The sequence below is a fragment of the Heteronotia binoei genome, chromosome 4 (genome assembly GCF_032191835.1).
Source record: "Heteronotia binoei isolate CCM8104 ecotype False Entrance Well chromosome 4, APGP_CSIRO_Hbin_v1, whole genome shotgun sequence".
Lineage (NCBI taxonomy): Eukaryota > Metazoa > Chordata > Lepidosauria > Squamata > Gekkonidae > Heteronotia > Heteronotia binoei.
This window is the reverse complement of record NC_083226.1, coordinates 12,454,635-12,576,530: the sequence shown is the minus strand read 5'-3', so window position 1 is coordinate 12,576,530 and position 121,896 is coordinate 12,454,635. Positions and strand designations below refer to the sequence as shown.

Sequence of the window (121,896 nt, the reverse complement as noted above, 5' to 3'; positions counted from 1 at the left end):
GAGCCAAGTTCTAACTTCTGTAGCTCGGCTGCAAGCTTTGGTTCTGTTGGTTCTGAAACTCAGCATTCACCTTTTCTCTCTGGAGACGTGGCTGATGTAGTCAACAGCCGTTCCAAAGCAGGCTGGAAAAAAGAATCTTAAAAAGTTCTATAGCAAGCCGGGCAAATGCAGGCCAGTAGTGGGAGAATTCACGTTTCTTTAAAGACATTTGGCATTCTTTGGCATGCATGATGTTTGTAAGATTTTAATTTTGTCCTTCCTGGGAGGCTTTTTGCCACCACACCTGCACACGACGTCAACACACAGGTTGTGGAGCAGAACGGGCCGCAGGTAACAGATGGCCCTAGCAAGCCAGAGTCTGCTTAGAAATGCCTGTTAGTCTCCTTTCCCACAGCTGAGCAGAATCCCCCCCGTACTGGCACAAGCACCCTAGTACCGCCCTTCTGGTAAAAGCATCGCTATAGCAGCAGCAACACTCTGCCCGTAGCAGGGGTGGGAAGAGGGCAGCAAAGGTCAAACTTCCCCAGAGATCTTCAGCCCCTTCTCCCTAAAGCCAGCCAGCAGACAGCCTCCCCTTCTGGAGAAAAGCAGCCGTTATCACCTCTCTCCATGCATGCCGCTTGTCCCCCCCCCTCCCCCACAGAAGCAAGTCTGATGAAACCTAGCTCCATCTGGCTTTGTATATTTCCTATCTTTCTCCCCAGTGGTGACCCAAAGCAGCCTACGCCATTCTCCTCTCATAGAATCCTAGAGTTGGAAGTGACCTCCAAGGTCATCTAGTCCAACCCCCCTGCACAATGCAGGAAACTCACAAATCCCTCCCCCTAAATTCACAGGATCCTCATTGCTGTCATGTGGCCATCTAGCCTCTGTTTATAAACCTCCGAGGAAGGAGAGCCCACCACCTCCCGAGGAAGCCTGTTCCACTGAGGAATCGCTCTAGTGGTCAGGAAGTTCTTCCTCATGTTGAGCTGGAAACTCTTGATTTAATTTCAACCTTTTGTTCTGGTCCTACCTCCCGGGGCCACAGAAAACAATTCCACACCATCCTCTTTATGACAGCCCTTCAAGTACTTAGAGATGGTGATCATATCACTTCCCAGCCGACTCCTTTCCAGGCTAAACATCCCCAGCTCCTTCAGCCTTTGCTCATAGGACGTGGTCTCCAGACCCCTCACCATCTTCGTCCTCCTCTGGAACCGTTTCAGCTTGTCTATATCCTTCTTAAAATGTGGTGCCCAAAACTGAATACAATACTCCAGGTGAGTTCTTACCAGAGCAGAGTGAAGCGATACCATCACATCACGTGATCTGGACACTAAGAATCATAGAGTTGGAAGGGACGTCTAGGGTCATCTAGTCCAACCCCCTGCACAATGCAGGAAACTCACAAACACCTCCCCCAAAATTCACAGGATCTTCATGGCTGTCAGATGGCTATCTAGCCTCTGTTAAAAAATCTCAGAGGAAGGAGAGCCCACCACCTCCCAAGGAAGCCTGTTCCACTGAGGAACTGCTGTAACGGTCAGGAAGTTCTTCCTAATGTTGAGACGGAAACTCTTTTGATTTAATTTCAACCCATTGGTTCTGGTCCTACCTTCCGGGGCCCCAGAAAACAATTCCACACCATCCTCTGTATGACAGCCCTTCAAGTACTCATAGAGTTGGAAGGGGCCGTAGAGACCATCTAGTCCAACCCCCTGCTCCGTGCAGGATCAGCCTAAAGCATCTCCGGCAAATAATCATCCAGCCGCGTTTTGAAGATCGCCAACGAAGGGGAGCTCGCCACCTTCCTAGGCAGCTGGTTCAGCCTCTGAACTTACGCTTGACTGTAATTTTTTTTTATTCCTTTTCTCCCAATGACCTTGTGAGGTCGGTTAGGCTGAGCTTCACACGGCACAAGTTGGGATTTGAATCCGGATCTCCCAGGTCCTCAACGGGCACTGACTACTAACACTACGCTGGCTCTAGTAGCTGTCCAAAAACCCTCAAATGCAGGTCAGCACCTCGTGAGTCAGATCCCAGTCGTTACCAGTCCTCACAGCGAGACTGCAGCCCCTGTTCGCACACCTGGAGCTGTTCACACACCTGAAGATGGCTAGAGCCTGATCGCATAGTGCAGATCTTATGACTAGCCTCAGGTCACCCAGCAAGCTACCTGGCACAAGCGGGGATTTGAACCTGGCTCTGCCTAGAGCCTAGGCCAACACCAGATGCTGGGAGGGTTCCCATAAGCACCACCTGCTTGTGATACAGGTGGAGTTTGGGGAAAGAGGAGAACTGGTCAAAAGGCTGTTGTAATTTTTACTGCGTAGCAGGGAAGAAAAAGAGATTCCCCCCCTCCCCTTTCCTTGGTGGTTTTCCTTTTCCCTTCACACCCCTTCGCTGATAACGCAGGGCTGCACATAGCACTTCACAGCTGTTAATCTTTGAGAAACAGCCGTAGCCAGCGTATCAGTCAAAGCTGATAAAAGGTGCTGCGTTCCACATAGGAGAGTTGGGTCTCCAAACCGAAGGGCTGGATCTTCCCCGTCCTCTGTCACCTACCTCTTTCCCACTCCCCGCTGACCTTCAGGCTGGTCTTGGCACCCTTCAACGGCGGTGGGCTTGTTAAAAGTCCGTAAAGGCAAACTGGAAGTGCTAAATAACTGAAAAGAAGAGCAGGCACCTCTTGGGATTCCACAAATGGCAACAGGGATGTGGGGTCCAGAAGGGGAGCGTGTGGTCTTCTGGTTATATTGGGGAGTGGGGTGCTCAGTTCCTGGAGTGCTCCAGGGAAGTGTTCTCCATTCAACGGCTGACACAGGGCCAGGTTTCCCAGGGGTGCCTTGTGGCTGCCCACCTCAGGGTCAGGCGGAATTGCTGGCGGAAACCGGGGAGGGGTGTCAGCTTGGGAGCAAGACTGCCAGTGTGTGTCCACAACCGCCTCTGTCCTCTTCCTCCACCTCTGGTCCTTGGCCTGAAAGGACCAGGTGGACGAGCCATCAATAGAAAAGGGCACTAGGTAGGGCAGGCACGTCTGCACCTGTTGACGGTATCCCACAGTAGAAGGAGAACATGGAAGGCTTTCGAACAGGCCCTCCTCGCGAACGTATTCTCTACTGAAAAGAACAGGTAATTTTCAAGGTGGGTGCTGTATGCAGGAAGGCTACTGATTTGGGGTTTTCTGGCTCTTTTCTTCCTACCCCAGGGGACCAGGAGGGGAAGGAGCCTCAGCCAATAGAAGGAAGAGAGGCTTGGCTCAGTAGCTCTGCTGTGTGATTGAGAGAACTTGGCAAAGCAAGCTCTGCCTTCCCTCCTTCCTCCCCAGGGGAGAGGCCTCAGCCAATGGAGAAAATAGAGGGTTTGTCCTGTAGCCCCTGTGCGATTGAGCAAGCCTAGCAGAGCAAGCTGTGATGCAGAAGGAAGCAAGAGAGAAGAAGAAGGAAGTAGATGACAGCCAGTTGCTTGGTGGTCTGATAGGAGCCCTCCGGGAGCCTGATTCTGCCCCTGGGCTGCATGCTTGACACCCCTGCCGTACTGGGTAAGTGTCCTATTGGCTGAGCTGCTGTGATGGTTTATAATGGAAACGGCCAAGAAGGCGTCGAAATGATTGCAAAGTGTTGGCATGCAGAGAGAAAAAAAACAAGGTGTGAAATATAGATTATGCCTAATGGGTTTTCAGTAAAATTCACCTTGAGGAATCAGTTGGGCCAGGGGTCCCCCAACCTTTCTGAGCCTGTAAGAACCTTGTGAATTTTGACACAGTCGTAGCTGTGGCCACAAAATGGCTGCCACAGGAAATGGTACCAGCCACAAAATGGCTGCCACAGGAAATGGTACCAGCCACAAAATGGCTGCCACAGGAAATAGTACTTGCCACAACATGGCTGCCACAGGAAATGGTACCAGCCACAAAATGGCTGCCACAGGACGTGGAGCATGCACACCAGGGAAGCCAAAGTGCAAGGGAGAAGAGGGTAATTTTTAAAAAATGCACTGAGAGCAAGAGAATAAAACCAACCATATGGCAGTAGTTGCCACAGAATTGGTGTTTTCTTACTTCACTTGTTGGGCAAAAACTGCGCCGGCCCCAGCCACTTTCTAAAAACTTAGCGGGCAACACGAAAGGCATTGGCACATGCCATGGTGCCCATGGGCACCACGCTGGGGACCTCAGAGTTCAATAGAGCAGATCCCATTCTTCGTACTTGCCCCCATCTCCCTGTGTCTAACGGTTGCACAGCTGGTCGAGACCACTTCAAAAATAGAAAAAAGTCCCCAGATATTTCTTGAATTGGACTTGGCAACCCTACCTAGCCTGCAGAGGTCTCTTCCCTCCTCTGCCTTCCCCGGGCCCTTCCTCCAAAAATCCAGGAATTTCCCAACCCAGAGGTGGGAATGCTACAACCCCTCCGTTGACACTCCGTAACATCCAGCTGAGTTCCAGTTAAAGCTCAAAGCTCGCATGGTGTTTTGCACCCATCTGCTTGGTCTTAAAGAAAAGATGGCACAGGATTTGTTCTTGGGTTATTTGGATGTTGTGCAGACCAATATGACTCTACCCTAGGAAGACGAGCAAAGGCGGTTTCTACCTTCCCTTGCTTCCTGTTCCCTTCTAGCTGGCCCTCAGACTCGCTAAAAGGTCATCGGCTCGCGGTGAAGTGTCTTTCTTTGCTGCCTGCTCCGGTCTCCACCCTGCCTTGCTTATCTAGCCTACAGTGGCAAATAATAACCCTCGCTTGCGTGGCCAGACACAAGTCCGGAGCCTGTCTAATTTTAAACGTCCACCTGTCAGCGCTGTCTTTGGAAGCCTCCACGGCTAAAAAAGAAGCACTTCCTAAAACCGAGTTTTGTAGTCTCGCTTCACGGTCCCGTCTTGCTTCCACATATTTCACGAGAGAGGCAATCCTTTGAATTTTTCTATGCTCCCTGCGTGTGTGGTGATAGGAGAGAGAGAGACCCTTCCCTGATAACTGTCTCCAGCAAGGGGCTGCAAAATCAAGATCCGGGCGTGCAAACAATACGGCGTGTAATCTCGTTCCCTGAGTTATGTTAAGTGATGACTGCCCGCCTGGCTTCTCTTCCCCTCTCAGCCGTCGCTTCTTGGATTTCAATTCCAAACATGGTTATCTATTTGGGGTCTTTCCATTGCCCCGTGCTATACATTCCAGCTTCAGCCACAAGTGCCCTGGTCTTGGCTCTCCTCCGCCCCTGGCGTGCCCTCCCTGTTGCTCTGACATCGACTCTATTTCCACTTCTCCCATGGCTGGGGAGGGAGCAGGCTGCTGCTAATCTACCCAGCTCCGTTTTCTCAAAGGAAAAGGCCTTGTCCTCTCCAGCGCTGAATTCCTGGCACAGATCGAGACAGTTGGCCGGGTCAGGGACCCCCTGCAAGTGTGCCGAGAGAGCCGTTCGGTCCACTCCCATCGGGGTGTGTTCGTCCCAGCGTTGTTTCGTGCGAACATCTCCCTAATTTCCAAAATGTTGCTCTACGATTTGCAAAGAGGCAGAGCCACTGTTTAGTTCCCGTTCCGACAATCGGATTCCCTTGTTGCAGTGCAGTGCCACGTTCGTGGCAGACGGGCCAGGGAATATGAGCGCCAACAGCAGCACTCTTCTGGACCGGATCATTTTCCACCCAACTTTGTGCGACTATTGGAAGCTCTTTTCCGAAGGAGCAGCCTACCACCTGGCCGGCTGCATCCTCCTCCTGGGATTTATGGGAGGCAGCGGCACCTTTGGGGCCATTTACATCTTTGGCTTCTTGGCCGCCGGGTTCCTCTGCATGGCTCTCTGGGGGTGGCTGGATGCGTGCGGGGTGGACATCTTCACCTGGAACTTGCTCCTGGTGCTGATCTGTGCGCTTCAGCTGGCGCACCTCATCTACCAGCTCCGGAAGGACACGGTGTCCGAAGAGTTTGAGAAGCTCTACAAGCAAGTGTGCCAGCCCCTCCAGGTGCCCCTTCAAGTGTACAAGGAAATAGTCAAGTGTTGCGAGGAGCGGGTGCTGCCCTTGGCCAGAGACCAGACCTACGCTGTGGAGGGCAAGACGGCCATCGATCGCCTGTCCCTTTTGCTGTCGGGCAGGTAGGCCTCTCCTCCTTTGCCAGGCCTGGGGGCAGGGCCACTTGGGGGCTTCCAGAGCCATTAAAAAGGAGGTCAGGGTGGTGTGCTCCACTTCCTTGGCAAGCTTACGGAGAGGAAGGGAAGCATTTGCCGCACACAGGGCTTTTTTTGTAGAAAATGCCCAGCAGGAACTCACTTGCCTGTTAGGCCACACCCCCTGATGTCATCATTGTTTTGCACGAGATTTTTTTTTTAGAAAAAGCCCAGCAGGAACTCATTTGCCTATTAGGCCACACCCCCTGATGCCACCATTGTTTTGCACGAGATTTTTTTTTTAGAAAAAGCCCAGCAGGAACTCATTTGCCTATTAGGCCACACCCCCTGATGCCACCATTGTTTTGTGCAGGGGATTTTTTTTTTAAAAAAAAGCCCAGCAGGAACTCATTTGCCTATTAGGCCACACCCCCTGATGTCACCATTGCTTTGCACAAGGGTGGGGTTTTTGTAGAGAAAGCCCAGCAGGAACTCATTTGCCTATTAGGCCACACCCCCTAATGTCGCAATTGTTTTGCGCGGGGGGGGGGGTTTTGTAGAAAAAGCCCAGCAGGAATTCATCTGTCCATTAGGCCACACCCCCTGATGCCACGGCAGCCAGAACTGTGTTCCTGTGCGTTCCTGCTCAAAAAAAGCCGTGCTGCTTCAGACTTAACCTTGGTCTAAGTTTGGATCCTCATGATGGTGCCCCTTGGCAGCATGGCGCCCACTAACACCTTTCCAGGGATGTTCTGGGAGCTGGAAGTGTTGCCCCCAACATGCTGGTGTCACTTGAAATGACATAGGCACATTGGGGGACAACGGTCTGGTTTTGGGGCAAAACCCTATGGTCAAGTTACCCTCAAATCGTAGAGTTTCCCCCCAAAAAACCAGAGCATTGTTCCCGCCATGCCCACGTCGCTTCCGGGTGATGTAGGCACGTTGTGCGATGTTGCTGTTCGAGGGGTGGATTTCCTCTTGCAAAGCTGGTGGATCCCACAAATGCCTGCAAGACGGGGGATCCCCTGCCCCCACCTGGGAAATGGCAAGTCTTCTCCGTCACCTTGCGCAACCACTTTGTGGCTGTGCCCACCACACTGTGTCAGAATGCTAAGAGTACCCGCAGGCTCAAGAAGGTTGGTCGAAGCAATGGAAAACTTGGTTTGCATAGGATTCCCAGTTCTAGCTTACAAAACAAATGACAGCTTGTGTGAGCCAGCCAGCCTTTGGAGTTGATGCCAAACTAGAATTTGTCACAACCCAGGAAGGGAAGGAATTGGAGTGCGTGGAGGAAGAGGGTCCGGGAAGGATGTGGATCCAGGGGCTGAACGACACATACAACATTTATGGGTTCGTCCCCAGAGCATGCTAACGAGACATCTTCTGGGAGTTCCATTCTGAGTTAATTCCCGGGGGACCCAACCAGCACTTGAGCCATGCTGTAGAGGGAGAGGGGACCGTGCTTGCCAACCTCCAGGTGGGATCTGGAGAGTTCCCGGAGTTACAACTGACCTACAAACGACAGAGATCAGTTCGCTTGGAGGAAATTGCCGCTTTGGAGGGTGGACTCTGGGATCACGTCTCTCCTGACCTCTCCTCCCTGAACTCTGCCCTCACCACACCACCCCCAAATCTTCAGGAGTTTCCCCAAGCTGGTCTTGGCAACCTTTGGGCATAAACCTTTTAGGGTTGCCAAGTCCAATTCAAGAAATATCTGGCGACTTTGGGTGGAGCCAGGAGACATTAGGGGTGGAGCCAAGATCAAGGCTGTGACAAGCATAATTGAACGCCCAAGGGAGTTCTGGCCATCAAATTTAAAGGGACCGCACACCTTTTCAATGCCTTCCTTCAACAGGAAATAATGAAGGATAGGGGCACCTTCTTTTGGGGCTCATAGAATTGGACCCCCTGTTCCAACCTTTTTGAAACTTTGGGGGTATTTTGGGGAGAGGCACTAGATGTTATATTGAAAATGTGGTGCCTCTACACAAAAAAACAGCCCCCCCCCAGAGCCCCAGATACCCGCAGATCAATTCTCCATGATTTTCTATGGGAATAAATCTCCATAGGGAATAACAGAGTTCCCAGCAGACATTTCCCTCTCCTCCCCACCACTTTCTGATAACCCTGAAGCAGAGGGAGGGTCTCCAAACCGGGGGATCCCCTGCCCCCACCTGGGGATTGGCAACCCTAAAACCTTTCCTTTCTCCTGTTTTTTTGACCTAAAATGTCCCTATGGAGCTGCTGTTTACTCCATTGAGAAAACTGATGGGCTCCATTCAGATTTCCTCAGTGGGGCAAACAGCAATTCCCCAAGGCCATTTCAGGTCATGAGAACAGTGCAGCGAAGGTGGATAAAGCCTTTCTTCCCATGTGCTGTGGTTCACATCCAAACTGGGCCCCTGAATGCCTGGGAATTAATAGAAGACATTGGATTTATATCCCGCCCTATACTCTGAATCTCAGAGTCTCAGAGCGGCTCACAATCTCCTTTCCCTTCCTCCCCCACAACAGACACCCTGTGAGGTGGGTGGGGCTGGAGAGAGCTCTCCCAGAAGCTGCCCTTTCAAGGACAACTCCCGCGAGAGCTATGGCTGACCCAAGGCCACTCCAGCAACTGCAAGTGGAGACGTGGGGAAGCAAACCCGGTTCTCCCAGATAAGAGTCTGTGCACTTAACCACTACACCAAACTGGCTTTCTAAAACAAGCCTTCAAGCTCACTTCTGGCCAACCGGACTTTGTGTGGATACCAAGCAGGTGTGTGAACAACGTCTGGCATAGTTGGGCCATGAGGTTCACTGCTGTCTGAACCTAAGGGATGCCAGCTTCCAGGTGGCACCTGGGGATCCTCTGGAGCTACAGCTCATCTCCAGATCACACAGGTCAGTTCTCCTGCAAAATTGGCTGCTTTGGAGGGTGGGCTCTGGGCAATTGTACCCCACCGAGGTCCCTGACCTCCCAGGCTCTGTCCCCAAATCTGCAGGAGTTTCCCAGCCTGAATCTGGCAACCCTAACTGTCTCTCTCCCAAAAAAGCTGTCTTCGCTCAACATCATCGAATCCTAGAGTTGGAAGGGACCTCCAGGGTCATCTAGTCCAACCCCCTGCACAATGCAGGGAACTCACAAATGTTGTTCAGTCGCACAGAGTTTCCCCCGAGTTATAGAGTGCCCCTCTATGGTGTGCCTAGCACAAAAATGTCACTTCCGTGTGACACCATCACACCAGGCATGGAACAGAGCATGAGTAGGATTTCCCACTGATAACAGACAAACCGTCCCCCCCTCCCCCCCCCAAAAAAAACCTCACAAGCTGCTTGGAGAATTGGCTACATCAGGGGTGTGTGAGTTAATATGCAAAGGAGCGCCTGCTACAGAAAAAGCCCTGACAAACAATGCTCTCTCTAAGCTGTGGAGTCTTGTGAGCAAAAATTCTACTTTGTGAGCTCCTGCATAAATTCATGTGTTCTGGGCCCATTTTTTCCTGAGCTGAGGCAAAAATGTGCGCGTCGGAGGCTAAAAAACTGTGAGCTAGCTCACACTAACTCAGAGGGAACACTGCTGACAATTGCTCACACTATAACGTTCCTTTGCCTCAAGCCAAGTCCACCCTGCCACCCCGCCACCTGTGGCCACGCCGCGGCCAGGGAAGCTGAGCTAGACTGGGATCTGAGCAGAAGAGGATGGGCAGCATTCCAGGGGAGTGGAAGCCAGTGGGGTGAGCGGATCTCCGCTGACTGGAGCTCAGTGGTAAATTTAGGGTTCCCAGCATCCCACTGGGGGCAGGGATTCCGCGGATTTCAGGGCCCTCAACCTGCCAGCTTGAAGCCAGCCACCGAGGGGATCCCCGCCCCCAAAGAGCTGTCAGTGTCCGATATGCCCAGCACGATGATGTCACCCAGAAGTGACATTATCATGCTGGGCACGTTGTACAGGGGACACTCTAGCATTTGGGTAAAAAACTCTATGGCACCATAGAGGTTTTTTTTACCCAAATGCTAGAGTGTCTCCTGTGTAACATGCCCAGCGTGATAACATCACTTATGGGTGATGTCATCATGATGTACGTGCTTCCATCCCCCGCCAGCAGGCAGGTATGACCTGGCAACCCTAGGGAATTCAGCAGGACCTGGAGACTGGCAACCCTACAGCCCCAGAAGTTGGTTGGGTGGCTTGGCCAGGAAACTGTCCCTGCCCACGAAGGTGAGCCTTCCACATCCACTGCACGGCCTTCTGGGCTCCAGCCACTTCTGCAGATTCCATTGGATCCTCGTGAAAGATCGTTTGCCCAATGCAAAGAGCCTTTCCTGCTGCTGCTGTGGGGCTTGTTGCACTCAAGACAGTTCCCCCACTAGGCTAGCTGAACGAAGTCATAGGACAATTAGGGTTGCTGGTCTCCAGGTGGAACCTGGAGATTGCCCGGAATTGCAGCCAGTCAGACAACAGACATTAGTTCACTGGGAGGAAATGGCCGCTTGGGAGGGGGGCTCCTATAGCATGAGATCCAGGCCCTCCCCAATCCCACCCTCTACATCTCCAGGAATTTCCTAACCTAGAATTGGCGACCCTAAGAACAAAGGCATTTCATTCCAGAACAAGGGATTTGCACTTGTGCAGCCAGGTTAGGGGAGCCAGGTCTGTGTGGGAGAATAGCTGGAGACGTTGGGAGTGGATCTGGGAGAGGGCGGGGTTTGGGGAGGGGAGGGGCCTCAGCATGGTACAATCCCACCGAGCCCACCCTTCCAAGCAGCCATTTTCTCCAGGGGAGCTGATCTCTGCTAGCTGGAGATCAGGGGTAAAAGCGGGAGGTCTCCAGGCCACACCTGGAGGCTGGCAACCCTGATTCCTGGTTTAAACAGTGGGCATAACTGCAGGGGTTTTTTGGTAGGAAAAGCCCAGCAGGAACTTATTTGTATATTAGGCCACACCCCCTGACATCACCGTTGTTTCACACTGGCCTTTTGGGTAGAAAAAGCCCAGCAGGAACTTATTTGCATATTAGGCCACACCCCCTGACATTACCATTGTTTCACACTGGCCTTTGGGGTAGAAAAAGCCCAGCAGGAACTTATTTGCATATTAGGCCACACACCCCTGACATCACCATTGTTTCACACTGGCCTTTTGGGTAGAAAAGGCCCAGCAGGAACTTATTTGCATATTAGGCCACACACCCTGACACCAAGCCAGCCAGAATTATGTTCCTGCTCAAAAAAATGCCCCGAGTAACTGTATTCTTCAGCACTCTTTCCTTTCCCTCCCCTCTAGGATCCGAGTAAGCCAGGATGGGCAGTTTCTGCACTACGTCTTCCCCTATCAGTTCCTGGATTCTCCGGAGTGGGAATCGCTGCGGCCGTCTGAAGAAGGAACGTTTCAGGTACACAAAAGCAACAACCCACCCCCCCAATCACTGCCCAGCTGCTGTGCTAAGGTGCCAACCTCCAGGTGGGACCTGGAGATATCTTGAAATTACAGCTTCTCATCAGATTACAGTAGACAGTTCCCACATGGAGAAAATGGATGCTTTGGAGGGTGGACTCAACGGCCTTGTACCCCTCTGAGGTCCTTGTCCTCTCCAAATCTCAAGGGGATCGAAAGCTTAAAAGCATCAGTTCATGGCCAAATTGTTGCCTGGGAGCCACGTGTGGCTCTTTCACACATGTTGTGTGGCTCTCGAAGCCCCCACAACCCAGTCGGCTGGCTTGGAGAAAGCATTTCGCTCTTTTAATCAGCTTGGAGAATGCATTTAAAGTTGCTTTCTTTCCACTTCCTCTTCCCTTCTGCTCATCTAATATATTTCCTTCCTTCCTTCCTCCCTCCCTCCCTCCCGGCTCACAAACATCTGCCATTCATGTCTTGTGGCTCTCAGACATCTGGTGTTTGCTCTATGTGGCTATTACATTAAGCCATCAAATGTTGTAAGTTGTAAAAGTATAATCAACTGTAAAATGACAATTAGTGCTTGGGCGTTGTTTGCCAGAGTGAGAGAGAAAAACACCATTCAAAGATGCAGGAAGAGCTCTTTTTACATTACAGGAGCAATTCTTCGATCGCAGAGCAAAGACCTTTAGGCTTATCAACCCCCAAATAAGTCAAACACCAAGGAAAAAAGAAAGGAAAGAAGGTAAATCCTCACGGAGAACGCAGGCAAGCAGCCGTCTCCATCTGCTGACAAACCGGAAGTCTCCCCTCTCACATTAAGCAAGTTTGGCTTTAGTGGTTCTAGATACCCACCTAGAAGTGGGCACACCTAAGTGGTATGTATTAGATTGGAATCACTCACATGTGCCCCCCAACTCCAGTCTGGACTAGAGAATGGCCCTGGATTTCGGTCCCCTGCTAGACGGGCCTTGCGGAACGAATTAGCCCACTGGTTTCTGAGTCTAATAAGGCCAAATAACGGCAGCAGCTGCTTTCGGGCAGCAGACTTAAATGTCAGTCCCGGGACATGCCATGTCACTCGGCCATATTCGACTTCCCCCAGCACCATTCCTTGGTCTTGAGCCAAGGAGGCCCCTGGGCACTAGGAGGCCTCCGCATACCTTGGCCTGCTTCTCGCCACCCTCCCTGGCATGTCAGCGTCTCGTTTACACACCCCAGCGAGCGAAACGTGGGGTGGGCTTTAAGAGCCAAACAGCCAGCTCTCTGAAGTTGGCCTTTTGGAACTGCCTGCTCCTTCTGCGAAAATTCAGACGAAACACAAAGCATATTTTGCTATACTGGCTTGATATAGGGATCTATGTGGGGAGCCTAGCAGAAGCAAGGAAGGTCCTAGAAGCAGGTAGCAAAACTGCAGACCCCACACGACAGGTTAGTTCCTCATCCCCACCACTAGGGTTGCCTGGTCTGATTCAGGAAATATCTCAAGACTTTGGGGGTGGAGCCAGGAGACCTTGGGGGTGGAGCCAGGGGGTGGACCCAGGCTGTGACAAGCATGATTGAACTCCCGAGGGAGTTCTGGCCATCACATTTAAAGGGACCAGGTTCCTTTAAAATGTCTTCCTTCTATTGAAAATAATAGAGGATGGGGGTACCTTCTTTTGGGGTCCATAGACTTGGACCACCTATTCCAATGTTTTTGAAACTTGGGGGAGGATTTGAGGAGAGGCACCAGATGCTATGCGTAAAATTTGGCACCTCTATCTCAAAAAATAGCCCGCCCCTCATAGAGCCCCAGATACCCACAGATTGATTCTCCATTATACCTTATGGGGACCGGTCTCCATAGAGTATAATGGAGTGCCCAGTGGACATTCAAATGAAGAAGATGATATTGGATTTATATCCCGCCCTCCACTTCGAAACTCAGAGCGGCTCACAATATCCTTTATCTTCCTCCCCCACAACAGATACTCTGTGAGGTGGGTAGGGCTGAGAGAGCTCTTGCAGCAGCTGCCCTTCCAAGGACAACTCCTAGGAGAGCTCTGGCTGACCCAAGGCCATTCCAGCAGGTACAAGTGGAGGAGTGGGGAATCAAACCCGGTTCTCCCAGATAAGAACCCGCACACTTAACCACTACACCAAACTGGCTCCCTCCCTCCCCTTGCTTTCTGATAACCCTCCCAAACTAGGGGATCCCCTTCTCTCAACTGGAGATTAGCAACCCTACCCACCACCCCACCTGCAGGCCTTGCCCAGGTTCGTTCTTTCTTCCTGATGTTCTGTAGTCTCCCGCAAAATGTAAACCACCAAACAGTTTCTCTGTCTTTCCTCTTCACTGTCCCCATTTATATACAGGGGGAAAAGATTCCCAAATCAGCAAGAAACATCAACCTCCTTTGGGTTATCCACCTCCAGGTAGTGGGGGAAGCGAAAGCCAAAAAAGCTCAGGGTTGTGATTACTAGGTGATACTTTACTAGCAGCTAGAACTCATGAAAAAATGTATACAGAACTCTTTCCAAAATATATATATTAACAATCAAACCAGCTGAACAATGAACAGCTCAATATTTGCAATCACGTTGACTTGAAAAAAGAAGCCCCTGTATTTGGGGAATAGTTCAAAGCACTTCATACATTGTCTTTCACATCCCACAAGGAGTACGGTCTTTACAATGGAGATCTACTCCTTTCTAGAAGCTCCTGTGGATGTTAATAGATGATCTCTGATGTCGCTGCCTGTTCCGACAACGGATCGCTAGCTGTATGAAGCTGTTTCAACAAGAGCTTCATCAGGCGAACAAGCTAGGGACTCATGCTACCTCCAAGTAGCAACTGGAGATCCCCTGGCTTACAACAGATCTCCAGGTGACAGAAATCATTTCGCCTGGGGAAAATGGCATTATCTCCTGCTGAGGTCCCTCCCTTCCCCAGACCCCTCACCCTTCTCAGGCTCCACCCCAAATTTCCAGATATTTCCTAAACGAAGGGGAAGCCATTTGTTCCTTCTTCAAGGATATTGATTTGGGACTTCGGAATTTTCTCTTCAGAAACATTACCTATAGAGGAGCCTGTCTAGTGTTTGGGACTATTTACCATTTATTGTTTGGTTTAATGTATCAAAGACATTTTCAGGCTTACCAATGTTATCTTTATGCAAAGGCGTTGCATGTGCTTCCAACGGGAGCACAGAATAATTTTGTTTAGTGGCAACACTTTTCAAAAATAGCCCGTGCAGAGCTTTTACGGGTTGTTATTTTGAGCCTCATTAGAATGAAGAACTGGATGGACCTCAGAATACAAGACCCTCGAGGACCCTGAAGATACAAGGGGGAGGGTAGCTCTGTGTACCTCTGTTCCCGGTTGCCCCATCCTGGCATTGTGTTTTTTTAAAAAATGAATTAATTTAAAGGGCACCAGGGTAACATTATATAGTGTGGCAGGTGGCACATAGGGCTATTCTGTGTTTAACTCGCTCCTAAGTTCTTGTTTCTTTGTGTGTGTGTGTGTCTTTTGTTTCACACATTTCTGCTCCCTCAAATGGCTGATTCAGTATCACATGGCTTTATTTCCAGCATAAAGAACCTGCAGTTTAAATTTGCAGGGAGACAGGCTACAGCGAAAGTCGTGTGATATTGATTCAACTAGTGCAGAACGCTGCGGCACGGCTGTTAATGGGGCTACCACGACGGGAGCACATTCGGCCAGTGCTGAGAGAGCTGCACTGGTTGCCTGTTGTGTTCCGAGTTCGCTTCAAGGTGTTGGTACTAACCTTTAAAGCCCTTTATGGTCAGGGACCTGCCTATCTACGGGACCGCCTTTCCCCATATATCCCCCAGAGAGCACTGCGATCAGGGACAAAAAATCTGCTGTCTGCCCCTGGCCCAAAAGAAGCCAGGCTATGCGTAACAAGATCCAGGGCTTTCTCGGTGGCAGCACCAGAACTTTGGAACACCCTCCCAGAAGCTATAAGGGCCCTGCGGGATTTGTCGGCGTTCCGCAGGGCCTGTAAGACCGACCTGTTTAGACAGGCCTTTCTGGTTGACTGAAAATGGGCTGCCACCGGACATCCTACAGAAGCTGGCGATCATAGTCAGAACCCAATACCGCCAGACTGGATTGAGACAGCGCAAATAGTTTTAAATTGATAAGTGAACTATGTTTTTATATGTTTTATGGAATTGATTGTTTTTATGATATTGTAAGCCGCCCTGAGTCCGCTTGCGGAGAGGGCGGGATATAAATGTAAAGTAATAAATAAATAAATAAATAAATAATAAATCGCTAGAGAACATAAGAACATAATGTCAGGCGTGGGTTCATTGAAGATCACAAGAACGCAGACTTAGTGGTTTTAAAACAAAGTGGCATTTATTGGAAGCTTCAGCGTTACTCCAAGCAAGCAGGTAAATTGGAACTGATAGGGATTGTTTCAATCTATGGTTATTTATCCCCCTACTTCAAAGCATTCACATCTACTGCTTTTGCATATGAGACATTCCCAGCGCTTCCCCCCTTATATGCAAATGGCTGCTTTTGCATATGAGACATTCCCAGCGCTTCCCCCCTTATCTTTTCCGTTGGTGGTTACATTGCCCAGAGGCGCTGGCCTTGGAGCCTCCGGGGAGGAGGTGAGAAGCTGGCACCTACGGTTGGCTTCAAAGACTCTTGGCAACCTTTGATAGTCCTGGGAAACGGCACTCTACTCTTCCCCCCTCCCTCCTAGTTAACCCCGTTTCTGGTTAGTAAGAATCCCTCCATGCATTTATGATTATGGTTAGTAGCATTGCTTAATGGCATTATGAATGAACAGAGCCTGACACGTAAGAGAAGCCATGTTGGATCAGGCCAATGGCCCATCCAGTCCAACACTCTGTGTCACATAAGAGAAGCCCTGTTGGATCAGGCCAATGGCCCATCCAGTCCAACACTCTGTGTCACACAGTGGCAAAAAAAATTATATATATATATATATATACATTTACATATATACACACTGTGGCTAATAGCCACTGATGGACCTCTGCTCCATATTTTTATCCAATCCCCTCTTGAAGCTGGCTATGCTTGTAGCCGCCTCCACCTCCTGTGGCAGTGAATTCCACATGTTAATCACCCTTTGGGTGAAGAAGGACTTCCTTTTATCCGTTCTAACCCGACTGCTCAGCAATTTCATCAAATAGTCTTTGCCAATTTTGTTATGTATCCACGCGGTGTCACTGGAGAACTCACTGTTGAGAAACCTTGACCTCTTATACCATCCTTCCCCCAGTTTGTGTGCCCCCTTCTTGTTGTATCACCTCCAGATTGAACAACAATTGAGCCTGAAAGTATTTCCAAGTCGAATTAATCTCTTCTGAGAAGCTGGGAGGAGCCTGAGGCCTGGTAGTAGAGCATCTGCTTTGCATGCAGATGGTCCCAGGTTCAATTCCCCACATGTCCGGTTAAGAATAAGGCAGTTGCTTCTGACCCTGGCGAGCTGCTGCCAATTTATGTAGACAATATTGACCGTACGTTTTCGAAGGCTTTCATGACCGGAGTTCATTAGTTGTCGTAGATTTTCTGGGCTGTATGGCCATGGCCTTGGCGTAGTAGTACCTGATGTTTTGGCAGCAGCACTGACTGGCATCCTCAACGGTATAACACAGAAAGATAGAGTTCGAGAATATCATGTGGTCAAAGAACTCGATCTTTCTGCATTATACCTCTGAGGATGCCGGTCACAGCTGTTGGCGAAACGTCAGGTACTATTATGCCACGACCAATACTCCCTCTAAGCTTTGGGGTCTTGTGAACAAAAATTCTACTTTGTGAGCTACTGGCATTATAGTTGTGAGCTACTGCATAAGCTATTGTGCTCTGGGGTCATCCTTCCTGAGCTAAGACAAAAATGTGTGAGCTGGAGGCTAAAAACCTGTGAGCTAACTCATCTTAGAGGAAACACTGGCCGAGACCGTGGCCATAAAGCCCGGAAAATCTACAACTAATAATACTGACCTTTACGGACTGATGGTTTGATTCCGTATAAGGCAGCTTCATTTAGGGAGGGGCTATGCCTCACACTAAATTGATCTCTTCAGATCTCAGAAGCTAAGCAAAATCAGCCCTGGCTAATTTTTGGATGGGAGATCTCCAAGGAATACCAGGGAGGCTGGGTGGAGGCAGGCCACCTCTGAACGTTTCTTGCCTTGAAAACCTTAATGGGTCACTCTACGTCAGCCACAACTTAATGGTACTTTCCACCACCACCATGGCTCAGTGGTGGAGCATCTGCCTGGCATGCAGAAGGTCCCAGGTTCAGTCCTCGGCACCTCCAGTTAAAAGGGCTTAGGTGGGAATTGATGTGAAAGACCTCAACCTGAGGCCTTGGAGAGAGGCTGCCATTTTGAGTAGACAATACTGACCTTGATGGACCATGGACTTTCAGTATATTTGGCATAAATCTCTTCCATCTCACATCTTTGGAATCCTCCTGTGACTTCCAGCTGCAGATAGTAATCCTGAAGGTAAGATGCTGGTTTTGTTACCTCACAGCCGAAATGTCACCTCTCTGCTTCCCTTTCCCTTGGCAGGTCACTCTGACAGCTGAGACAGACTGCAGCTTCATCACCTGGCCACGGAGGCAGCTCTACTCGTTGCTGGCCAAAGAGCGTTACATCGCCCGTCTCTTCTCCGTCCTCCTCGGCTACGACATCTCCGAGAAGCTGTACGCCTTGAACGAAAAGCTTTTTGCCAAGTTCGGCCTTCGCTTCGACATCCGTCTGCCCAGCCTCTACCATGTCCTGGGGCCTGCCTCTTCAGATGCTGAGGTGGAGCAAGAGCTGGCTGAGCCTGAGGAACCGCCCGTGCCCTTACGCCCGCCGACCTTTGTCCAGACAGCTCCCCCAGCCTCTCGCGCACCTCTTCCCACTGCCCCCCCGGCCCCTGTCAGGATACCTCGGCCTGACAGTGACCTGTCTGGTGAGGACTCTACCAGTCTTGTACTGGAAGATTTTGCTGAAATGACAGGGTCCTTTATGGACTATGTGAGCGAAGGGGAGTATATGAAGTGAGGGCACTTCTAACATGGGCACACGACACCCTGTGTAAGTAAGTAAGTACTGTTTGTGGCACTAGAAGGAAACACAAGTGTGTGTGGCTGATCTGTCCAGCATGCTGTGTCCACCATTCTCCTGCTTGACCCGTAGCTCATTGGCTTCAGGGGGATGGTTACTGCCCTTCTTGTCTTATTGAGGTATCCCAGTCCAGTTTGTGTGAGATTTGGAGGCCTAGGTGTACCAGGGCCCTGACCTTGATCGCTCAGGCTAGCCCAGTCTCATCACATCTTGGAAGTAGGGTTGCCAAATCCAATTCAAGAAATATCTGGGGACTTTGGGGGTGGAGCCAGGAGACATTGGGGTGGAGTTAGGAGCAAGGGTGTGACAAGCATCATTGAACTCCAAAGGGAGTTCTGGCCATCACATTTCAAGGGACCGCACACCTTTTGAGAGCCAGTTTGGTGTAGTGGTTAAGTGTGCGGACTCTTATCTGGGAGAACCAGGTTTGATTCCCCACTCCTCCACTTGCACCTGCTGGAATGGCCTTGGGTCATCCATAGGTCTGGCAGAGGTTGTCCTTGAAAGGGCAGCTGCTCTGAGAGCCCTCTCAGTCCCACCCACCTCACAAGGTGTCTGTTGTGGGGGAGGAAGATAAAGGAAATTGTGAGCCGCTCTGAGACTCTGATATTCAGAGTGGAGGGTGGGATATAAATCCAATATCTTCTTCTTCCTTCCATAGGAAATAATGAAGGATAGGGGCACCTTCTTTTGGGGCTCATAGAATTGAACCTCCTGGCCCAATCTTGTTGAAACTTTGGGGGTATTTTGTGGAGAGGCATTGGATGCTATACTTCCAATTTGGTGCCTCTACCTCAAAAACTAACCTCCCCAGAGCCCCAGGTACCTGCGGATCAATTCTCCATTACTTCTTATAGGAAAAAGTCTCCATAGGGAATAATAGAGTTCCCAGCAGACATTTCCCTCCCCCCGCTTTCTGATGACCCTAAAGAAGAAGAAGATATTGGATTTATATCCCGCCCTCCACCCTGAAGAGTCTCAGAGCGGACCCTGAAGGGGGGGGGGGCTCCAAACCAGGGGATCCCCTGCCCCCACCTGGGGATTAAGTAACCCAATATCAATAGAGAATCACAGATAAATGACTAGCAAGGGAGCCCCTAAGGGTTCTGTGACCGAACCAGCCTCCAATATGCTCAACAAATTCTCATTAAAGTTTATAACAGAAACAGAAACAAACACTTAGAGCAATAAATTGTACATAAGATGAAATCATACAATATGCATGGTCCTTAGAAAGGACAAAATAGGTGAAGTTCAACAATATGCACAGTCTTTCTTGGGACCAATACTCCTTCAAATGGCGGCTCTCTGCCTCCGTTTCTCCATGGTCGCTGGAGCACCACATTATAAACATCACTTACATTGCACTTGAAGGATTGAGTTCCATTGTCAATTTTGTAATTTTTTGCATTAAGCCTGTGGAAGCTTCAGAGGAACGGAGGCAGAGAGGCGCCGCCTTCGTAGCTGTCTGCTACTGTTGGCTTTTTTTCTGCAGCAGTTTGATTCGTGAAGAAGACTCTACTTTGCCAGTTCTTGGTTGAAACCATTTGAAGGAGTATTGGTCCCAAGAAAGACTGTGCATATTGTTGAACTTCACCTATTTTGTCCTTTCTAAGGACCATGCATATTGTATGATTTCATCTTATGTACAATCTATTGCTCTAAGTGTTTGTTTCTGTTTCTGTTATAAACTTTAATGAGAATTTGTTGAGCATATCGGAGGCTGGTTCAGTCACAGAACCCTTAGGGGCTCCCTTGCTACCCACCTGGGGATTGGCAACCCTACTTGGAAACTAAGCAGCTAGTATTTGGATGGGAGACATCTGAGGGATACCAGGGTTGTGACGCAGACGCAGGCAATAGCACACCACCTCTGAACGTCTCTTGCCTTGAAAGCCCTGTGGGGCTCACCACAGGGCTGTGACTTGATGGCGCTTTCTACCACCAGACATTCTGGGAAGTTATTGCCTCTTAATGCCCCATACCAGAAGGTGTTGGTGCCTTAGCTGTTGTGGTGATGCCTCAGTGGAGGTTAGGGTGACCTGCGAGTGATGCTATCTCGCCGGCGATGTCGTGCGCTGGCCACTCTAGGCATTTCTGGGGGGAACTCTATGGTTTTCCTGGACGCTCTACCATTTTTGGGAGGTAAAAACTCTGTGGTACCTATTGTACCATAGAGTTTTCCCTCCCAAAAATGCTAGAGCGTCCAGTAAAACCATAGAGTTTTCCCAGAAATGCCTGGAGCATCCGGTGCACAACATTGCCTGGTGATGATGTCACTCGTGGGTGATGTCATCGCGCCAGCAATGTTGGAGTAGGGCCCCCCCGCCAGCCCAATGTGGGCAAACCCCTACCCAGTCTGTGGGCTTGGCAGCCGTAGTGGCGGTAAGAAGGGATTCTGCACCTAAATCACTTTAAAAGGAGGGGGGGGATCCCAGTGAATGCATTGAATGGCTGCTGAGCCCAAGTTCTCAGAATTCAACAGCAGCTTCTGACAATGATTCCGATGTTGAATTTGGCTTGTCTCAAATTCAGAATAGAGGCTCTAGTTGCAAATGCCACAGCCTAGGATTGCCAACCTCCCGGTGGGTTAGGAGCCCTAGCGTGCCACAAGGAGGGGTGTCTCAACACAAAAATCGTGGCTTAATAACGAACAAAAAATTAACGCTCTCTATTTAAACAATACCTCTCAATATTTGAAAAACCATTTCATTGAAAATTGTATTCAACAGCAATTCATATGAAACATTACACTAAATATAGACAACTCCCAAATCCATTTTCCAGCAATGTGAGATCAAAGATTGAATTTTAAAGTCTCTTTTAAACATGCATGTCAGTTTCCGACTTCAGATGCTAAAGTTCAGTTCTGCCGCTCCCGCGGTTGAATTAAAGTGCCGGTGCTCAGAAAAGTGCTGTGTGGAGAAACTTCCTGTTTTCTTTCCTTTGCGAATTTATCCATGAGAGTTTCATATTGCACATTTAAAGCTTCATTGCACTTGAGTGATTTAAGAGAAGTGGGGGTAGAGAAAGCCTCTGACAGCCTCCTCGGAGAGGCATTTCCCACACACAGCATCCGGCATGGAGATTTTCTTCTCTTAAATCACTCGAGTGGAATGAAGCTTTCAATGTGCAATATGAAACCCTAATGGATAAATTGGCAAAGGAAATAGGAAGTTTCTCTACACAGCACTTTTCTGAGCACCGGCACTTTAATTCAACCGCGGGAGCGGCAGAATCGAACTTTAGCATCTGAAGTCAGAAACTGACACATTTAAAAGGGACTTTAAAATTCAACCTTTGATCTCACATTACTGGAAAATGGATTTGGGGATTGTCTATATTTGGTGTAATGTTTCATATGAATTGCTGTTGAATACAATTTTCAATGAAATGGTTTTTCAAATATTGAGAGTTATTGTGGAATTCACTGCCACAGGAGGTGGTGATGGCTACAAGCATAGCCAGCTTTAAGAGGGGATTGGATAAAAATATGGAGCAGAGGTCCATCAGTGGCTATTAGACACAGTATATATATATGTGTGTGTGTGTGTGTGTACACACACATATATTGGCCACTGTGTGACACAGAGTGTTGGACTGGATGGGCCATTGGCCTGATCCAACATGGCTTCTCTTATTTTCTTATGTGACACAGAGTGTTGGACTGGATGGGCCACTGGCCTGATCCAACAGGGCTTCTGTTATGTGACACAGAGTGTTGGACTGGATGGGCCACTGGCCTGATCCAACAGGGCTTCTCTTATGTGACACAGAGTGTTGGACTGGATGGGCCATTGGCCTGATCCAACATGGCTTCTCTTATGTTCTTATGTGACACAGAGTGTTGGTCTGGATGGGCCATTGGCCTGATCCACCATGGCTTCTCTTATTTTCTTATGTGACACAGAGTGTTGGACTGGATGGGCCACTGGCCTGATCCAACAGGGCTTCTGTTATGTGACACAGAGTGTTGGACTGGATGGGCCACTGGCCTGTTCCAACAGGGCTTCTCTTATGTGACACAGAGTGTTGGACTGGATGGGCCACTGGCCTGATCCAACAGGGCTTCTGTTATGTGACACAGAGTGTTGGACTGGATGGGCCATTGGCCTGATCCAACATGGCTTCTCTTATGTTCTTATGTGACACAGAGTGTTGGACTGGATGGGCCATTGGCCTGATCCAACATGGCTTCTCTTATGTTCTTATGTGACACAGATTGTTGGACTGGATGGGCCATTGGCCTGATCCAACATGGCTTCTCTTATGTTCTTATGTGACACAGAGTGTTGGACTGGATGGACCTTTGGCCTGATCCAACATGGCTTCTCTTGTGTTCTTATTGTTTAAAAACAGAGTGTTAATTTCTGTTCGTTATTTAGCCATGATTTTTGTGTTGTTTGATAACCTCCTGGTGGGGCCTGGAGATCTCCTGGAATTGTGACTGATCTCCAGGTAATCGCAATCAGGAACCCCAGTTAGGGTCACCAGTGTGTGTGGATGGGTGGTGAGGAGGAGGATCCCAGGAGAAAATTTAACAAAGCAAAATAATGCCTTGTCTACTTATGGGGAGTTCTTACTGTGGACTCAACTGATTCCAGAAGGGAATAACAGTGTCTCTTTTCTTCTTGCAGCCTCTGGAAGCCTCCCGAGAAATAATCGCCAGGCCCTCGCAAAAGGGCGAGCCCCGCTGGCTCCCACTCAGACCCCAGAACTCTAGGGAGAAACCATTTGGGACTGCAAAGGCCGCCCCCGCATGACCAATCACCCATGTCTGATCTGAACAGTGTTCATTATTTGTGTGTCAGTGTGTGTACTTCACAGACACCTGCATTACACTCTCGAAGCACCTGCATGAGACTGGCGTGTGTTGGTAGGACACCTTCCCACAGCACTGGCTTTCTCGGTGAGTCTGTATTCCTGAGCACTTGGGACGAGGTTCTGCCATTAAACATTGTGGAAAGACAATGGTGTAGCTAGTCAAAGGCCTTGGCTCTCTGTTGAGGGCCTGTCAATTCAGCCTGGGGCCTGGGAGGGTACTTTTTTTGGGGGGGAGGGGGTTGTCCGTAAGACCTGCCTGAGCATCTCACCAGAATGGGGCTGATCACCTCGCTGGAAAACGTACCCTGCTCACCTTTGGGGCTCTGTCTCCTGTGGTAGACAGCGCAGTCGCTGAGCTGAAATGTGGAAGATATTGGCCAAGATGACCTCTCTCAAGAAGATGGAGACCGCCACAGATCATGTGTGTCTTGTTGGGCACGCTTTTGAAAGGGCCAGGAAGCAGCTGAAGCAACTATGCTTTGCCTCCCAGCTGGAGAAATGCCTGTGGAGGCAACGAGGGGGAAGAAGGGCGGCAGTTTCCCAGCCATTTCTGAGGCAAAGGCGGCTGTCTGGAGAATGGCAGCCACCAGCAAGAGGAGACTGTGAGGAGCAGTGTTGCCTCTTAAGGTGAGCTAGTGTGAGCCAGATCACAGTTTCTTAGCCTCTGGCTGACTCATTTTTGTCTTGGCTCAGGGAAAATGGCCCCGGAGCAAACTAATTTAATGCAGTGGCTCACAAATATAATACCAGTAATTCACGAAGTAGAGTTTTTGCTCACAAGACTGCATTAGAGGGAATTTTAGAGGTCTTTAGAGGTCTATGGAAATGTTCAAATCAAAATGGAAGGCATTGGGTTGCTAATGTTGGAGAAATCTGTACTAGTTGTGCCCTCGTGAAACACTACACATGTGCGCGCGTAAAATAAATCTCTTCATGTCTCCTGTTTCACTGGATGAAAGGGGGGTTGCCAAATCATGGCTACTCCAGCATGCGTGTTGCAGGGGGCATACTTGGAATCTCAGGACAGACTTCCTTTCAGTTACTAAAACTGTTCTGTTCAACAGCCAAGTGTTATTTTTAGCAATCCAAAACCACAGGCCTTCATGTATTCGAACCACCACCAAATCAAGTTGAATGTTCATATTTTGTAATTAAAAACCCCCAACACCCCGAACTTTAAAAACACAAACATTTTTCTCTATCTATGATGTTTTGAGCTCAGAGACTTTCCTTGTGGGAGATCTTTAAAGATATTAACAATTTTAAGCAAGCTTAATTCTAAACATTTAGGGACGCCAGCCTCCAGGTAGGGCCTGGAGATCCTCTGGAATTGTAGCTCATCTCCAGAGATCATCTCCTCCGGAGAATATGGCTGCTTTGGAGGATAGGCTCTATGGCATTGTACACCGCTGAGGCCCCTGTTCTCTGCAGGCTCCATCCCCAAATCTCCATCCCCAAATTGGGGTAGGTATTTGTGAGTTTCCTGCATTGTGCAGGGGGTTGGACTAGATGACCCTGGAGGTCCCTTCCAACTCTATGATTCTAGGAGTTTCCCAGCCTGGCTCCGACATCCCTACGCCCCCTTCCCCCCCGCATCCGCCTCTAGTGGCCAAGTACAATGTCCCCTCTAGGCTGCAGAGTGTTGTAAGCAAAACTTCTACTTTGTGAGCTGCTGGCATTGAAGTTGTGGGCTGCTGCATGAATGAGTGTGCTCTGGGGTCATTCTTCCTGAGCGAAGAGCACAATGTGTGAGCTGGAGGCTAAAAATCGGTGAGCTAGCTCACACTAACTCAGCTTAGAGGGAACACTAGCCAGGCAACCCTACGATCTTTGCATATGTGAGATTTACAAACAAATGATGATGGGAAACACGATCACTGGGACCACCTTTGATGCGATACTTTCACCCATATCGGTTTTGATTTAAACCAGTTTTAGAATGCCATCCCGGGAAAGTCTTCTCGGAATCCTACACAGGTCTATTCAATGGGGAAAGTGGTTTTAAGATTGTATTGACCGTGTTACTTCAAAACCCTTATTTCAGTTATAAAAAGCCGTATGCTTTATGCAGTGAAGCAATGGGGCTTGTGGTCGAACGGTGGATCGTCTGCGCTGGCATGCAGAAGGTCCCAGGTGTGATCCCCAGCATCTCCAGTTAAAAGGGCCAGGTAGGGGGTAACACGAACGAAATCTGCATAAGGCCTTGGAGAGCCGTTGCCAGTCTTCAGTAGACATATATGAACATATGAAGCTGCCTTCTACTGAATCAGACCCTTGGTCCATCCAAGTCAGTATTGTCTTCTCAGACTGGCAGCGGCTCTCCAGGGTCTCAAGCTGAGGATTTTCACACCTATTTGCCTGGACCCTTTTTTGGAGATGCCGGGGATTGAACCTGGGACCTTCTGCTTCCCAAGCAGATGCTCTACCACTGAGCCACCGTCCCTCCCCAGACAGCACTGATGTTGATGTACGAAGAGTCTGATTCAGGATAAGGCATCTTGGTGTGTGTTCAGGATTACACATTTTGAAAAGCAAAAAAGAGGACGTATCGCCCAATAAGACTACTTCAAACCAGTGATCACTGTGACACGTCTCATTTTAGACCCAGGTGGGTAGCCATGTTGGTCTGAAACAAAAGAATCAGATTAGACTCCACCGGCACCTTTGCAAGTTTGAATGCTTGCCTTCATTTTATCTTGGGTTGCCAATCCCCAGGTGGGGGCAGGGGATCCCCCGGTTTGGAGGCCCTCCCCCCGCTTCAGGGTTGTCAGAAAGCGGGGGGAGGGGAGGGAAATGTCTGCTGGGAACTCTATTATTCCCTATGGAGACTTATTCCCATAGAAAATCATGGAGAATTGATCTGGGGGTATCTGGGGGTCTGGGGGGCTGTTTTTTGGGGTAAAGGCACCAAATTTTCAGTATAGCATCCAGCGCCTCGCCTCAAAATACCCCCAAAGTTTCGAAACGTTTGAACCAGGGGGTCCAATTCTACGAGCCCCCAAAGAAGGTGCCCCTATCCTTCATTATTTCCTATGAAAGGAAGGCATTTAAGAAGGTGTGCGGTCTCTTTTTAATGTGATGGCCGGAACTCCCTTTGGAGTTCAATGATGCTTGTCACGACCTTGCTCCTGGCTCCACCCCCAATGTCTCCTGGCTCCACCCCCAAAGTGCCCAGATATTTCTTGAATTGGACTTGGCAACTCTAATTTTATCTGATAGATTGAATAAAACTTTGTTGGTCTTAAAGGCGCCACTAGACTCTAACTTTGTTCTAAATCTTAAATATCCCTTCTGTTTAAGCTGTAATCATTGCTACTAGCTCAGAATATTCCTAACCTTCCAATTCCAAAAGTGGACATTTTCATCAGGTTTTTTTTTTTAAAATGAAACGAAAAGGGCATCTGGTAACCCTATGTGTATTTATTTAGCTGTCTAAAATATCCTTCAAACCCAGCAAAAGTCAATCATGTAAGAAGTTGCCTATAATACAGCTTTAAATCATACTTTATAGCACTGTGTGGCTTCTTTACGTTATTTTGACGTCCTTTGCTCTGTCCTTCGGCCAATTGTGGTCTGTGATGTCACTGAGATGATCCTGAAACAGTGGGACTCAAGGGCAAAGGGTGGTGGACACAAATGATCAGATCTTCTACTGGATTCGGAAACGTTTTCTTCATTCCCCATTCAAAAATGATGGGATCTCTACTGCATGAGGTATATTGGAAGGAAGAACGTCTCTACGATACTTGGGCTTTAAATGATCATTGTTGGCAATGTTTCCTCTAAGCTGCAGAATCTGGTGAGCAAAAATTCTGCTTTGTGAGTTACCGGGATTAAAGTGGTGGGCTACAAAGAAATTAGTGTGCTCTGAGGTCATCCTTCCTGAGCGAAGACAAAAATGTGTGAGCTGGAGGCTAAAAATCTGTGAGCTAGCTCACGCTAACTCAGCTTAGAGGGAACACTGATGGTTGGATGTGTGGATTTAGAGACAGAAACACAGAGATGGAAGGGACCCCAAGGGTCAACTAGTCCAACCTTCTACACAATGCAGGAAATTTGTAGCTACTCTCCCCTCAATCTCCCAGACACCCCTGCTCTATGTAGGGTTGACAGACCCCTGGTGCCCCTCCCACCAGGCCTCACCTCTCCACCAATTATCAGCCGACTGGCAGGGGACACTCATTTTAGCAACCTGCCTACGTGACTTCAACATGACCCAGAACTGACATAGGCATATTGGGGTGGCACTCTGTTTCTTGAGGAAAACTCTAGGGTAGAAGCTAATTCTGCCATAGAGTGTTTGCTCCCAGACCAAAGCATTGACCCAATGTGCTCACATCACTTCCAGGTCATGTTTGAAGTCATGAGGGCAGGTTGATGAATTGTTGCACGAAACTCCATGCTTCCGGTAAGCCCGCCCCACCTCCCCCTTCCCCCGGGGCAATTCCCTGCCAGCTTCCAGGAGGGACCTAAGAACCCTCGTTTTACGTCCAGAGGATGGCCAAAATCTTCCAGGTTCCTTGGGCCAATCTGGCCTGGAGGAAAATTCCTTCCTGACCTCAAAGTCTTTAGACTTATGCAAAGACATAAATGTCATCAGTTAGCTGTTTTTAAAATAATCCAGGAAATCGCTTTCTAAACATGTTTAATAGGAATAAATAACACCAAGACTGCCGACTTGAAAACGTTTTTTAGCCAAGAGCTGGCTGAGGGAATTTTTAGTAGATCTTGCTCTGCTACATCTACTTAGCGCCAAACAATGTAATGACCCAGTACCTTCTTTTAGGGGTGCCATCTCCAGGTGAGGCCTGGAGATCTCTCCGAGTTACAGTTGAACTCCAGATACACAGATCAGTTCCTCTGGAGAAAACGGCTGCTTTGGAGGGTGGCATTATGCACCTCTTGAAGTCCCTCCCCACCCCAAACCCCACCCGTCACGGGCGCCAGCCCCACCAAATCTCCAGGAATTTCCCAACTCGCATCTGGCAATGCTCCCTTATCTCTACACACACACACTCTGTTGTGTCTTGCATTTTGGGGACTGAATTTCCAACCCAGCGTACCTAATGCTCTCAGGTGAACGCCGCGAAACCGTGGGTCACCTGACTAGGGATGGACTTCCCTCACCGCCTATGAAGATCTATGGCGGGAACTTTAAAGGGTCTCAATTGGACTGGTCTGGGAAGTGGGTTGTTCGGGGAAATGTATCTAATCGGGGACCTGGACCCGCCATGTTGCTTTGTGACGTGCTCGCTAATAAAGTAAGCTGACCGCTAAGCGTCTCAGAACCCAGTACATTACACACCCGTTTAAAGATTAAGTTACACTCAACCCTGCTGTCTGACATGCTGGTTTTATTTGGGATGCGTCCAACGAAAACAGCGAGCCGATGAAAACAGCATCACAAGTCACAAGAAAGGAACAGTTAAAACAGCAACGACAGATTCCCCCACCCCAAAAAAGAAAGAAAACAGAATATATAACAACAGCACAAATGATAAAAGCCATGGTTTAAGAAGTTAATAAAACAGAGAAATGGATGCTTTCGCATCTAATTTGGCCCTAGGGGAGGACACAATAATACGTCACGGACACTCAGTGATGTAGATTCAAGGATGGTGGGAAAGGAACCCCTGCACTGCTGAAAGAGTAATTTAACCCATGGTACTCACCAGTATGGGGAGTAGCAATGGCCGCTAGTTTAGTTGCATTGAAAAGGAGAACAGACAAATTCGTAGAGAATCATGTCCATCGATGGCTGTGAACCATGATGCCTAAACGCAACCTCCCATGTTGGGAGGCAAACACAGGGGAAGGGTTTTTTTACCTACCTGCACTAACGGCTGTGATGCGGAAAAAGACGGTGGGCTTGATGGACCCTGGGTGTAATCCAGCAGGGCTGCTGTTACGTTCTGCAACAAGCCGGTCTTTTCAGATTTCGGTTCCAGCAAGGAATAAGGTACGTCTGGACTGAACTCAGCGGGAGGAAGATGCTTCCAGATAGACCCCGCCCCACCCCTCTGCTCACGTTGCATCTCGTCTTCGTGACTGCAAAAAATTCAGCAGCTTCGGGTGGAGACACAGAGGCATTGTAGGTGTTGGTGGGATTGGTTCAAGCACACATTCGCAACGTTCCCAGGCCTCTGTCTTCAGGGCAGAGAAGAGGGGCACAAACAGCTTCCAGCGCACTTCACTGTCATGGTCCCGTCATTGTCTCTGCGTCCTCTAGGGGCACTGTGGTAGTCTCATATAAAACACCGAAGTCATAGAAAGGACTCGTTTTTCCAGTCAGAATCGTCGTCTCAGGCATGCAGAACATGGCCTCACTGCAGGAGGAACGGGGTGAAGTTAGACACAGGGTTGCCAATTCGAGGTTGAAATTTCCTGGGGGTTTTTTGGAGGGGAGGGCAGGGGAAAGCAAAGTTTCATGAGGGGTCGGGCCTCAGCAGTCTATAGTGCCAATAGAGTAGGGTTGCCAAGTCCAATTCAAGAAATATCTGGGGACTTTGGGGGTGGAGCCAGGAGACATTGGGGCGGAGCCAGGAGCAAGGGTGTAACAAGCATAATTGAACGCCAAGGGAGTTCTGGCCATCACATGTAAGGGGACAGCACACCTTTTTAAATGCCTTCCTTCCACAGGAAATAATGAAGCATAGGGGCACCTTCTTTTAGGTCTCATAGAATTGGACCCCTTGGTCCAATGATTTTGAAACTTGGGGGGGTACTTTGGGGAGAGGCACTAGATGCTATACTGAAAGTTTGGTGCCTCTACCTCAAAAAACAGCTCCTCCAGAGCCCCCGAAACCTCCAGATCAATTCCCCATTATACCCTATGAGAATTGATCTCCACATAGGGAATAATGAAATGCTCAGCAGACGTTTCTGGCGACTCTGAAGCAAGGGATTGGCCTCTCTACTCACGAGTTGCAGCCAACTTCTTCCAAGTAACACAGACACCCCATCCCAAGAGGAAGCCTTTCAATTGGAGACTGAAGCCTCCGGAGGTGGGAAGGCGCATGGTCCTCTGGGGGCGGGAAGGAGCCTGGGAAAGCGGAAGAACCCCCGCTGGGACCTGGGGATTGGGAAGCCTACAATAGAGTCCACCCTCCAAAGCAGCCATTTTCTCCAGGGAATTGATCTCTGTCGTCTGGGGATCGATTGTAATTCTGGGAGATTCCCAGGCCCCACCTGGAGGCGATGTAAACAGGAAAAAAAAAAAAAAACTGTGGACAATTAACGAATAAATATTAAAGGTAAATTTATAAACGTAAGTTAATTATTCAAAAACGCTTTTCGCACAATCCCTATCGCTCGGCAAGATCCAAAACGTCACAGCTTCAAAGGTCCACTGTGCGAAGAACGAAATCTCAAAGTTATTTCCCAAAGTTCACGGTGTCAATTAAAGTGCCAGCGCCAAAAGGATTCCGCGTGCAGTCAGTTCTAATTTTTCATAGATATTTCGTCCATCTTCAGAGATGCCAAACTAAAGGCTTCGCCATTTATGAAAGCTTTTTTTGGGGGGGGGGAGTGGGTTGCCAACAGCCTCCAATGGTAAAGCCGGCTATATTATTGTTTCCGAATATACCTTTGTCAAGGAGACGTATCCCACTCATCACATCACAAAACGCTTCATATAGCACTAGCCCTGGAGACAACTCTCCAACCCCACCTGGAGGCTGGAGACTCTTAACTAATAAGGGAAGGGTAACAAAGGCAAATGAGTCCATTATAAAGGTGCCGTATTACCCTCGACAAGGGCTAGGTGGCCTGGGTCGGTCCTGCAGCGGTGAAAAAGGGAAACTGTGTGTTACAGACTATTAGGAAAGGGCCTGAGAATAAAACAGCCAATATTGTAATGCCCCTGTGTAAAGGCGCCCCCCCTGCTGATCAGCTGATTGGTGGGGGAAACCACGCTGCTTGAATGGACCGTGGAAAGGGTGCTGCCACTGCTCTTTCCTCCGCACTTCCTTCCCATCCAGGAAGTGCAGAGGAGGGAGCGGCAGCGGCGCCCTTTCCGGAGACGGCTCGTTCGTGCTGCCGCTGGCCTGCCTGGGCGCTGACTGAGCGCAGCACGGTTTTCCCCGCCAATCAATCGATCGTTGGTGAGGGCGCCTTTACACAGCCTGGAGCGGCACTCGATCGCCCTTCCGGACATTGAAATAGACCTGGGGTGGGGAAGGGAGGGAGGAGGAGGCACAGAGGGGGGCAAACATGGCGCCCTAGGTAGACTGGTGGCCTGCCGCCCTCCTCCACGCCTCCCCCCTGTGTCCTAGGGGGAGGGGGGGAAGGCCAAATTTGGTGCCCCCACCCTGCCGGTGCCCTAGGCAACTGCCTAGTTTGCCTAATGGGCGAGCCGGCCCTGCCCTGTATAGATCTGTGGTGGGGCCTCATTTGGAATCCTTTGAACACTTCTGGTCACCATATCTCAGAATGGACGTTGTAGAGCTGGAGCAAGTCCAGAGGAGGCAACCGAGATGACGAGGGGGTTGGAGCCCCTTTCCCTGCAAGGAGAGGCTGAAGAGTCTGGGGCCATGACGGAGGTTTATGAGATCATACCTGGGATGGAGAGAGCTGACAAAAAGAACTTTTTCTCCCTCTCCCAAATACTAGAACTCTCGAGGGCCTCCAATGAAACCGATGGGCAAGAGGTTCAGGATGGACAAATGGAAATACTACATTTCACAGAGAGGGATTAAAAGGCGGAATCCGCTGCCAGAGGATGTAGCGATGGCCACGGGAAGAAACAGCTTTAAAGGGGGATTGGATTGACACATGGAGGATCAGTCTAACAGTGGCTACTAGCCAGGGTGACTGAGAGGAACCTCCACGCCAGGAGGCAGCATCAGGGGAAGGCCTTGGCCTCTGTGGTTGGCTGTCCAGAGGCAGAGCCGGATTAACAATCAGGCCAAGTAGGCATTGGCTTATGGGCCCCTCCAGCTTTAGGGGCCCCGGACCAGTTTCCCCTCCGCTTGCAGCCCTCCCAGCCTGCACACACAGCCAGCGACTGAGCCACTCTCTGCCCAACTTGCCTGATGTGGCTGCTGCTGGCATCATCACCAAGTTTGCCTCTCTCTGCCTCTCCCCTGCAGCTTACTCAAAGGGGCTTTGGAGAAGGGGCCTGCAGGCTGTAGCAGGGGTCGGGGCTCAGACTCTGAGGTGATGTGTGAGGGAGCCCCCGAGATTTTGACTGCCTAGGGGGCCCCACAGGGTTTAACCCGGCACTGTCCAGGGGAACTGGTTGGCCACCGTGTGAGACAGGATGCTGGATTAGATGGCCTGTTAGTATGATCCAGCGGGGCTCTTCTGATGCTCTTCTGTAATGTCTTCACATTCCTGGCCCATGCCTTTCCTTTACCAGACCCTGGTTTGGCTTTACCACCAGACAGATCACTTCACATGATCTGTTGATACAGCCCAAACTTGCATTTGCTTTTTTTAGCCACCGCATCACACTGTTGGCTCATGTTCAGCGTACGGTTCGCTAAGACCCCTAGATCCTTTTCGCACAGACTACTGCGAAGACGAGTCTCCCCCATCCTATAACCACGCGTTGGATTTTCCCTACCTAAATGCAGAACATTACATTGATCCCTGTTAAAATTCATTTCATTGGTTTCAGCCCAGTTCTCCAGAGAGAAAAAAGCCAGAGAGCTTTTTCTCTTGCTAGTAAAGGTGAAGGTAGTCCCCTGTGCAAGCACCAGTCGTTTCCGACTCTGGGGTGACGTCGCATCAGGACGTTTTCACGGCAGACTTTTGACGGGGTGGCTTGCCATTGCCTTCCCTTTCTCTTGCTAGAGCCACCTTTATAAAGATGCTCCTGACTTACCCTGGATCCAAAGGAAGGGGGGCGACGCAAAACTGGCTGATGACTGGATCGTCGTCCTTGCTCCTTCTCCAGCTCTTGGAGTGGTAGAGGAACGTCACCTTCTCCGCCTGGTGCAGCGGCATGGAGTGAATCGCCAGGTTCTTGCCCACGGTCTGCAGCTTGGGTCTGCAAAGCCGAGCGAGGGAAGTCGGTGAGCACAGGTGGCTTTTTGCGTATGCCCCATACACTTCCGTTGGGCTGCCAAAGTTCTGTTATTAACTCCGGGAAGAACTCAGAATTGTCGACACAAACTCACATCACAGTGATGTCTTTTTAGGTTTATAGACTGGGGGAAGGGGACGGGCTCTTGCGTTTCTGGGGAAGGCAGATTCCTTGGGGAGAGCGGAAGGCAACAGAAGAGAGGTGCTGCAATTGCTTCTTGGCTTAATAGGGATGCCAGCCTCCAGGTGTAACCTGGAGACCCCCTAGAATTGCTGCTCATCTCCAAACTACAGAGATCAATTCCCCTGGATACAATGGAGGCTTTGGAGGGGGCGTCTCCGGCATTGCCCCCCACTGAGGTCCCTGGTCTCCCCAGGCTCCATCCCCAAATCTCCAGGAGTCTCCCAATCCTACTCAGCCACACATACAAGAAGGCTAGTGTTGTTACGGGGAGGGGAATTTCTTTTTCCAAAATCCAGCCGTTGATTCCTCTTAATCTCTATTCTTTTTTAAAATTCCCCCTTCATACATCTTTGATTTCTCTTTCAAGCCGGCCTCGGATTTAGCAAGAGCTCACAGGAGCGCAGCTCCTGAACCTTTCTGAGGGTTCCCCCTCCTCCTCCCCACCTGCCTTGTCCATTGAATAGCAGGGGCAGCTGCAGAACAATCCCTGGATGAGCTCCACCACCTATTTCTCTACAAAAGGACCCTTGCTTTGGAGAGAAATCAACGCACCCTTTTGTCTCTTCAGCCCTTGCAGTTATGTCACATACCACTGGGTGGTGATCTAGTTGGAGAACAGGAGGTTTGGGAGCACGCTGACTGCCTTGGCTCTGAGCATCTACGGGGTGAAATTCTGAAATGTGGCAGAACCTCTCTCCCTGCCCATCTCTCCCTGCGTTTCTCTTTGATCAAAACGGAATCGGTTAGGAAACTGACTCCAAATATCTAAAAAAAGATGAAAAGCAAAAGATCGCTGGATTTCTGGAGAAAACAGCTGCTACCGTTGGCCCCCGCGGTGGAGGCAGTACTGACTTTGATGGACCAAGGGTCTGATTTAGTATAAAGTAGCTTCATATGTGTTCAGTTGCATATCTGCACACACTCTCATTACAGCAGCGGCACAGAAAGGCAGGTAGGTTGATCTACAGGGGATCTACTAACATGAGACAGAGGGCTGCCTCAAGGTCTTACCTGGCTTCCAGCAGGAGAGTTCCCGAGTCTGTTCTGCAATGATATCACCCGGAAGTGACGTCATCACACCGAGGAAGTCATGCATTACCACTCTAGTGTTTTGGTGAAAAATTCTATGATAATCATCGGGTTTTGGTCAAAGTGCTAGAGCACTGACGTGTGACACGCCTGGTATGATGACATCACTTCCAGGGGATGTCATCGTGTCAATGACGTTGACGTAGGAGGAGGGGCTTCCCCAGGAATTCTCTTCATTCCTCTTGAGTACAGTGTCCCTGGGGCTGATGGGAGTTGTAGGCAAAAAACATCTGGGGAGCTACTGTTGGCCACCCCTGGTCTACACAGACTGGCAGCAGCTCTCCAGGGTCTCAGGATGAGATCTTTCACATCACCTTCTGCCTGGTCCTCTGAACTGGAGATAGGGTTGCCAAGAAATATCTGGGGACTTTGGGGGTGGAGCCAGGAGACAGTGGGGGTGGAGCCAGGAGACTTTGGGGGTGGAGCCAGGGTGTGACAAGCAGAATTGAACTCCAAAGGGAGTTCTGGCCATCACATTCAAAGGGACCGCACACCTTTTCAATACCTTCCCTCCTTTGGAAATAATGAAGGATAGGGACACCTTCTTTTGGGGTTCGTATCATTGGACCCCCTAGCCCAATCGTTTTGAAGCTTGGAGAGTCTTTTGAGAAGAGGCATCGGATGCTATGCTGAAAATTTGGTGCCTCTACCTCAAAAATTTGGTGCCTCTACCTATGTTGTGAGCCGCCCTGAGCCTGCTTGCGGGGAGGGCGGGATACAAATAAAAAGTTATTATTATTATTATTAAAAAACAGCCCCCCCCCAAGCCCCAGATATCCATGGTTCAATTCTCCATTTGGGAATTGGTTCCATAGGGAATAACGGATTGCCCAGCAGATATTTCCCTCTCTCCCCCCCGCTTTGTGATTACCCTGAAGTGGGGGAAGGGCCTCCAAACCAGGGGATCCCCTGCCCCCACCTGGGGATTGGCAACCCTAACTGGAGATGGACCCTTCTGCACGCAAACCAGGGGCTCTGCCACGGAGCCACGGCCCCTCCCAGTAACACGCTGCCGAAAAAGCCCCTCCCGTGGAGAATGTGCAGCAGAGGAAAAGGGACAAAGACAGCAGAGGAAGACAGCAGTTGCCCACAGTTACTCACACAGTGACGGTGACGCTAAACGTAGCGTTTCTGCCCCAGAAATTGATCTCAATGGCGGTATCGGATGTTCTCAGCTGCTTCAAATAGACTTTAACCAGGCTGTGGTGCACTGAGCAATGGAGAAAGCCACAGTTGTAAGTGGTCTGAGCCGTTGGCATTGACCAAAGAATTTTGCTGCTTCTTCTGTGCAACCATCCAGGATGCAGGAAGGTAAGAAACTAAAGCTGCCAGCCTCCAGGTGGAGCCTGGAGATCTCCCACTTTTACAACTGATCTCCAGCTGGCAGAGATTAACTCCCCTGGAGCTGCTTCCAAGGGTGGCCTCTAGGGCATCCTACCATGCGGAGGCCCCTCCCCGAACCCCACCCTCTCCCGGATCCACTCCCAAAGTCTCCAGATATTTTCTAACAGAGACGTGACAACCCTATAAGAAACAGCGGCATTTCTCTGTGTGGAGGAGAACTTGACTCACTCACTCATGACAAGAGAAGGATCCTGTCATGATCGTAGGCCTAGCGCAGCCTACTGGCTCCAGGAGAAGCCTGTGTTGTACGCTTGCTTATATTATGTTTGGTTATCACTGTGAGCACTGTGTTTGTTATTAGTAAATACTGGATAAGTAGGAACAAAAAGGAGCATTATTTATTTTCGTTACACGGAGAGAGGCATTGAGGTGTTTTCTTCCACAGTAACCTCCACTTTGCTTGCCACCTCTGATTGGGTTGGCAACAGTTTAGGAGGGAAAACTTGCCTAGTGAAAGCCAGAAGGGGTGGAAGGAAGGAAATAAAAGGCCAAACTGGAGAGTGTTCTCTCCGGAAAAGGCTGAGCCGGAGAAAGGCTGAGCTTTGGGAAAGGCTGAGCTGGAGAAAGGCTGCAGTCATGAGAGCTCCTTCGTCCAAAGAGTGGTGAGTCAGAAGAAAAGAGATATATAGTTAGTTGCGTCAGAGCTTTCATTTTCTTTGCACCACCTTTACTGTATTTCCTTATTCAGTGTTGCACTAAATAATTAAAACCCAATTGTTTGTTCTTGAGCGCTTATAATAAAATTATTGTTAGAGCTCTTTTTCTAGCAGGAGCTCCTCTGCGTATTAGACCACGCCCCCCCTGATGTAGCCAATCCTCCCGGAGCTTACAGTAGGCCCTGTAATCAGAGCCAGAGGATTGACTACATCGGGGTGTGTGTGTGTGTGTGGCCAAATATGCAAAGGAGCTCCTGATAGAAAAAGAGCCCTGATCGTTGTTATACTGCCTGAGTCTGCATGCCTCTTTGGTCACAGATAAAAGGAGCTTGCTGAGAAGGAAGACAGGGGTCGAGTGGGTGGTCTGGGCCCTCCCAAACTGACCTTTACCAGAGTGATGGCAGCCAGTAGAAGGCCCTCCTTGGTCCCCTGCTTGTGACAGGTTCTGTCACTGTAAAAAACTCTCCGTTCTACATTCCCAACCATGAGCATTGTAAGTCTTTGAAACTTGCTTGCTCACAGAACCATAGATTTGGAAGGGACCTCTATAGGGCTGCCAAGCCCCAGTCGGAGTGGGAGTTCCCCCACCCAGGAGGTTCCCAACCCGCCGGCCCATGACACCTATGGCACCGGTGCGATGACATCACCTGGAAGTGATGTCATCGTGCCGGCGATGCCACACAGCGGCCGCTCTAGGTGTTTCCGGGAAAACTGGTTTTCCTGGATGCTCTAGCCATTTGGGAGGGAAAACTCTATGGTACAATAGGAGGAAGAGGACTTGGCAACCCTAGCCCAAGGGATCATCTAGCCCAAGCCCCTGGACAATGCAGGAAATTCACAACTATCCTACCCCCCGGACTTTTTTGTGGCAGGAACTCCTTTCCATATTAGGCCACACCCCCTGATGTAGCCAGTCCTCCTGGAGCTAACAAGAGGCCCTACACAAAGAGGCCTGTAAGCTCTTAGAGCAGGGGTGGCCAAACTGTGGTGGCTTGGGAGCCACATGTGGCTCTTTCACGCATATTGTGTGGCTCTCTAAGCCCCCACTGGCCTGTCGGAGAAGGCATTTATCTTTAAATCACTTCTTCAAGCCAAGCCAACTGGCATTTAGAGTTAAAGTTGCTTTCTTTCCACCTATCCCTCCCACCCCCAATCTGTTTGCCTTCCTTCCCTCCCTTGAGGCTCTCAACCATCGGACGCACATGTCTTGCAGCTCTCAACCATCTGGCATTTATTCTATGTGGCTCTTGCATTAAGCAGGTTTGGCCACCCCTGTCTTAGAGGACTGGCTACATCAGGGGTGTGCGGCCTAATATGCAAAGGAGTCCCTGCTACTAAAAAAGCCCTGCTCCCCCTCCCCCTGCCCCGCACACACATCCCCAGTAACCCCTGCTCCGTGCCCAGATGGCAAAAAAGCTCTCCAGGATCCCTGACCAAAACGGCCTTGGGAAATTCCTTCCTGACCCCAAAGTGGAGATCGGCTCTTTCAGCGCAGCAGTTCTTATTTTAGTAGCAGCTGTTCCTGTTCTTTTGAAGTTTTCCAAACCCCACCCTCCCCAGGCTCCACCCCCCCCCCCCCGGTATCTCCAGGAGTTTCTCAACCCAGAGTTGGCAACCCCCCTCCCCCAGCTTGGCTACTCACCACAGAATGGTGCGGAGGCTGCCGTGGCCAAGTACACTTTCACCTCTCTGGGCAGGGGCTTCATGTCGAGTCCACCGTTGTCCACGAGTCCTAAAACGGGAAAAGAGCCCACTAGAGAAGAGCCGCCGGCACTGGCAGCCAGGTTGGGCACATTCCTTGATTTACATTACTATAGTCCGCCTTTCTCGGTGGGACTCAAGGCGAACTACACCGCGTAAATGTCGCCACTCCTGCAAATGCAGCATCTGCTATTAGACACGAGAGCCCGCCTTCTTGGAACGATCAGTGTTCCTTTCAAAGCCAGATGACGTTGCCCTGAGCTGGATAAACCCAGCAAGCCCAATCTTGTCAGATCTCAGAAGCTAAGCAGGGCTGAGCCCGGCAAGTACTTGGAGGGGAGACCTCCTTGAAATACCAGCAGTTGGGAGGCAGGGGCAGGCTTCATTCAGCCACCTCCCTGAATAGCCTCCAGGCCCCCAGTAGGGGTCAGTCACCAGAGGTTGCCAAGACTTCCATGTGCACACAAGTACATACACACATGCACATATAAAATACAGCACCCCCACAACCCCCCCCCAAACAAACAAGAGAAGAAGAGGAGATTGGATTTATACCCCGCCCTTCGCTTGGAGTCTCAGAGTGGCTTACAACCTCCTTTCCCTTCCCTTCTGCGCAACAGACACTCTGTGAAATAGGTGGGGCTGAGAGGTCTCTGAGAGAACTGCGACTGGCCCAAGGTCACCCAGCCAGCTGCATGGGGAGGAGTGGGGGATCAAACCCGTTTCTTCCAAATTAGAGTCTGCACTCTTAACCGCTACGCCGAACTGGCACAGCGGAAAACAAGATGAGGTTTTGTCGCTCACGTCTAAGGAGATAGAAGCTTGAAAGCGTGCAGCTGTGGTGGAGTCTCTGATATGACAGCAGAAGCAGAATAAGATATTCAACAGCTTCAGACAGACTCTACGATGGGAGTGTCAAACATGTGGCCCAGGGGCCGAATCTGGCCGCTGGAGGGCTCCTATCGGGCCCCTGAGTAACTGGCTGTCATCTGCTTCCTTTTCCCTCTCTCTTGCTCCCTTCTGCATCACAGCTGGCTTTGCAAGGCTTGCTCAATCGCATAGGAACTACAGAGCAAAGGCTCTGTTTTCTCCATTGGCTGAGGCTCCTCCCTTGGGGAGGAAGGTGTAGGGAGGGAAAGCTTGCTTTGCCAGGCTCTCTCAATCGCACAGCAGAGCTACCGAGCCAAGCCTCTCTTCCTTCTATTGGTTGAGGCTCCTCCCCCTCCTGGTCCCCAGAGCTTCCTTTGCCCAGCTCCCTAGATCCCATGGGAGGAAAAAGATCTTTGTGTGCTGTCTGTGTCCTTCATGAAGTTTATATCTCTGCTACCTCATCTTAAACAGGTGCACACGTGGCCTGGCCTGACAAGGTCTCATTTAGGTCATATCCGGCTCTTGCAGCAAATGAGTTTGACACCCCTGCTCTGTGGCACAGTGCCCTGCAGAGGTCCCTCCTTTCCTCAAACTCCGATCTTTTAGCAGCCTTTCAGAAGACCCTGCCACCACCTGCCCCTAGCTCCCGGGCAAGGCCAGCCCTAGACTGTCCGGCAACCTAGACGAGGCTAACTTCTGGCAACCTCTTGCCCCCACACTGATAATGTCACCGAGTCCCATGGGGGCACCCAGTTCAGTGCCCCCAGAGGGCTGGCGCCCTAGGCAACTGCTCCCAGGCTCCACCCCCAAATCTCCAGGAATTTCCCAACCGGCAGTTGGCAACTGGTTCACCCACACAGAAGTCAGTGCGAAAGGATCATAGCTTGACATACTTCCAATCGGCACTATCAATGAGGGGGGGGGACCCACACGAAACACCCACTTTTCGACCCCTTAACCTTCACGGTCAGCCCAAGCAACCCCGTTGAAAGCGACCCAGGTTCAATCCCCAGCAACTCCAGTTAAAAGGTCCAGGCACAGGGCCGGCCTTAGACAGTCTGGCACCCTAGGCACGGCTGACTTCTGGCACCCCTGCCCCCGAAAACACCACTGAGTCTCATGGGGGCTCCCAATGTAGCGCCCCAGAAGGCTGGCACCCTAGGCGATGGCCTAGTGGCAGAACCAGCTGTCTGAGGCCCTAGAGAGCCACTGCCAGTCTGAGCAGACAAGACTGATGTTGATAGAGTGAGGGTCTGATTCAGTAGAAGAGGAAGGGGGCAGATCACCTGAGTTCCTTTTAACATGTTTTCCATTGCCCAACCCAGATTTCATCGGAGGGGTTTCGAAACTGCAAACGCAGGAAAACCGCCAAACTTCCCCTCAAACCCCTGAAATACCTCAACAGAAGAATTTTAATTCAAGCTGGTTGGATGGCTTACGCTGCAAAACTGTGAAGGGGAGGGGAACCAGGAGGTCGGGATGAATACGTGACATGTTATATCAGCTTATCCCAGGGCTTCTTTTGTAGCAGGGACTCCTTTGCCTATCAGGCCACACCCCCTGATGTAGCCAATCCTCCAGGAGCTTACAGTACGCCCTGTACAAAGAAGATATTGGATTTATATCCCGCCCTCCACTCCGAAGAGTCTCAGAGCGGCTCACAATCTCCTTTACCTTCCTCCCCCACAACAGACACCCTGTGAGGTGGGCGGGGCTGAGAGGGCTCTCACAGCAGCTGCCCTTTCAAGGGCAGAGTCTCAGAACGGCTCACAATCTTTTAACATGTTTTCCATTGCCCAACACAGAAGAAGAAGAAGAAGAAGAAGAAGAAGAAGAAGAAGAAGAAGAAGAAGAAGAAAAAGAAAAAGAAAAAGAAAAAGAAAAAGAAGAAGAAGAAGAAGAAAAAGAAAAAGAAAAAGAAAAAGAAAAAGAAAAAGAAGAAGAAGAAGAAGAAGAAGAAGAAGAAGAAGAAGAAGAAGAAGAAGAAAAAGAAAAAGAAAAAGAAAAAGAAAAAGAAAAAGAAAAAGAAAAAGAAAAAGAAAAAGAAAAAGAAAAAGAAAAAGAAGAAGAAGAAGAAGAAGAAGAAGAAGAAGAAGAAGAAGAAGAAGAAGAAGAAGAAGAAGAAGAAGAAGAAGAAGAAGAAGAAGAAGAAGAAGAAGAAGAAGAAGAAGAAGAAGAAGAAGAAGAAGAAGAAGAAGAAGAAGAAGAAGAAGAAGAAGAAGAAGAAGAAGAAGAAGAAGAAGAAGAAGAAGAAGAAGAAGAAGAAGATATTGGATTTATATCCCGCCCTCCACTCCGAAGAGTCTCAGAGCGGCTCACAATCTCCTTTCCCTTCCTCCCCCACAACAGACACCCTGTGAGGTGGGTGGGGCTGAGAGGACTCTCACAGCAGCTGCCCTTTCAAGGACAGAGTCTCAGAGCGGCCTACAATCTCCTTTCCCTTCCTCCCCCACAACAAACACCCTGTGAGGTGGGTGGGGCTGGAGAGGGCTCTCACAGCAGCTGCCCTTCTAGCATGGAGATTGTGAGCCGCTCTGAGACTCTTCGGAGTGGAGGGCGGGATATAAATCCAATATCTTCTTCTTCTTCTTCTATCTATCTATCTATCTATCTATCTATCTATCTATCTATCTATCTATCTATCTATCTATCTATCTATCTATCTATCTATCTTCTGTCTGTCTATCGATATATATGTGTGTATATATCTCACAAAAGTTTGAATTGTACCTTTTCCCTACTTACGTATTAAAAAAAAATTTATTTATTTCTTACAAAAATTAAATGATAGCCTTATAGTTGTGGGTGGGCCCCCTATGTCTCCTGGCAACTGATATTTTTAGACCCAGTATGCCACTGCTGGTGTAATACTGAATTGACCACTGGAGGGAGCAGAACATAAACAGAATTGGGGGGGGCTGAAGAAACAGGAACTTACAAGTAAGGAAAATGAGAACGCGGAAGAGTCCTTTATTTCCATAATAAAAAGATCATGAGGCCACTGCCTTCTCTGGATTTCAAATGAGCCGCTAAGTTCTCGATTCCTGGACCGGTGGATAGATCCGACAGCAGTGACAGATGCCAAGAGAAGCAACGTACCTAAAGTGGGGCAGGAAGGCAAACTCGAGTCCGTGCAGTACACACAGTGGCCAGCTAAGAAGTCTTGGTAACTGGAGCAGGGAAAAGCCATCGATGGGCAGGAGTCCTCCAAGACACTGATGTAGTAAGGCACAACCCTCACATGATCACAGATCATAGATTTATAGGCTGCATGAGAGAGAGAGAGAGAGAAGGTAAAACTTGAGACTGTCAGGGAATAGAGCTGGCAAACCTACAGGAACCAGCCTACAGGTGCAGGCCTGTAATTACTGTCCAAGCAATGCAGGCAGTGGGATTTCTCAATCAACGCTAAGGATTCTGAACGAAGGAACAGAGCTGAACAGCTAAGAACATAAGAGAAGCCATGTTGGATCAGGCCAATGGCCCATCTAATCCAACACGCTTACCTTTTCTGCAGTAGCAATCACTCTGCCTTTGGGCTTCTGTTTTCTCCTGCCAGGAGGTTCCCAACCCGCCGGCCCTCTATGGTACCATAGAGTTTTTACCTCCCAAAATGTTAGAGCGTCTGGGAAAACCATAGAGTTTTCCTGGAAACACCTAGAGCGGCCGGCGTGTGACGTCGCCGGTGCAATGACATCATCGCAGGTGATGTCATCACGAAGCCGGAGGCCACAGGGGACTTGGCAGCCCTATTTCCCCAGTTCAACCAATCAATTCTCCACCAGTTGCTGTGTGGCTGCATTTTGACTTGCTTCTTCCTGCAATTCCCCCTGCATCTTTGGTCTGGCTTTTTAGACATCAGGAAGACACAGGGGGAAGTGGAGGGAGACGAGAGTCCAAATGAGGCTGTGCAGCAACTGGTGGGGGATCAAACGGCTGAGCCGGGGAAAGCAGAAGCCTGAGGGGGGAGTGACTGCTACTGTGGAAAAGGTATCTGTGTCACTCAGAGGCCAAAATTTTTCAGCTCCAGCCCATCTGGTGGAACTCTCTGCCGGAGAACAACCACACCCTGCGGGACCTGTTCCCTTTCTGCAGGGCATGCATGGCAGAGATGTCGCATCAGGCCTTTGGTTGAGGACAGCGATGGGACAGTGCACAATCCGGCCCTCTCACCCCTCCATTCTCTGCAAACCCCCTCCTCTACGAAGCTTGCGGAAGCTGTCGTTATTTGAATTGTTTTATCTGCTGATGTATATCTTATGTATTTTACTGTTGGTTTTAACTAAATTATTTACTGTATACACTCTTGTTGTAAACAAGAGCCCCTGAGCTCTGCTTGCTGGGAAGGGTGGCCTAATAAATCTCATATGTAAATACACAAAATAAAAACCCAGGTGGCATCAGTGAGGCTAGAACTCCAGAAGCCTTCCCACTGTTGTTCCCCAAGCACCAAGCATACAGAGCATCACAGCACCAGACAGAGAGTTCCAAATGGTTAATATCCAATGAGAGATCTTCACTCCGTATATTTAGCCAGTCCCCTTTTGAAGCTGCCTACGCTTGTAGCTGTCACTATTTCCTGAGGCAGTGAATTCCACATGTTAATTACTCTTCAGGCAAAGAAGTACTTCCTTTTATCTGTTATTTGGGATTAATTAACTCAGGACAAAAGTACAAGACCGGGGTGGCCAAACTACAGCTCAGGAGCCACATGTGGCGCTTTCACACATGTTGTGTGGCTCTTGATGGCACTGTCCCATCAGCTGGCTCGGAGAAGGCATTTCTCTCTTGAAATCGCTTCTTCAACCAAGCAAGCTGGAGAATGTATTTAAAGTTGCTTCCTTTCCACCTCTTCCCTACCTCCGGCCTTTCCTTTAAACCAGGGGCGGGGAACCTTTTTTTCTGCCAAGGGCCATTTGGATATTTATAACATCATTCGCGGGCCATACAAAATTATCAACTTAAAAAACAGTGCTCCGCCGAGGGAGAACGATTCAGGCCGGCAACATTAATGCAAATAATTGTTTTTCTATTTGAAGTCACGTGGGGAGAGCCTAATTCAGCATGCACACACACCCCGGCCCGCCGCCCTAGGCAAATGCCTAGGTCCAGGCATATTAGACCACATCCCCAGATATTAGCATATTAGGTCACACACTCATTAGCATATTAGGCCACACCATCTGGGATAATCACCAGCAAAGTGAACTGGTGGTAGCTGGCTTCCACCCCCCACCATTGCCAGCCCTCCCTCCCTCCCTTCAGCTGCTCCCAGCAGACCTTCAAAGGCACCCACATACCTCAGCAGCAGTCCCTCACAATGCCCATGAGAGAGTGGGGGAGGAAGGCTCAGCGCGGCAATCCCCCAGGGCCAGACCAAGTGGTCTCAAGGGCCTTAAACAGCCCTCAGGCCTGACGTTCCCCACCCCTGCATTAAGCAGAGGCTAGATGGCCCACTGAGGTGATTCTCCACCCCACACCGTACCCTCCTAAGGCCCCACATCCAAATCGCCAGGAATTTCCTAAGCCAGAGCTGTCAATCCTAAACAACGACATTTTCTAGGCTGAGGCCAGTAATCTACAGGGAATCTTTCTTACCAGCCGTGATGGAGCTGGAGCAGCCGGGCTGGTCATCCCCTCCGTTGACGTAATAATCAATGTGGCCGACAGGGATCCCGATCCCAAACTCTGAAAGGAAGAAGAAGAAGATATTGGATTTATATCCCGCCCTCCACTCCGAAGAGTCTCAGAGCGGCCTACAATCTCCTTTACCTTCCTCCCCCACAACAGGCGCCCTGTGAGGTGGGTGGGGCTGGAGAGGGCTCTCACAGCAGCTGCCCTTTCAAGGACAGAGTCTCAGAGCGGCTCACAATCTCCTTTCCCTTCCTCCCCCACAACAGACACCCTGTGAGGTGGGTGGGGCTGGAGAGGGCTCTCACAGCAGCTGCCCTTTCAAGGACAACCTCTGCCAGGGCTATGGCTGACCCAAGGCCATTCCAGCAGGTGCAAGTGGAGGAGTGGGGAATCAAACCCGGTTCTCCCAGATAAGAGTCCACACACTTAACCACTACACCAAACTGGCTCTCCAGGAGACTCTGGTCAGATTGGCCCCATCTCCAGTTGACTCAAAACCCTCCAAATATCCAGTCGGAGCCCCCAGTGAGGGGAGGGCTGGCCACCACAGACCACCACACACCTTTGCCTCGCTCGCTTTCCCACACACAAAAAAATCTCCATTTGTGTGCGCAGGTCTCATTTTGGGCAGGAGCTCACGGGAGCAAAGCTGCATAGAGTTGCAAGGGACCTCTAGGGTTGGAAGGGACCTCTAGGGTCATCTAGTCCAAACCCCCGCACAATGCAGGAAACCCACAAATACCTCCCCCCAAATTCACAGAATCTTCATTGCTGTCAGATGACCATCTAGCCTCCATTTAAAAAACACAAAGGAAGGAGAGCCCACCACCTCCCGGGGAAGCCTGTTCCACTGAGGAACCACTCTAACAGTCAGGAAGTTCTTCCTAATGTTGAGCCAGAAAATCTTTTGATTTAATTTCAACCCGTTGGTTCTGGTCCTACCTTCTGGGGCCACAGAAAACAATTCAACACCATCCTCTATACGACAGCCCTTCAAGAACCTGAAGATGGTGATCATATCATCTCTCAGCCGCCTCCTCTCCAGGCTATACATCCCCAGCTCCTTCAACCTTTCTTCATAGGACTTGGTCTCCAGACCCTTCACCATCTTCATCGCCCTCCTCTGGACCTGTTCCAGCTTGTCTATATCCTTCTTAAAATGTGGTGCTCAAAACTGAACACAATACTCCAGGTGAAGTCTTACCAGAGCAGAGTAAAATGATGCTATCACACCACGTGATCTGGACTCTATACTTCTGTTGCTACAACCCAAAATTGCATTTGCCTTTTTAGCCACCACATCACACTGTTGACTCATGTTCAGCGTATGATCCAGTAAGACACCTAGATCCTTTTCGCACATATTACCGCTCTACAGAATCTTTACGTTTTATTGTGTAGCGCCAGAATCTCTACATTTCTTATTCCCGCCCCTCCCAATCCCAAATACTTGCTTCTGGGCTCCATTGTTCAACCCCCCTGTGAGAATTTTGCTGAAGTCTGACAAACTTTCTAATATCCCCCCCACACACACAAAAAGGGAAAATAATTAAAACATATAAAGCAGTGTGATGGAAATCTTCATCCTGCCACTATGGCCACCTAGGAGAAAGTAATTTAAAAAGTATGATGGGAGTCAGGTTTTGTGATGACAATTGTAATTCAAGAAGCATTTTAAAGAGTTTCTGTCTCAACATTAGGAAGAACTTCCTGACAGTTTAGACTGATTCCTCAGTGGAACGGGCTTCCTCGGGAGGTGGCGGACTCTCCTTCCTTGTAGGTTTTTAAACAGAGGCTAGATGGCCATTGACAGCAATGAAGATCCTATGGATTTCGGGGGTGGCGTTTGTGAGTTTCCTGCATTGTGCAGGGGGTTGGACTAGATGACCCTGGAAGTCCCTTCCAACTCTATGATTCTAAGTTAGATGCTGAACTGCTATCATTTAGTACACCTTCCAGTGATGTCAGGGTTTGTGTGGCATATGCAAATGAGGTGTGCATATTTATTGTGTTTATTTTTGTCTGTTTGTTTGTTTACCGCCTTTCCCCTTCACTTTCCTTTTCTGGGAAGTTAGTTCACCCTGTACATTCCACGCATTCTCGAAACTGAGCTCTTTTGAACTCGTCAATACGTCTTCTCTATGTAGGGAATTTGTTTTGCAGCTTTTCATTTTGACCATCTTGTCTGGTTGTATCTGCCTCTTGAACTTCGCCCGTCTGAATCGGATTCTAGGATAACGGTACGGATGTGTTATTACAGGTTTTTGTCTGGGGGAGGGGAGGGAGGATTTAAAGGGTTAAGTATTGTGTGAATATTTGACTGCACTTGCTGTATATCATTTTTAAAAGTTTAATTTAAAAAAAAGAGAATGCAAAACAACGACAACTCACAAGCAAGGCGCACAGAGAAAAATAAGAGGACTGGAACATCCACCAATGCTGCAGCAGACAGTCAGGCACTGGGGAATGGTGTAGAATAGCGGCCCCAGTGCTGTGCCCACCAACACCTTTCCTGGCCCCTGCCGAGCGATTTTAGAACATGGGCAGAGCCAGGTGGGACATTTGCTCAGGAGGGTCCAATGACTGTGCTGATAGAGGATGTGAATGGACTTTGGAGAGGGGGGGGGGCAGAGTGCCACGACATGCTGACGTCAGGCGACGTCGTGTGGCAACACACTGCTTGGGAGGCAAAACTCTGTGGTAAAATCGCCCTCAAACCATAGAATTTTGCCCCCAAAAAAGCACTGCTGTGTGACACGGTTGACGTGGTGACATCCAGGTCTTTTCTTGTGGAAAAAGCTCAGCAGGAACTCCTTTGCGAATTAGGCCATACCTCCTGACGTCATCGTCGTTTCACACAGGGCTTTTAAAAAGAAAAGGCCCAGTGGAAACTCATTTGCATATTAGGCCACACCCTCTGATGCCAAGCCAGCCGGAACTGCGTTCCTGTGCGTTCCAGCTGGCCAGCGCACGAGCAAAAGTCCCCCACCGGGACTTCAAGAGGACTTGACATCCCTAGTGACATCACAGGGTGTGGCCTAAGATACAAATGAGTTCCTAGAAGGTTTTGTCATTTGGAGGAGGGAGTCACAATCGAGCCAAAACGAAAGGCAGAGCGGAATATTTTAACAAATCAACTTTTGCTCCATAGAGCGGCAGTACGGAGGTAGGAGCCACGGTGTTTAATGATCATAACCACTCCAGCCATGTGTGGTGTGCATAGTGCAGTATCACTGCAAAAAGCGAATCAAAACGCATTAGGCAATTTTCTAAAACCGAAATCCTGTTCTCTTTGGATGTCTTCCTCTCCTTTCTCCTGTGGGGGTTAAGCCCCTCTTCTCTTCAGCACTTAGTTCTCGTGACCTTTCTTACACCCCCAGGAAAATGCTGATTGCTACTTTGGGGTCAGTCAGCAATTCTTCTCCAGGCTAGTTTGGCCAGGGATCCAGGAGGTGTTTTGCCATCTTCTGGGCATGGAGCAGGGGTCACTGGGGTGTGTGTGTGTGTGTGTGTGGAGGTATCTGTGAATTTCTTGCACTGTGCATGAGGCGGAATTAGATGGCCCTGGAGGTTCCTTGCAACTCGATTCTTGCTTTAGACCCCTCTTTCAAAATGCATCTTTTCAGCAGCATCTGTGGCCGTTCCCCCAGTAACCAAAACCTTAGTGCCTCCCATAACATTTGCCCTGCCCTCTCCTTCTTCAGGGAAGTCCCATTTTAAACGGTCTCCATTCTTGGGAGGCTGTGGCCTTTCTATATTTTGCCGGTGAAATCCCACAAACCGCCACAGGCACGGCTGAACCCTCCTACACTTCCCCACCGGGGTGGAGATGATTCACCCCAGGAAATGGGCTATTTCTAGCAGCAGCTGCCTGGCTCTCCCTGTAATGGAAGGGGAAGCCTACTGTCAGCATCTGTGTGAATGGCTTCCACGAAAACAGCATCTTCAGGATCCAGCCGCTCTTCCTTGCTGGCTTTGGTGTACTTGGGCCCTGCGGGATCCAGACCTGGAACACAGTTTTAGAAAAAAACAAAACAGCATGGATATAAAACATGATCTATTTGTTGGCAAGAAGACAGCAATGGACTCAGAGCAGGGCACCCGCAGGTATTTTTCCTGGCTCCCTCCCTCCTTTGCCAGGGAAGCTGCGCGTGGAAAGAGGGGCCAACACTGTGCTCATTTTAAATTGCTAAGCCAGGGGTGTCAGAACTCATTTTTTATGATCTTGCTGGGCTGCGTCATGTTGTGTGTCACTAAATGTAATGCCAGGAAGCAGAGATACAAACTTTATAAGGGATACACAGGTTCTTTCTTTCTTTCTTTCTTTCTTTCTTTCTTTCTTTCTTTCTTTTTCTTTCTCTCTCTCTCTCCTTCTTTCTTTCTCTCTCTCTCTCTCCCTTCCTTTCTTTTTATTTCTTTTTTTCCTCTTTCTTTCTTTCTCGTTCTCTTTCTTTCTGTTTCCTTTTCTTTTTCTTTCTCTTTTCCTTCCTTCCTTTGTCTTCCTTCCTCCCTCCCTTCCTTCCTCCCTCCCTCGCTCCCTCCCTCCCGCCTGCCGTTTGAGCTGCTCGCTCTTCCTTACCCGTAATCCTTCCAAGGCGGCCGCTGTGGAAGTGGCCCACCAGACCCCCGACGTGTGCTCCCAGGCTCACTCCAATGAGGTGGATGGATGCCTCTTGTACTCCTAAGGCCTGGAGGTTCAGATAGCAGGGATCATTCCTGCAATTGGAGTGTTTCCTTCCCAAAGGCCTCTCTCCCCAAAGTATATGATTGCAGGACAGTTAGAGCAGGGCTCCCCAACCCCTCTGTGCCAGCCAGGGCTTCTTTTGAGCAGGGATGCCCAGGGACACAGTTCCAGCTGGCTTGCCCTTGGGGTGTGTGGCCTAATATGCAGATGAGTTCCTGATGGGCTTTTTTTGCAAAAAAAAGCCTTGTGTGAACAATGGTAACATCTGAGGTGTGGCCTAATATGCAAATGAGTTCATGGTAGGCTTCCCAAATCCAGGTCCCAGCGGGGGATCCCCCAGTTTTACAGGTTCCCCCTCTCCCCCAGCTTTTTCTACAAACGCCAAGGGTTTTTCAGAAAGTGGGTGGGGTTTTCACCCAGCAGGGCTTCTGATTGGCCTTTGAAGAATGTTTTTTTTTAAAATCACCCCTTATCTCCCCCACGCTTGGGCTTTCTCTGTACGGCTGGCTCCGCCTTCTGCTGCGGCCATTTTGTTGTTGTGCCTTCCACCCTGTGTCCAAATGCCAAAGGTGCCCAGAGGCTCCAAAGGTTAGGGATCCCTAATTAGCGTCAGACCGATTTCGCACTCACCTTACGCCGCTCTCACTTTCGCCTTCTCAGCGCGGCCTCCTTCTGATTGCCCACTATCGGGGCTGCAGCAAGGATTGCCGTTTTTGCACAGCAAACAGAAACCGCTAAAAAACAGTTTCCGTTTGCTGCATGAAAACCGCGATGTTTGCTGCAGCCCCGGCACAGATAGTGGGAAATCGGAAGAAGACAAACATGAGAGCGGCGAAAGGTGAGTGCAAAATCGGTCTCAATCTTTTGCTTCAAAGCTAAAGAAGAGTCCGATCATGGCACAAGTCTTTGTTCCAAGACAAAACTTATATATACGCATATATGAAGGTGTTGTTGTTTTTTTTAAAAACCATTATTTTTTTTACTTTGTTTAGGAAAAAATTCTTCATAAGCTCCCTTTCTCTATGTGGTACAGTCTTGATCCAAATCGGACCCCTACATGCCTGGGAATTAGTAAGATACAGGGCTGCCAGCCTCTAGGTGGGGCCTGAAGATCTCTCAGAATTACAGTTGATCTCCAGACTACGGAGATCAGTTTTCCCTGGAGAAAATGGTGGCTGTAGAGGACGGACTATATGATGTTATAACCAGGGCTTCCCCCCCGCCCAGCAGGAATTCCTTTGCATATTAAGCCACACACCCCTGATGGAGTGAACCCTCCAAGAGCTTACAGGGCTCTTAGTACAGGGTCCAGAGATAGAATTCTAGCAGGGGCTCCTTTGCATATTAGGCCACGCCCCCCTGACGTAGCCAATCCTCCAAGAGCTTACAGGGCTCTTAGTGCAGGGTCCAGAGATAGATTTCTAGCAGGGGCTCCTTTGCATATTAGGCCACACACCCCTGACGTAGCCAATCCTCCAAGAGCTTACAGGGCTCTCAGTGCAGGGTCCAGAGATAGAATTCTAGCAGGGGCTCCTTTGCATATTAGGCCACGCCCCCTGATGTAGCCAATCCTCCAAGAGCTTACAGGGCTCTTAGTGCAGGGTCCAGAGATAGATTTCTAGCAGGGGCTCCTTTGCATATTAGGCCACACACCCCTGACGTAGCCAATCCTCCAAGAGCTTACAGGGCTCTTAGTGCAGGGTCCAGAGATAGATTTCTAGCAGGGGCTCCTTTGCATATTAGGCCACACACCCCTGACGTAGCCAATCCTCCAAGAGCTTACAGGGCTCTTAGTACAGGGTCCAGAGATAGAATTCTAGCAGGGGCTCCTTTGCATATTAGGCCACACACCCCTGATGGAGCCAATCCTCCAAGAGCTTACAGGGCTCTTAGTACAGGGTCCAGAGATAGATTTCTAGCAGGGGCTCCTTTGCATATTAGGCCACACACCCCTGACGTAGCCAATCCTCCAAGAGCTTACAGGGCTCTTAGTGCAGGGTCCAGAGATAGAATTCTAGCAGGGGCTCCTTTGCATATTAGGCCACACACCCCTGATGGAGCCAATCCTCCAAGAGCTTACAGGGCTCTTAGTACAGGGTCCAGAGATAGATTTCTAGCAGGGGCTCCTTTGCATATTAGGCCACACACCCCTGACGTAGCCAATCCTCCCAAGAGCTTACAGGGCTCTTAATACAGGGTCCAGAGATAGAATTCTAGCAGAGGCTCCTTTGCATATTAGGCCACACACCCCTGACATAGCCAATCCTCCAAGAGCTTACAGGGCTCTTAGTGCAGGGCCCAGAGATAGAATTCTAGCAGGGGCTCCTTTGCATATTAGGCCACACACCCCTGCTGGAGCCAATCCTCCAAGAGCTTACAGGCCCTACTGTAAGCTCTTGGAGGATTGGCTACATCAGGAAGGTGCGGCCTATTATGCAAAGGAGTTCCTGCTACAAAAAAAGCCCTGGTTATACCCCTTTCTACTGCCCTCCCCAGGTTGCGCCCCTCAAATCTCCATTAATTTCTTGACCCGCAGTTGCCAATTTTAAATAGGAAGCACTTTGCTTTCCGCGTCAAGCCTCATGTGGCTTCATGAACCCGTGAAGTTGCCCTTATCTTGAATGAGACCCTGGGTCCATCGATGCCAGGGTGGTCTATTCAGACTGGCAGTGGCCTCCAGGCTCTCAGGCAGAGAGGTCTTTCACACCACCTATTGCCTGGTCCTTTATGCTGGGACCGAACCGGGGACCTAGTGCTTGCCAAACGGATGCTCTACCAGCAAGCCATGGCAGAGAGGAAGACCCTGCCTAAGCTGCCTTGGATCAGAGGCCTGCTGTTAGCCAGACTTGGAAATGCGACTCCACTTACCCGCAGCCTCTGGATGAAGGCGGAGATTTCCAGGGCCAGCTTGGTAACGTTTTCCACAGCACTATTATAGTTGGCTGTGGCCCCGTGGATCCAATCCACCGCAACCACATTGGCCGGGGCTGCTTTCAGCAAGGCCCCGACGAGCCTGTTGATCCAGGAGGGCTTGTTGCCCAGCGGCCTGAGGAGACACAACCCTGCACGTGAAGGTAAATCTTTCCAAGTCCGAAAAGCTGAAGCTGCAAGGTTGACACCCAGCAAAAGAAAGGACTTTGAAACTGACTGTCCCCAGTGGAAGAGATCCAGTCTCAGTCTCAGATGCCTCGAGCCGGTTAAGAGTCTACCAAACACTTCCTATCAGGGGTGTAGGGAAGGGGTGCCTGGGGATCTCCTGGAATTACAACTGATCAGTTCCCCTGGATTAAACGGATGTTTTAGGGTTGCCAAGTATCTGGGGACTTTGGGGGTGGAACCAGGAGGCTTTGCGGGTGGAGCCAGAAGTCAGGGTGTGACAAGCACGATTGAACTCCAAAAGGAGTTCTGGTAATCACATTTAAAAGGACCATGCTTCTTTCAAATGCCTTCCTTCCATAGAAAATAATGAAGAATAGAGGCACCTTCTCTGGGGGCTCATAGAATTTCAGCGGAATTGGGGGCAGCGTCAAAAATAGCCCCAACACCATCAGAGCCTACTATGCGCAGCAATTTGCAAAAAATTACAGGAAGGAAGGGCAGAAAACACTACCAAGCAACAGACTGGAGAAGAGGAGGCGGAGAGGGGACAAGAGAGCTCTCTTGAAGTATCTGAAGGGCTGTCACTTAGAGGAGGGCAGGGAGTTATTCTTGCAGCAGAGGTGAGGACTCACAAGAATGGGTTTAAATGAAGGGTGGGAAGGTACTGGCTGGATATTAGGAAAAGCTTTTTTCCAGTGAGAGTTGTCTCCCACCCCCACTGGCAGTCTTGAAGCTGCTGCTGGACAAACACTTGTCAGGGATCATAGAATCACTACATCATAGAATCGCAGAGAGTTGGAAGGGACCTCCAGGGTCATCTAGTCCAACCCCCTGCGCAATGCAGGAAACTCACAAACACCTCCCCCTGAATTCACAGGATCTTCACTGCTGTCAGATGGCCACTGAAAAACCACTAAAGCCTTCTTCCTGCGGAAACCCCCTTTGGCCGTGGCTGCCTAACCTTCCAGACGGCAGGTTTCCCCATATTTCCCCCTCCCTAGTCCCGACAGTGGCCACGCCCCCATCAGATCTTTTTTCAAGGTGTTAAAAAAGAAACAAACTGGTAACGGGCATATCAGTATATCATTCTGTTGTTGATGTTAATTACAAGCGGAGGGGTTTTTTTGTAGCAGGAACTCCTTTGCATATTAGGCCACACCCTCCTGATGCAGCCAATCCTCCAAGAGCTTACAGGGCTCCTGACATGGCCTACTGGAAGCTCCAGGAAGGCTGGCTGCATCAGGGGTGGGTGGCCTAATCTGCAAAGGAGTTCCTACAACAAAAAAGGCCCCCCTCATTACAAGCCATTTTCAAAACCTGGCGGAACATGAATTCCCCTGCTCTGCAGGAGGGAGGGACATCATGAGGACTGGGGCAATGAAATCAACCTCTGTGTGGCAGAACTACACAGGCCCAGGCTTTTCTGTCACATAAATGTCTTCTGCACATGGATGGGATATTGGGGTTCCCAGAATCATAGAGTTGGAAGGGACCTCCAGGGTCATCTATTCCAACCCCCTGCACAATGCAGGAAACTCACAAACACCTCCCCCTAAATTCACAGGATCTTCATTGCTGTCAGATGGCCATCCAGCCTCTGTTTAAAATCTTCCAAGGAAGGAGAGCCCACCACCTCCCGAGGAAGCCTGTTCCACTGAGGAACCTTTCTAACGGTCAGGAAGTTCTTCCTAATGTTGAGCAGGAAACTCTTTTGCTTTAATTTCAACCCACTGGTTCTGGTCATACCTTCCGGGACCACAGAAAATAATTCCACCCATCCTCTAGATGACAGCCCTTCAAGTACTTGAAGATGGTGATCCTATCACCTCTCAGCCGCCTCCTCTCCAGGCTAAACATGCCCAGCTCCTTCAACCTTTCGTCAAAGGACCTCACCATCTTCGTCAACCCTCCTCTGGACCCATTCCAGGTTGGCTATATCCTTCTTAAAATGTGGTGCCCAAAACTGAACACAACACTCCAGGTGAGGTCTTACTAGAGCAGAGTAAAGCGATACCATCACATCTCGTGATCTGGACACTAGACTTCTGTTGATACAGCCCAAAATTGCATTTGCCTTTTTAGCCACCGCATCACACTGTTGACTCATGTTAAAAGGTGTCTCCTGTTAAAAGGACCTGTTAGAAGATGAAATGAAAGGCTTCTGCCTGAAACCCTGGAGAGCTGCTGCCAGTCTGAGTAGACAAGACTGACTTCAATGGAGCCCAGTGGTCTGAGTCAGCATAAAGCAGCTTCACGGATGCATTCAAACTTACTGGGTGACCCTGAATCTCCATGATAGAGGTTTACAAGATTATGCATGGGATGGGGGAAGTAGAGAAAGAAGTACTTTTCTCCCTGTCTCACAATACAAGAACTCGTGGGCACTCAATGAAATTGCTGAGCGGTCGGGTTAGAACGGATAAAGGGAAGTCCTTCTTCACCCAAAGGGTGATTAACATGTGGAATTCACTGCCACAGGAGGTGGCGGCGGCTACAAGCATAGCCAGCTTCAAGAGGGGATTGGATGAAAATATGGAGCAGAGGTCCATCAGTGGCTATTAGCCACAGCATATTGTTGGAACTGTCTGGGGCAGTGATCCTCTGCGTTCTTGGTGCTTGTGGGGGGGGGGGGCAAAGTGGAAGGGCTTCTAGCTCCACTTGTGAACCTTCTGATGGCACTTGGTTTTTTGGCCACTGTGTGACCCAGAGTATTGGACTGGATGGGCCATTGGCCTGATCCAACATGGCTTCTCTTATGTGACACAGAATGTTGGACTGGATGGACCATTTGCCTGATCCAACATGGCTTCACTTATGTTCCTATGTGACACAGAGTGTTGGACTGGATGGGCCACTGGCCTGATCCTACATGGCTTCTCTTATGTTCTTCTGTGGCACAGAGTGTTGGACTGGATGGGCCATTGGCCTGATCCAACAGGACTTCTCTTATGTCCTTCTGTGGCTCAGAGTGTTGGACTGGATGGGCCATTGGCCTGATCCAACATGGCTTCTCTTATGTTCTTATGTGACACAGAGTGTTGGACTGGATGGGCCATTGGCCTGATCCAACATGGCTTCTCTTATGTCCTTATGTGACACAGAGTGTTGGACTGGGTGGGCCATTGGCCTGATCCAACATGGCTTCTCTTATGTCCTTATGTGACACAGAGTGTTGGACTGGATGGGCCATTGGCCTGATCCAACATGGCTTCTCTTATGTTCTTATGTGACACAGAGTGTTGGACTGGATGGGCCATTGGCCTGATCCAACATGGCTTCTCTTATGTTCTTATGTGACACAGAGTGTTGGACTGGATGGGCCATTGGCATGATCCAACATGGCTTCTCTTCTGTTCTTATGTGACTCAGAGTGTTGGACTGGATGGGCCATTGGCCTGATCCAACATGGCTTCTCTTATGTTCTTATGTGACTCAGAGTGTTGGACTGGATGGGCCACTGGCCTGACCCAACATGGCTTCTCTTATGTTCTTATGTGACACAGAGTGTTGGACTGGATGGGCCATTGGCCTGATCCAACATGGCTTCTCTTCTGTTCTTATGTGACTCAGAGTGTTGGACTGGATGGGCCATTGGCCTGATCCAACATGGCTTCTCTTATGTTCTTATGTGACTCAGAGTGTTGGACTGGATGGGCCACTGGCCTGACCCAACATGGCTTCTCTTATGTTCTTATGAGCCCTCTCATGCAGCCTAATCTACATCGCAGGTGGTTGTTGTGTGAATAAAACAGAGAAAGGAAACTGTTTTGAGTGAGCGGGACCCCAGAGCTGTCTGTGTTTTGGGTACCTAAAACCATGGATGACTATTTTCGTTCCCAGTTTGGCGTCAAAGCTGGAGTTCCGGATGCCCTCAATGCTCGACAGCAGCTGTCCGCAGCTGGGATGGAAGAGGTGAACAGGAGGAACTGGATGTGGAGCTTCGAACCCGATAACAAGCTCGCCGGGTGGAAGTCCGCGCAGGAGAGGGGTCCCGTGAAACTTTCAGGGTCTGGAAGGAGATCAAGCAGAGCAAATGGGAGCGGATGTTGTATCTGTGATCATTCATAATTATTGTACAGCAGTGTGTGTAGTACAGCCAGGAGACCCCAAGACGGTCTGGCAGCTGGAAGTTCTAGCTCTTTTAGCGTTACGCACCACTAGGTGGCGAGCTAGGCTTGTTTCAGAGGTGGTTTGCTGTTGCCTGCCTCTGCGTCACAACCCTGGTATTCCCTTCTACATACTAGCCAAGGCCGACCCTGCTCAGCTTCTGAGATCTGACGAGATCAGGCTAACCTGGGCTCTCCTGTTCAGGGGCCGCTCCTGTGGGTCTGGGGGACGGAACCAAGCTTGTGTGGTGTCAGCAAAGGGGCCTTGAAGACCAAGGATTGGCTCATGCTGCTAGCTAAGCTTCTCTAATGTTCTATTGGCTGCTGGTTATATTCCGGGTTCGTTACAAAGTGCTGGTCATTACCTTTAAAGCCCTATGGTCGAGGACCTGTCTACCTTAGGGACCGTCTTTCTCCATATGAACCCCAGAGAGCACTGAGGTCAGCCGGGAAAAACTTGTTGACCACCCCCGGACCAAGAGAGGTGAAGCTGCAATGCACCCGCAATCGGGCCTTCTCCTCTGTAGCCCCGAACCTATGGAACCAACTTCCAGAGGAAATGCGGGCCCTGCGGGACCTTGATCAATTCCGCAGGGCCTGCAAGACCTTCCTCTTCCGACTGGCTTTCGCTGACGAAGAAAGTGGTTGCTAATGATTACCGCCATCATAAAAAAGAACAAGCAGCATTAGCACTTTTATTATTAATTTAATTAATTAATTTTAAATTTATCAGAATTTTAATGTTAAATGTAACTTTGTTTTTTGTATAACTGAATGATGTTGTTAGCCGCCCTGAGCCTGCTCCGGGGGCTGGGAGGGCGGGATATAAATAAAATTACCTACCTACCTATTGCAGGGGTCCCCAACCCCCGGTCTGTGGCCTGAGCAACTGGGCCGTGAGTTGTACAATTATTTCATTATATATTACAATGTAATAATAATAATAATAATAATAATAATAATAATAATAATAATAATAAACATTGAACTTATATCCTGCCCTCCACTCCGAATCTCAGAGCGGCTCACAATCTCCTTTACCTTCTTCCTCCCACAACAGGCACCCTGCGAGGTGGGTGAGGCTGAGAGAGCTCTCCCGAAGCTGCCGTTTCAAGGACAGCTCTGCAAGAGCTGTGGCTGACCCAAGGCCATTCCCGCAGCTGCAAGTGGAGGAGTGCGGAATCAAACCCGGTTCCCCCTGCTAGAGTCTGCGTATTTAACCGCCACACCCAAATAAAGTGCACGGTTGTATCATCCTGAAACCATCGCCCACCCCCAGTCCATGGGAAAATTGTCTTGCACCAACCCGGTCCCTGGTACCAAAAAGGGTTGGGGACCGCTGTTCTAATGTGTTAAAAACACCATGAAAAGTCGCTGTGTACAAACTAAGGGGCTGTCATCTCCCAGTTGGGAAATTCCTGGAGATTTAGGGTGGTGAGTCTGGGTTTGAGAACTGACTTTGAAGCCGGCTGTCCGCAGTGGTTGAGAGCCAGTCTCAGAAGCCTCGAGCCAGTTAAATAGGCACCAAACCCTTCCTATCCGGGGGCGTAAAGTGACGGTTTAAGATGAGTCCCCCAGGAGAGCTACCAAATCTGGGCTGGGAAATTCCTGGAGATCAGGCTGGACCAGAGGGAGGGCGGAATTTGAGGAGGGGAAGGAGCCCTGTGGGTACAATGCCCTAGAGTCCACCCTCCAAAGCAGCCGCCATTTTCTCCAGGGAACGCTCTACTCTGGAGCCCAGTTGTAATCCCAGGAGATCTGCAGGCCCCACCTGGAGGCTGGCAACCGGAATACTACCGCATCCCACATGGCTTTTGTAAACATTGCATTTGTATCCTGCCCTCCACTCTGAATCTCAGAGCGGCTCACAATCTCCTTTACCTTCTTCTGGTACCTTCTTTACCAGCAGGAACTCATTTCCATATTAGTCCACACCTCTTGATTTCACCATTGTTTCACACAGGGATTTTTTGGTAAGGAAAAAAAAAACACCAGCAGGAACTCATTTGCATATTCGGCCACACCTCCTGACACCAAGCGGCTGGAACTGAGTTCTGTGCATTCCTGCTCAGAAAAAGCCCTCACTTTTGTCCCTGCGGGTCCCTTGATCCCCAGCAAAGCCTTTTTTGGTGGTTAAAACAGGGTTGCCAAGTCCAATTCAAGAAATATCTGGGGACTTTGGGGGTGGAGCCAGGAGTGAGGGTGTGAGAAGTACGATTGAATGCCAAAGGGAGTTCTGGCCATCACATTTCAAGGGACCACACACCTTTGAAATGCCTTCCCTCCATTGGAAACAATGACGGATAGGGGTGCCTTCTTTTGGGGCTCATAGAATTGGACCCCCTGGTTCAATCATTTTGAAACTTGGGGGGGGGGGTATTTTGGGGAGAGGCACTAGATGCTATACTGAAAATTTGGTGCCTCTACCTCACCTAACAGCCCCCCCCCCGAGCCCCCGATACCTCCAGATCGATTCCCCATTATACCCGATGAGAATCGATCTCCACACAGGGAATAATGAAGTGCTCAGCAGACGTTTCCTCCCCCACCCCGCCCCCGATTCTGGCAACTCTGAAGCGAGGGATTGGCCTCTCTACTCACGAGTTGCAGCCAACTTTTTCAACGTAACACAGACACCCAATCCCAAGAGGAAGCCTTTCAATCGGAGACCGAAGCCTCCGGAGGTGGGAAGTCACATGGTGGCTGTGGGGGCGGGGCTTCCCCCACCGGCCAGCTGACTGGGGGCGGGAAGGAGCCTGGGAAAGCGGAAGAACCCCCGCTGGGACCTGGGGATTGGCCTGCCTAGGTTAAAAGCCAAGGGCAGACCAGCCATAATGGCCCCTGGGATTTCTCCAGTGGGTTAAAGGCCTCCCTGCAAAGGCTGGCCCGACCCAGTGGCAGAAGGGGAGCCGGTCTCTGGCGCACCTGAACTTATGCAGCAAGCGGGACACCATATGGGCTGCATCCGAACAGCTGATTTTACTTCTGGACTGCATGGCATCAGACATCACCAAGGCCCCTCCCCCAGCAAACCCGGCATCCCGAGGCTCCACCCCCAAAATATCCAGGAATATCTCAAACCAGAGTTGGCAACCATAGCCCTTGCTGATAACTTGACAAATCTAGACAACAGAATGGAGAGGCAGGTTAGTGTAGCGGTTAAGTGCGCGGACTCTTATCTGGGAGAACCGGGTTTGATTCCCCACGCCTCCACTTGCAGCTGCTGGAATGGCCTTGGGTCAGCCATAGCTCTGGCAGAGGTTGTCCTTGAAAGGGCAGACTGTTATCTGGGAGAACCGGGTTTGATTCCCCACGCCTCCACTTGCAGCTGCTGGAATGGCCTTGGGTCAGCCATAGCTCTGGCAGAGGTTGTCCTTGAAAGGGCAGCTGCTGTGAGAGCCCTCTCAGCCCCACCCACGTCACACGGTGTCTGTTGTGGGGGACGAAGGGAAAGGAGATTGTAGGCCATTCTGAGACTCTGTCCTTGAAAGGGCAGCTGCTGTGAGAGCCCTCTCAACCCCACCCACCTCACAGGGTGTCTGTTGTGGGGGAGAAAGGTAAAGGAGATTGTAGGCTGTTCTGAGACTCTGTCCTTGAAAGGGCAGCTGCTGTGAGAGCCCTCTCAGCCCCACCCATCTCACAGGGTGTTTGTTGTGGGGGAGGAAGGTAAAGAAGATTGTAGGCCATTCTGAGACTCTGTCCTTGAAAGGGCAGCTGCTGTGAGAGCCCTCTCAACCCCACCCACCTCACAGGGTGTCTGTTGTGGGGGAGGAAGGTAAAGGCGAATGTGAGCCGCTCTGAGACTCTGTCCTTGAAAGGGCAGCTGCTGGGTGCCCTCTCAGCCCCACCCACCTCACAGGGTGTTTGTTGTGGGGGAGGAAGGGAAAGGAGATTGTAGGCTGTTCTGAGACTCTGTCCTTGAAAGGGCAGCTGCTGTGAGAGCCCTCTCAGCCCCACCCACGTCACACGGTGTCTGTTGTGGGGGAGGAAGGTAAAGGAGATTGTAGGCTGTTCTGAGACTCTGTCCTTGAAAGGGCAGCTGCTGTGAGAGCCCTCTCAGCCCCACCCATCTCACAGGGTGTTTGTTGTGGGGGAGGAAGGGAAAGGAGATTGTAGGCCGTTCTGAGACTCTGTCCTTGAAAGGGCAGCTGCTGTGAGAGCCCTCTCAACCCCACCCACCTCACAGGGTGTCTGTTGTGGGGGAGGAAGGTAAAGGAGATTGTAGGCTGTTCTGAGACTCTGTCCTTGAAAGGGCAGCTGCTGTGAGAGCCCTCTCAGCCCCACCCATCTCACAGGGTGTTTGTTGTGGGGGAGGAAGGTAAAGAAGATTGTAGGCCATTCTGAGACTCTGTCCTTGAAAGGGCAGCTGCTGTGAGAGCCCTCTCAACCCCACCCACCTCACAGGGTGTCTGTTGTGGGGGAGGAAGGTAAAGGAGAATGTGAGCCGCTCTGAGACTCTGTTCTTGAAAGGGCAGCTGCTGGGTGCCCTCTCAGCCCCACCCACCTCACAGGGTGTTTGTTGTGGGGGAGGAAGGGAAAGGAGATTGTAGGCCATTCTGAGGCTCTGTCCTTGAAAGGGCAGCTGCTGTGAGAGCCCTCTCAGCCCCACCCACGTCACACGGTGTCTGTTGTGGGGGAGGAAGGGAAAGGAGATTGTAGGCTGTTCTGAGACTCTGTCCTTGAAAGGGCAGCTGCTGTGAGAGCCCTCTCAGCCCCACCCATCTCACAGGGTGTTTGTTGTCGGGGAGGAAGGGAAAGGAGATTGTAGGCCGTTCTGAGACTCTGTCCTTGAAAGGGCAGCTGCTGTGAGAGCCCTCTCAACCCCACCCACCTCACAGGGTGTCTGTTGTGGGGGACGAAGGTAAAGGGGATTGTAGGCTGTTCTGAGACTCTGTCCTTGAAAGGGCAGCTGCTGTGAGAGCCCTCTCAGCCCCACCCATCTCACAGGGTGTTTGTTGTGGGGGAGGAAGGTAAAGAAGATTGTAGGCCATTCTGAGACTCTGTCCTTGAAAGGGCAACTGCTGTGAGAGCCCTCTCAGCCGCACCCACCTCACAGGGTGTCTGTTGTGGGGGAGGAAGATAAAGGAGATTGTAGGCGACTCTGAGACTCTGTCCTTGAAAGGGCAGCTGCTGTGAGAGCCCTCTCAGCCCCACCCACGTCACAGGGTGTCTGTTGTGGGGGAGGAAGGGAAAGGAGATTGTAGGCCGTTCTGAGACTCTGTCCTTGAATGGGCAGCTGCTATGAGAGTCCTCTCAGCTCCACCCACCTCACAGGGTGTCTGTTGTGGGGGAGGAAGGGAAAGGAGATTGTGAGCCGTTCTGAGACTCTGTCCTTGAAAGGGCAGCTGCTGTGAGAGCCCTCTCAGCCCCACCCACCTCACAGGGTGTCTGTTGTGGGGGAGGAAGATAAAGGAGATTGTAGGCGACTCTGAGACTCTGTCCTTGAAAGGGCAGCTGCTGTGAGAGCCCTCTCAGCCCCACCCACGTCACAGGGTGTCTGTTGTGGGGGAGGAAGGGAAAGGAGATTGTAGGCCGTTCTGAGACTCTGTCCTTGAATGGGCAGCTGCTATGAGAGTCCTCTCAGCTCCACCCACCTCACAGGGTGTCTGTTGTGGGGGAGGAAGGGAAAGGAGATTGTGAGCCGTTCTGAGACTCTGTCCTTGAAAGGGCAGCTGCTGTGAGAGCCCTCTCAGCCCCACCCACGTCACAGGGTGTCTGTTGTGGGGGAGGAAGGTAGAGGAGATTGTAGGCCGTTCTGAAACTCTGAGATTCAGAGCATAGAGCAGGAAATAAATCCAATATCATCATCAATATTGGAGAACAAAGAGAGGAGGGGAACTGGCTCATGCAAAAGTCAGCTATGAATAAAAGCACTTGCCCCAAATCGAAGGGAATCTTGTAATGATGCCAGCCTCCAGGTGGGACCTGGGGATCCCGCAGAATTACAACTCCAGACTACAGATGTCAGTTTCCCCAAAGAAAGGAGGAGGAGGAAGAGGCGGAGTTTGGATTTATATCCCGCACTTTCACTACCCTAAGGAGTCTCAGCGCGGCTCACTATCTCCTTTCCCTTCCTCTCCCCATAACAGACACCTTGTGAGGTAGGTGGGGCTGAGAGAGCTCTGAGAGAACTGCTCTTGAGAGAACAGCTCTGAGAGAACCTGTGATTAACTCAAGGTCACCCACCTGGCTATATGTAGAGGGGTGGGGAAGCCCAAGCACTTAACCACTACACCAAGCTGGCTCTCTCCATCGGGAAAATGGATGCTTTGGAGGGTGGAGTAGACTCTCTGGCATTGTACCCCACTGAGGACACTGTCCATAAATCTCTAGGAGTTTTCCAGCCCTACCTCCCCCTTCCCCTGCCTGTCAGGTCAGGAGGGACCTGGCCTCTCTAGAATCTTGTCACAAACAGGGGTGTCAAACATGCAGCCCAGGGGCCGAATCAGGCCCTCGGAGGGCTCCTATCAGGCCCCCTTCCTTCTCCCTCTCTCTTGCTTCCTTCTGCATCACAGCTTGCTTTGCTACAGAGCAAAGCCTCTATTTTCTCCATTGGCTGCAGCTCCTCCTTTGGGGAGGAAAGGGGGAGGAGGCAGAGCTTGTTTTTTCAGGCTCTCTCAATCACACAGCAGAGCTACTGAGCCAAGCCTCTCTTCCTTCTATTAGCTGAGGCTCCTTCCCCTCCCAGTTCCCTGGAGAAGGAAGGAAAGAGCCAGCGCTTCCTTTGCCCAGTTTTCTGGATCCCATGGGAGAAATACAAAGAAAGCACCTTTAAGACCAATTAATGCTAAGGTTTTAAACAAGTTTAAGAGCCCCGTGGCAAAGAGTGTTAAAGCTGCAATACTGCAGTCCTAAGCTCTGCTCACGACCCGAGTTTGATCCCTGGCGGAAGCTGGGTTTTCAGATAGCCAGCTGGAGGTTGACTCAGCCTTCCATCCTTCCGAGGTCAGTAAAATGAGTACCCAGCTTGCTGGGGGGGCCGGAAGTGTAGATGACTGGGGAAGGCAATGGCAAACCACCCCGTAAAAAGTCTGCCATGAAAACGTTGTGAAAGCAACGTCACCCCAAAGTCGGCAACGACTGGTGCTTGCACAGGGGACCTTTCCTTTAAGCAAGTTTAAGTTTAAATATATATATATATATATATATATATATATATATATATATATATATATATATATATATATATATATATATATATATTTAATTTTGTCTGCGTCCTTTATAACGTTGATATCTCTGCTACCTAATCTTAAACAGGTACATACATGGCCTGGCCCGACATGGCCCAGCCCAACAAGGTCTCATTTATGTCAGATCCGGCCCTCACGTGTTCAACACCCTGAACTAGAATATCTTCTCCCCTCCGCCCAGTGACAAAGTCTGTTCTCTTATGGCAGGAATGTCTTTGTTCAGTCTGCCTGGTTCAAGATTGCAAATCCCTGTAAGCAAGATTAGAAAACAACCTTTGTCCCGAGCACCCGGAGATTTCTTTCCTGTTCTTTGGAAGAGACCACGCTGCTGCGTGGAAGCAGAAACCCACTCAACCGCTGTTGAGTGAAGCTAAGATCAGGGTTGTTAAGTTGGGGAAAGGCTCCAAACTGCCTCGCCGGATGTCCCCTTGCAAATGGTTTGGGGTGGAAAATAGAAGGGGTGTGTGTTTTTTTCAGCCGGGAGGGGCGGGGAGTGGGCATTCCAGTAGCTATTTTTTTTACCAAATGACCCCTGGGCAGAATTGTTGCTGGCTGGGGTAATCTGATGGTGAGAAAGGCTTTTTCCCCCTTTTTCCCCCCTTCTTTGCTTCAGTTCTGCTTTTAGACTGGTTGGTTCTACAACTCTAATTTCCTGTTGCATTTTCCATTGAATGTCCGTCCATTGATTGTATGGGCTCACACTGTGTTATAATTTGCTCTAAATCCAAGACAGAACAGCAGACTACAAATAACATAAGTAGATAATTACAAATTCCAGGCTGAGGCCAGATAAATAAAAATGCTTTACTAACATTTCTGGATGATGCAGGTTGATGAGCCCAGAAATTTCTCTTTCCATGTTCAGTTGTTTCTCCAGTTTATTTTATTATTATATCATTTCCTCAAGAAAGTATTATGAGCTAGGCAAGCATGAGGTTGGAATCGAAGCTATATTTGATATTAGTGGCTGAATTCATACGTTGTATATTAAAGCCTTCCGGCCTTGGCTGCATCATTAAACATGGGTGTTTGTTTTTAAAGAACTGCAAGCACAACTGCAGCCTTCCCTAACAATGGAGGCCCAGATAGCAGCCACCGCCAAGTCCGCATTTTTCTATCTTAGGCGGGCAAGGCAGCTGGCTCCCTTCCTGGAGCACGACAATCTAGCAACGGTGATCCATGCTACGGTCACCTCGAGGTTGGACTACTGCAATGCCCTCTACATGGGGCTGCCCCTGTGCCGAACCCGGAAATTGCAGCTGGTGCAGAACGCCGCCGCCCGGTTGTTATTAGGGCTCCCAAGGTGGGAGCACATTCAGCCGGGACTTCGGGCTCTGCACTGGCTGCCAATATCTTACCGAGTTCGGTACAAGGTGCTGGTTATTACCTTTAAAGCCCTATATGGCCTAGGACCTGCCTATCTGAGGGACCGTCTCTTCCCACACGTTCCCCAGCGAGCACTAAGATTGGGGACCCAAAACCTCCTGGTCGTCCCCGGGCCAAAGGAAGCCCGTTTGAAAGTTACAAGAGACCGGGCCTTCTCCGTAATGGCTCCATCTTGGTGGAACCAGCTGCCGGAAGAGGTAAGGGCCCTGCGGGACCTTACCCAATTCCGCAGGGCCTGTAAGACATCCCTCTTCCGGCTGGCCCACAACTAATCGGCACAGAGCACTGAGTACTGAACATCGAACACGGAACATCGAATATTGAACATGCAACCGATGAGTGTAGCTGTAGGTCCGCTTTGTGATTTTAATGTCTATGTATATAACAAATGTTTAGATTTTTAACTATAACTTATGAAATGTTGATTTTAATGCTTAATTTTAGATTTTATGTTAGTTTTATATGTTGTAAGCCGCCCTGAGTCACCTAGTGGGAAGGGCGGGATATAAATCTTAGATAAATAAATAAATAAACAACTGGGGGGAAAAGAGCACGTTTTTAAAGCACCAAGATGTGCACGTCAAACAATAAAACAAATTAAGAGCCACGGACTGTACACGTCTTGCCTGCCAAGTGGAACGTGTGTTTAAAAATCTGCCCCCCAGAAATAGCAAACAGATTAACTCTCTTGTTTCACTTTCGAAAGACAGGAGGAAAAAAAACTAGTTCTGATCTGATGAAGTTCCCCTCCACATACACACCTCTTAACTGTGGGGTTTCCCACATACTCATCTCATTACAGAATTTCTTAGCAGTCAATGCCCAAGCATTGGAATCTATCCGGTTCAGTCCACAACGATTTGTAAACCTACGAATGTAACCATCGCCAGCCATCAGCTCTGGTTGGGCATCTTTGTTTTGTACCAGGGACTCCAAAATCAAGGCCCAGATAAAAAGGTAAAGGTAGTCCCCTGTGCAAGCGCCAGTTGTTTCCGACTCTGGGGTGACGTTGCTTTCACGACCTCACCCCAGAATCGGTGATTTTTCACGGCAGACGTTTTACGGGGTGGTTTGCCATTGCCTTCCCCAGTCATCTACACTTCCCCCCCCCCCCAGCAAGCTGGGTCCAAATTTTATCGACCTCAGAAGGATGGAAGGCTGAGTCAACCTTGAGCCAGCTACCTGAACCCAGCTTCCGCAGGGATCGAACTCAGATCGTGAGCAGGGCTTGGACTGCAATACTGCAGCTTCATCACTCTGCGCCACGGGGCCTAGAGAGCCCCAGTCCAAAAAATTAGAGGGTGCACCATGTTCAACTTGGCAGGGCCAGCCTTAAACTATCTGGCACCCTAGGCAAGGCTCATTTCTGGACCCCCTCCCCCACCAGCACCCATAACCAATTTTCAGAAACAGATGAACTGTAATGCTCAATCCAGCGCCCCAGAAGGCCGCCTCCCCTAGGCGATCGCCTAGTTTGCCTAGTGGCAGGATTGGCCCTGGGCGTGGGTCACACAGGCTAGCTTCACTATTACCCATCCAGGTGATCTCGAATTCAGTTTCACGAATGCTGGCAAAATGGCCCAGTCGCGTCCTTTCCAGCCCTCTGCTTCCCTCATCGCTGCCCGCATCTTTCCTACCTGCAGTGGCGAGGTGGAAAAGCAGCTGCGTCGCCAAGGCCAAGAGAGGCCGTCTCCGAGGATCTGTGACCATCATTCCCGAAGGGTTCTTGTGTGCCGTAGCAGCTGCAGGCAAACTCAAGCCCACATTATCAAGGGCTCATGCTGAGTTAATGATCTACAGATACTGAAGCTGGTTGGGGGGCGTCACTCCGGCAGCTGCCTCTTTTCCCATTCGTTCAGGAGGGGCTTTTTTTTTTAAAAAAAAAGAAAACAAACTATATATTCCTAGCTATTGTTATTCCTATTGCTAGAGAAGTGAGGAGTGAAATGACACACTGGCAAACGAGAGAGAGCCGACTCTGTCCTCGGGGTCAGCTGGCTCTGGCTTCTCTTGGCCGTTCCAAAGGTGCGTCTCAATAAGGCCTCTGTTCTGCCTGCCGCCCAGTCACGAAGAGAATCCATGGAGAGAATCAAAGCACCACCAATCGCCCTGCCAGGGAAGTTGAGCTCCGTTGACTCTCCCTGCTTCCAAGCACGGGTGGCGCAAGGCGGCCCGAGAGTCGGCCCGAGATCGAGGCTGCCGCCAAAGAAGATGCTCTGAACAAACCAGAGATTGTCGCGGCACGAATTCATTTGTCTAGCTGCAGGTGAGAGAAGCTGCCCAAACGCAGGCAGACGGCTGAGCTCAGTTATGTGAGCGTGGAGCAGGGGTTGTCAGACAAAAATCCATAAGACCTGGGTTCAAATCTCTACTCATGCCACAGAAGCCTGCTGGGTAACCTTGGGCCACTCACACCTTCTCAACCTCACCTAATTCACAGGGTTGTTGTGAGGATAAAGCAGAGGAGAGGAGAAGGATGTGAGCCTGTTTGAGATCCTAAAGGGGAAGAAGAAGAAGATATTGGATATATGTACTCTGAATCTCAGAGTCTCAGAGCGGTCACAATCTCCTTTCCCTTCCTCCCCCACAACAGACACCCTGTGAGGTGGGTGGGGCTGAGAGGGCTCTCACAGCAGCTACCCTTTCAAGGACAGAGTCTCAGAGCGGCCTACAATCTCCATTATCTTCCTCCCCACAACAGACACCCTGTGAGGTGGGTGGGGCTGAGAGGGCTCTCACAGCAGCTGCCCTTTCAAGGACAGAGTCTCAGAGCGGCCTACAATCTCCATTATCTTCCTCCCCACAACGGACACCCTGTGAGGTGGGTGGGGCTGAGAGGGCTCTCACAGCAGCTGCCGTTTCAAGGACAGAGTCTCAGAGCGGCCTACAATCTCCATTATCTTCCTCCCCACAACAGACACCCTGTGAGGTGGGTGGGGCTGAGAGGGCTCTCACAGCAGCTGCCCTTTCAAGGACAGAGTCTCAGAACGGCCTACAATCTCCTTTCCCTTCCTCCCCACAACAGACACCCTGTGAGGTGGGTGGGGCTGAGAGGGCTCTCACAGCAGCTGCCCTTTCAAGGACAGAGTCTCAGAACGGCCTACAATCTCCTTTCCCTTCCTCCCCACAACAGACACCCTGTGAGGTGGGTGGGGCTGAGAGGGCTCTCACAGCAGCTGCCCTTTCAAGGACAGAGTCTCAGAACGGCCTACAATCTCCTTTCCCTTCCTCCCCACAACAGACACCCTGTGAGGTAGGTGGGGCTGAGAGGGCTCTCACAGCAGCTGCCCTTTCAAGGACAGAGTCTCAGAATGGCCCACAATCTCCTTTCCCTTCCTCCCCCACAACAGACACCCTGTGAGGTGGGTGGGGCTGGAGAGAGTTCTGACAGCAGCTGCCCTTTCATGGACAACCTCTGCCAGAGCTATGACTGACCCAAGGCCATTCCAGCAGCTGCAAGTAGAGGAGTGGGGAATCCAACCCGGCTCTCCTAGATAAGAGTCCTCACGCTTAACCACTACACCAGACAGGCTCTCAAACTGGGAGAATGGAGGGCTAGCGAAGAGTTGTGGGTTCTCCTTACTTCCTGCACACGTAGGGACCTATTATGATCCAAAGCTTGGCACGCATGAAGAAGAGCTTTCAGCTCCACTCCCCCCACACCAGCTGGTTTCTCAGCCCGAAAGAGTTCCAGGGCCCCTGTTGGGGAACCCCGCATGTATCACTCCTGAGGGCTTCCCCAAATATTAATTATCCTTGAGAATGGCTTCAGGTGAGAAAGATGGCAGGGAAGGGAGAGGCAGAAGCAGCCCCTCATCCACGTGTCCTGTGGTCCTGATCCCAACTGGGTACCCCATGCCTAGGAGTGGAACACCCGCCCCAGGGGGCGGGGTGTTTCGAAGCCTTCTCGTAGCCAGTGTAGAGATGACAAGCAGCAAGGCAAAAGAATGCAACAGCCATGCGCCTGATGCCCTTTTTCACAATAGGCTTCTAGGAGCTGCATATACAAAAGGTTAAAATTCACTAGCAAATAGATAAGTAACCAATTTGAAATTTATAAACACGTCAGGCATTCCTTTACATACCTTCAACACATTTTTTACAACTTATGTGGGAGACCAACGCTATCAATCAAACGCTCTCTTAAAGTATCTAGGGGATTGGCATCCTGAGGTGGAAAGAAAGCAACTTTAACTTTAAGTGCCTTCTCCAAGCTGTCTGACAGGCTTCCAGAGACACCCAATATGCGCGGAAGAGCCACACGTGGCCAGGACCGGATCGACATGTTTTTTGAGGGGGGGCGGGAGGGAGAGGGCAAATTTAAAAAAGCAGAGGAGAGGAGAATGACGTGAGCCTGTTTTCCCCCCATCCCCGTACTCTGAATTTCAGAGTCTCAGAGTGGTCACAGTCTCCTTTATCTCCCCCCCCCCCCCCGCAACAGACACCCTGTGAGGTGGGTAGGACTGAGAGAGCTCTCCCAGAAGCTGCCCTTTCAAGTTTAACTCCTACCAGAGCTATGGCTGACCCAAGGCCATTTCCAGCAGGTGCAAGTGGAGGAGTGGGGAATCAAACCCGGTTCTCCCAGATAAGAGAGCTATGGCTGACCCAAGGCCATTCCAGCAGGTGCAGGTGGAGGAGTGGGGAATCAAACCCGGTTCTCCCAGATAAAGAGTCCACACACTTCACCACTACACCAAACTGAATAGGGATCCTGCACCCCTCCTCCCCCACCCCAGCAGTTAAACATATGAAGTGCCTTCTGCTGACTCAGCTCTCTGGGGTCCATCAAGGTCAGTAGGGTCTACTCAGACAGCAGCGGGTCTCGGTAGAGGTCTTTCACACCAGGACCGGATCGACATGTTTTTTGACGGGGGGTGTGTGTCAAATTTAAAAAATGCCGCCCCCTTATGGGCCATTCTACCTTACGGTCCCATGCAGGGGTAACCAACGGTAGCTCTCCAGATGTTTTTTTTTGCCTACAACTCCCATCAGCCCCAGCCATTGGCCATGCTGGCTGGGGCTGATGGGAGTTGTAGGCAAAACACATCTGGAGACTATCGCTGGCCACCCCTGCATGATAGAATACAATGGACTCCATACCCAATTTGGCGCCCTCCCCCCTTGATCCTGAGCCACCCCTGGCCCAGAGTGCGAGGAGCCTGGACCCCTCTCCGCGCCTTGTGTCCGGGCGCCGCTTTCCCCAGCGCCTGCAGAAGAGGGCCCGCCCGCCTGCCGCCCTGGGGAGGAAGCGCGTCGTCGCAGCCGCCGCCCCGCGAGGGCCTTGGAGAGGCGGGGAAGTTTCACTTTCGCTCGGGGGCCCGGAGGGGACGCAGCGAGCCTGGCGCAGGGAGGGAGCGGCGCCCTTCGGCCGGCCTGGCCATGCGGAAGGAGGACGGCGGGCGGCTGCTGGTCGCGCTCTGCGCCCTGGCCGGTAAGGCGCCTCTCCTCCTGCTGCTTCTTTGTCCGCTTTGCGCCCTTCCCCGCCAGCCTGCCTGACCCGCCCGCAACTCGGCCTGGCTTGGTCGCAGAGGAGCCGCCCTCGGGGGCTGCCTGGTGGTGGCGCCGCTGCCGAAGCCGCGTTGGGAAGGGAACCCCGCCCCCCCCCCCGCTCCTGCACCTGCTGGCCGCTCCCGATAGGGACGTAGATACCTGAGCGTCAGATGTTTGAGAGCCACAAGACGTGGACATCAGATATTTTGAGAGCCACAAGACATGAACGTCGGGTGTTTGGGAGCCACAAGTCATGAACTGTCAGATGTTTAGGAGCCGCAAGACAGGATGGACGGAAGGCAGGAAGGCAAATAGAGGGGGGGGAGCGGTAGAAAGAAAGCAACTTTAAATGCATTCTCCAAGCCGCTGGCTGGCTTGTGAAAGTAAGTGTGAAAGAGCCACATTTGGCTCCCAGGCTACATTTTGGCCACCCCTGACCCTTTTGTACACACTAGACGCACAATCCTCGGAAATAAGGAGAAAAAGGATCCTTTTGCCGTATGTGGAAGCTTCTCTTCCAGTGGGACGTTAGGTGGGCTCTAGAACCGAATTCTCCAGACGCTGCTCGGTGTTTCCTCTTTGCTGAGTTTAGTGTGAGCGAGCTCACAATCTTTTCGCCTCCGCCTTGCACACGTTTGCCTTGACTCAGAAAAAAATGCCCCCCGAGCACAATAATTGATGCCGCGGCTCACCACGTTTATGCCAGTCGCTCACAGTAGAATTGTTGCTCACAAGACTCCGCAGCTTAGAAGGAGTATTGAGTAGGCCCTTTTGAGGCCAACCGTGTATTTATCTAGCAACAATTAATTCATTAAAATTATTCAGTTAATCCTCCCCCCCCCCAAAAAAAACCCCTTAAATATATGAAGCTAAAGATGAGAGGGCTCAGTACCCCCAGCTCTGCTAAATAATTCCACTTGTGGAACCCCAGAACAGTGACAACCAGCATCGTTACAGACGGTGTTGGACTGGGACCTGTGAGACCTAGGTTCGAAAGTTACCTCTGCCATGGAAGCTGGGTGGGCGACCTTGGGTCTGTCACACACTCTTGGCCTGCCCTACCTCACAGGGTGGGTGTTCCCATGATGAAATGGGGGGACAGGCCAAGTATGTCGTATAGTCCATATAGGGGAGAAGAACAGCACAGACGGGCAGGCTGGAAAAGACTATCCTCTCCTTCGCGAAAGGAAGGGGGCTAAGACCTCAAGGGTTAAACCTTGAGCTGTCATAGCCAGTGTGGTTTGAAGGCCCTACTGGGAGGTCCAGGTTCAAATTCCCCGCTGTAGGAGTTCGATGGGTGAGCTTGGGCCAGTCACACACTTCTGAGCCTAGCCTGCCCTACAGGGTTGTTGCTGAGAGGGTAAAATGGAGGAAGAGAGAATCAAGGAAGCTGCTTTGGCTATCCGGGGATGGAGGAGGGAAATGGGGCACAGCTCTGAAAAGAGGTCCTTCACTTCAGGGAAGCTACTTCGTAAAACAGGAGCAGCCCCTGATCTTGCAGTGAGCATTTGAACTACCCCGCAGGAGGGAACAACCGAGGGGGGTTGGTTTGAGCAGCAGCATCGCCACATGGGTTGGTGGAGAGAGAGGCAGGTCTGGAAGGTCTGTTTGGCTGGAAGACAGAGCTGCTGCCCTCTAGCAAGGGGGATTTTTTTTCTCTGTTCAGGGTATGAAAGACCCTTCTGGGGGGGGTCTATGCCTATTAATCTTAGTTAAAGCTTAATCCAAGATGGCATCAATTACCTTTAATCGTTGATTTCGGTTTTAGAAAGGTGGGGAGCTGCCTTTTTTAAACCTTGAGATCCGAGAGGGAACGTCTGGCAAACATCTGCAGAGGATAAAAAGTCATTAACTTGACTTAAGCCTGTCGGAATCCAGACACTTAAGGACTGATTTATAATTGCAAGATAACGGAAAGCTGAAGTGCAAAAGAATATCTGTTTAAGGTACTTTGATCTATATTTCCACCTTGAAACTCTTTTAAGTTTATCTAAACGTAGCCCAGGTTAGTATTTGGATGCGGGGCCGGTGCTAGGGTTTTGGGTGCCCTACGCAAGCTGCCCACTACCGCCCCACCCCAGAAATTTAAAAAAAACCAGAGAAGTGTAGAAGAAATCAAGAAACCCGAAACTATTGGCATTTTTAATTTACATTTTTTTATTTTAAATTTTATTTTTTTTAAAAAAAATTGTGAGATGAAGCTATCAAAATTGTGATATACGACTCGATCCTTTTAGCTGGAGGTGCCAGGGACGAGACCTTCACGTGACCGTTTCTACTGGATCCTTTTAGTCGGAGGTGCCAGGGACGAGACCTTGCGCATGCAAGAACGATGTTCTGTCCCTGAGCTGTGGCTCCCACCCCGTGGCTCTGTTGAAGTAGAGTAGGAAGGAGGAGTGGCAGCGGATAACTTCAACAGGAGCCAGTTTTTAGAAACTGTAATTGGCTCCTCTTCAGCTTTTACAATTGGTTCATTTATTCCTGCCGGACTCCAAGGAGCACACTGCGCAGGTGCTGTCCGCAAAACCAGTCAGGCAGTGTCTGCGCTCCGTGGAGTCTGCTTTCCATTGGGGAAGGCAGGCTCCAAGGAGCACACAAGCTGCTCGTGGGGAGAAGGAGTGCTTGACAGTGCCCTAGGTGGCCGCCTACTTGGCCTACTCCCACACACTGGCCATGGATGGGCGACCACCAAGGAAGTCCCGGGCTGCTGTGCAGAGGCAGGCAATGGCAAACCACCTCTGTACGTGTCTTGCCCTGAAAGCCCTGCTTGGGTTGCTGCGTGTTGGCTAGGACTTGAGAGCACTTTATACACACACACCCCGCTTTGGACTGAGCTTGGAAACACACTGAAGAGGCAGAAAAGAGCAAGAGTCCAGTAGCGCCTTAAAGGCTAATGAAACCTGTGGCAGGGGGTGAGTTTTTAAAGGAAGGCTCTGAAGATACTGGATCTGAAGAAGTGGGCCGTGATTCACAAAAGCTTCCACCCTGCCACAAATGTTGTTAGTCTAAGGTGCTACTGGGGCTCACTAAAGCTCATCCCCTGTCACAATTTTTTCGGGGGGGGCGGGTATTTTTGTATTTTTGTGTGTGCGTGCACTCACACAGACCTGGAAGTTATGGCAACTTCTAGTGACTGTCCCTTATTGGGGGCCTGGAGGATATTCAGGGAGGTGGCTGACTAAAGCCTGCCTCTGCCTGCCAGCCTTAGTATTCCTTGGAGGTCTCCCGTCCAAATACTTGCCAAAGTCAACCCTGCTTAACTTCCAAGCTCTGAGAAGATTGGGCTTGCTTGGGCTCTCCAGGTTGGAGCCTCACCACAAATGTTGTTCATCTTTAAGATGCTACTGGATTCTTGCTCTTTGTGAGCTGCGACACACAAAAACACATCCTTTGCTGCAAATGTTGTTAGTCTTTAAGGTGCTGTTTGCTCTTCTCTGCTGCTACGGACAGACTAACACAGGTGTCCATCTTGATCTACACACTGAAGAAAAGAGGCATGTCCTAAAGAAGATAGGACTTTAATTTGGTATTTGCTCTCAGCTGCTAGGACATTGTATGTGCAGTTGTGGAAGCAAGAAAAAATACCAGAGAAATGGGATTGGATTGTGAAAGTTTTATCGTGGAGTGAGATGGATAAGTTAACAAGAACTTTAAGAGATTATGATTTAGAAGTGTTTAAAAATGAGTGGAAGAAATTTAAAGGATATATAGAGCAAGAGTGGAACGTAAAAAGACATTGGACAATTTTTTAGTATGAATGGGAAGAGAAAGACATTGAACTTTGATTGGCTAGGGGTACCTTTATAATTGCACTTAAATATATAACTTCGGGGGAAGTCTAGTAATGGAGGAAGGGGGGATTGAAAATAACATATGGGTTAGAGGTAGAAAGGATATAATTAAATATTCTAACCATATGTTATCAATAAATTGTTTAAAACCAAGAAATGAGGCATGAAAGCCAACCCACACAAAGAGCAGGCTCAGGGGGCTAATGAAATGTAACAAGTACAAAGCGAAACGATATTTTCATTTAACAAGTACAAAGTGAGTTGGAATTTTTATTTATTTACTTCATTTATGTCCCGCCTTCAAAGCAGCTGAGATGGTTTGACATGCCTCTGTTTTATCCTCATTATAACCCCGTGAGGTGGATTAGGATGAGAGCGTGTGATTGGTCCAAAGTCAACCAGCGAGCTTCCGTGACAGAGTGGGGATTCAAATCTGGGTCTCCTGGATCTTAGTCTGATATGCCAACCACCATACTGTGCTGCTTTCTGGCATGCTGATGAGAACAACGCATAGGTTGTTTTGTTAAGCAGGTTTAGGCCTGCAGTGTGTCGGGAGTCAGCTCCCGTTTTTGCCAACTGAGAAATCTTAAATCCCGGTTCAGTCCCAAGCAAGGGGAAGCGGGATGTCGCAGGAGGCCTCTCAGAATGAATTCAGGTGTTGCCTGAGGAAGACAGATTGAGTGTGCTGTTGAAAGGGTCCTTCATCCCCTTCCCTGTGAGGACCACGCGTGGCTACAAAGAAACACGATGTAACACATACATCACAAACTAAGGACTTTTTCCAAGTGAATGATAAAGGAGATACTGACTTTCAGATGGTCTGGGATGCTTATAAAGCAGTAATGAGAGGGTTGTTGATTACTCTGAACAATAAAGACAAAAGGAAAAAAGAAAAACAATTATTGGACATTCAAAATGAAATAAAGAAAAACGAAGGGGAGCTTAGAAAAAGACCAGGGAAAAAGAAAATTCTAAGGGAAATTTCAATATTACAAACTCAGTTGAGACATTTGTTAAACAAAGAAGTGGAATGGAATCTGAAAAGGCTTCAGCAGAAATCGTTTGAAGGGGCAAATAAGACGGGAAAGTATTTGGCATGGCAATTGAAGGAAAAGAGAGAAAACAAAATAATTAGTAGAATTGTGATAGATGGAAGAGAAGTAGTTACTCAAGAGGGAATAAAAAGAGAATTTTTTTAAGTACTACACTGTAACACATTGATTAGTAAGGAAGGGGCAGAGATTTTGAAACCATGGTGGGGAATTGAAACGAGAAGGTATCATTGGGGTGGAAACAGTCTGATGATGTCCCAGGAGAGCAAGGGGGCTGCTATGATGAGGGAAACTGGGTGACGTCATGGCAACTTCCCGTCATAAGGCCTCGGGAGTCAGTACCGAGTGGCACCACCACTTCCTTTCGCCGCCTTCAAGGCAGACCCCGGGTTATTTTGTCCATGTGGCCCCCATGGTTCAACTTTTTGAACCTCTCAGGAAGCCACAGGGGAAAGAGGGTGAGCTATGTGCCTGAGACAGCCAGACTAGGGTTGCCCGGTCCACCTGGCCGCTGGTGGAAGAGGGTAGGCTTGCCAGCTCCCAGTTGGTAAACCCCTGGGCATCTGGGGAAGGAGCCTGGGGAGTACAGTGTAGGCTTGCCAGCCCCCAGGTGGACAGAGAAATCCAAAGCACAAGGCTTTCCGTGAAAACCAGCCTCCGCACAACCCACAAACTCACCAAACAATTCAACAAATGCGAAAGCATATATTAGTTCACGGCAGACCATACAATTAGTCCTTAGCGCCTTTCAATAGGAATGGCGTTTTTTGTCCAGAGTATGAAAATGTTGTAGAAGGGATTTTTGCAACTCGAAGAAGCCTGTGCGAAACGAGGGTTGCAGTACGACCTTGTTCTTTTCGACCTTTTGGATTGCTGGCTGCATACATGGAGAGGCATGGATCAGTTGCACAGCTGTTTCCCCAGGACTCCGTGGAACGAACGGAGCAATGATTGCTATAAAGACTGGCTTGATTCTTGGTGAACACCTTCCCTATTTTGCTAAGGACTGACTGTATGGCCCACCGTGAACTAATATATGCTTTTGCGTTTGTTTGAATTGTTTGGGGAGTTTGCGGGTTGTACGGAGGCTGGTTTTCACGGAACGCCTTGTGCTTTGGATTCCTCTGCCTATCATTGCTGTGATTCTCTTTGTGGCTTGCGCAGCCCCCAGGTGGGAGCAGGGAATCCCCAGGTTTCAAGGGCTCCTGCCTGCTGCCGGCTGGCTGGGGGAAAACCCCATCCCCAGCAGCCACAAGCCCTTGGGACATCCCCAATGTAATGACGTCACTGCGACACTCTGGTATTTTGGGCAAAACTCACAGAGCGTTGCCCCAAATACCAGAGTGTTGCTGCATGATGTCCTTTGATGACATCACGTCAGGAACGTCATACCCCCCCCCCCCCCCGCATGCTCCCAGAGAGCTTCCTCCACCCCTGCTGCCCCCAGGTAAGGACCTGGCAACTCTAATACAGTGCAGTAGAGTCCACCCTCCAAAGCAGCCTTTTTCTCCAAGGGAACTGATCTATGTAGTCTGGAGGTGAGCTGCGATTCTGGGGGATCCCCAGATTTATTTGTTTGTTTTATTTGATTTGATTTATATCCCGCCCTACCCCACCGAAGCGGGCTCAGGGCGGCTCACAGCATAAAAGTTCTAACAATAAAATTCAAAATTAAAATACTGTGGAGAAACGCCATCTTAGAGTGTTGGTGCTTCATTGGCAGGGGTCAGTAAAATCCCTCAGCAGGCTTTGTAGCCTCCCTCACTCCCCCCCCTCCCTTCCAGAGCCAAACCAACAACACTAGGGGGAAAGTCTCCTAGAGAGGCAGGAAGTTCTTTTGTTCTTGGCATGTGCTAGGAGGAGGAGTTTTCAGTTTGCAGCTGGCGCTCTGGAAGAGAGGTTGCTTGCCTGTAGGCTCCTGCCTGTGGGGGAGGCCTGCTCAGGAAAATGAGGCCTCCAGGCAGTAAGACAAAGTAAGTCATCCAAAAGGGCAGGGCATGTTTAGATCAGGGCCAGCAGAATGCGTTTATAATCAACTTTTCTTTGTTATGCTGTGTGCTGTGCGGGTGCTGTGCTAACTTTTTAAAGGCAACTGGTTTTGTTTTGTTTTTCTTTCCCTATCTTTTTCTCTTTTAAATAAATGTTTTTTCTGTTTTAAATGCTGGCAGTCAATCTCTGTACCACATAGATCCCCAGACCGCTTTAGACCACGCTGTGTTGAGAAGGGGGCCCCAGGGAAGGGGGAAGGCATGCAGTTGGATAAGGTGCCAATCCTCCAGGGGTTCCCCAAAGAAGTGCTGAGGTCTCTGTGATACCCAAGTACAGGGTGGCAGAGGACCTTGAGGCCGGGCCTCATAGCTGGAGAGGGGGATTGGGAGTCCTGTTCCTCTCAATCTGAACCCCTAGACTGAGCAGGTGGTGGCAGCGAGCCCAAGGGGCAGGAGGAGAAATAGCTCCCTCCAGGAGTTGGCGACTCAATAGGGAGCTGACGGGACCGGGTCTGAAGGCAGAATCGGGCCGGTTCCGTCACAAATACAATAACATTAAAATACAAAAAAAATACAATAGCAGTTTACATAATTCAAACATTAATATCAATACATCAATCCAACAGTGTGCTACCTATAGACTTCCTTCAGTATTTTGGTGCCGGTCAGTTATAAGCCAACTGGAAGAGGACTGTCTTACAGGCCCTGCGGAACTCTCCAATATCCCGCAGGGCCCTGACCTCTTCCGGTAACTGGTTCCACCAGCAAGGGGCTGTGATTGAGAAGGCCCTGTCCCTGGTTGACTTCAAGCGGGCCTTCTTTGGCCCGGGGATTACGAGCATATTTTGAGAGCCAGATCGCAGTACTCTCTGGGGGACATATGGGAAGAGACGGTCCCTAAGGTGGTCCTAGGCCAGATCCCATCTGGAGGCTGGCATCTCTAAGCCCGGTGCTCACAGTTAATTGGAACAAACCCACACATTTTAAAACTGCACACAAATTGGGGGGGGGGCAATAAAAAAAGTTTGGAGTTTTTCCTTTGGTTTGAAATTTACCAGTCTCCCCCACCCAGGCCTTCACATCTGTACAAAACACTGAAAATGCTGTTAAATGCTCCAGTCCGTTAAATGCATGGTGACCGCAGACTGTGCTATCTTAATGTTTTTTCCCTCCGTTATCTATTACAGTACCAACTTCAAAAATAAGAAAATATTTAATCCCCCCCTCTTTGTTTTCCATTTCAGAGCTCCTCTGATCCATGGATCTTGAGCAATGACTAGAAGAGTACTAAATTAATTTCTAGAGAAAAAAAGGACAGACAGGAATTTAGAAACCAGTAAGGGCGTGCTCGGATCACTGTCTAACATCAGACAGGGAATAACACCCCTTTGAAAATTACTGAACGTGGTAAAACACGTGGTGGAATTACCGAATGTGGTAAAACAGTTGCTGCCGAGCGCTTTTGAAAAAAGAGCTGCGCAGCCAATCGAATCTGCAGTCCCCCAGAAACATTGCTGGGCAAAAAGCCCAACCTGCCCCCCCCCCATTTCCTAAAAACGCCCCAGGAAAGGTGTCGGCAGGCACTATGTTAAGGACTGCTGGAATAGGGACTATTACGAAACCTCCCACACAGTGCTTCCGAGGGGATTAGCGCTAAGAGGAGCTAGAAAAATATTCAAATAAAGAAATATGCCTTTATCAGAGCCACAAATTACAGTCAGTGAACCAGTTAAGCCATTTAAAAGCTCACGCCCATGTTTGGGACGGCCGTATGGCAGCTGCTGTGCCGTAGGATGGCTGTGACAATGTGAAAGGTAGAAATTGCTGGAAAATGGAAGTGCTCGGCGCAGTGCCCTCAAATGCCTGGCCCCGCACGGGGTGGAAGCTGACACTGGTTGTGGCGCATGCTGCTTTCTCACCGGCAGGTAGAGTTGACCTGGTCCTTTGGCTGCTTCTGGGAGTTTGCCAGATGGGGAAAAACAGCCTGTCTTGGTTTCTCGTTGTGGCTGTAGTGTCACTTCCTTGCTAGGTTTCTCTGACTCTGGTCACTTATTTCCTCTGCAACCCAATGAGCAGTCTGTCTCCGGGGTCCTTGTTTCCTCCGCAGGCCTGCTCGGAGAAGTGGGGAAGCCCCGGGGGTGGCAGGGAGGGAAAGCTACCAAGAACTGAGCCACAAGGTATGCATTGCCTAGAAAGACGGGGCTAGGAGGCATCTCCAAAGAGTGATGATGAGAGCACAGAAGATTTGTGGATGTTCTCTCCCCTCATTGGTGGATCTGTATGATACGGGATGTAGAAGGAAGATACAAATGATCTTAAGGGACCCTTCACATCCGGGCCACTCGCTATTTGAGATTTTACCGTCAGGTAGGCGATATAGAGTGTTGAAGGCAAAGACAAATAGATTCAAGGGCAGCTTCTAGCCAAGTGCCGTGGTTAAGCTAAATGCAGGGTTATGAATGGTTATGTGTTTTTAGATGCATTTAATGGTCTATGTATATGTCCTTTTGTGGGTGTTGATGTGTTGGTATGCTTGTGGAAGAGCACCTCATTTCGTTGCTCTCATTTTCTTTTTTGAGAACAATGACTATCTATCTATCTATCTATCTATCTATCTATCTATCTATCTATCTATCTATCTATCTATCTATCTATCTATCTATCTATCTATCATCTATCAATCTATCTATCATCTGCCCTGCCCCATAAAAGTACTTCGAGGGTCTCTCTTACTGTACAATGGCTATGCAGGTATGTAAGACAAAAGCAGTTCAAAATGCCCTTGAAGCGGTTTTCTCAAAAAGGGTCCCTTCCAGCTTTCTGGGGACAGCCATGCCAGAAGGTGTGTTGATGGTCACCGTTCTGCCTTCCTGGCCCCTTCCCTTCTTTCTGAACTGCCTTTGCAGCCTCCACTCCCAGCCGCACCTGTGTCTCTGGCACATGTCCAGGAACTTCTTTACCACCTTGGAACCTGCCTTCCATCAGCAGAAGCGTTCTCTTGTTCACAGGACCAGATCTACATGTTTTTTGAGGGGGGGGGGTCAAAATTAAAAAATGACACCCCCTTATGGGCCCATAGAATACAATGGACTCCATACCCAATTTGGCGGCCCCCCCGCATCGGAGCCCAGGGCAAGCACCCCCCCTCTGCCCCCCCGGATCCGGCCCTCCTTGTTCACAGTGAGAAGTGTTCTTCTATTCGCCCCCATCCTGGAATGCTACATGTTCACACTTATGCTTTGCTTCAGTTCTGTTTTCAGACTTCTGCATGGTTCTACTCCCCTCATTCCATTTGCCTTATGCGTGGCAATGTCCCATCTTGTCGCTTGTACTCTGTGTAATCCGCCTTGAGTCCAATTGAGAAAGGTGGACAATAAAGAATGTAAATAAATTTTAAAAGTTGTTAGGTTTATTATTTTATTTAGCGATGTGTATAAGCATGTTCCCTCTAAACTGTGGAGTCCTGTGAGCAAAAATTCTACGTTGTGAGCTACTGGCATTAGAATTGTGAACTGCTGCATAAATTAGTTTGCTCTGGGGACATTTTTCCTGAGCTAAGACAAAAATGTGCGAGCCAGAGGCTAAAAAAACTGTGAGCTAGCTCACACTACCTCAGCTTAGAGGGAACACTGTGTATAGGAATCCTTCTTAATTGTTAAGAGTAATTGAGACTCTGCTGTTATGCTCCAGGAGAGAGCCAGTTTGGTGTAGTGGTTAAGTGTGTGGACTCTTACCTAGGAGAACTGGGTTTGATTCCCCACTCCTCCGCTTGCAGCTGCTGGAATGGCCTTGGGTCAGCCATAGCTCTCGTAGGAGTTGTCTTTGAAAGGGCAGCTGCTGTGAAAGCCCTCTCACCCCCCACCACCTCACAGGGTGTCTGTTATTGGTGTGGGGGGGAGGTAAAGGAGACTGTGACTGCTCTGAGATTCAGAGGGGAGGCTGGGATAGAAATCCAATATCATCATCTTCTCTGTGCCACAGTGAAGATGGGCTTGAAGCATACCACCCTTTTCTTGGGACATAAGAAACTCCATGGGCTATCAGGCACTCTCAGTTTCCAATAGCACAGGTAGCTAATTATGCCTCTTTGTGTTTCGTTGGCCACAGTTTGTCTCGGTTGTCCAGAGACGCCACCTTTGGAAAAGTTTGGCATAAATGGAGGAGCAGTCACTCTGGAGCCAAAAGTGAATGCTGGAAGCGGCGCGCCAGAGATCTCCTGGAAGAAAGGCAAGGATTTAGTGGCAGAATTGGATCCGGAACTATGGATCGCCCCTCGCTTCCGGGGCAGAGTGGAGCTAGTTTCAGCTACAGGAAGCCTGAGATTCATACAACTCCAACAGAACTATTCTGGAAGATACAGCGCAGAAGTTGTAGTGGGAGGTGAAATCCAGTGTACCTTGTTCTCCCTACAGGTTCTAGGTAAGTAGCCATATGCAAGATGAAAAGGGACATCCGGCTGCTAGTATTCTGTTCAGTTATCCAGTTGTTAGTAATTTATGGACTGCAGGCCTCAGTTTGGGCAGGAGCTCCGGAACCTCTAAATTTTACTGTGCTCTTTCTTCACCCTCCCCACCCCAAATACTTGCTTCTGGGCTCCATTGTTCAAAACACCTGTGAGAATTTTGCTGAACTCTTAAGATCTGACAAACTTTCTAATATTTTTCCCCACACAAAATGGGAAAAATAACCAAAACATATAAGACAGACAGATAGAAATCTTCATCATGCCACTGTAGCCACAGAGCAGGGGTGGCCAAATTGTGGCTCGGAGCCACGTGTGGCTCTTTCACACACATTGTGTGGCTCTCAAAGCCCCCATCACCCCATCAGCTGGCTCAGAGAAGACATTTGTCTCTTGAAATCACTTCCCCCAGAAAAATCCAGCCGGCAGCTTAGAGAATGCATTTAAAGTTAACGTTGCTTTCTTTCTACCTCTCCTCCCTCCCCCATTTGCTTTCTTTCCTTCCCTCCTTCCTCCCCATCTTCCTTCCTCCCTCCCTCCCTCCCTCCCTTCCTTCCTTCCTTCCTTCCTTCCTTCCTTCCTTCCTTCCTTCCTTCCTTCCTTCCTTCCTTCCTTCCTTCCTTCCTTCCTTCCTTCCTTCCTTCCTCCCTTCCTCCCTCCCTCCCTCCCTCCCTCCAACATCTGGTGTTTATTCAATGTGGCTCTTAATGTTAAGCAAGTTTGGCTACCCCTGGCCCAAAGATCAGCAAACCTGTACAATTAAACAGCCAAATGGCCTTTAAAAATAAAGAACAACAAAGAGACAGGATGGCAGTGAAAATATAAAGCTTAACATGATTCATAATTGATGTGTTGACTTGATAATATTTAAACTGGTTTCTGTGCCCTTTGTTAGGGTGTGGCGAATGGGAGAACTCAAAAATAACCCAGGAACACACACAGGAACACCCTGCGCTATTGTTTTAGCACAATGGCGTAAATCTGCACGTTGTTTGCTTTGGATGACTGGTAGCTGGTCTCCTCTATCAGAAGACTTCGTCCCACAAATACCGTTACCAGTTGTTCCATTCACATGCTGGTTATTCTAGCATCTTATCTGTCCCTCCGATATCTAAAGATTCCCTTTTTCTGTTTTCTGTTTTAACAGCTGTGTTTAGAAAAGAAACCCAGTTTGCTGGGGGGGGGGGGGAAAGTGTAGATGACTGGGGAAGGCAATGGCAAACCACCCCGTAAAAAGTTTGCCGTGAAAACGTTGTGAAAGCAACGTCACCCCAGAGTTGGAAACGACTGGTGCTTGCACAGGGGACCTTTCTTTTCCCTTAGAAAAGAAATGACTAAGGAGAGACATGATGGAGGTTTATAAAAACTCCAGCATGGGTGGAGTGAATTGACAAAGAGAGCTTTTTCTCCCTCTCCCAAAATAGTAGAACTCGAGGGTATCCAATGAAGCCGATGGGATGGGCAGAAATTCAGAATGGACGCGAGGCAATACTGCTTTATACAGAGAGTGATTGAAATGTGGGATTTGCTGCCAGAGGCTGTAGTGCTGCCAGAGGCCTGCCAGAGGCTGTAGTGCTGCCAGAGGCCTGCCACAGGAATAAACAGCTTTAAAAGAGGGTTAGAGAGCTTCGCGGAGGAGCAGTCTGTCAATGGCCACTAGCCCTGGTGACTTGTGGGAAGCCTCCACATTCAGAGGTGCTATCCTCTGAGTCCCAGAGCCGAGAGGCAGCATCTGGAAAGGCCTCGTGCTCTATGCCCCATTGTTGGCCCTCCAGAGGAACTGGTTGGCTGCTGTAAAACGAAGTTGGAGTCCAGTAGCACCTTTAAGACCGACGAAGTTTCATTCACAATGCTCGCTTTTGTGAGCTAAAAGCACATTTCATCAGACAACAGTATAGGATGGAACGAGCAGTCCTACATACCTAGGGCAGTGAACTAGTATGCAAAATAGTTAAAAATAGTTTAAGCAGATTAAAATAGCCAGTTGGGGTCTGGCAGCTGCCTGCCTGGGTTGATTGGGAAGAAAAAAATAGCAAAGGCAATAAATGTCAAAATGTGGAGATTGATGTCCATATTACCAGGCCTCCTAAGTGTAAAAAGTAAGAAACTGGAGTCTGTTGTAATATTCCATTGGTCTCCGCTAAAGCAAGGGTTAAAATAACATTTTTCTGTAGAATGAAGCTGGATCTGTTCAAACGCTAAGAAAAAAACACATTCAAATACAGTGGATACCTCTCAAGGATGGGTTAAACTAACAACATCCTTTTCTAAGAATACTTCTGTCACAGAGAGATTTCTGCTCTGTTATATTGTATAGTATCACAGACATTATTCTGATACGCCGTTCTAAAAGAGAAATGCATTGGCATACTGTGGATGCATGTCTCTATTTGGTGAGAATGGGTTTAGTATATGTAATGAAGATGAGAAACCACTATCGCTATCCGGTCCCAGGGAGATGTTTGTTCCAAGTTTCACAATAACTTACAATTTGGCAATTTCCCTTCCCATTCTGTTCTTGAAGTTCCTTTGCAGTAAAACAACTACTTTGAAGTCACCCATTGGACGTCTTGAAAGGCTGAAGTGCTCTCCCACAGGTTTCTCAGTTTTGTAATTCCTGATGTCAGATTTCTGTCCATTTATCCTTTGGCATAGGGCTTTTTGTCCTGTTGGTTCTATGTAGAGAACTGAGGGCCATTATTGGCATTTAATGGCATATATAATGTTGGAAGATGAGCAAGTAAAAGAGCCTGAGATGGTGTAGTTAATGCTGTTAGGTCTAGTAATTGTGTTGTCTGGGTGTATGCGGCAGCAAAATTGGCATTTGGGTTTATTGCAAGCTCTGGTACCAGTGTCTCCGTTTAGATGTTGTATTATTGTGGGTGAGGAGTTGTTTGAGATTGGGGGGTTGTCTGTGCGCAGGAAAAGATTTGCCCCCCCCCAGTACTTGTGAAAGAGAGCTGTCACTGTCCAATAGAGGTTGTAAGTTGTTGATGATGCCTTGAACTGTTTCGAGAGTCGTGCGCGATCACAAGCGACGTTACGTTATTGTCTTTTGGGGGCCTGTCCTAGAACAGGTTTTCTCTGGGTATCATTCTGGCTTTGTTAACCCGTTTCCTGACTTCATCAGGTGGATACTTTAGTTCCAAAAGGGTATGTTGTAGATTCATCAGGTGAGAATCTCTTGTCAGTAGGACTGGAGCAAATGTGGCTGTAGTGTAGAGCCCGGCTGTATACAATGCATTGTTTGGTATGTTTGGAATGGTAGCTGGAGGCTTACAGGTACGTTTGTCAGTCGGTAGGTTTCCAGCGTAAGGTGGTGTCTGTGCATCCATTGTGTATTTTTACAGTAATGTCCAGGAAATGTATTTCTTGCATAGATTGGTTCATTGTCAGGTTGATTCAATGAAAGTCATTGAATGCCTGGTGAAATGAGTCCAGGGTTTCTTTACCATGTGTCCAGAAAATAAAAATGTCATCGATGTAATGCAGATATAAGAAAGGTATGAGTGGGTGGGAGTTTAGGAAGGGTTGCTCCAAGTCAGCCATAAAGACGTTGGCATATTGGGGAGGCACACAAGTGTCCAGTTTGGTGTAGTGGTTACGTGCATGGACTCTTATATGGGAGAGCCAGGTTTGATTCCCCACTCCTCCACTTGCAGCTGCTGGAATGGCCTTGGGTCAGCCATAGCTCTTGCAGAGTTGTCCTGGAAAAGGGCAGCTTCTGGGAGAGCTCTCTCAGCTCTACCCACCTCACAGGGTGTCTGTTGTGGGGGAGGAAGGTAAAGCCGCTTTGAGACTCTGAGATTCAGAGTAAAGAGCAGGGTATAAATCCAATGTCTTCTTCTATCCATGGCTGTACCATTGATCTGGAGGAACAGTTCATTGCCAGATCTGAAGTGGTTATGGGTGAGAACAAACAGGACGTTGGACTTGAGCCAGTTTGGTATAGTGGTTAAGTGTGCGGACTCTTATCTGGGAGCACCGGGTTTGATTCCCCACTCCTCCACTTGCAGCTGCTGGAATAGCCTTAGGTTAGCCATAGCTCTGGCAGAGCTGTCCTTGAAAGGGCAGCTTCTGGGAGAGCTCTCTCGGCCCCACTCATCTCACAAGGTGTCTGTCGTGGGGGAGGAAGGGAAAGCCTCTCTGAGATTCAGGGTGGGGTATAAATCCAATATCTTCTTCTATCCATGGCTGTACCGTTGATCTGGAGGAACAGTTCGTTGCCAGATCTGAAGTGGTTATGGGTGAGAACAAACCAGATGTTGGACTAGATGGACCACTGCTCTGATCCAGCAGGGCTCTTCTTACGTTTGGTTCCGAATCCTGGTTGCAGACCCCCGTCATACAGCATCCTTTGTCTCACGCTGCCAGTCTCAATCAGATGAAAAGGACCTTGGTGGTTTCCACATGGGGAGGGGCTTGTGGGTTCCCCTTTGCTGGAGCAGCCGCTGGCAAAGCTCTGTGTCTGTGGGGCTGCCAGAGGGCAAGTTTCCCCGCCCTGCTTCCCCAGCAGCCCTGTAGCTGTCACTCCCGCTTCCTGCTTTAAAAAGTTGGCACTAGATTATTGTTATGTCATTGTGTCGTCATACAAATGTGTGGGTCACCTGCCCCAGTTCCAGTGCTTTTAGGAAGCGAGTCTTTTCTCTACTTCCTCATCGCATTGTGGGGTACTTACGTGCCTCACAGGCAGGGCCGTAGCCAGGATCTGGAAGGTCGGGGGACATATAATTTTTTGGGGGGGGCACTCACACAATCTTCCTTCCCTTTTCTCCCTCTCCCTCCCTGCTGCTCTCGTCACCCCCGCCACTAAAATAGTGAGCTGGGCTGGGGGCAGAAGTAGCCCCCAGCTTCCCGGCATGAGTTAGAGGGAGAGACTTTAACGTACGGGAGACTGGGGGCTGCTTTCTGTCCCCGCTCTGCTATTTTAGTGGTGGGGAAGGGAGAGCAGCGACGAGAGCGGCAGGGAGCTTCCTTCCACGCCACTAAAAGAGCGCATGGGGCCAGGAGCAGAAGCAGCCCCCAGCCGATCCGTGGGCCCGTTAACAAGAGCGGGGTGCTGGGGGCTGCTTCTGCCCCTGGCTCCACATGTTGTTTTAGTGGCGTGGGAGGAATGCCGGTGAGAGAGCAGCCTCCCTGCCGCTCCCGTCACCGCCTTCCCTTCCCTGCCACTAAAATAGCGAGCGGGCGGGGACAGAAGCAGCCCCCAGTCTCCCGCGCGTTAAAGGGCCCGCGGATCGGCTGGGGGCTGCTTCTGCTCCTGGCCCCCATGCGCTCTTTTAGTGGCGTGGAAGGAAGCCGGGTGAGAGAGCGGCTCTCCCGGCCACTCTTGTCGCTGCCCTCCCTTCTTGTCACTAAAATAGCACAGGGGGCCGGAGGCAGAAGCAGCTTCCAGTCCCCAACTGCTCTGTGGGCCCTTTAACTCAGGCGGGGTGCTGGGGGCTGCTTCTGTCCCCGACCCTGCACACTGTTTTCAGGGCGGGAAGGGAGGGCAGCGACAAGAGTAGTAGGGAAAGTTGCTCTGGCTGCCAACCTTCCTTCTCTGCCGGTGGGGGGCAGAAGCAGCAGCCAGCACCCACCCCTTGAGTTAAAGGGCCTGCCAATCAGCTGATTGGCGGGCCCTTTAACTCAGGCAGCGGCCTCTCCATCACCTGGGGCTCTCCATCACCTGGGGCTACTTGGGGCCAGAGGCAGGGGGCCTTGGCAAGAAGTCAGGGGGCTGTGCCCCCACAGGCCCCCTTGTAGCTACGGGCCTGCTCCCAGGGTTCCCTCAACTTTTTTCCCATCTAAAAACCTGCTCCATAGTTTTGGGAAAGATCACAGTAAAGGCAGCATGGCTGCTGTAGGGTGGGGAAATTTGTTTTCCTGGCCCCAATAGTAGCCATTTTTCTGGACCCCTATCCCCATAGCAGCCATTCCCCCTCCCACACACACACTCACCATCACACACTCACACACACTCACTCACCATTTTTTTCTTTAAAAAATCAACACTAGAGAATCATTATATCCTAGTTTTCATATTAAAAATAAGTTTGCAGCCTCTTTTCATGTGGAAATATAAGGAATAATCACAAAAGCTGCAGAATTCAGAGAATTCTCTATGCCTGTAGTTACAACGGTATACTGATTTAACAATATTCTAGTGTCTTTTTTTTTTTTAAAAAAAATCTGGATGCTGTGGTGGCCTAGAGAAGAGAGGGCAGAGGTGATTGGGGCAGAGGAAGATTGGAGGCAGGCAAATGTTGTCCCCATCTTCAAGAAGGGGGAAAAGATCCGGGTAACTACCGACCCATCAGTTTGACGTCTATACCTGGAAAAGTTTTAGAACAAATCATCAAACAGTCGGTCCTGGAACATTTAGAAAGAATGGATGTGATTACTAAGAGCCAGCACGGTTTTCTCAAGAACAAGTCATGTCAGACTAACCTGATCTCTTTTTTTGAGAAAGTGGCTACCTCGCTGGATCAGGGGAATGCTGTAGACATCGTTTATCTTGATTTCAGTAAGGCTTTTGATAAAGTTCCACATACTATCCTTGTTGACAAGTTGGTAAAATGTGGTTTGGATCCTGTTACTGTTAGGTGGATCCATAACTGGTTGACAGATCGCACCCAAAGAGTGCTTGTGAATGGTTTCTCATCCTCTTGGAGAGGAGTGACAAGTGGAGTGCCTCAAGGATATGTCCTGGGACCTGTTTTGTTCAACATCTTTATCAAAGATTTGGATGAAGGAATAGAGGGCATGCTTATTAAATTTGCAGATGATATGAAATTGGGAGGGGTTGCAAACACTGAAGAAGACTGAAACAGGATACAGGATGACCTTGACAGGCTGGAAAACTGGGCTACAACCAAAAAATGAATTTTAACAGGGATAAATGTAAAGTTCTGCATTTTGGTAGGAAAAATCCAATGCATGGTTATAGGATGGGGGAGACTTGTCTTAGCAGTACTATGTGCAAAAAGGATCTAGGGGTCTTAGTGGATCATACGCTAAACATGAGTCAACAGTGTGATGCGGTGGCTAAAAAAGCAATTGCAATTTTGGGCTGTATCAACAGAAGTCTAGTGTCCAGATCACGTGATATGATGGTATCGCTTTACTCTGCTCTGGTAAGACCTCACCTGGAGTATTATGTTCAGTTTTGGGCACCACATTTTAAGGTTATAGACAAGCTGGATTGGGTCCAGAGGAGGGTGATGAAGATGGTGAGGGTTCTGGAGACCAAGTCCTATGAGGAAAGGTTGAAGGAGCTGGGGATATTTAGCCTGGAGAGAAGATGATCACCATTTTCAAGTACTTGAAGGGCTGTCATCTAGAGGATGGTGTGGAATTGTTTTCTGTGGCCCCAGAAGGTAGGAACAGAACCAGTGGGTTGAAATTAAATCAAAAGTTTCCGGCTCAACATTAGGAAGAACTTCCTGACCGTTAGAGTGATTCCTCAGTGGAACAGGCTTCCCCAGGAAGTGGAACAGGCTCTCCTTCCTTGGAGGTTTTTAAACAGAAGCTAGATGGCCATCTGACAGCGATAAAGATCCTGTGAATTTAGGGGGAGGTGTTTGTGAGTTTCCTGCATTGTGCAGGGGGTTGGACGAGATGACCCTGGAGGTCCCTTCCAACTCTATGATTCTAGGAACCACAATATCCCATCCATGTGCAGAAGACATTTATGTGACAGAAAAGCCTGGGCCTGTGTGGTTCTGCCACACAGAGGTTGATTTCATTGCCCCAGTCCTCGCGGTGTCCCTCCCTCCTGCAGAGCAGGGGAATTCATGTTCTGCCAGGTTTTGAAAATGGCTTGTAAGGAGGGGGGGCCTTTTTTGTAGCAGGAGCTCCTTTGCAGATTAGGCCACCCACCCCTGATGTAGCCAACCCTCCTGCAGCTTCCAGTAGGCCCTGTAAGTTCTTGGAAGATTGTCTATATCAGGAGGATGTGGCCTAATATGCAAAGGAATCCCTGCTACAACCCCCCCCCCCCGCCCGCTTATAATTAACATCAACAACAGAATGATATACTGATATGCCAGTTACCAGTTTGTTTCTTTTTTAACACCTTGAAAAATCTGATGGGGGTGTGGCCACTGTAGGGACTAGGGAGGGGGAAATATGGGGAAACCCGCCGTCTGGAAGGTTAGGCAGCCACGGCAAAAGGGGGTTTCCACAGGAAGAAGGCTTTAGTGGTTTTTCAGAAGTGGGGAGCACACCACAGGCACTGCCATCCCATGACGTGCAGGGGAAGGTGTTTGGAGAGTGAGTAGTGGGAAGAGATGCGGGATTTCTCCGGCTCCATCCTGATGAGCCCCTAATAGACATGCCGCCTTGCCACTGGGCCCGGAAACGCTTTTTCGGTGTGGCAGGTCAATCAGCTATCATTCAGCATTACATCCCAGCCGGCTTGCACAGTGGAAATGAAGAGGAAGCAGCAGAACTTCAGTTGTGCTTCCTGGAGCTGCCTCCCTCAGGGGATTTTGGCCATGGAAAGCAGAAACCACCAGAGCCAAAGGGGAAGATGTTTATTCTGGGGCTTTCCCCTTGAATTTGGAGAAGAGCCAAACCTGTCTGGGGAAGGGTGTCCACCTGGGTGCTCCATCCATAGCCGCCTTCGCGAGAGCAGGGCGCAGCCAAGCTCTGCTTTCAGAACAACATGGGACAGTCCACTGCTGGATGCCGTTCCCTCCTTTTTAAAGTCCTTTAAAAGCCACCCCCCCCAATTTCCTTGTCCAGGTATGCTATATAAACAGTACAAAATGCTGTGGTCAGAAAATGAGAAATGGAAGATGGCAGTTTCCAGGCTGAGGGGGGTCCTGGGGAAATCAGGGCTGCCAGAGCGATTTGGGAAAGGGAAGAGAATGGAGGTGGGTGCATGATCGACTGGGAAGGCTTCTTGCATCACTTGCGTTTTCACCTGCCTTCCCCTCCCATCCATCTGGCAGCAGCCCACTGTCTCAGCTGCTGGCTTCTGTTGCCCCATCCAGATGTTCTTCCTGCCCGAGTCCCCATTTTGCATGTGCACATCTGACGATTTGCATAAGCCTTAGTTCATAGCTGGCACCCTCTTCTTTGGGCATGTGACGGCTGTCAAACTCGGGACTTTTTTTGGAAGCAAGGGATTTTCTGGACCCATTTCAGTCTGCCTTCCAGCCTGGTTTCAGTCCTGATTTCCCTGACAGGCGGTCTGTACTGGGATAGGGGCAAGGGAAGGGGGTCCCCGTCGCTGTCGATTTGGATCCTTCAGTAGCTTGGCTCCCATCAACAATGATTTCCTCATAGACTGAGGTGGATTGGGATGGAAGCAGGTTGTGTTTTTTTGGTTCTTGGGGAAGAATAAGCCAGAATGGAAGCTGGATGGATTTTCTGGTTTCTTAGAATCATAGAATCCTAGAGTTGGAAGGGACCTCTAGGGTCATCTAGTCCAACCCCCTGCACAATGCAGGAAACTCACAAACCCCTCCCCCTAAATTCACAGGATCTTCATTGCTGTCAGATGGCCATCTAGCCTCTGTTTCAAAACCTCCAAGGAAGGAGAGCCCAGCACCTCCCGAGGAAGCCTGTTCCACTGAGGAATCGCTCTAACGGTCAGGAAGTTCTTCCTAATGTTGAGCCGGAAAATCTTTTGATTTAATTTTAATCCATTGGTTCTGGTCCTACCTTCCGGGGCCATAGAAAGCCGTCTTTGTCTGCAGAATAGTTGGAGCGTTGGTCTCCCACATAAGTTGGAGACCAACGCTCCAACTAAACATAAACTTCCTGTTTACTGGAGAGCTGGAAACAGACCTCTTTTCCTGTTTCAAGGTTTCCCAGAGAAGTGGTAAACCAAAGAAGAAAGTTCCAGCCAGCAACAAAATCCCACCTGGCGCCCTGGGAGAAGAATTTGGACTATTCCTTTAAATCTCCAGCTACTGTGTGTATTGCACACAACAGTTGCCTTGAAAAATTCACGACAAAGAAGAAATTTTTCAATTACTGTTTTTTTCAAATGACATTTGTCTCCACTCCCCCCTCCCCCCCATTTCCCCTTTTCTCTTCCTCCTTTACCCTAAAAATAAGTTAGAAGTAGGGTTTTAATGTTTTCATTGGATTAATTATGATTTTTGTTCCTAGGGTTGCCTGTGAGTCTGGGGGATGCTAGGAGTCCCCCCCCCCCAAAAAAAATAAGGCATTGTGTAATTACAGGTGTTCCTACCATAGAGTTCTTGACGATTGTTAGAGCTACCCTTCCTAGAACTTCTTCTTCCCCGTAGCCCTCCTTCCAGGCATTTGTTACAGATATGGTCACCTAAGTATTATGTTTTTTTGGATCACCAGACCACACACAGAAGTTGGTGGTAAAAATAAGGATAAATTAATCATTATATAACAGAACTATTATAGTTAAACTTTACACTATTTAAAAGTAAATTTGTTATTTGTGTCAGCAGAATTTGGACATGCACTTTCCCAAGTTTCAAGTTGCCTGCTATCTCTTTGCCCTGCTCCCCTTTTTAAAGTGAACAAATGAAATTGTATTCTCCTTTAGTCGCACAATCAGATAATAGTGATTACTTCTGGGTGTTCTATTTCTGATTTCCTCTGTGCATTGAGGAGTGACTGAAGCTCACCAGAATGACTATTGTTGATTTAAGTTTTCATTTTCCTTGCTTATGATTCTTGGCATATTGGCACCAGCTGCGCAACCTATCTCTGTGCCTCCTCTTTTACCACTCACTGTCCTTTGCTGTTTTCAATGGTATTGTGAGGGGTGGAATTCTAGCAGGAGCTCCTTTGCATATTAGGCCACACACCCCTGATGTAGCCAATCCACCAAGATTGGCTATATTACCGGGGTGTGGCCTAATATGCAAAGGAGCTCCTGCTAGAATTCTACCCCTGGGTATTGTTGTACATTCTTTATTAACCCTACTTGCTGTTTTAAGCCATATTAAATCTAGTGTCTCTGCTCTGAATTCCTCTGGGTGTAATTTCTGTGAATGGCATATCATAGCTATTTGACTGGTCATTTCCTCAGTGCTTGCTATTTTTGAAACCTGACTGAATGTCTGTTATTTTTCTCAGCTATTGAAATTGTTGAATGGCACTGAGTATACTTTTGTGTGTGTTATCATCATGACATTATAGCCAGGAATGCCCAGGGGAATTGGTCTGTCCCCCTTCTGTTGCCTCTTCTATTCGTGGGGGAAGACTTGTTTGGTTCATTTGGCGTTCCCTCAGCGATGCCTCCTTTCTGCCCAGTGGTTTTAATCCCCTGGTCTTCTGGGGCGGGGCCTGCCCTGGATGGCACACAAGCCACTTGGATAGAGCCCGCAGCAGTAGGGAAGCTGCAGAGAGGCTGTGGTTGGTACTGCCATTTGCGGTGGGTGTCAGGACAAAGTGGCCATGCCACCACCACTGAGTGGAAGGCTGGATGGGGCAGGAATAGTCCCCAGTCTCCACAAGGTGGTGCTCCAGAAGCCAACATGGAGGGAGGTTTTCATGAGGCCATATGAACAGCTGAGGCAGGAAATGGGGTGGAGCCAAGGGAGACAGGCCTGGGTTATTAAAACCCTGGCTGAGAAGGTATCTCTGGGAGAGGATCTGTGGTGGTTGTGCTCCCCAGAGAGGGGGAAAACAGCAAGGGAGCCCTCACAGGAGAGGCGGAGAATTAGAGTGAGGATGAACCCGCCTCCCCAGGATTCTGGGGGGCAGACAGGGCTCTAGCCCACCAGGCTGAGGCAATAGAGGGCAGGGCAACAAATGACGTTCTGGGACAGTGCCACAATGAGGAATACATTGCCCAATTTTCCCCATGCTGAGGCATTTCCCCGCCTGTTTTTCAATGCTGTGGTTCCTCTTCAATAGCTTGTTCTTGTTCACAGAGCCTCCCACACCACCTCAGTTAAATTGCACAGCAGTCGGTGATAGCATCCAAGTGAGCTGTGAACCAGATGCCCTGTATGAGGCTCCAGGCATAAACCAGACATTCAGGTGGAAGTACCAAGAAAGCAACAAACAGATTCCGGGAAACAGCTCTGAGATCTCGCTTGAGAAGGATGTAGACTTTTCGGAGAGCGTCACGTGCACCATCCATGTCTTAGATGCAAGCTCCAGCTCATCCATCAGGCTGAGGGACTGTGCTCCACCAGGTACCCCGTTCACATCACCTACTACAGATCCCAGGTTGCTCTGCTGTTTTAGGACTGGCCTGTCTGCAGTGCAGAGAGACTCTGTGAGAAGGGAGAAACAGAGCATAAAAGAAGGGCATTTCTGTTAAAAATGGGTTCCATACTTGGGGTTAAATTCAATCCTGGGTCCAGCATGCTTCCCTTTATTCCTCAGGAAAGTTCAACCTATTGGGGATTTTTGTTTGTTTGTTTTTTTAAAAAAGATGTAAATTAATGGATGGAGGATTTACAAGTTTATTAGTATTTGAACACATGACATATAGAGGACAGCAACATACAGACTTTAGATAATTGAAAATCTTTGACAGAAACTTACGGATAGATTTACTACTATTGTTATTTGTGTTTCTACTTATACTTTTTTTCTTTTTCCCACTCCTTTTTATTAGTTGTCAGATTTTGAGTTTGTACTTTTTTCTGTTCTCTTTTTTCCCCCTATTGGTTTTGAAAGAGGGAGAGCGAAGGAAGGGAAGGAAGGAAGGTTTCTCTGTGTATCTGAATACATATTCTCTGTGTGTATTAACACGGCTTATTAATCAACATGCTTTCTAAATTGTTGTTTCAGGAGCTGTTCCACAAATAAGAGACAGGGCATGGCTCCTATTTCCATTTGTGGTACTCCTAGCTGCAGGAATGGTGTTTTATTTGTGGAAAAGAGGTGGGTTTATCTCCCTTCTGGGTTAATTTTTTCATACTAAGTTGATACTGTTCCTTTCAGCCGTTTAGGAGTGGAGATGGTCTCACAGAATGTGAGATCCAGAACAGCTAATGTTCAGAATTCTGGCAGTGAACATCTCTTGGGTGTACATCTTCAAAGTAGCAATTTAAAAAATTATATTCCCAGACTCTTTAAACCCCATGCAAAGTCTGCCAAGCCTCTATCAGCTTGAACATCAGGATATGAGGTGCTGGTTCGCATCCAAAGCTTTTGAGAAGAGCCAGTGAATCCAAGGCTCTGTCACACTACACCTCCCCAAGGAGAGGGGGATGGTGCTTTTATTCAGGCTGACATGCAGCCAAAGCCTTAGAGAAAAGAGTCATTCTGAAGCTGAGACTCTGTCATACCACACCTCACCAGGTGCCTGTATTCAGACGGGTGCACGCCCAAAGGCTTTAGGGGAAATTGGTGACAGAAAGAGTAGGCAGCTCCTTTGTGTGAACCCCTAGCCAGGGACGGGCACAGAGAATGGGTATTTGTTAGTGCCACGTTAAAGCCACAGTCGCCACAATCCTGAGGTGGCCCTTTTGAGCCATAATAACACGGTGGAAATCCAGAAACGTCTCTTCTTTAAATGGAGTTTAATACTCATTCAAGCGAAGAATAAAGGCAAAATGAAAACTTTTGAGAGAAATGAGGTGAGGAAGAAACAGAACCACAGGGGAGATCCTCTCATCGTAGTGGCAAAAAGTGTACTAAGGGAGTAGTTCCGCTCCTCCTGGTCATGTGATCATTTCGGCGGGAAAATGCCAGAGGGAGCAGGGGTGCTCTTAGTCTACTGAACATATGAACATATATGAAGCTGCCTTATACTGAATCAGACCTTTGGTCCATCAAAGTCAGTATTGTCTTCTCAGACTGGCAGCGGCTCTCCAGGGTCCCAAGCTGAGGTTTTTCACGCCTATTTGCCTGGACCCTTTTTTGGAGATGCCGGGGATTGAACCTGGGACCTTCTGCTTCCCAAGCAGACGCTCTACCACTGAGCCACCGTCCCTCCCCCAACGGTGGCTAGTACCCATTGTTGGCTAGTACCCATTGACAGTTCTCTCCTCCATGAATCTATCTAATCCTCTTTTAAAGCTGTTTTCCCCATCCTCTGTCAGCGAATTCCACATTTTAATCACTATGTATAAAGTAGTGTAGTTGTTAGAATGTTGGATTAGGACCTGGAATACCCGCGTTCGAGTCCCCACTCTGCCAGGGAAGTTTGCTGGGTGACCTTTGGCTGGTCACATCCTCTCAGCTTTACCTACTAGAAATCTGTGGAAATCATTTCCATGGCTGGCCTGTGCACACATGGTCCAGATATGGGACTTCACAGAAGCCATGGTGTTGAATAAGGTGTTCTACATAGCAGGTTTTCCTGTACTTTACATGCCCTAGAGTCCCCTGACAGCAGCCACCCTGCTCTGCTTTTCCCAGTTTTTTTAAAATTAAAAAATTATTGTTACAACATTATAACAACCCATGGATTGTGGTCCCTGAATTCCCAGCTTTTTTTTTTTTAAAAAAAATAAGACTCTAGACCCATTCATTGCAAAGATATGACTTCCTTGTTATAATCTCCACCAAGAAAGTGGCTAGACCAGTGATACTCAGCCCGCGGCTCGGTCACATTTCTCATCAACCTAAAGAGCTGCATTTTATTCCAACTCTGACATGAGGCCTGCACCTCAAAGAGGCTCGCATCTTACCTTCTTCTCTGGTGGCAGCAGTCTCGTGTGTGTGTGTGTGTGTGTATATAATGTGATAATAAATTTGGGTATCCTGGCTTTCTGTAGGTCTATAAGCTTTTCCTCTTTTACGCAGTGGTGTTTCCCAACCTATGGATTGGGAGTCCAAAAGCAGATCCTAAGGCCTCTGAAAGTGAGTGACAGGCCAGCCCTCCCCAATGGCAGCTCCTGCCCTTTACATCCTTATCTGTCGTTGCTCCTCGCCAGCTTTTCACATTCTCATCTCCCTCTTCTCATTTATGACAATAATGGAAAGGCCTCCAGCAACTTCACGGTTGTAGCTGAAAGAAGGAGGCAAAGACTAGAGAGTAGGTGGGAGCTATTCGGCATGCCATGGAAGAACCAGAGTTGCCTAGAAAGAGGCATGTCCATGATTGGACTCCTTCAGCAGCCGAACGTCTTGCCCAGCCCGCTGCAGCGCCTCTTTGCCCTGCGACTGCTGTGGGAGATGCAGCGCACAGAGCCTCTTGCTCCCAACCTCTTTGCCACCATCTCAGCGCATCTCCTCATCCCAGCAACAACCCCCCCCCCCCCAACCGATGTGCAACTTCTCAAAGTCCAGCTCTGGCTCAGCTAGCAGAGGAGGAGGAGACGAACTCCCACTTGTTCGGGGTTTATGGTGGGGGGGGGGGGGCAGCTGCACCCTTTGCGTTGTGTTTGTTGGTTTCTCAAAAACAACTGACTGGGCACTCTAGGAAAACAGAATGCTGGGATAGATGGGCGCCCCAAAACACCTTGGGCCAGCCCTGGAGGGGATCGCAGTGCAAAAGGAAATTTGGACTTGAGGGTCACCATACCCAAAAGGGTGGGCTGCACTGAGACAGAGGACTCTGGGTTTGGAAGGAACAGTAACAAAGAGGGAAAAAACAGCAGATGAATCGACATATCTAATCACTTGATCCTTCCCTGAAAGTAGTTAGCTCTCTTAACTTTCACCGGCAACTAACAAACAATGTAGATCTTTGGCCAGATGTCTGAATCTGTAATTCCCACCCACCGCCCCCTCTTTTCTTTAAGGCTGTTTCAACTTCAAAGGAAAAGGGAAGCTCAACTTCAAAAGGAAAGAGAAGTCTCAAGATTGCGAAGGTAAGCATGCCAGAGTTTCCACTTAGAGCCCATTGAATCAGATGCGAGTTTACCGTTGTGACAATGCAAGACCAACACACACACACACACACACACACACTTCAGAATTGGGAGGAAGAATGAGTTTTCTTGTAAGCTCTGCAAGAAAGAATATCACAGTTGTTTTTAGTGGTGCCATTTCCAAAAGCACCAATTATCTTTCGGGAAATGCTGCTGCTGACCCTAAAAGTCAACAGAAAGATTTTAAAGGGGCGTTCTGGCACAGCTATTGCTGTGAAAAGTGTTGTGTGATGCATATTTTAAGCAGAATACCTTCGCCGATTGTGGCAGAATGTGCCTACGCTGACCTGCAAGCCTCATTCTGTCCTGGAAGGGTTTTCCCCTTTTACTCTTGGGTAGCAGCCAGCACCACCTGATCAATATAGGGATTTCCCACTGAAGAGATCAGGACCCCCAGCTCTCCTTCCAAGCCCCAAGGCCTTGCCTCAGCGTCTCCCACTAGCCCAGCACCTGGCAACCATAGGCGCAGATGAGTGCTTTGTGTGCCCCTGGGGGAATAGACAGTTGCCAACCGCTTGCCTTAAGAACATAAGAACATTCTTCTCTGCCCTGTTAGTATTTTACTGTGACACAACTATGTTTTGTTAACATTATACAATTGTTTTGTTTGCTGTCGTGCTCAGAAATATTGGCAGCAAACATCTTTAGCTGTAAACTATATAGAGACTTGAGGAATCGAAATTATGCAGCTTCCTTCCCAGGAGAATGCATTTAGAAAGCATTTTTATGCATCCTGTTTGTATTACCGTTTTCGCACACAGCTTACCACGCGGCCACGTTCCTGTTCTCCCTGCAGTGTCCATCGGATTTCCCACTATCTGCGCCGGAGTTACAGGGAGTGCTGCGGCTTTTGCATAGCAAACGTAAACTGGGTTTTAGCGGTTTACGTTTGCTATGCGAAAGCCGCGGCACTTCCTGTAACTTCGGCGCAGATAGTGGGAAATCCGACAGACGCTGCGGAGAGAACAGGAACGTGACTGCGTGGTAAGCTGTGTGCGAAAACGGTCTATGTTGCATTCAGGGCTTTTTTTTTTTTTTTGTAGAAAAAGCCCAGCAGCAACTTCATTACATATTAGGCCACACCCCTTACATCACCATTATTTCATGCAGCGCTTTTTTGTAGAAAAAGCCCGGCAGGAACTCATTTACATATTAGGCCACATTCCTTGACGCCAAGCCGGAACTTCGTTCCTGTGCATTCCTGCTCAAAAACAGCTCTGATTACATTTAAATTATGTTGTGATGATGGATGAGTTGTTAAGCATTGACCTCCGTTGGAGTGTACAGCAGGGGTGGGGAACCTTTGTCCCGAGGGCCGTATACGGCCCTTGAGGTCACTTGGTGTGGCCCTCGGGGATTGCTAGGCTGAACCGAGCCATGTGGCAGCCTCCCTGGGGCCTAGTTGGCCAGCGAGAATCGTGGGGCCCAGCCGCACTGTGCAGTAGCCTCTCCAGAGCCAGGCAGGGATCACAGGGCCCAGATGTACTGTGCGGCAGCCTCCCTGGGGCCTAGCTGGCCGGCCAGAATTGCTGCAGGGCCTGGAAAAGTTACTGTCACAGTTCAATTTGCACTTGATCGTCCCAGATGGTGTGGCCTAATGAGTGTGTGACCTAATATGCTAATTTTAGGGGATGTGGTCTAATATGCTACTGAGTTCCTGCTGGGCTTTTTCTACAAAAAAGCATTTGCATAGGGCAGCAGGCAGGGTGTGTGTGTGTGTGTGCCGGATTAGGCTCTCCCCACATGACTTCAAACAGAAAAACAATCATTTGCATTAATTTTGCTGGCCTGAATCATTCTCTCTCTGCGGAGCACTGTTTAAGTTGATAATTTTTTATGGCCCGCGAATGATGTTATAAATATCCATATGGCCCTTGGCAGAAAAAAGGTTCCCCACCCCTGGTGTACAGTAATGCTTGCGGAGAGGGAAAATCTTTTAACTTCCTGTGTTTGCTTTCAGTTTTATCAGGATACTGTTACCATCTGCCTTCTTGGCTTTTGTTTGGCACAGTGGCCAAAAGAGCAGCCCAGAATGGCCTTAAGCAATCTGCTGTACTGTCCCTGTGCATCCTATCCTCATTATGGGGATGATTGTACTGGCCTTTTCTACTGGGCTGTTACGGGAATTGGCACTACCTAAATGCTAATTGTTGTTCTTGTTATTCCCTACTAGAATCTTGAGCTGTTGGCTGGGTGACGGTTATTTATTCTCAGCAAGAAAGGCAGATGATAAATAACCTAATAATACACATGAAGGTTCCTTATACTGAAGCAGACCATCGGTCCCATCAGGGTCAATATTGTCCGCTTAGACTGGCATCGGATCTCCAGGGTCTCAGAAGAGCTTTTCCCCATCACCTATTTTTTTTACCAGGAATGCAGTTCTGGCTGGCTTGGTGTCAGGGGGTGTGGCCTAAAATGCAAATGAGTCTCTGCTGGGCTTTTTTTTGCAAAAAAAGCCCTGTTGAGGACTGCATCTGGGACACACACGTGAACACACATGAAGCTGCCTTCTCCTGAAGCAGACTCTTGGTCCATCAAGTTCATTATTGTCCACTCAGACTTGGCAGCAGCTCTCCAGGGTCTCAGGCTGAAGTCTTTCACATTACCTGGTCGGTTTAACCGGCGATGCCGGGGATTGAACCTGGGATCTTCTGCGTGCCAAGTAGAGGCTGTTCCACTGAGCCCCAGCCCCTCCCTCAGTAAAAGAACTCATTTCTAAATCAGTAGATAAATTTATTTTCTAGTTTGCGTCTTTGCTTTTCCCCCCAAACAGCAGCATTGTTCGCATCTGATGAACAGAAAGGAAAAGGAGAAACAAGCACTTTGTTTTAGAAGGATGATTTCACTAATACGTTTTAGGAGTTTTGCTGTAGGATGGGTTACATTTTTACTCTTTGCTTGTTAGGCAAGGCTGATGCTGCCGAGGCACCTCCCGAAGCACAGTGTCTTCGTGAAGAACGTTCTGGGAACGTGGAAGAGAACAACAGCAAAGGTGAGTATTGAGAGATGTCGGATTGCTAGAAGTTTTGAAGCCGCTGGGTGAAAAAACGAGTGCATTTCTCATTTTCCCCCCAAACCAAGAGAAAAAGAACATTTTGGTAATAACAAATATATGCAACATTCATTTTCATATCACGCCTCTACTTATTTTGCTGCTTTAACAAGGCAAAATGCATCATTCATAACTCGGCATATACAATTTTTATTTGGGGGGCAGTGTATTTATGGTGTTTAAAAGTAGTTTTCTACAACCAAAATTACAGAGAGACCTGATACTGGAGAGGGGAAGCTGGAAACGGCTGCCCCCTGTGGTACCTTTGACACATGTGTCTTAGCTTTTTTGGTCATCTGAGAGGTTGGGAAAAAATAAAAGTAGAAAGTAGAAAGAAAAGCCGTTGTGCTATTTGCATGGAAACAAGGTGCGTACGGGCATTATAACACTGGAAACATTGAACTCTACTCTGAACTCCACGTCATGGTACAGACTTCATGTTGTGGCTCATTTCTTTGGCAATGGAACATACTCATGTTGTAGTTTATCCTCATCCAGGAAGGCATCATTGGTACTGTTCTGGGTAGACATGTGCACAGCACTTGCTGTCCTCATATGAACCCTGGGTGCAGGTGTCCCCAAGGTGAACTCTTGGTGGGGATGGACTGCTGTGGCTTCTCAGAATGGTGTTGGTTGGCACATAGAAGGCTCCCAAGAAAAAATGGAAAGAAAAACAAAATGCCAATTCAAACAGGCCCAACAAAAATGCCCGCATATGGAAGCATCGATTGAAAGCTCATCATACAGCATACACACAGAAAGAAGGAATTTATTCTTTTAAAAAAAACCTTTAAACAATTATCATTAAAGGGTGGCGAGCAGCTTACTTGATTTTTTTCCCCATAGTGTGAGGAGGGGCTTAAACATACTTATTTTTCTGAGTTACGTATAAAATAAAGTCAAGCCATGTTTCAAAGAAATCTGAGATTTTGTTTTGGTCTTTGATTATTTTGACTTGTTAATTTTTCAGCCATAGCTACCTGCCATAACTCAGTATACCAAGACTGTAATGTTAATAATTCTACAGATTTCCCAACTTGTAGCTGTTGTCCTACAGGCTGCCATTAACATGAAACACTATTAATCCTTTAGATGCCACTTTTTCATTTTGTTTCTCCCATGCTGTTAATGGAGCCAAAGCTGGTGTAACATGGATGGTTTGACATGTAAGTCCTTATTATCAGACTGTAAGTCTTCCTGTTGCCAAGAGCCCCTGGACTTGACTATTGGAATATTTGTATTTTGGGATGTGCTTTTTTATTTTGCCATCCCAATTATTATAAGGCGTGATCAGTAAAGGAAATGAAACGCGCTGAGAATCTACACACATGTCTCTCTCTCTTTCTGGGGGCAATTGGAAGACTGACAGTCTGATTATATAAGGACTTTTGGAGAGCATGGGGCCTTTATTTAAGCTGAAATATTGTTTTGGAACTGCTCATTGAGATTTTTGCTATTTGTGATTCTTGTTTTCTATTTGTACTGAGCCATTAAATATGCCATTGTGTTTCTGTATACTGTTGAGTCTGGCTCGTGTTGCGAGCCGTAGTGAATAATATAGAAAGTATATATATGCATGCTTTGTTGCATCTTTGGAATATAATCATAGAATCATAAAATCATAGAGTTGGAAGGGACCTCCAGGGTCATCTAGTCCAACCCCCTGCACAATGCAGGAAACTCACAAACACCTCCCCCTAAATTCACTAATTCAAGGATTGAATTGGTGTGTGACGATTCTATTCCCCAGTGTTTTTTTCTTCTTTGACTTGTACTCCCACTGGGAGATCTCTTAATATGGTTTGAGAAGACAGTTCTGACATCGATGGACCAATGGATTGGTTCATTATAAGGCAGCTTCATGCGTGTTCATGTGAGTTTTTCACATTATGGCATTCCTGCATGGCTCTTCCTTTCTCTTCCAGGCCCTTCCGACCCTGGCACCTGAGCACTGGAAAGAGAGGGCATGCTCCAGCATCAAGGGAGGCCCAGTTTGCTCTCGCTAACAGCATTTACCCGCCCTAATTTATTGAAAAGAATTCCTTGATGAAGAGAGAGCTTTGGGCATATGGGGGAGAAGTGACTGCTCAAAAGGACTTGCTGGGTGTGTGCGCGTGTTGTTTTGCACTGAAGCTTCAGGAGATTGGCAGCTGAATGCCGTCTTTTCCCTCTGAAGGATAGGAGGGATGTGCAAGATACAGCCCCCGCAGTCTCCTCTGGGAATCACATGATGCTTCTCCCTGTGCTACTGCAATACCGGCTCCTGAGCAGGTCCCCTTCCGTTGCAGGCCCCGCCCAGGAATTGCTCTTCTTCCTGCAAATGACCCTCACGTTCCTTTGCTTGAGCACTCTGAATATGTCCTGCGCAATTCCATACATGGGGCTTGCTTCTGGCTAGGGCTTTTTTCTGGTAAAAGAGTCACTGGAACTCTCAAGAGGGAAATGAAAGAGAAATACGAGTGCCCCTCACAAACTTTTAAACATTTTCTTCAGAATTTTGTTTCCGCAGAGTGGTTCCGGAACTCTATTCCACCATGTTACCCCAGGAAAAGAAAGGCCCTGCTTCTGGGGAAACAGGCACGGGGGGTTGCACTTGACCTGGTTTTCAGGGCAGTGCCTTTGCGAAAGGCAGTGAGTGATCCTCAGTTGCGGGAACATTTTCTCCCCATTTTTTTTCCTTAACTCTAAAGTGCCTCTGTGTCACTGTATAATTGCAGTTGGAGGCTCGCCTGGGGCAGGGCCTGGTGCTGTCACAAGGCGGGGCTTGATGTAGCCTGCTTAGCTTCAATCCAGTTTTCCTCAGGTCACTGTTGGGAGTCATGCATCCAGGAAGCAGCTTCTCACTGGCTTTTAATGAAGCTTTCAGAATTGTCCCAAGTCGCACAATGGAGAATCCCTGGAGAAGCTCTTCTGTTACATCTCTGCCTGTGCCAAAAGACTCCATGACAGCTTGGGACTTCCAGCTTTCCGATACAAACATCTACCAGCTGTAGTATTTATAAGGATCCGCGTATTGCCAGGAACCACAAAGTGTGTCGTTGACAAAACAGCCAATACGATAGTGAACGCCTTTTATTTGGGAGTTCTGGAAAACCTCAGTCCGTCCTGCCCTTGTCATAATGCAGAATTCTGAAGAGTATTAATCTTGGCTTTCGAAACAGAACAAGTTTCTAGTTCTCATGGGTGTGAAGCTGAAGGTGTGTTGCTACTGCTCAGGGGCCAAGGAAGGGCCTGGTGCTGATTTCGACCTGACCAAGCCCTTGTCTTTCACCACATCCCTCTTCTCCACAGTGCTGCTGTGTGTGTGCTGACCATGCTGACCTCCCATCTCTCCCTGCTGCAGCTGATCCAGAGTGCAGCCGTCGGATGATTTGAGAGGCTGCCAGGAGCCCGCGTTGCCCATTTTGAAAGTGACATTGGCTGCCAGTCTGTTTCCAAATTCAATTCAAGGTGCTGGTTATGACCTTTAAAGCCCATTGTCTATGAAGACCCACGTATTTGAAGCACCCTCTTCTTCTGTATGTCCCAGTGCAGCCATTCCACCACTGAGGGTGGCCTGCCTGGCATTGACCAGAGCCCAGGCCTTTCCCATCATGCCTCTGGCTCTGCAGAATGGCTTCCTGAAGAGGTGAGGGGAGTCCCCCTTCTTGGAGATCTTCAGAAGGTGCTGCAAGGCCTGCCTCTTTGCCCAGTGCTTTTGAGGCAGTTTTTAAGGGTAGGCATTTTTTAAGGGGCAGGGAGGGAGAGAGGTTTGGAGTTTGCTATTAGATTTTTTACTGAAATTGTCATTGAGATTTACCTCAAGCTGCCTGGAATAATAAAGGAAGGTGAGATGGAAATGTTTTAATAAATCCCCAAAAGCGCACAAAACCATACTTTGTAAACTAAACATTTGAAATGATTGTTAATGCCCCCCCACCAAAAAAGCCCCTTCTACATTGCCTTTATTTATTCTGTTGGTGTATGTTTGGACTCCCGTGTGAGAAGAAATCTGAATATTCCCTCTGCCTTGGCTGGTGCAACCCACAGCATCTTCTAAAGTTCTTTGGGTTGGTGCACAGCATAGCTGCTGGGCAGAGAATTTGTTCTTAAAGCATGATAGAAGAGCAGGGAAATGGATGATGAGGCTTGCTGCGAAGGCCCAAAAGGGGCTTTGCGTTCTGAGGGGGACAAGCTGAAGAGACATCTGGGGCAGGCTGATTTCTACATTATACTCTGTAGAAAGTATGAACAGGATAGAGAATTGGCCCAGCATCCTCCCTCCAACCTCCATCCACACATTTGGAGGCAAGGTGTACATTTATTGTAAAATTTCTTGAGTCGAGGCCCAAAATAGCCTGACACCTCCTCTCCGTTTAAGGGAATTCACTTCCGTGTCAAGAGTGTGTTGAATCACAGATGTAGATGACCCTGGAGCCTCCTTCACAATACAGGATATTCACAAATCTCCCTCACACACAACTCCCCAGCGACACCTGCTCCATGCTCAGAAGATGGGGGGTGGGGGAGGACCCTCCAGGATCCCTGGCCAAACTGGCCTGGAGAAAAAAGGCTGCTTGACCCCAAAGTGGTGAACATTTGCCTGGGCGTATAAGAAAGGGCCAAAAGAACTGATGCAGCCCTTCCCGCTCTCCTTCCCATGAGCTGCCTAATGTTCACAGAATCGGTGGTGCTGAACAGGCCCTCCGCTGGGTACAAGCAAGAAGCAGGAGCTGCTTGTGAAGTTTTAGCCGTGAGTTACACCAGATAAATGAGTTAAATATTATCAAAATATTTGAATGCAGTGTGTGGCTTGTGCACAGCGTTGTTTGAAAAATCACAACACACCATGATAAAAACACATGAACAGTTCTTTACTCCACAGAAGACTCTACAAGTGGTAAACAGATGCAACATATCTTCAGAAATTAGAAAATGTGGCCAAAAGTAAGAAATATACACAGTAGTGGGGAAATATTAGCAGTAGTGGGAGCTTGGATCTGGCTGCAGTCCCTTTTTGACACTGTTCATTAGCCAAAGCTTGTTCCTTAACCTACTGGAGGGAAGTCCTAAGAGGTAAGAAAGGCACGATCCCAGTCAGACTGTTCCTAAAGACTTGATAACAGGCAAGAGCACAAATTTAGCAATGGCTAACACTGAGTATGCTGTCAAAAAACGCTCTCAAAATAGCCACCACACAGAGAGCTAGCCCAAAGGTACAGAGGAGAAGAGGGGGTAATTTTTAAAAATTGCTTTGGAAAAGAGGAGCAAGAGAGAATAAAACCAACATTGCAGTGGTAGTCGTGGCCAAAATGTTTTTTTTTAAAAAAATAAATAAATAAGCACAGCCTGTCAGATGTCGTGCTGGGCAAGTGTTCCAACTGAGCTGTCAGGTTAAAATGGATAGAAGGAAGTCCTTCACCCAAAGGGTGATTAACATGTGGAATTCACTGCCACAGGAGGTGGTGGCACTGGCAGCTACAAGCATAGCCAGCTTCAAGAGGGCGTTAGATAAAAATATGGAGCAGAGGTCTACCAGTGGCTATTAGTCACAGTGTGTGTGTATGTGTGTATATATATATTGGCCACTGTGTGACGCAGAGTGTTGGACTGAATGGGCCATTGGCCTGATCCAACAGGGCTTCTCTTATGTTCTTATGTGACATAGAGTGTTGGGCTGGATGGGCCATTGGTCTGATCCAACAGGGCTTCTCTTATGTTCTTATGTGACACAGAGTGTTGGACTGGATGGGCCATTGGCCTGATCCAACATGGCTTCTCTTATGTTCTTATGTGACACAGAGTGTTCGACTGGATGGGCCATTGGCCTGATCCAACAGGGCTTCTCTTATGTTCTTATGTGACACAGAGTGTTGGACTGGATGGGCCATTGGCCTGATCCAACATGGCTTCTTGGCTTCTCTTATGTTGTTCTGTGACACAGAGTGTTGGACTGAATGGGCCATTGGCCTGATCCAACATGGCTTCTCTTATGTTCTTAACTGGCCCCACCCATTTAAAAAAAAAAAACTTGGCAGGCAGCCTGATGCTCGTGGGCTCCACACATTAGGGGCCCATGGAATAGATGTGCTCCTAAACTTTCATTTTCAGCTCACCACAGCCAAGAAAGGGTGATAATGGTTTTTTTTAAACTGAATTATTGCCGCTAATGATTGTTCAGATGTGTGGGTGAAAAATTAATTATGTGCAAGATTCACCTGAGCGCTTGCTACTTAATATAAATAGTTATTTAAAGTTTAGAAGCAGTAGAGAGCTACTTAGCTATATTAACATCCCTCCTCTGCCCCCCCCAAGGATTAAATCACGAGCTAATTCATTGAGTGGATTTTACACCTTTTATCTCAGTAAACCACCTTTTAGAACACTCAGCCTTTCCTATGTTGGGATCATTGTTTTGTGGTTTTTATGTATTTTTCTTGTGCTGCTCTATTTAAAAAAAAATAAAAGTTTTTTCAATCTACCGCCTTCTGTGACTGAAAAGCTAAAGCACTAGACATATATCGGTAGCAGCGGTTTTGACGGGGCAGGAGAGCACCTGCCTTGTTAAGTTCTGTGCTACAAACAGCTGGATTTTCCAGCCTGAAGGTATGCCCATTAAAATTAAGACATTTACTTATTTCGAAGGTGGGATGGTAGTAGAACAATTTTTGTCTGTAGCCACTTCTTCATTCCTGTAGCACCCCTCCCAGAGACTAAAGACAGAAATTGTTCTACCATCACCCCGCCCTAAATCTGAAGAACATCTGCATCATACGTTAAGTGAAAGAAGTCTCAGATATTTTAATGGCCATAAATCACACCAATTGGTTGTCCAATAGCTTTTTGTTAGAAAGCCAGTGTGAGTTAACTTTAGAAGGGGTACCATCTCGCAAATGAAGGGATTGTGAAGAAGAAACTAAAAGGAAAGGTTAAAAAAAGGGTAAAGGTAGTCCCCTTGTGCAAGCACCAAGTCATTACCAACCCCATGGGGTGACGTCACATCATGACGTTTTCTTGGCAGGGTGGTTTGCCATTGCCTTCCCCAGTCCTACACTTTATCCCCAGCAAGTTGAGTACTTATTTTACTGATCTCAGAAGGATAGAAGGCTGAATCAACCTTGAGCCAGCTTCCACTGGGACCGAATTCAGGTCGTGAGCATAGCTTGGACTGCAGTACTGTAAGCTTACTACACTGCGCCATGGGACAAGAAGGGTCAAATACCTTTGGGAAGCTTGGAGACTATTTTAAACTACATTATCTCTTGGAAAGACTTAGGAGACCTGGATGTGTGGTGAACTCCTTTCCGTCCACTTTTGGTAGCAAGAAGTCCAGTGTTATTGTTCCAGAGGGGAGGGAAATGGTAGAAAAGCTGAATGCATTTTTTTTGCCTCTGTCTTCATTGTGGAAGATGGGAAGTACTGTACTTGCCAACTCCAGAACCGCCAGTTTTAGGAGGGGTGTTGAAAATGCTGAGTCAGATTGAGGTGACAAGGTCCAACAGCCAATGGACAAATTAAAACCTGACAAATCACCAGGCCCAGATGACACCCATCCAAGAATTCAGAAAGAACTCAAATCGGAACTTGGAGATCTTCTGATAAAAATATGCAATTTGTCATTAAAATCTGCCTAAGGACTAGAAGTTAGCTAATGTGAGCTCCATTTTTTTAAAAAAAAGGTTCTGGAGGAGATCTGGGAAGTTACAGGCCAGTCAGTCTAATGTCAATACTGGGTAAGTTGGAATCAGTTACTAAAGATAGAATTGGTAGGGACACTGATGAACAAACGCTATTGAGGAAGAATCAGCATGGTTTCTGTAAGAGAAGACCTTGTCTCACTAAACCTTTTAAAATTCTTGGAAGGGGTGAACAAACATGGACAATGGTGACCCAGTAGATATTTACCTAGACTTCCCGAAAGCTTTTGATAAAATTCCTCATCAAAGGCTACTAAGTAAACTCAGTAGTCATAGGATAAGAGGACTTGTCCTCTGGCTGATCAAAAACTGGTTAATTAACAGGAAACAGAATGAATATAAATAGGCAGTTTTTACAGTGAAAGGTGGAAAGCTGTGTGGATAAGTTTGCAGATGACACTAGAGTCATAGAAGCATAGAGCTGGAAAGGACCTGCAGGGTCATCTAGTCCAACCCCCTGCACAATGCAGGAAACACAAACACCTCCCCCTAAATTCACAGGATCAGCATTGCTGTCAGATGGCCATCAAGCCTCTGTTGAAAAACCTCCAAGGAAGGAGAGCCCACCACCTCCCGAGGAAGCCCCTTCCACTGAGGAATCAGAATCATAGAGTTGGAAGGGACCTTCAGGGTCATCTAGTCCAACCCCCTGCACAATGCAGGAAACTCACAAATACCTCCCCCTAAATTCACAGGATCTTCATTGCTGCCAGATGGCCATCTAGCCTCTGTTGAAAAACCTCCAAGGAAGGAGAGCCCACCACCTCCCGATGAAGCCCGTTCCACTGAGGAATCAGAATCATAGAGTTGGGACCTCTAGGGTCATCTAGTCCAACCCCCTGCACAATGCAGGAAACACAAACACCTCCCCCTAAATTCACAGGATCAGCATTGCTGTCAGATGGCCATCAAGCCTCTGTTTAAACTTTTATACTTTATAACTTTTGATGTGTGGGTCTTCCTACTCCCCCCCCCCCCCCGGCCTATAGCTTCAGCCTTGCTCAGATTTAAAGACACTCACACGCCTTCCAAAACAGAAGCAGTTACAAGCTTCTGAACCTGCCTGAGATTTGAAGGCACTTTGTGGCTGCTGGGGCAGGGCTTTCCCCACCAGCCAGCTGGCTTGTGGCAGGGAGGTGCCTGCAAAACCAGGGTATCCCCTGCCTGGACCTGGCCTGCAGGCCCTGTTCCACCCTGTCCTCCAAGTTTCCCCAACACCTGGAGAGGCTTTTCTCTCTCTCCAGTAACCTACCAGCACCACCTGACCTCTGTAGGAATCACCCACTGGGAGATCAGCAATCCCAGCTTCTCTTCCAAGTTCTAAAGACTTGCTTCTTTGTTCCCCGCTGCCCAGTGCTTAGTCACCACAAGGATCTTTTACTGCTTTTTTGCGCCCCTGGAGGAATAAGCCACTTGTCAACTGACTGCCTTCCTCCTGACACTCCTTTTAAAATAGCAGGTCCAAGATGGTGCAGGTCTTGGTGGTACGGAGAACCAGTACCAGGATCAAAAGTTATAAAGTATTTATACCATTGGTCCAGGGAGATCACAAAACTATGGGCATGCAAACTTTATTTTGGAAGTGCAGCTGCTGTGGAACCATTTGAATGCAAAAAAGAGGAGGAAATGAAGACTATTCAAGGGAACTGCACTGCTGTATTTTTATTTATTTGTTTTTCGGGAATGGGAAAGCCTCCCGGATACACCCCCAAAGGCCCCAGATATTTCCTGAATGGGACCTGGCAGCCCTAGGAACTGCGTTTGTCATTCCAGTGCACCTGAAATTGATTTGTGTATGCTTTATTTTAAGAAATAAAGAAAACTGATTACTAGAACAGTAGTCCAATAAGGCTATTGGATACATTACTTGTAACAATGGTTTCGGTGCCACAAGCTTCCACTGGAATGCCACCTAGAAGTCTGTATTCCAAAGGAGATTTGAATAAGGGACCATTTTGACTGCTTGCCCTCTGCTTACCCAAAATCAAAGTGTGGATTGCAACATGCCATACATTGTCACAGAAGTCCCAGATCCTCCACTTCAATGCAAGAGGAAAAGTCATTGGATTCTCAAACATCTCCTTTTCTTCATACCTTTGCAAGGTGCTTCAGGCTCCCTACATCGCTATTCAGAAGTGCTTCCGGAGGGACACCCCACGCCTTTAAGGTGGCGGCAGAGGCCCCCTCAGCGCACATATGGATCTTGAGAGAGGCAGACCCAGCTTGCTTGGGCTCCCTACTTCCCTGTTCAGAAGTGCTTCCGGAGGGACACCCCATGCCTTTAAGGTGGGGGCAGAGCACATCTGGAGCGTGGAAGATCCTTTTTGCTTGGGCTCCCTACTTTCCTCATCAGAAGTGCTTCTAGAGTGACACCCCACTTCTTTAAGATAGGGGCAGAGGCCCTCTCCGAGCACATCTGGAGCTCATGGGAGGGAGATCCTGCTTGCTTGGGCTCCCTACTTCCCTGTTCAGAAATGCTTCCGGAGGGACACCCCACACCTTTAAGGTGGGGGCAGAGGTCTGGGTACCATTTCTGATGCTCTGGGCCCCAATTTCTTTCCCAAGGGGACAAAATTCATATCTTAGGGATACTGACATTTGTGGAGTTTGTGATCTGGCCACAGGGCTTCCAACCTCCACTCCTTATGGGGCTTCTACTGGCATTTTATGCCTGTCCAGGGCTCTGGGACACTCAGGCCGTTTTCGCACTTAGCGTTTGCTCCCCTTTTTCCGCGGCGCAATTATGTCCAGAGCATTTTTCTCGTTTTCCCACTAGTGACTCTTTGCGGCGTCGCCTTCCCTGAAGCCCCGGCTCAAATCGTTTTCCCACTGGCATCGGCTTGAGTCCGATGCCCTGTCAATCATTTTTTTTTTAAGCGCAAGTCTGGTCGCGTAATGACGTACTAACGTACTAACGTAACATCGAGCTGCTGCCTCCCCTTCATTTCTTGGACAAACCGCATCACGTGTGCTGCTGCTGCTTATGGATTGGCTGCAGCTGTAGAATCCTCCACAGCCCTTTATGTATTAACGGAAGCATTCACAGTGGAGAATCCTAGCACTAGATTCCCCCCCCCAAATTCTGAAGCACTAGATCCCCCCCCCCCAAATTTCCTCCGCTCTCTTTCCCCTCCCCGGCTGGCGCTTGCAACGGGGACCTGACTGATTCCTGCTGCCAGAGCTCCCCCCCCCGCTCCATTCTCTCCTTCCCCTTCTGTGGCGCGTGTGAGGAGCTCGGTCGCGTCTACTTTCTAACCGAGCGGAATGTAGCCAGGGAGAAGAATGCAGGACTCCAACTTCCCATTTTATACATGGCGATTTTGTGCAGGTCCAGAAATCCTGGTGGCACAGCTGAGGGAGGCATTCCCTTCTTAAAACACACACACATGGACGCTGTGGCCCGCACCGGCACTACATTCCCCCCCCCCCCCAGCAATGGTCGTTTTCGCATTATCGAGATAACGCAACAGCGGAATAACGCAACTAAAGTCAATAATAAAAAAAAATTCTAACGAAACCAATTGAAGTGCCAATTGAGGCTATTCCAGGAGGGTTTTTTTTTTTCTATTTGTTAATTTCGAAATATCGCTATTACGCAAAACTGTGAAGTTTAAAAAAAAAAAATGGCCGTGCCGGCACTTTGGGGAAGCGCCGCGAAATGCTGATGATTGGCCAAGCGGGTGGATGGGGTGGGAGGACGGAAAGGGAGAGGGTGACGCCCCCAAAGCAGTCGATCCGGCGTGGATGGATTTCGCACAGGAAACTCCGCTGAGTGGATCCGGAGTGGATCCGGAGGTTTTCGGAAACTCCGGCAACTTGCTGAAAAACATACTCCGGCGTAAAATCCCTGAAGCGCCGGAGCAAAGCGCAGCGCCGGAGCAACATGTGCGAAATCCAAGAGAAGATCCGGAGGTAAATGGGGCGCTACGCCGGAGCAAACGCTAGTGGGAAAACGGCCTCAGAATCCATCTGGAGCTCAAAGAATGCCAACGGAGCTTTCTTCAGCTCCCTTCTTCCCTGCTCAGAAGTGTTACTGGAGGAACGCCCCATGTCTTAAAGGTGGGGGCAGAATCCTGGGTACCATTTCTGATGCTTGGGGTCCCAGTTTCTCTCCCCAGGGGACAAAATCCATATCCTAGGGATAGTGACATTTGTGGAACTCAAGGTCTGTCCACAGGACTTCCAACCTCCTCTACTTTGGTGGCTTCAACTGCCATTTTATACATCATTGTGGGTGGTAGAATGTCAGATTTGGAACCTGGTTTCTCTCCTCAGGGGACAAAGTCCATGTCCTTAGGATACCTCTATTTGCGGGTCTCAGGATCTGGCCACAGGACCTCCAACCTCCCATCCTTCAGGTGCTGCTGCTGCCCTTTTAGAGCCCATGATGGGGGTGGGGGAATGTCTCTCACCTTGAGCTCTTTGGAGGATGGGTGAGATGAAAATGTGCTCTACAGATAGGCGGGTTTATGTCTGCATGAGTGACCATCCCTGTATCTTTCAGCAATAGTTTCCTCAACCTTTCCAGCCTGTCTCAAGAATGACTTAGGAGAAAGCTTTCCCCAAACCTGTCCCCTTCATTGCCTGGGCAGAGAAATCACAGCACAAGATTTGCTAAAGGACATCTGACCACCCCCCCTGGAAGAGGAGACTGCTCCACCTGCATCTTCCGCTGCTGTGGATTGCCCCTGCTGAGGCTTAGCAAAGCTTCTGTGCCCTTTTGTCTGGTATGCTTGAAGATGCAGTTCATGGAGCAGTTGGGCGTCCTCTGTGAGGCCACCACCATCGATAACTTCCATTTCTACCTCTCAGAACTGCTCATTGGGATAGTCCAGGTGAGTCGTGAAGCAGGGCCAGCTTGAGAAAGCATGCTCAGAAGATGCGGTTCATGGAGCAGTTGGACATCATCACTGAGGGCACCACCGTAGAAGGCTTCCATCTCTACCCCTCAGAACTGCTTACTGAGCTAGTCCAGGTGAGTTGTGGAGCACGTTGATTAGGGCCAGCTCACGAATGGAGGAGACTGTCCTGGTTGGGAAAAACAGGATTTCTCCAAGAGCGCTTCGCTTTGAGCATGTTGATCAGGGCCAGCTCAAGAAGGCATGCGGGGGTGGGGGGAGATGTAGGAACCTCAGGCATTATCCAAAAGAACATCAGAAGGAGCCACACAAAAGACACGCATGAAAACCCTCAGAGCACAACCAGAGCTGGAGGGAAGTAGACCTCACTTGCTTTAGCTCCTCACTTTCCTGTTCATGGGAGTTACCAGAAGGACACCCCAGATCCTAAAGGTAGGGGCAGAGGCCTGGGTACCATTTCTGATGCTCTGGCCCCAGTTTCTCTCCCCGGGGGTCAAAACCCATGTCCTTGGAACACTTACATTTGGACTGGTCACTCTTTCTCTCCCCCAGCCAATCAGACAGGACTATCTTGAGGAGCCCAGAGAGAAAGGGAGAATGGCGTCTGTCCCCCTGAGCTCTTTGGAGGATGGGTGAGATGGAAATGTGCTCTGCAGGCACATGGACTGAGGTCTGCCTGGGTGACCATACTTGCAACTCCTGGCAACAGCCACCTGAACCCTCCTTCCCTGCCTCTTCCAGGAATGTCTGACAAAGAAGAGGTCCCCAGTCTTGTCCCCTTCCATGCCTGGGGAGAGAATCTGGAGGGCAGAAGATCAGCCAAGGAACATTGCGTGCCCCTGGAAGAGGACACTGTTCCATCAGCACATTGCCCCTCTCTGGAAGGTGAACCCCCTTCCTATCTTGAACCTGAGCAAAGCTCCTGCAGCCCAGACTGTCACCAGCAGGCAGAAAACACCCTCTGCCCCAAGACTCCTGTGAATTGGGCGGGGGGGGGGGCTGTCCTGTTTGGTCCCCCTCCTTCCATGACCAGTGTTTTGACTCCAGACTTCCTTGCTCAATCGGTGCTTCCAGCGGGACGCCCCATTTCGTTAAGGTGGGGGCAGAAGCTGGGCGCCCATTCTGGCCTTTCCTTTCTTCATTGGGCCCCCAACTCTCTCCCAAAGGGACAGAGGCTCTTTGGAGGATGAGTAAGAATGAGTTGGGAATGTGCTCTGAGGGCACATGGACTGAGGACTGCCTGGGTGACCATGCCTGGCTCTCCTGGCAACAGCCACCTGAACCCTCCTTCCCTGCCTCTTCCAGATATGTCTGAGGGAGATGCCATCCCCAATCCTGTGCCCTTCTTTGCCTGGGGAGAGAATGTGGAAGAGGTGCCTGTTCCACCAGCGCCTTACCCCTCTCTGGAAGGTGAGCCCCTCTCCTGTCTTGAACCTCAGCAAAGCTCCTGCAGCCCATACTGTCAACAGCAGGCGGGAAACACCCCCTGCCCCAAGGCCTCAGAGCACATCTGGAGCTCCAGGGAGACAGACGCAGTTTGTTCCGACTCCCAGCTTCCTTGCTCCAGAGTTGCTTCCAGTGGGACGCCCTCCTTTGTGAAGGTGGGGCAGAGGCTGGGCGCCCATTCTGGCCTTTCCGTTCTTCATTGGGCTCCCAATCTCTCCCCAGGGGGCAGAGGGACCCTGGTGCTTGTGGGGCTGGAGGTCTGGCCAGGGGGCCTCCTCCTCCGCCCTCCCCTCCTGTGGGGGCCTCTGCTGCCCTTTGGCACCTGCAGCTGGGTGGGGGTGGTTCCTTCTCTGACTGGCCCGGAGGACCAGACCCTCCTTGCCTCACCTCAGGCTTGCAAGCTGGAGGGATGGAGCTTGGCTTGCCAACCTCCAGGTGGGGTCCGGAGATCTCCTGGAATTACAGCTGGTCTTCAAAAAAACCCAGGTCCCCCTACAGAAAATGGCTCTTTCGGAGGGTGGAGTCTATGACATTAATTTCCACTAAGGTCCTTCGCTTTCCCAAACCCCACTCTCCCCAGACCCCACCCACGGTCTCCAGGGATTTGCCAACCTGGAGTTGGCACCCCTGCTGTCCTGTCCCTTCACCAGAGGTTTCGGGTGCAGAAAGGGACAGAGCTTTTCACGGAGCTCAAGAACTTCCCCCGTTTGTTGCCTCTTGGTTCCCAAAAATGCCTTCTCTGACTGAAAATGATGTTCTCCCCAAAAACAAATTTCATCATGATCTTATTTACTTTTGACTTGCCTGATGTATATCTGAGCACTGAGTAGCAATGTAAGAGAATCTGAAATATTGACTGTCGGTACACAGCTGCTTGGCAACCACCACACTCTAATTCCAATTTATCTTGTATTTCCTTTTATGCTTCTGGAGAGATCTCGCTGTCGCCTGTATGGAAATATCGTTGTTCCCCTGTTGTTTTGTTTTGTCTGTTGAAAAAATTGTAATAATAATAGTTACGTCTTCATTTTTAAAAAATCGAGGAGGGGGAGAGAACTTCCCCTGAGAAATGCTGCAGATCAGACTGATCTCAAAGGGGCATCTGGAGGGACCTGTCCAAAATTGGGTGCCCCGAGTCCCCTGTTGGGGGCTGATTTAGGGAACGTCTTTGCCCTCCTTCTGGAGAACCTGCTGCAGGCGGCAGTTGGAGGGAAGGGTCTGTATTTAAAAGCGTTGATGCCGGTTGCCATGGTTCCCTGCCCAGGGCTCCGGAACTCTCAGAGCCCATCCGGAGGTCGAGGGAGGAGGCAGACCCCGCTTGCTTTGGCTCCCCTCTTCCCTACTCACAGGTGTCACTGGAGGGAAACCCCATGCCTTTAAGGTGGGGGCAGAGGCCTGGGTACCATTTCTGATGCTCTGGGCCCCAGTGTCTCTCCCCAGGAGTCAAAGTCAAGGTGGAACACTTACATTTCTTGGGCTCGGGATCTCGCCACAGGGCCTCCAACCTCCCCTCCTTCAGGTGCTTCTGCTGCCCTTTTGGGGCCCATGATGGGGGTGGGGGAGAGGAGTCTGTTCCTCAGACAGCACCTCTGCTTCCTTCTCATTGGTCCAGAAGGACCCCAGAGCCCAGTTGGAGCCTTTGCCTCACATGAACCTTGAAACCTAACGAAATAGGATACGGGTTCCAGTTCTGAGCCCTTGAAACTGGTCCCTCTAGATGCCCCTTTGAGATCACTTGGATCACTCCTCAGAGCTCCGTCAAAGGGGCAGGACATTTGAATGAACCAAGGGAGTATGTGTATGGAGGAGGGGGAGTTCAGAAGAAGGAACCAAGGGCTTCAGACCTGACCCAAGCCGTCCACTGGAACTTCCATTGGAGGTCCCGAGCTCTACTTTCTCAAAAAGGCAGCACCCTCTTACAAAAGAGAAGAGTTTCCCCAGAGACAGCGCAGAGCTGGGGACAGACATGGGGCCGTACTCGTTCTTTGGGAAGGAGAGGCTGTTTTTCTGCAACTGCCACCTGAACCCTCCTTCCCTGCCTCTTCCAGATATGTCTGAGGGAGATGCCAACCCCAATCCTGTGCCCTTCTTTGCCTGGGGAGAGAATGTGGAAGAGGTGCCTGTTCCACCAGCGCCTTACCCCTCTCTGGAAGGTGAGCCCCTCTCCTGTCTTGAACCTCAGCAAAGCTCCTGCAGCCCAGACTGTCACCAGCAGGCAGAAAACACCCCCTGCCCCAAGGCCTCAGAGCACATCTGGAGCTCCAGGGAGACAGACGCAGCTTGTTCCAGCTTCCTTGCTCCAGAGTTGCTTCCAGCGGGACGCCCCCCTTTGTGAAGGTGGGGCAGAGGCTGGGCGCCCATTCTGGCCTTTCCTTTCTTCATTGGGCCCCCAATCTCTCCCCAGGGGGCAGAGGGACCCTGGTGCTTGTGGGGCTGGAGGTCTGGCCAGGGGGCCTCCTCCTCCGCCCTCCCCTCCTGTGGGGGCCTCTGCTACCCTTTGGCACCTGCGGCTGGGTGGGGGTGGTTCCTTCTCTGACTGGCCCGGAAGACCAGACCCTCCTTGCCTCACCTCAGGCTTGCAAGCTGGAGGGATGGAGCTTGGCTTGCCAACCTCCAGGTGGGGCCCGGAGATCTCCTGGAATTACAGCTGGTCTTCAAAAAACCCCAGGTTCCCCTACAGAAAATGGCTCTTTCGGAGGGTGGAGTCTATGACATTAATTTCCGCTAAGGTCCTTCGCTTTCCCAAACCCCACTCTCCCCAGACCCCACCCACAGTCTCCAGGGATTTGCCAACCTGGAGTTGGCACCCCTGCTGTCACCTTTTGTAAGAGGGTGCTGCCTTTTTGAGAAAGTAGAGCTCTAGACCTCAAAGCAGCCCAGAGCTGCAAAAAGTCCTGCTTTTCCAGGCCGTTTTGACGGGAGCTGCTTCCAAGAGCAGAGGCTCTTTGGAGGATGAGTGAGAATGAGATGGGAATGTGCTCTGCGTGCAGATGGACTGAGGACTGCCTGGGTGACCCTGCCTGGCAACAGCCACCTGAACCCTCCTTCTCTGCCTCTTCCAGATATGTCTGAGGGAGATGCTATCCTCAATCCTGTGCCCTTCTTTGCCTGGGGAGAGAATGTGGAAGAGGCGCCTCTTCCGCCAGCGCCTTACCCCTCTCTGGAAGGTGATCCCCCCTCCTGTCTTGAACCTGAGCAAAGCTCCTGCGGCCCAGACTGTCACCAGCAGGCAGAAAACACCCCCTGCCCCCAGGCCTGTGTGAATGAGGGAGGCTGTCCTGGCTGGGAAGCACCACATTCCTCCAAGAGCGCTCTCTTGCCTGAACTGCCAGGCTGTGACAGTGATGGAGAAAGGGGTGCTCTGCAATGGGAGAGAACCTGCAGACCTCTCTCAGTCCTTGGATGCTCCCAGACCAGCCCTTGCTGTCAGGGATGCCCTCCCTGCGGGGTCTGCAGAAAAACAGCCTTTCCCAAAGACTGAGGAGGACCTCATGTCTGTTCCCAGCTCTGCAATGTCTCTGGGGAAACTCTTCTCTTTTGTAAGAGGGTGCTGCCTTTTTGAGAAAGTAGAGCTCTGGACCTCAAAGTGGCCCAGAGTTGCAAAAAGCCCTCCTTTTCCAGGCCATTTTGATGGGAACTGCTTCCCAGAGCACCACGTATGCTAGGCCAGTCCGTGAAAAGCTCAGAGGGCTTTGGGGCTGTCCCCTGGTGACTGGGCACCTGCTTTGGTCCTAAATCCAGGGTTCCATCCCTGGCCCAGCAGAGCTTGGAGGCTCCTTTCTCTGCCACAGGCCTTCAAGATCCACTGTCAAAGTCCAGGGAACAGAGTGAGATGTCCCAGGGCTCAACTTCAGATGCCATGCTAGGGAGAGAGATGTTCCCCCAGGCTTTGGGTTGAGGGCAGTGATGGTTTTCCAACTGGCTGGCACCCTCCCTCCCTTCCTCTCCAGACTTGCTGGCTCCTCTTTCCCCCATCTACGAGGAGGCTGACATTCTGGAATGGGGAAATATGTGAAATTAGCCATCTGACTTTTAATGTTGATGTATTAATTCTTTTTGTATACTTTGTTTTTATGACGATGTTTTTATTATATGTTCTACATCACCCAGTTCCCTGCCGAATCAGGGATGGGCAATTCATAAATTTAATAAATTGATGATGATGATGATGATGTTGTTGTTCAAAGTTCCTGCTAGGCTTTTTTTTACAAAAAAAACCCCTGGTGAAACAATGGTGACATCAGGGGTATGGCCTAATATGCAAATAAGTTCCTGCTGGGCTTTTTCTACAAAAAGAGCTTGTCTCCATTATTCTGCCACTACTTGTGTCATCTTCAGAACCTTATCCAGAAGCTTCGTCATCATCAGGCCTTGACTCTACATCCTTCTCTTCCTCTTCCCCATTCTGAGGTTTCCCATTCTTTTTTCTTTCCTTGTCTTTCTTCCCCCCTTTTTTCCTTATCTGCCATGGTATTTCTCTGAGGACTCTAATGTCTTGTTCTTTAAATTTAATAGGTTTATCTCTAACTGCTTTCCATATTGCTTCTTTAACTACCTTTCTATTAAATTTGACATGAACCTTCCTTGGAAGGAAATGTTTTATAAGACACTACAAAAAATCTTCAAAAATATCAAAATGAAAATATATGTATAATAGGTGATTTTAATTCTGTCTTTGACAGTAAAGAAGATAGGAGGACAAATAGACAGGCAAAGAAAAGTCAACAGCTTCCAAACAGCTTCTTAACAATGGTGGACGAAAATATGATGGTCGATGCTTGGAGAACTCATAATCCAAGGGACAAAGATTTTACATGCTATTCAAATTGACATGAATCATGGTCTCGCATTGATATGGGATGGGTGACCGCTAGGTTGATGACAGAATTAACAGAGGTTACAATAATGCCTAGAATCTTTGGTTTTTTTAGAATTGTGTTTTCTTTGCCACCCAGGAGGTTCACAAGCAGGTCTTCCACCTCTCTGTATCTCGTGAGTATCCTTTCCTCATGGATTTCTCCATAACCCTCTTCTTTTGGAGTTTAAAGAGGAACCGAAATTTTTTTGATGGAGGCTAAATACGCAATTGTTAAAGAATAAAAAATTTGTTGAAGAAACTTCAAAAGAACTTAATTTTTTCTTTGAAACAAATAAACAAGAAAAAACATTGCTTTGTACAATTTGGGACATGAGTAAAGCCTTTTTCAGAGGTATTGCAATCAAAGAACAAGTGAAACAGAAGAGGGTGAAAAATCAGAGAGTGAAAGAGCTGACTCAAGAGTTTAAAGGAAAAGAGGATGTCCTGAAGAAAAATGTCCTGAAGAAAAATCCTTCTGCTAAGTCTCTGAAGATGGATATAAAATTATTGCAACATCAGTTGAATGCAATACATCTTGATGAAGTGGCGAAGAACATTAGATATGTTAGACGAAACTTTTTTTGAAAAAGCAAACAAGCCAGGGAGATGGCTGTTTTATAAGATTAGGAAGGAGAGAGGAAAAAGTTTGATATTTTCATTAAAAAATGAAAAAGGTGAAGAGAAATTTCAGATGTTAGAAATTAAGGAGATAGTCATGAAATTTTATAAAAAGCTTTATGAGAAAACGGATATAGATATAAGAGAACAAACTGAATATTTAAAGTCTCAAAAGTTGCAAAAAATAAAGAAAGAACAATGTAAATTGCTAAATGAACCAAAAATGGTGCAAGAGATTAAGGAAGCCTTGCAAACAATGAAAAAGGGGAAAACTCCAGGACCAGATGGAATCCCGATAGAATACTACAATACTTTTGGAAGACTGTCTACTTTTACCATTTAAGAAATTGGTGGAATATATATGGACATCAGCAAATATGCCAGAAATTTGGAGAGATATATAACATTAATCCCAAAGGAAAGAGCTGACTCCAAAGAAGTGGGAAAATATAGACCGATTGCCCTGTTAAATGCCGAGAATGCCATTCTCTCCAAAAGATTAAAGAAGATCTTAGATCAAGTTATTCACAGAGATCAATCTGGTTTTCTATCCAGGCGACATATTAGAAATAATATTAGGACAATTTTAGACGTAATGGAATATTATGAAAAGCATAATGAGAAACAATTAGCTCTGATTTTTGTCAACACTGAGAAGGCGTTTGATAATTTGGACCAAAAAATTTTATTTGAAATTTTGAGAGAAATGGAATTTGAAGAGACATTTGGTAGAACTATTCAAACAATATATTCAGATCAAAAGGTGAAGATAATAGTGAATGAAGATGTAACGGCAAATATTGATTTGAGAAAAGGAACCAGACGGGGCTGCCCATTGTCACCGTTATTGTTTATTTTATACTTGGAAGTTCTGAATAGAGCAATACGTGAAAACAAAAGTATTAAAGGTCTTCGGGTGAAAGGAGAGGAATTCAAAGTCCAGGCTTTTGCAGATGACCAAGTTTACATTTTAGAAGATCCCATAGAATTGATAAAGAAGAAATGTGGAGGTTTGAGAAGGTGGCTGGAATGAAAGTCAACATTGAAAAAATGAAAATGATTACAAAAAATTTGTCTATGAAATAAAGAGAATTAGAGAGAAAAGCAAATGTTCAGATTGTAAAAAGGGTAAAATATCTAGGAGTATTGCTAACAAATAGGTCTAGTACCATCTATGAAGACAATTATCTTAAGTTGATAAAAGAGATAGAAAGGGAGCTGAAAAGATGGGAAGGGTTGAAGCTTTCCTTTTTATGGAAAATTGCAGCATTAAAAATGGTGATACTCCCCAAGATAGTGTTTCTTTTCCAAATAGTCCCCATACAGTTGAAGGAATCCTTTTTTCAAATGTTAAAGAAAATGTTAGGTAAATTTATCTGGCAGGGCAAAAGAGCCCGGATAAAATATCAATTA

The 121,896-nt window shown here is 49.0% G+C and overlaps 2 protein-coding genes across 4 annotated transcripts; one reads left to right on the top strand and one right to left on the bottom strand.

The window, feature by feature from the left end:
- Window positions 1-5,575: 5,575 nt before the first annotated feature.
- On the top strand, window positions 5,576-23,540 carry POPDC2 (popeye domain containing 2). 3 transcript variants are annotated; one of them, XM_060236794.1, is made up of 4 exons: window positions 5,576-6,069; window positions 11,348-11,456; window positions 18,032-18,419; window positions 23,212-23,540. In XM_060236794.1, the coding sequence occupies exons 1-4, from the start codon at window positions 5,576-5,578 to the stop codon at window positions 23,295-23,297; spliced, it is 1,077 nt and encodes a 358-aa protein (XP_060092777.1). In that variant the 3' UTR covers window positions 23,298-23,540. The 3 variants fall into 3 exon arrangements, with proteins under 3 accessions (XP_060092777.1, XP_060092775.1, XP_060092776.1); XM_060236792.1 differs by having other exon boundaries at window positions 18,032-18,552; window positions 23,212-23,464; XM_060236793.1 differs by having other exon boundaries at window positions 18,032-18,556; window positions 23,212-23,464.
- A 5,192-nt stretch (window positions 23,541-28,732) lies between these two features.
- On the bottom strand, window positions 28,733-66,324 carry PLA1A (phospholipase A1 member A). The gene is given in 12 exon segments (XM_060236301.1): window positions 28,733-29,724; window positions 33,225-33,389; window positions 35,799-35,907; window positions 38,400-38,489; window positions 42,428-42,595; window positions 44,927-45,016; window positions 48,867-48,968; window positions 49,542-49,650; window positions 52,515-52,692; window positions 56,554-56,650; window positions 56,653-56,754; window positions 66,219-66,324. Coding segments are annotated over 12 exon segments (1,446 nt in total). The 3' UTR covers window positions 28,733-29,594.
- Window positions 66,325-121,896: the final 55,572 nt, after the last annotated feature.

Coding starts and splice junctions, on each gene's coding strand:
- POPDC2 (XM_060236792.1), top strand. CDS start 5,576: ATGAGCGCCAACAGCAGCACTCTTCTGGACCGGATCATTTTCCACCCA. Junction 6,070..11,347: donor TCCCTTTTGCTGTCGGGCAG/GTAGGCCTCTCC, acceptor CCTCCCCTCTAG/GATCCGAGTAAGCCAGGATG. Junction 11,457..18,031: donor CTGAAGAAGGAACGTTTCAG/GTACACAAAAGC, acceptor TTCCCTTGGCAG/GTCACTCTGACAGCTGAGAC.